This window comes from Lagenorhynchus albirostris, chromosome 10 (genome assembly GCF_949774975.1).
Source record: "Lagenorhynchus albirostris chromosome 10, mLagAlb1.1, whole genome shotgun sequence".
Classification (NCBI taxonomy): Eukaryota; Metazoa; Chordata; class Mammalia; order Artiodactyla; family Delphinidae; genus Lagenorhynchus; species Lagenorhynchus albirostris.
The window spans coordinates 43308406-43430301 of record NC_083104.1 but is presented as its reverse complement, the minus strand read 5'-3'; the positions used below and the strand labels follow the sequence as shown (position 1 = coordinate 43430301).

Below are 121896 nucleotides of genomic sequence, written 5' to 3'. Positions count from 1 at the left end.
GTTGTTAGTGTATGGAAACACAGCAGAGTTCTGTGTATTAATTTTGTATCCTGCAACTTTACTGAATTCACTGATGAGTTATAGTAGTTTTCTGGTAGTGTCTTTAGGATTTTCTATGTATAATATCATGTCATCTGCAAACAGTGACAGTTTTACTTCTTTTCCAATTTGGATCCCTTTCATTTCTTTTTCTTCTCTGATTGCTGTGACTAGGACTTCCAAAACTGTGTTGAATAAAAGTGGTGACAGTGGACATCCTTGTCTTGTTCCTGATCTTAGAAGAAATGCTTTCAGCTTTTCACCATTGAGTATGATGTTAGCTGTGGGTTTGTCATATATGGCTTTTATTATGTTGAGGTAAATTCCCTCTGTGCCCACTTTCTGGAGAGTTTTTTTTTTTTTTTTTTTTTTTTGCGGTATGCAGGCCTCTCACTGTTGTGACCTCTCCCGTTGCAGAGCACAGGCTCCGGACGCGCAAGCTCAGCAGCCATGGCTCACGGGCCCAGCCGCTCCGCGGCATGTGGGATCTTCCCGGACCGGGGCATGACCACGTGTCCCCTGCATCGGCAGGCGGACTCTCAACCACTGCGCCACCAGGGAAGCCCTCTGGAGAGTTTTGATCATAAATGGATGTTGAATTTTATCAAAACCTTTTTCAGCATTTATTGAGATAATCATATGGTTTTTATTCTTCAATTTTTCAATGCAGTGTATCACACTGATTGATTTACGTATATTGAAAAATTCTTGCATCCCTGGGATAAATCCCACTTGATCAGGTTGTATGATAATTTTAATGTATTGTTGGATTTGGTTTGCTAGTATTTTGTTGAGGATTTTTGTTTCTATGTTCATTGGTGATATTGGCCTGTAATTTTCTCTTTTTTGTGGTATCTTTGTCTGGTTTTGGTATCAGGGTGATGGTGGCCTCATTGAATGAGTTCAGAAGTGTTCCTTTCTCTGCAATTTTTGGAATAGCTTCAGAAGGATAGGTGTTAACTCTTCTCATATGTTTGATAGAATTTGCCTGTGAAGCCATCTTGTCCGGGGCTTTTGTTTTTGGGGAGTTTTTAAATCACAGATTCAATTTCAGTATTTATGATTTGTCTGATCATATTTTCTATTGCTTCCTCATTCAATCTTGGGAGATTATACCTTTCTAAGAATTTGTCCATTTCTTCTAGGTTGTCCATTTTATTGGCATATAGTTGCTTGTAGTAGTCCCTTATGGTCCTTTGTGTTTCTGTGGTGTCAGTTATATGTTCTCCTTTTTCATTTCTAATTTTATTGATTTGGGTGCTCTCCCTTTTTTTCTTCTTTTTTTTTTTTAGGAGTTCTTTCTTTAATTTTTTTTTTATTTTTGGCTATGCTGGGTCTTGTTTCTCTGCGAGGGCTTTCTCTAGTTGCGGCAAGCGGGGACCACTCTTCATCGCAGTGCACAGGCCTCTCACTATCGCGGCCCCTCTTGTTGCGGAGCACAGGCTCCAGATGTGCAGGCTCAGTAGTTGTGGCTCATGGGCCTAGTTGCTCCGTGGTATGTGGGATCCTCCCAGACCAGGGATTGAACCCGTTTCCCCTGCATTGGCAGGCAGATTCTCAACCACTGCACCACCAGATAAGCCCCCTGGCAGGAGTTCTTTAGACCCAACCAAGTTGTCAATTACTTGCCGCGCAGTCTTAATTTGGATGTTTGGTGGTCGTCTGGGTGGATCTTTTCAAGTCCAAAGAGATAGAGCAATAGGAGAATGAGAAAGACTGAAGGGGAAAAGCTTGGCCTCAGTGCGCTTCTTCACGGCCAGAGAACTGGTCTCTGCCAGATCCTGCAGGCGACGTCAGCTGCCACTTAATGGGCTACTTGAATCTACATGGCTCAGGATAAGTCCCAGCCACCCTTCAGGGGGGAGCCATAGCCCAATAGGCGGATCGAGATTATGGCCTTTGAGGACCCGCATTGGGTGCCAGAAAAGATGTTGCAGGAAAGAGAGTGGGGTGCGAGAGGATGGTCACATCCCAAGTCATGTCTGAGTCCCTGGGATGGCCACCAAGTGTGGGTTCTTGGCTTTGTGCAGGCAAGAATTCAAGAGCAAGACATAGTAAAGTGAAAGAAGGTTTATTCAGGGAGATACACACTCCATAGACAGAGCGTGGGCCATCTTGGAAGGCAAGAGCTCCCTTTTTTTATTGATGAGGCTGGCTAAAGGTTTATCAATTTTGTTTATCTTTTCAAAGAACCAGCTTTTAGTTTCATTTATCTTTACTATTGTTTTCTTAGTCTCTGTTGCATTTATTTCTGCTCTGAACTTTGATTTCTGTCCTACTAACTTTGGGTTTTGTTAGTTCTTCTTTCTCTAGTTGCTTTAGGTGTAAGGGTAGGTTCTTTAGTGTAAGGATAGGTCGTTTGAGATTTTTCTTGTTTCCTGAGGTAAGCTTGTATTACCATAAACTTCCCTCTTAGAACTACTTTTGCTGCATTCCGTAGGTTTTGGATCATCATGCTTTCATTTTCATTTGTTTCTAGGTATTTTTTGATTTCCTCTTTGATTTCTTTAGTGATCCGTTGGTTGCTTAGTAGCATATTGTTTAGCCTCCACATGTTTATGGTTTTTTGCCGTTTTTTTCCCTGTAGTTGATTTCTAACCTCATAGCATTGTGGTTGGAAAAGATACTTGATGTGATTTTAATTTTCTTAAATTTACTGAGGCTTGCTCTGTGCCCAGCATGTGACCTATCCTGGAGAATGTTCCCTGTGCACTTGAAAGGAATGTGTATTCTGCAGTTTTCGGATGGAACGCTCTTTAATATCAACTAAGTCCATCTGGTCTAATGTGCTGTTTAAGGCCTGTGTTTCCTTATTGATTTTCTGTCTGGATGATCTGTCCATTGATATAAGTGGGGTGTTAAAGTCCCCTATTATTAATTGTGTTACCATCAGTTCTCCCTTTTATTATGTATGTTAACATTTGCCTTATATATTGAGGTGCTCTTGTGTTGGGTGCATATATATTTACAATTGTTATATCTTCTTGGATTGATCCCTTGATCATTATGTAGTGTCCTTCTTTGTCTCTTGTGACAGCCTTTATTTTAAAGTCTGTTTTGTCTGATATGAGTATTGCTACTCCAGCTTTCTTTTGATTTCCATTTGCATGGAATACCTTCCTCCATACCCTCACTTTCAGTTTGTATGTGTCTCTATATCTGAAGTGGGTCTTTTGTAGACAATATATATACAGGTCTTGTTTCTGTATCCATTCAGCCAGTCTATGTCTTCTGGTTGGAGTGTTTAATCTGTTTACATTTAAGGTAATTCTTGATATGTGTGTTCATATTGCCATTTTGTTAATTGTTTTGAATTTGTTTTTGTAGGTCTTTTTTCTTCCTTTCCACTTTTGTTCTCTTGTGATTTGATGACTATCTTTAGTGTTGTTTGGATTCCTTTTTCTTTTTTGTGTGTATTTTCATTTGCAGTTACCATGAGGTTTTTAATTTTTTTTATTTTTTTGCCATACGCGGGCCTCTCACTGTTGTGGCCCCTCCCGTTGCGGAGCACAGGCCATGGACGCGCAGGCCCAGCGGCCATGGCTCACGGGCCCAGCCACTCCGCAGCATGTGGGATCCTCCCAGACTGGGGCACGAACCCTGTGTCCCCTGCATCGGCAGGCGGACTCCCAACCACTGCACCACCAGGGAAGCCTGCACCATGAGGTTTTGATATAGAAGTCTATACATGATTGTTTTAAGTTGCTGATCTCTTAATGTCAAATGCATTTCAGATATCCTGCGTTTGTACTCTCCTCCTCTCACGATTAATGGTTTTGATATCATATTTGTGTGTGGAGATTTCCTACCTTTACTGTATGTTTGCCTTCACCAGTGAGCTTTCCTATTCATAATTTTATAGTTTTTAGTTGTGGTCTTTTTTTTTTTTTTTTTTTGCTTAGAGAAATTCCTTTAGCATTTGTCATAAAGCTGGTTTAGTGGTGCTGAAATCTTTTAGCTTTTGCTTGTCTGTAAGGCTTTTGATTCCTCCATCACATCTGAACAAGAGCCTTGCTGGGTAGAATATTCTTGGTTGTAGGTTTTTCCCTTTCATCCCTTTACATATATCATGCCACTCCCTTCTGGCCTGCAGATTTCTGCTGAAAAATCAGCTATCTCTAATGGGCATTCCCTTGCACATAATTTGTTGCTTTTCTCTTGTTGCTTTTAATATTTTCTCTTTGTCTTTAATTTTTGTCAGTTGATTACTATGTGTCTTGGCATGTTCCTCCTTAGGTTTATCCTGTATGGGACTCTCTGCGCTTCCTGTACTTGGGTAACTGTTTCTTTTCCCATGTTAGGGAAGTTTTCAGCTATTATCTCTTCAAATATTTTCTCAGGCCCTTTCTCTCCCTCTTTTCCTTCTGGGACCCCTATGATGAGAATGTCGTTGCATTTGCCGTTGTCCAAGAGGTCTCTTAAACTGTCCTCATTTCTTTTCATCCTTTTTTCTTTATTCTGTCCTGTGGCAGTGATTTCTACCACTCTGTCTTCCAGCTCACTGATTTGTTCTTCTGCCTCATTTATTCAGCTATTGATTTCATCTAGTGTATTTTTCATTTCACTTGTTGTATTTTTCAAGTCTGGTTGTTCTTTATATTTTCTAACTCTTTGCTAAAACCTTCCTGTAACTTCTCACACTGTGCATCCATTCTTTCCCCAAGTTCTTGGATCATCTTTACGATCATTACTCTGAACTCTTTTTCCAGTAGATTGGCTATCTCCACTTCACTTAGTTGTCTTCTAGGGTTTTATCTTTCTCCTTTGTCTGGCACACACTCCTTTGCCATCTCATTTTGTTTAAATGTCTATTTGTATTTTTATTTATGTAGTAACTTAGTTACATTTCTTGACTTTGGAGAAGTGGCCCTCTGTAGGAGATGTCCTATATGTTCCAGCAGTACACTTCCCTCTCATCACCGAAGGACCAGGAACCAGCTGGTCCCAGGGTAGTTTCTGACCGGTGTTTGCAGACTCAGTTCTGCAAGATCATAGTTTCCTTGCTTCTGGCGTCTGCCCCCTGGTGGGTGAGGCTGGTCTAGAGGTTTGTGCAGGCTTCTCGGTGGGGGTGTGCTGGTGCTTGTCCACTGGTGGGTAGAACAGGGTCCTGGCCCTCTGGTGAGCAGGGCCATGTCAAGGGACATGTCTAGAGGTGGCTGTGGGCAGCCTGTCTGCTGATGGGTGGGGCTGTGTTCCTGCCCTGTCGGTTGTTTGGCCTGAGGCTGGAGCTTACACACTGTTGGGTGGGGCCAGGTCTCAGTACCTAGGATCCAAAGTGTCTGCCTCCAGCCAGAGGTCTTGTAGGTCCCCGCTATGTCCGCCACCAGCTTTTATGGCCCCAGAGAGAGCTACAGCCACCCCTGCCTCCCCAGGAGACCCTCCAAGACCATCAGGTAGGTTTGGCCCAGACTCCTACGGAGTCACTGCTTTTGCTCTGGAACCCACTGTGCACAAGACCTTGTGTGTACTCTCCAAAAGTGGAGTCTCTGTTTCTCCCAGTTGCGTGGAGCTCCTGCAGTCAAGCCCTGCTGGTCTTCAAAGCCAAATGCTCCTGAGTCTCTTCCTCCCGATGCTGGACACCTAGGCTGGGGAGAGTGGCATGGGGCTCAGAGATCTCAAACTCCTGCAATGTACTTATTCTGCAGCTTGTGGGACGCCCACCCAAGTGGTATGGGTTTTGATAATATACTGAGTGCACTCCTCCTGCTGTCTCGTGGTTTCTTCTTTATGTCTTTGGATGTAGAATATCTTTTTTGTTTGGTAGATTCCAGTCTTTTTAAAAAATATTTATTTTACATTGGAGTGGAGTTGATTAACAATGTTGTGTTAGCTTCAGGTGCACAACAAAATGATTCACTTATACATGTATCTATTCTTTCTCAAATTCTTTTCCCATCTAGGTCATTACATAGCATTGAGCAGAGTTCCCTGTGCTATACAGTAGGTCCTTGTTGGTTATTCATTTTAAACATAGTAGTGTGTACATGTCAATTCCAAACTCCCTAACTATCCCTACCCCACACTTCCCCCCGGTAACCATAAGTTTGTTCTCTAAGTCTGTGAGCCTGTTTCTGTTTTGTAAATAAGTTCATTTGTATCATTTTTTTTTTTTAGATTCTGCATATAAGTGATATCATGTGATATTTGTCTTTCTTTGTCTGACTTACTTCAATCAATATGACAATCTCTAGGTCCATCCATGTTGCTGCAAATGGCATTATTTCATTCTTTTTTATGACTAATATTCCATTATATATATATATATATATGTTTATGTATATATGTACATAGGTATGGGCACCACATCTTTATCCATTCATCTGTTGATGGACATTTAGATTGCTTCCACGTCCTGGCTATTGTAAATAGCACTGCAATGAACATCGGGATGCATGTATCTTTTTGAATTATGGTTTTCTCCAGATATATGCCCAGGATTAGGATTGCCAGATCATATGGTACCTCTATTTTTACTCTTTTTTTTTTTCCCCCACTTTTTTTTTTTTTTTTTGCGGTACGCGGGCCTCTCACTGTTGTGGCCTCTCCCGTTGCGGAGCACAGGCTCCGGATGTGCAGGCTCAGCGGCCATGGCTCACGGGCCCAGCCGCTCCGCGGCATGTGGGATCTTCCTGGACCGGGGCACGAACCCGCGTCCCCTGCATCGGCAGGCGGACTCTCAACGACTGCGCCACCAGGGAAGCCCTATTTTTACTCTTTTAAAGAACCTCCATACTGTTCTCCATAGTGGTTGTACCAATTTACATTCCCACCAACAGTGTAGGAGGGTTCCTCTTTATCCACAGCCTCTCCAGCATTTATTATTGGTAGACTTTTTGATGATGGCTATTCTGACCAGTGTGAGGTTCGTTGTAGTTTTGATTTGCATTCTCTAATAATTAGTGATGTTGAGCATCTTTTTGTGTGCCTCTTGGCCATCTGTACGTCTTCTTTGGAGAAATGTCTATTTAGATCTGCCAAATGACTTTTGAAGTGTTCCTTCCTCTGCAATTTTTGGAACAGTTTCAGAAGGATAGGTGTTAGCTCTTCTCTAAGTGTTTGATAGAATTTGCCTGTGAAGCCATCTGGTCCTGATTCCAATCTTTTTTATCAATGGTTTTTCAGCAGTTAATTGTGATTTTGGTGTGCTCGTAAGAAGAGGTGAGCTGAAGGCCCTCCTGCTCCACCATCTTCTAAAATACTAGTTTCTCTTTTTCTTACACCTCTCCCAGGAATCAGGAATCATATCGGAAAAAGCAAATAGCTTCTATGCAGAACTTTCAGGTAGTGAAGTGCTGCTGAAAGCTGTGATTCTCCAGTTTGAGATGCTTATTATAGTAAATGATTATGGAGGCTATGAAGTCCCACAGTCTGCAAGCTGGAGAACCAGGAGACACAGTGGTGTAATTCAGTTCGGGTCCAAAGGCCTGAGAATAGGGCCATGGGTGGGGGGCAGTGATATGAATCTCAGTCTGAGTCCGAAGGCCTGAAAGTCAGGATCACCTGTGTCCAAGAGCAGAAGAAGATGGATGTGTCAGCTCAAGCAAAGAGCTTCTGGCAATAGTTTAAAAAAATATTTTCCCTAGAGTTTTTAGTGGTTATCCAGGGGAGATTATATTTGATAGGAGCTGTTTGGCCATTACAAAAGCAGGTGCAGTCCTTTGACAGAGTTTCAGGAAATAGGGGTAAAGTTTCATGACTAACCCTTAAACTCCAGACTAAACTTGCACAGGAATGGGGCCCTTTAGGTGGTCAAAATATGTTTAGGACCCATCACTGGAAATCTCCTTTGAAGCCAGCTTAGAAGTCACATAACAACTTGGTCTCATTGCCTATAGAGTCAGTTTCCATTTTCCATCTCGAATAGGAGGATGCAGTTTGACTGCCCTTTTATTCACATCATTGTTTCCAAACTTCTTTCAGTATGTATCAAAAATTCAGTTCACTCTCATAGTGATGTCCCACCTTAAAAAATATTTCAAAGCCCCTTGAGCTATGGACTTTGGGTGGGTAGGGGGGCACCCAAGAGTGGTAATAAGCCACGATCTCCCAGGTATGAAGTGGCCAAGCCACCGCCTAAGGAGATTCTTTCAAAGGCAAGAACAAGAACTCAATTAATTTGTCTGGGTTGTTTCACAAAAGCAGACTTTAATCTGGAAGGTGTATAAATACACAGGTTTCTTGCTCAGAATAAAATTGGGTGTTCTTGCTGAAAGTTTTAAGTCTTACATTTAAGGTTCTGGTTTTCTGAATAACAGTAGATGGCGTTTATACAGTAGCAAGTGTTTAGAGTCCATGCTATGGTAAATAATGTACTAGCTGGCATCTTCAAAAGTTAGAATAAAATGAGAGAGTCTAAGGCAAAAGACGAGAAAGAACAACAAAAAGCGTTTCCACACTAAAGTGTAGGGTCATTCAGGACCTGTTCAAACAACAGGAATTATGCTGGTGATGACAATACATCCCTTCCAGCCTCAGAAAAGCGCTCTAAGAAAGACATTCGTTCCGCATGGCCTTTCTCATCCCGTGCGCCCACCTGATCTGGAGAAAGCCCTCTGCAATATTGAGCCCCTCGGGCTGCCCATCACAGGCACGATGCAGGGGGCTCAAAAGAGTTCTTTGTGAATCTCATGTCACAAAAGGGGACACATTCTTCCCTGGCCTTTGACCTATCTCCCGGTGGAAACCTTGTGCAGGGTTAATAGGTGAGAAACCATGTTTTAAGCACCCTGGAGCATGTTCTGGTCCCTGAGCACCAGATCTCAGATGGTAGAGAAGGTACAGATCTTCACCAGGGTTTGGAAAAGTGCTGGCGAGGAAGCTTTTCCTGTGAAGTCTGCCCTCCTGTGGTTAACAGAGTGATCGACAGTGACATGGCAAGGTCTCTGCTTAGGGTTCTAGATTTAGATGTAGTAAAGCCATAAATTCCTCTATTTTCCCATTTTCATTTAGATGGTAGTCTCTGTTATGGGCATAGCTAAGGTAAAATACTTAAATTATTTGAAATACAAAATGGAACGCTTTTCTCAAGTCTGTATCTTTTTAACTCATAAACCTACTGTTTGATAGAAAACCAAAAGTAGCATAGGTATCTCTGCCCTTTGTCGCCTTCACATGATAGATGCCTTTTTTTTTTTTGAACTGTGTGGCATGTGGGATCCTAGTTCCCCGACCAGGGATTGAACCCACGCCCGGTGCTCTGGAAGCGCAGAGTCTTAACTACTGGACCACAAGGGAAGTCCCAATAGACACCTTCCTATTTGTCTTGTCTCCGAATTACAGAGTAAATTCCTGGAGGGTAGGGAATGGTCCTAGTTCTCTGTCGGTTCCCATGTCCCTAGTTCTGTGCAGAGCACATAGTTTTTAGCAAATATCATTGAATAGTAAAATTACAAGATATCAGTTTGTTTTCTTTATTTTTGCAACAAAAATGGAAGGCAGTGGCTTTTTTATTTGGTCATCTTATGCATAGATTATTGCTGGCAGAGGGTACCTTAATGCCATCTAGACTAGCTTCCCAGTATGTGGAGAAATGCTTTTGGAACATCAAGCCTTGTAGCTTCTTTCTGGATGTTCAAATCAAAGCAGGTCAAGAACTGCTCTTTACGTAATTGAAATGCAAAGAAACAACACTGAAATGAAAATTTTCATTAATCAGATTAACAGAGATTAATAATTATTGTGGGGAGTTCCCTGGCGGTCCAGTGGTTAGGACTTTGTGCTTTCACTGCCAGGGTCCCGGGTTTGATCCCTGGTAGGGGTAATAAGCTCCCACAAGCCATGCAGCATGACCAGGATAATAACAATAATTATTATTTATTATTGTGGGTGACAATAAAATTGAGCCTGCAGTCCCTTTTGTTGCTACTAAAAATGTAATTCCAGAATACTTAATAATTTTATTTTAAATCCTTAAAATATTCCTGTTATTTGATCCAGTTAACCACAGGATGTTCATGATAGCTATGTTTATGAAAGTAGAAATTTGGAAAATATTAAAAATAGGAAAAAGCATATACAAAGCATTTGGTAGCCACTTAATACTTTATTTTATAGTTAATATATACAATAGCTATATATATATATACACACACACATACAATATATATACAAAAGCTATAATATTGTGGAGAAATGCTTATGGTAAATTCTATGAAGAAATCAGGTGACTATAGATTGTGTATATAATTAGTTACTATTGCTTCATCGCATTCCCTGATAAATTCATTGCTATGATATAAAGTAGTGGTAATAGTGGGCATCTATGTCTTGTTTCTGACTTTAGTGAAAATGTCTCTAGAATTTTCCCATTATATCAGCTATCTGTTACTGAGTAACAAGTTTTCTTAAAGCTAAGTGGCTTAAAACAACAATAATCATTTATTTTGCTCATGAATATGCAGTTGTTGACAGAGCTTGACAGGAGTGACTTTCATCTGCTCTACATCGCATCAACTGAGATGGTTCTAGTTGATACTGGACAGTCCACTTTCAGTACAGATCACTCCCGTGGCGGGCGAGTTAATGCTGGCTGTCAGCTGGCAGTTCTGCCGGTCTGGGGCCTGGGAGTGAGGGGCCTTGCTGCTGCTTCTCCAAGTGGGCTTCTAATCTGCTAGGGCTTCTTCACTGGATGACGGCTGAGTTCCCTGAACAAATGTCCCAAGAGATGTAGACAGAAGGGAGTGGCACTTTTATGCTCTATCCTTGGAAATCATGTAGCATCACTCACTGTACCTTATTAGTTGAGGGAGTCACAAAGTTCCACTCAGGTTAAAAGGGAGAGGACATAGGTTCCACCCATGGGATTGTGGGAAGGTCACGTCGTACAATGAGCGTGTGGATGAGAGACATTCTTATATTCTAACCTCTCTCAGATTACAGAGACACTGAGACACTTGAATTTATGCACGTCATTGCATGTAGCTGTGCTTCGTTCATTTTCACTGTTGCCTGGCACTCCTTGATATAAATATACCGCAATTTAGGAACTGTGTTCTGGATGGACCCTGGGCTATTTCCAGGTTTATTGACTAGCATTCCTGTCCACATACCCTAGTGCAAATGTGCATAGGTGTCTTTGGTGTATACCCCCAAGAGGGATGTTACAGATGCTTGTGTTCCTAAATAATGCCAAACTGTACCAATTTATACTCCCACCAGCCAGTATGAGAGTTCCTGTTCCAAAGGCTGGTTACCATAATCTGATTTTTCCAGATTTTTTTCTTCTTTATCGCAGGTTTCTAATGGAAAGCGCCTTTAATCCTAATTTTTCTGTGTGCTAGCTTTCCAAGGAGCAAGAGTGTTCCCTTCTTCAGAGTCTGTCCCTTCAGATGCAAAGCTCATAACTGCTTGACTTGGTGCACAGAAGCGTTTGGCTGAGTATATTGCAGGTCAGAGATAGAATGTGCCTGTATTAGCAGAACTGTGTCCTTCCATTTCTGCTTACAGGCTGCCTAGATTTAGCTGGAGTTGTTCCTTCACAGGACTTTGCTCAAAGCAGTCAGAAAATTGGCAACATAATCCATCATTCTAAATCTTCCTGACCATGTCCCTAATGACACAGATTTGGTCAAATTATAGTCTACCCTCCAAAGTAATGCAGGCCTCCAAACCTGACTGAACATCTTATCACCGTGTAATGTGAGGCACCAGCTTCTCAGCCTATACCGTTAACAATCAGCACATCTGTTACTATGGAAGAAGGGAGGATGGACACTGGTCGACCACCAGCACTCTTGGCCACAGCTTCCTTCTGGCATCACTTTTTCTTAGTAACTTTGTTTTCTGGAAAAGTATAGTGTCCTAACTCTTGGCTAACAGAGCTGGCTTGACCAATTCTTTTTCTTTTATTGTCTTCTCTGTTGATAGGGAACAGTCGGGTGTGTTGATAGGGAACAGTCGGGTGTCCTTTTTCTTTGGTTATTTTCAAGAACACTTTAGTGTTCGGCGTTTCCTTGATTCCTCAACAGTGTAAGGATAGGTTTTTAAAAATAAATTGATCCTACTTGGTAAACACTGGAATTCCTGAATTGGTGGATTCATGAGAAATTCAGAAAATTCTGACTTCCCTCATTCTCTCTTCTCCCTCTGGAACTCCAACTAGATGTTTGACTCTCATTTTGTCCTCTATATTAATCTTCTCTTTTCCATGTTATATCCCTCTGTCATTTCTTCATATATTTTTCTAGTTCACCAAACTCCTCTCCAAGTGTCTTATTGTTTCATATGCCCATTGTTATAAATTGTAATTTTTTTCATTTCTAAATTGCAAAAGCAGTGTTATTAGACATTGTTTCAAGAAGCAATTTACAACAGAATTATTTCTATATGAAATGATAAATACAAAAAAAAAAACCTCCAAAAAGGATTTTGAAACAAACATCATGTTATGCCAGCCCAGTCATTCCTTGTCTTGAAATCTTGTAAGGCCCCTGTGCAATCTTGTGTGGCCGTGATGGTCTGGAGAGCTACATTCCCATGCTGAAAGCTGTAACTTTCTCTTGAAAATTTTAAGTGGAAGACACCCCTTGGGTTGGCACAGGGTATTGGATGGAAGGAAATGCAGAGATCAGTGGCTGAGGATGTGGCAGAGGGCCTTCCAGTGGGGACATGATGGTGGACACTTCTGGCAACGCTGAGAGCTCTTTGCACCGGTGTAGACTGCGTGCATCACACGTGGCGAGGGTTGGGGCTGCGGAGTGCTCCTTGGGCCAGTCTCCCAGTGCGTGTACAGCAGGGAGCAGAACTGGAACAGATGTCTGTATGGTTAGATTTTTCTTGCCCCCCCCCACCCCCGCCCCCCAACTCATTTCCATACCTTTCACACAGCATGGGCTCCAAGAGACTCCATGGCCTCTGGTAAAGGGCTCCAAGTCCCAGAGGGAGGGCAGAACCTCTCCCAGCTTGATGAGACCCCTCCTTCCAAAGGAGTTTCTTTGGGATCTTTTGGTTCTCCCCCAGTGATCCTCTCCCATTTTTCTCTCCTATAGCCTGATGCCTGTGATTTAGGCAAACCTTCACATTTACATCCTCACTTCTGATCCTATAGACAATGGCATACTTAGCTTTATTACTGCCTCACCCATCAAAATGTAACTGCCATAGGGTCACAAGCTTCATTCACTGCTCTACCCCCAAGTGCTTAGAATTATGTGGTCTAGAGTAAGCACTTAATATGTTGATTATTGAATTATTTTACTTGAGATTCTTTGCAGAGGTAGAATTGGAAAATTCTCAGGTTATGTGTAAGTGAAACCCACTGAACTTTTAGCATGGATAGGAGTGCAGTAGGTTCTTCTCTACTAAATGAGTTCAATGTTTGGCATGTAGGTTTGGAGCAGGTTTTGCACAGATGGAGTTCAGTAATCTCATTCTTGCCTTGCACAAAACGTGTGGATTGCTCAGGCAGGGTCAGAAGCACCGTGGCAGTAGTGACATTTAACATTGCATACCTGTTTTATTTAAATATGGATTCCAACAGGATCCCTAATTGTTGAAGAGTACGATTTAAAACACCTTGAGAATCTAGGAATATATTTACCAAACAAAAGATGTGCAAAACCTCTTTAGAAGAAATTCTAAAATTTTATTGAGGGACATAAAAATGAGAATCTGGGGCTTCCCTGGTGGTGCAGTGCTTGAGAGTCTGGCTGCCAATGCAGGGGACGTGGGTTCGTACCCCAGTATGGGAAGATCCCACATGCTGTGGAGCGGCTGGGCCCATGAGCCATGGCCGCTGAGCCTGCGTGTCCGGAGCCTGTGCTCCGCAACAGGAGAGGCCACAACAGTGAGAGGCCCGCGTGCAGCAAAAAAAAAAAAAAAGAATCTGGCAGGATGTAGATTGTTCATGGACTGAAAAACTCCATACAGTGAATCAGTCAATTATAGTCACTAAATTACAGTCAATGCAATCCCAACTGGCTTTATACTGGAGCTGCACTAGGTTAAAAAATTTGTGTGACAATGCAAAAGGTTCAATAATAACCATAACATTTGGAAAAAAGGCAGGAGGACCATGCTACCCGTTGCTATAGTGGATTATAAAACTCCAGTCAACAGGAAAGACAGTGTGGCATTGGCCTGGGGACAGTCATAAGAACAGTGGGGAAAGAGATGAACCAGGATCACACCCTGTATTTTTAAGGCAGCAGTTCTGAGCAGTGAATAAAGGACAGTGCTTTAGTACTAAGGGTTGTGGCTGTGTTTTCAGAGGATTTTATAGATGACTGTGAAATCTGACATTATCTGGTGAAGCTAGAGTTTGAAACCCAGAGTGAGGAAATTTCCGGACACCAGGATCTATCAAAAATGTTCAAAATAGCTCTGCTGCTAATGGCCAAAATATGGGAACAACTCAAATGGCCACTGCAGTTAGAGGTCATGGATGATTCTTTGGGAACATGGCAAGAGGGGTGAAAAGCACAAAATAACAAAGGGAAAAGAAGCAAGTCACACAAGATATGATTCCATTTATAGGAAGCTCAAAAACAAACTAAAGAATTCTTGATTTGATCATCTTACCCTTTCCAAGGATCGAAGGAGAAGCTTGTGACTTCAGGAAGGAGCATGAAGATTTTCTCAGGTCTCGGCACCTTCCTACTTGGTAATCTGTGTAATGGCTTATTCTCCAAGAATACACAGGTATGTCTTTCATGATCATCTGCATGTATATTTTACTCTTTAAAATTATTTTTAAATTATATACTAACAAGGACAATGTGATGCATTGCTCTGCATCACAGCTCCAAGATTATCCCCTGCTAAGACACTTAGGCCCAGAAACATCATCTCTTGCCCAGAGCCACACACTAGGAACGGGCTGAGCAAGGCTTTCAGCCCAGGCGTGTCCCATGAACTGAAATAAATGGACACAATTTTTAGAAACTGTTTATTTTCCATCAACCTATTTCCATTTTAAGAGTTTGTGGAAGAACAGTTTAAGACCACTCAGTGGTTGTTCCTACCCACTCGGTGGCCTGAGCAGTGGGAGCTGCAGACCAGTCTTCAGTGGCAGGCTGAGCACTCCAATCTTCTGTTGAGAAAATACCAAAAAAAAAAGAGAAAGCCATCAGCCCCATTCCCATAGTATTTTTGTCACCCCCACCACCAGCAACAATCTGCCTTGCATTCCAACAGATAACACATTTCAAAGGACAAAGACAAAAGACAGAACATTTCAAAAGCGCCTGAATTCAACCTGTCAGGTTATTAGCACAGCTATGGCACACCGAGACAAAACCCTTTAATGCTAGTATGTGTATGTGTGTGTGTGTGTGTGTGTGTGTATATATATATATAGTGTATGTATATGTGTATATACGTATAATGTACACATACATACACTAAGTGCCCTACATACGAACCTTCAAGTTATGAACTCTCGAAGAGAAAGTGCATTCGCATGTCCAATCACATAAGTTAATTCACATGTCTGTGTACACTGTCATGTGCCTGCATCCTCTACAAGTGGTTTTACTTTTGTGTACTGTACTGTATAGAGCACACACAGTTACAAGTATCTTTACTTCAAGCCCAGGATGTCCGGAAGCAAGTGTAAAAGCAGTGGTGATGTAGCTGGTACATACAGTACTACCGAGACATCACTGACTCGTTTTTTCAAGGAGACAGAACTGAATCCAGCAGGGAACCAGACCTGTGCCATCAAGGTCAGGCATGAGTGAAATTACCCTCCACCTCCGATAGTTGATGACCTTTCAGCTCTACCATCTCCCTCCCACCTCCTCGCCCTCCTCCAGTCAGTAACACTTCTTGCCTATTCACTCGATACCAATCCCTGTATGCCAGCTGTTGTACTGTACTAAAAGATTAAAAATGTTTTATTTTTTGTTTTTTATGTGTTATGTTGTGTGAAGTGTTATAAACCTATTACAGTATAGTACTATATAGCCCATTGTTAGTTGGGTACCTAGGCTGTGTTGGACTTACGAATGTGCTCTCAGAATGGAACTCGTTTGTATGTACAGGATTTACTGTATACGTATATATAAAGTGTGCGTATATATGTATATATATATGCATGTATGTGTGTGTGTGTATATATATTTATATATATATATATAGTGTGTGTACACACACACACACATATGTATGTTACACTGGAAACACAGTAGTTCTAAACCACCAGCCTGATGCCCTTGGATCTTGATACGTACCAGTGGGGAACTGCTGAATAGGCACAGAGGGCACCTGCACACCTTCGGACCAGTCCGCCACCTCAGGCTGAGCAGCAGTGAACTCAGGAGCTGGAGCAGTCCATTCACCCTGAAATTCCTCCTTGGTCACAGCCTTCTCAGCTGCCGCCTGCTCTTCCTTTTCAATCTGGTTTAGAAAAAAATTTTTTCGTTTATAGGGACTGACAGACTTTACTGCCAAGCAGCACAGACTGAAGTGTCCAATTTGTTCATGTTACCACAAGCCTTTGTGGAGGAAGCTCACCTCTTCAGGATCTCTGTAGAAGTAGAGATCAGGCATGACCTCCCATGGGTGTTCACGGGAGATGGTGCCACGCATGCGCAGAACTTCCCGGGCAAGCATCCACCACATCAGACCCACTGAGTGCGCTCCCTGCAAGAGTGCCAGGTTATTATAAAGTGATACTCGGCGAACCCCAAACAGCAAGCACCTCCCATTCCACCTAACAGCTGGGTCCCTTGGTACCATGTGAACAGCCATGTCTTAGTTTAGAAGTGTTTACAGTATAGCAGAAACTAACACAACATTGTAAGGCAACTACACTCCAATAAAAATAAGACTTATTTAACAAGATTATTCCATAACTCTGGTTCTCAACCTTGACTGCCACATTCTGGAATGAATCATGGGGATTAATCAAGAGTCCACTCTAGACAACAAAATGAATTAACCTGGGGTCAGTGCCTGAACACTGGTAGTAGGAAAAAAAAAAACCTTTGCCTGATTCTTTTGTGTAACCAGTGACAAACCAGACTAATTTGAACCATATGCAACCCACCTTTTTAGGATCTTACATCAGGATACATCAAGTTAGTCTGAAAACAGAAAGGCCAAGTAATGCCTGAGAGGTCCAGGAGTAAGAAATAATGGAGAAAAGCAGAAGAAAACACAGGCCATTTTTAAAATGTTTTTTCATCTCTCCTTAAAGCTTTCATGTATTAAAATCATACATTTGTAGCAAGTATTACTATCGAACTCCACTCATTGGGCCAGAGACCCTTGTGACGTTAGCGAAAAACTTGCCCCTCATGTAGCACACTACCTACACTTGTGAGTTCATCGGCCAGTGGCCTCAACTCCAAGCTCTAACAATGTGCAGAGGAATGTCTGTCTCTAGAGCACTTATTCTCCAGCTCTAGTTTAGATCATAAAATTGTTACCTTGTTGTTGCATGGGATGGCAATGTCCACATACCGCAGAGGAGAGTCTGTGTTACACAGAGCAATGGTAGGCAGGTTAACGTAAGAGGCCTCTGTGAGAGGCTGGTGGTCAGCCCTGGGATCAGTAACCACCAGAAGTCTTGGCTCCCGGAAGGCTGCCTGGATCTGGTTAGTGAAGGTTCCAGGAGTGAAGCGGCCAGCAATAGGAGTGGCTCCAGTGGCAGCAGCAAACTTCAGCACAGCTCGCTAGAAGAATCAATATTAAGAGTTAACAGTGCTCCAGAGATGGTGCCATCTTGCAGAATTGCAGGAGTTCTGCAATTATAAATGGGTCAACACCAAGTTCTGTAATCACATGAAGCAGCCCATCTAGCCAGAACCTCCCGAAATCCCTTACTCAAAAATGAAACCATCAAATTAAATGTTCAAAACATCCAGTAATTCTTCTATATCCTTCACTTATTACATGAAAAATACTTACAAAATTAGAGCCAAAAAACATGCCAAGCACGGCCCACCCCTAGGCCCTCTGCTGGGGATGCTCTTCCCTCAGGTATCTGAGGCTCACTACTTCCTCACTTCTGCAGGTTCCAGAGCCAACCAGCCTGGTTCAAGTACCAAGCAGGTCACTTACGAGTAACTGGGGCAAGTTACTCACGTGTCTCCAAGTTCCTCATAGAATTGTAAAAATTACACCACGCAGAACAGTGCCCGGCATCCAGTAAGCACTTCTGTACCGGTCAGATTTTGTCACAGCCAATCTATACAGAGCAGGAGTTCACCCACCTTTCTTATCCTCTAGCTCTACAGAAAGCTTATTTCCTTCACCCCTTCAAAAACAGACTGCTTTTCTGCTATATTCCAAGCACTCAGCAAGCACTGCCTGGACCAATCTAGATACTCAGTAAATTTTCGCTGAGGGAAGCACGGAGTGGTCACTAAGTTCTTTCTACAGCAGTAATTAAAACTGTCAGCCATACATCAAACCACAGAGGTCATCATAAGCCAGCCTCTGGGTAATAACGCCGTTAACATACATCTACAGGGGGTTCCAATCAGGATAGTGGAGTAGAATGACATGGAACTCACCTCCTCCCACAACTACGTCAAAAATACATCTACAAATGGAACAACGGTCACAGAACACCTACTGAACACTAGCAGAAGACTTCAAACACCTGAAAGGGTAAGAAAGATCTCCACATAACTGGGCTGGACAAAAGGAAAAAAAAGAGGAAGCAGGATGGGACCTGTGCTCCGGAGGGAGGTGAAGAAGAGAAAAGGCTCCCAACACCCTGGGAAGCCCCCTCAACGGTGGGGAGATCAGCTGGGACAGAAAGGGAGCTCCTAAGGCTCAGAGGAGAGCACAACAACTGGCTTTTGGTAAGCATAACAGAGAGACCTGCACGCCCCAGCCTGAGATGCGTGTCCGTTAGTACAGGTGGGGGCTGGGTGCTGGTTTAGAGGACAGACCCAGAGAGATGACTGGTGTTGGCTGTGCAGAGATAGCCTGAAGGGGCTGGAGAGTGGCACAGCCACAACCAGGAGTGTTTGTGGAAAAAGGCCGGGCCCACCACAGAAGGGAAGCGCCACTGTTAAGTGGCATGCGAAAAGAAGTGGGGTCACCAGTGCAGCCTCTTGCAACTGGGACAGGTCTTGCCTAAGCAGCTCTGGGCTTTGTGGGCACGGGCACACGGGGGCTGGGCCAGGGTCTGAGCTGCCTCCTACAGGGGATCCGGGTGTGCGACTACTGCTGTCCTGGCACCTGACTTCAGTGGATCTGCATGGGTGGCCTTGTGAAAACAACACCTGAGGGACACCAGGGCTGACTACCAGCATTCCCCGGGTTATGATGGGGCCGAGGGCAGTGCCAACAGCACAATGGGTGACAGGTGGCACCACAGAGCACACTCGCCAGTGAACAGCTCCAGCAGAGAAAGACACAGTGGCTCCTCTCCCAGTGGAAACGCTCCAATCCAGTCTACCTTACGCCGCAGCTCAGCTCTGGGGGCTTCTACTCTATAACAACAACTAGGGAGCACACCCTGCCTCTGACAGGGTAATGACAACCACAGAGTAAACAACATCCAGTGCAGGCTCTACTCACCACACCAGTCACACCTCCTGTCAAGGGGATGATGGCCACCATACACTGAGGAAAGAGGCAGCAGGCACCCACAGTAAAAACAGCCCACACCAAAAATGTTAAACCCAAAGAGGCTATACAGTGACATTCCCACATAAAAATAGCCCTCTAAGGGACCTCCCTGGTAGCGCGGTGGTTAAGAATCCACCTTCCAATGCAGGGGACGTGGGTTCAATCCCTGCTGAGGAAACTAGATCCATCCCACATGCATACCATAACTAAGAGTTCGCATGCCACAACCAAGACCAAGAGCAACCAAAATAAAATAAGTTAAAAAAAAAAAAAAGCCCTCCAACACCACAGTAGATAACTTTCTCAACTCACAGAGCAAGAGAAATATAAGTAAAATGCAGAGACAGAGGAACCACTCCCAATTAAAAGATCAAGAGAATTCCCATGAAAGAACAAACAACGAAAAAGACCTGAGTCTAACAGACATCGAGTTAAAAAAGGAAATAATGAAATACTGAACAAACTGAGAAAGACTATCAACAGAAATGCAGATTACTGTGAAAAGGAACTAGAAATTATTAAGGAAGAACCAAGAAAAATCAGAAAATTCATTTGCAGGGACAAAAGCTGAACTAAAGGCAATGAATAGCAGAATGAATAATGCAGAAGAACGTTATCTGTAAGACAGTGATCTATCTTCAGAAGAAAGTGATTTGGAAGATAGAATGGAAATCACCCAATCAGAACAGCAGACAGAAAGCCAAATGAAAAATGAAAGCAATATAAGGGACCTATGGGATAATATAAAGCATTCCAACCTACACATAACAGGGATCCTAGAAGGAGAAGAGAAACGGGATTGAAAATCTATTTGAAGAAATTATGGCTGAACACTTCCCAAACCTAAAGAAGGAAACTGATATCCAGGTACAAGAAGCACAGAGCATCCCAAACAAGATAAACCAAAACAGACCTACACCCAGACATAATTAAAATGCCCCCCCAAAGGATTCTAAAGACTGCAAGAGAAAAATAAAGAGTTAATTACAAGGGAACCCCCATAGGGCTTTCAGCTCATTGTAGGCCATAAGGGAGTGGCAACATATATTCGAAGTCCTGAAAGGGAAAAATCTGCAACTCTACCCAGCAAGATTATCATTTGGAATAGGAGAATTTCCTCAGACAAGCAAAAACTTCAAAGAATACAGCAATACTAAACCTACCCTAAAGTAAATACTGAGAGGTCTTCTCTAAATAGAAAAGAAGAATCTATAGGAAAGGGGGGAAAAAAAAATCACAGTTGGAAAGTATATCACTTAAATAAGCCAGTAAACAGCTTTTAAAAAGAAATTAAAAAATTTCTCTTAAAGCGATGATAACCACTTAAAGCAAAAGGATAATCATGAAGATGTAAAAGAGGACATCAAAATCACAAAATGTAGGGGATGAAAGAAAATGTAATTTTTTCTTCTAGAAAGTGAGCCTGTATGACTACCAGTCTAAGTCAAGTTGATATGGGAAGGGGTTAACATATTTGAAAAACAGGGTAACCACAAATCAAAAACACAACAGATTCACAAAAACCAAGAAAACAAAAGCACAATACAAAAGGAAATCATCAAACCACAAAAGGAAAAACAAAAAGAAAGAGACAAATAAGAAATATGAAGTCAACAGGAAAACAATGTTTAAAATACCAATAAAATTACCTTAAATGTCAATGGACTAAATGTTCCATCAAAAGACAGAACAGCGGATTAAAAAAAAAAAGGGCCTACAACATGCTGTCTACAAGAGACACACTTTAGGGCAAATGATACACGTAGACTGCAAGTGAGGAGATGGAAAAAGATATTGCATGCAAACGGAAATGACAACAAAGTGCGGGTCGCAATACTCATCAGACAAAACAGACTAAAAAAAAGGCTACATAGAAAGATAAAGCAAATGACATATGGTAAAAGGATCAATAAAAGGAGAGGACACTATACTCATCAACAGGTACCCAAATACATAAAACAAATACAGACATAAAGGGAGAAACTGACAGGAATACACTAATAATAGGAGACTTTAACACCACACTCATATCAATGGACATATCTGGGAGAGAGAAAATCAATAAGGCAACAGAGATCCTAAATGATGCAACAGACTTAAGACATTAGAGCCGAAAAAGCAGAATATACATTCTTTTCAAGTGCACACGGGACATCCTGAGATTGACTACATACTAGAGCACAAAATAAGCCTCAACAAATTTAAGAGCATAGACATTATTCCAAGCATCTTTTCTGACCACAACTGCATGAAACTAGAATCAACCATCGAAAAAGAAACAAGAAAACAACTGCACGGGAGACTATCAACATGCTACTAAGAAACCAGTGGGTCAACAATGGAATCCAAGAAATTAAAAAATACCTTGAGACAGGGGCTTCCCTGGTGGCGCAGTGGTTGAGAGACCGCCTGCTGATGCAGGGGACACGGGTTCGTGCCCCGGCCCGGGAAGATCCCACGGGAAGATCCCACATGCCGCAGAGCGGCTGGGCCCGTGAGCCATGGCCACTGAGCCTGCTCATCTGGAGCCTGTGCTCCGCAACGAGAGAGGCCACAACAGTGAGGCCCGCAAAAAAAAAAACAAAAAAAAAAACCTTGAGGCAAATGACAATGAAAACACAAAATCTATGGGATACAGCAAAAGCACTTCTTAGAGATTAAATTCACAGCGATACAGGCCTTTAAGAAACCAGAAAAATCTCAAGTCAGCAGAAGTAAGTAGATAGATCAGAGAGGAGGGACTTTCTCTGCTGGTGCAGTGGTTAAGACACGCACTCCCAGTGCAGGGGGCCAGTTTGATCCCTGGTCAGGGAACTAGATCCTACATGCATGCCACAACTAAGGAGCCCGTGAGTCTCAATTAAGCTCATGTGCCACAAGTAAGGAGCTGGTGAGCCACAACTAAGACCCAGCATGACCAAATAAATAAATATTAAAAAAAAAAAAGATCAGAGAGGAAATAAAATAGAGATTAAAATAAAACCAAGATCTGGTTCTTTAAAAGGGTAAACAAAATCAACAAACCTCTGGCCAGGATCACCAAGAAGAGAGAAGTCCCAAATAAAATAAGAAATGAAAGAGGAGAAACCACAACTGATACCATTACAAACAATTATATGCCAACAAAAAAACATTATGAACAATTATATGCCAACAAACTCGACAAACTAGAAGAAACGGACATCTTTCTAGAAACATAAAGCCCACTGAAACTAAATCAAGAAACAGACAACTTGAACAACCTGATTACTAGAATTGAAACAGAATCTGTAATTAAAAAGCTCCCTTCAAACAAAAGTCCAGGACCAGATGGCTTCATAGGCGAATTCTACCAAATATACAAAGAACTGGGAGAAAATATTTGCAAATGAGGTGACCAACAAGGGCTTAATTTCCAAAATATACCAAGAGCTCATACATTTCAATAACAAAAAAACGAACAACTGAACTGGGCAGAAGACCTAAACAGACATTTCTCCAAAGAACTACAGATGGCCAATAGGCACATGAAAAGATGCTCAACATTGCTAATTATTAGAGAAATTCAAATCACTACTACAATGAGGTAACACCTCACACTGGTCAGAATGGCCATCATGAAAGTCTACAAATAAAAAATGCTAGAGTGGCTAAGGAGAAAAGAATACCCTCTAATCCTGTTAGTGGGAACGCAATCTGGTGCAGCCAGTATGGAAAACAGTATGGAGGTTCCTCAAAAACTAGTTGCCGTATGACCCAGCAGTTCCACTCCTGTGCATATACCCAGACAAAACAGTAATTCGAACATTCAGGCACCCTAATGTTCACAGGAGCACTATTTACAATAGCCAAAACATGTAAACAACTGAAATGTCCATAGACAGATGAATGGATAAAGATATGGCGTGTATCAACAGCAGAATACTACTCAGCCATTAAAAAGAATGAAATAATGCCATTTGTAGCAACATGGATGGACCAAGAGATTATCACACTAAGTAAAATAGAAAGACAAATATCGTATGACTTCACTTATACGTGGAATTTAAAATACAACACAAATGAACATATCCATGAAAGAGAAAAATAGAACAGACTTGTAGTTGCCAAGGGGGATAAGGGATGGGGAAGGGAAGGATTGGGAGTCTGGGATTAGCAGATGCAAACTATGCTATATAGGATGGATAAACAAGGCCTTACTGTATAGCACAGGGAACTATATTCAATATCCTGTGATAAACCATAATGGAAAAGAATATGAAAAAGAATATATGTATATGTAACTGAGTCACTTTGCTGTACAGCATAAATTAACACAACACTGTAAATCAAATACTATACAATAAAATTTTTTTTAAATGAAATTAAAAAAAAGAGCATCTTACTATCAATACATTAATTTAAAAACTGTCAAAATCCAAGTCAAATTTTTTTAAATTAGAAACAGGGTGAATGAAATCCTTTTAAGAGCTTTAATGCTTTTATAAAGCATGTTTTTAAAAAACCCGTTTTCTCAGCAGAAAAAGGAAATAACTATCAAGATAGAAATGGGACATAAAAGACTAAAGTTTTACCTTACTTGCCATTAAAAAATACCAAGCTATTTTTTATTCATTTAAGCTGGCAAAGATTACTCTTGCTTATGAGACAAAGACTGGGGGTACCCTACCCTCAGAAGACCTTCCTGAAATATTCTGAAGTTGACATTCAATTTTTTTTAACCCAGTATTTCATCATTTTAAATATAAAAAGCTCACTGCAGAAAAATGTGGTGAGCCACTTTAATAGGGTCATTCCTCGATATTTAGTGGCACAAGAAAACACACAATGACATGAAAACATGAACCGTGACCTACTGTCAGATGCAAAGTGATAAATATACTGAAATGGTTGAATTTTGGCAATTCCTCTGACTCAGGGCAATTTCAAATGATTTCTGAACAGTGAAATTACGGGTTATTTTTTTCTTATGCTTTTCTATATCCCCAAACATCTTTAGGTTTTATAACAAAAACCAAGCATATTGTTCCACAAACCTGGCCAGTATTCCTGGAGGATATGACACTGACATCAGCTGGGTTTTCAATGGCAACAATGGCACGAGCTGCCAACAGAAGCTTCTCCCAGGTTCTCTTCAGATTTATGATGTAGATGCCTAGACACAAGGTTTTGTTAACACCTAGCCAAGCTTTAAAAGTTAACATTCTTCTAAAAAGCTGAATGCATGTGGCAGCGAGTACTATCAAACTCCAGTCATAGAGGCAAGCTCTACTGGTGTTAGCGAAAATCCTGCCATTAATATAGCACACTTCCGACACTCAGAAGTTCATTGGCCAAGACTGGCCTCCACTCTGAGCTTTAATAGTGTGCAGCCTTGATTCAGTAGGCAACTGCACCTTCTCCCTACTCTTCCCCTGTACTAACCCGCCCTCAGGCCTCCCATGCAGAAACCAACAAGCTCTTACCTACTTCTGGCCTCTTACCACTCTTTTCCTCTTATCTTCTGCCTTGACGTCAGATTCATCCCCAACTCCTTTAAACCCTGCCACTCACACACCTAATTCCTTCAGTGGTTCTAAGCTGAAGAACTTAATGCCTTCCATATTCTCATCACAACCTACATTCCCTTTTCTGATACATTCAAGCAAGCCAAATTCCCATCTGTGGCTTTTTCTCAGAATTCAGCTTTACAAACCTCTATCAGTAGCCACAAAATATAAGGCATCATGGGAGATAAGTTATTAGGAACTAAGCTGACGAACTTCCTCTTTATGTTTACATCGTGTTTCTTCATGGCCCAACCCAGGCCACATAACCTAGCAATAGCCACTCTTCCACTGGAGTCCAGAAACCCTTCCTTCCAAAAACCACCAGAGCACTTTTACTCAGTTTTAAAGCTTCTTACCCATCTAAATATCTAGTTTCATCTGTTACTTGGTGAGAGCCCGCCAAGGCTGATATTTTAGAAATCACTTCACTCAGCACTACCTATCAGAACAGAAGCATCAAAACCTGTCCTTACAGCTGGGATGACCAAGAAAAAGAACCCTAAAGCAATGACTGACCATCACTTTTCCTTTTGTAGATGTACTGTTCCATTTGGAAGTCAAGGTTGGTGCCACCTAAGTGGGTTCCTGCTGCAAGGAATTTGAGGACATCCTCCTCCTTCATTTGCAGGACATCAAGGGCTCCGGACATTGTTAATGTTTCCCTTTAAGTTACGACGGGAATCTGAAAAACAATAGTTAACAAAAGTCCTTTACACTCCAGTGATAAGTGGGATGAGGTAACGGGTGCATTCTAACTCCTCTTGAGAGTCAAATAACTCAATGTTTAAATCTAACCATCTTGACAGATGAATGGATAAAGATGTGGTACATATATACAATGGAATACTACTCAGCCATAAAAAAAAAAGAATGCCATGTGTAGCAACATGGATCCAACTAGAGATTATCATAGTAAGTAAATCAAAAAGACAAATACCATATATCACTTACATGTGGAATCTAAAACGACACAAATGAACCAATCTATGAAACAGAAACAGGACAGAACAGACTTGGTGGTTGTCACGGAGGAGAGGTGGAGTGGGAGGCTGGGATTAGCAGATATAAACTTTTATATACAGAATGAATAAACATGGTCCTCTTCTATAGCACAGACACCTATATTCAACACCCTATGGTAAACCATAATGGAAAAGAATGTTAAAGACGAATGTATACATATGTATAACCTAATTACTTTGCTGTATAGCAGAAATTAACACATTGTAAATCAACTATACTTCAATAAAAAATATCGATAAACTTGAAATAATCTAACCACAGACCACACCTCCTAGTGTCAGGCATTGGGCTTAGTCTAGTGGGATAAGACACATCAACACCTTGTAAAATATGCCACACCTTATAAAACTGCTGGAAATCCTGCTAAAGAGTATTATGGAGATGGACAAAACACCCAGATAATGAAACTAAACGAAAATAGTGAACTGAGACTTAATACTTCTCAAGGTACGCAGGACTTAGACGTGGAACAGCAGCCATGTTCTAGACTATTCTAAAGCTGAGCAAAGGTGAAGTTTATTTTCAAGCCGACTGAAGCTGGGAGCTTTGGCATTACTTCTCCCTGCGATTACAACTAGTTTTCCTCAAAATCAGGCAGGAAAGACAGGGCTGAACCCAAGAACAGCCTCCTCAAACAGACATTAGGCAAAAAGCAAAGCCACCTCCTTGTTTTACACTTAATGAGACCATGAAGCATGGAAGAATGGCGTCAACAAGAACGTAAATTAGACTTTTGATTAAACTGTGACACCTTAAGAGGGAACTCTGACCATAAAACCCAGAGAGCTTGGCCGAGCACACAGGCTGCAGGTGACTGCTGTACCACCTCACACACCTGGCGCTCGTATAGCAAGGGAAAATGGCTCTTAGAGCGCAGGTGCGGTGGCTTTTGCAGGCGGACGGGGAAGAGCAAAAATGATGTAACGAGGTGGAATCAAAATCCCACTCCGATTCTCCCAACAATGAGTATTCCGCCCCTAAACAAAGAAATATGCGCCCATTCAAGGAATTAAAGTGAAATAAAAGGCGTGAGGGGTGGGGGTCAGAAAAACCCCTCGGTGCGCTCCTCACTCGTGAGGACGCCCGCATTCTTCTCCGAGTGCGTACTTTCGCTTCTGCCCATTCATAAATTGCTGCTTTGTTTCTCTCTACACCTCAGTCTCTGTGTCTTTTTTTTTTTTTTTTTTACAATTAAAAAAATTTTTTTCTTTTAACACCGCGAGGCATGCGGGATCTTAAGTTCCCCGACCTGGTATCGAACCCGGGGGGCCCCTGCAGTGTAACAGCTGAGTCTTAACCACTGGACCGCCGGGGAAGTCCCTGTATGTGCCTTTCTTTGCGTCCCCTGTCCGAAATCTTTCGGACAAGCAAAATAAGAACCTGGACCTTTAATTTAGCCTGTCCGGTACCAAAAAACCTCGCGAAGAACCTTAACTCTTGACGGAATACCACGAACGGGGAAAACAGACCAACCCAACCAGCTGAAAAAAACTGGAACCTAGGTCTCTGGGTTTACCGCCGAGTGTCGGTACCCGAAGCGACCGTAGCGCGCTGCGTAGACCGGTCTCTCTGCACCCCTAGCCACCGGCACCCCAATTCGGGCCCTCAGCGGCTGGAGCGCGACCTCCGCCGGCTCCCAGGGCCTTGTGGGAACGCGCGGGCCCGAGCCCGGCCACGTGCCAGGACGCCAAATCCGAGGGAGAGCGCGCCGAGCCGAAAACAGACGCGCTCCGCCTGCGGGCTTCCACCCTCGTGCTCGCACCACTCGTCGCGGCAGGAAGCTCGTCTTGGTGGCCCTGGGGTACGCCCGGACGCCACACGCTACTCACCGAGGACAAAGCCGCATGGACCCTTATCTGGCGCGGAAAGAACGCGCGGGCGGAAATGACGTCCTTATATAGTCCGCCTCCAGCCAATGACAACGAAAGGCGAGCGGAAGCGCTAACAAGGCGGGAGTTGTGGGGGCGGGCCTTCCTCCGGAAGGCGGGCCTTCCTCCGGAAGGCGGGCCTTCCTCCGGAAGGCGGGCCTTCCTCCGGAAGGCGGGCCTTCCTCCGGAAGGCGGGCCTTCCTCCGGAAGGCGGGCCTTCCTCCGGAAGGCGGGCCTTCCTCCGGAAGGCGGGCTGCGGCGCTGGCGCGGACGCTTTCGAACGGCGGAAAGGGGCGGGCCGGTTGGAACACGCAGTTTGCGACCAGGGACGCGGGCCGGAAGTCAGCCAGGCAGTCAGCCAGCCCTACCCCGTATGGATTCGACCTCTCGCCCAGCCTTTTGTACCTATGAACTTGAGCGGGTCCTTCACCTAAGGTGCAGTTTCCTTACATGGGAAGGGGTGTTGAACACAAGCCTGTATTGGATAAATAAAAGCTGGAGAAGTTATTTTGCATTTTTGGAGGACAATTTACAAGTGTGTAATTCAGATTTTCAAAAAGTTATCTTAGGGCTTCCCTGGTGGCGCAGTGGTTGAGAATCCGCCTGCCAATGCAGGGGGCACGGGTTCGAGCCCTGGTCTGGGAAGATCCCACATGCCGCGGAGCAACTAAGCCCATGCACCACAACTACTGAACCTGTGCTCTAGAGCCCGTGAGTCACAACTACTGAGCCCGCGTGCCACAACTACTGAAGCCCACGTGCCTAGAGCCCGTGCTCTGCAACGAAAGACACTGCAATGAGAAGCCCGCTCACTGCAACGAAGAGTAGCCCCCGCTCGCCGCAACTAGAGAAAGCTCATGCGCAGCAACGAAAAACCCAACACAGCCAAAAACAAAAATTATCTTACAGGAAGTTTCCCGGAAAAAAAAAATGAAGACTGCACAGGTGGTTTGCATGAGAATTTCTTTCTCATAGGAGAAAAATTGCAATATCCATTACTAGTTAATATTTATTCCGCCCAATACTATGCAGCCGTTAAAAAATAATTAAAATACAAAAAGGAGTTGCAGGATGAGGGCGATTATTTTTAAAAATTGAAGCCCTAGGCATTAAATGATTGTAAACAAATAACCAATAGCCAGATTATTAGTTATACAGTAGGTTTCAAGCCTGCCTGCGCTTAGAATCACTTGGAGAGCTTTTAAACATATGCCCAACTCCAAACCACAAGAATCTAGATAATTTTAATGTGCAGCCAGGGTGAGAACTACGGATATACAAGTAGAGAAACTGGGTAGGTTTTTGGCCTCATTTTTTTAGTGTTTCTTGAAATTTTCTATGAGGAACACAGGTTTTTAAACTGAAACAAAACAAACCCCACTGCATTTAAATAAAGAGCTGACATACAAGGAAAGGAGTAAATTTAGTCATGGCTTTAAGCATCCTTAGAAACTGCTGAAAATATCTGTAGACATTTTGGCTCGCAAAAAAAAAAAAAAAAAAGGAAGACTTAAAAGGAATGGCTGGCTTTTAGGGACAGTGCTCTATCACTGCAGGACTTCTCTGGAGGGCATTCTGGGGGGCGCTCCCAAACTATCTCAGCAGCTCCCTCCCCTGTGCACCATAGAATCTCCAGAATACTTCCATTATGACAACTAGGAAATGGTACTGTCATTAAATTTAGGGTTTCTCCACAAAATATTTTTTTTCCTGCAAAATAACTTTGTCCTTGAGACGTGATCTGCATGATGAAAATATTCGGCAAGGAAGTGAGTTAACTCCAAAGGTGAAAACGTACTGTAGTGATAATAAGCCATGGTGAGGCGCCCTTGGCCTAAGAGGCACTTGTCAAACGGCTGTAGCTCCCCAGCCACGTGTTCTCCTCCCCACCTCAGCCTCCTAGTCTTCTGCACAAGTTTCCCCACTATTTTTTATTCATACACATTTTTAAAAAAAATCTCAGAGCCTTCCTTTTGCAAACTTTGGTTCCTGGGGTCTGTATTTAAAAAATAAATAAACTGGGCTTAAAATTTTTTTTCAAATATAAAATTGTGCCAGAGACTACTTTTTTGGCCTATATTTCACATGGCATTGGATGGCTAGGACAGTCTCTACTGATTTGAAGCTGAGAGAATATGGGGCAGTTAGCTAGCCCCAGGCATCAAGTTCATCTTGGGCCACCTACCTTTCTAACCAGAATTCTTCCTTGCTCCTCTTCATCTGTTTGTCTGGTATGCAGTTGTCCTACAGTTTTCTCCATGACCCTTACCTGTAGTGGTCTGAACAGGGTTCCAAAATCACTTTTCCCTCCTTTGTCCCAAAGCCCTCATTCCATCAGTGAAGTGGTAATGGTATGGTCCCTTCTGTCCATCAAAAGCATTCTGTCTTAAAACTTTTCTCTATCACTTGGCACTTCATGTCTTGAATTAGTTCATGGTTTGGAATCCCAGCTTCACCACATGCTGTGACTCTGACCAAGTCACTCAACCTCTCCCAGGAAATAAAGAGTTGTTGATATTTCAGCTGCTGCTGTCCCACCGAAACGAGCCTCTGTGCCTAGAAATCCTCCAGAATCCAAGTGAAAGAGAAGGCTCACCTGATGTTCATATTTTATGAACCAGAGACATTTTAATGCTCTATACAAAAACAAAGCTATATATCAAATATCAGAACTCAAAGGCTTAAAAATTAAATCACATGTATTTATACTTAAGAAATCACATTAACTAAAATGGTCACAATTATCCCTGAAATGGAGACAGGCCTGGAGATTCTGGATTGCTTCAGTCAGTTTGGCTCTCAGTCTTCAGAGCATTCTCACCAAACACCTGCATCCTTGTACAGGCCCATCGGTCATGCTCAATCCACAGTTTGTTACTCTAAAAATACTAGTCTACATACAGCTTTGCTTTGTAGTGGGAGGGGACCCAAGTTGCACCCTAAAGAACACTCAGTATAGAGGAAGCACACAGTGAGAATGAAGGGCATTTCAGACAGAAAGGAGAGATTGAACTCTGATATGATAACATATCCAAGAGTGTTTATCCACAGTCATTGATCCACAAGCCCGATTCTGTGAGACAGGATTATTAAGGGGAGGGCGAATTACGAGGACAAACAGGCAATAAAAGAGTAGTGTAGATTAAGCCTGACGGAGAAAGACTTGCAATACTCTCCTACAGGATTTTGGGGTATATCCAGCAGGCAGTGGGGAGTCAAAGGATTATTAACAATGGGATGGGTTTTATAAAGAGATTTAGGGGAAACTCAGGTTAACGTCCAACTTGTTGAGTTAAAGTAGCCGTGAGACATCCACGTGTGTGGGGTTAAGTAGCAAGTGGCTAGATATGCACAGAGGTCTGAGGGATGGATAAAATAATTAAAAGACAGGGATCAGTCACTCACTCAACGCTCATTGCATGGCTTCTCTGTGTCCTAAGGCACGGATGGAAGCTAGGATGCAGCCATGAATGAGACACACAGCCTCTGCCTCTCGGATCTTACAACTGAACTGGAGAGAGAGATTAAACAGCCACTAGACAGTCATTTCAATGCTACAGAAGAGAAGCAGAGGGTATCTGAGCACTTAGAAGAAGCTGACCTAGCATGAGGGGCTGTGGAAAGCTTCCCTGTGCAAGTGATGCTTGAACCAAACTCTGAAGGATGGAGAGGACTTACCTATGTGGGGTGGAACAGAGGGTTCCAGGTGGAGAAAACAGCAGTTCAAAGGTATGAGGCAGCAAGGAGGAAGTGGGGAAATGGATGGAAGGTGGAACACATGAAGGCATCAAGGGCACAGAGACATCCAGGTAAGACTTGAGAATGGCTTACGGAGTCAAAGAGGAGATCAGACTGACTGCAGAAAACAATCTGGGTAAATAAGGTGAAACAGAGGACAAGACCACACACAGGCAATTCTTGACTAAGTCAAGAAATTGAGGCTTAACACCAGCATCAAGCTGACAGTGGAGAAGGTAGGGTGTAATCACCAAGAGAAACACAGGATGAAAACAGTACACAAATGGAGCTGGACGTCCATGTTTTGGTAATGGTTCAGGAAAACGTTTTTTTCAGAAAACAGTGATCTTTAAAAAAAAAAGTCAAATTATTTACAAGTATCAAGTAAGCATAGTTAAATCTTAGAAAAATAATATATATGTATATATATATATATATACAAAACAAATTGGACAAATACAACCAATGACAAAAATAATGCAAAATGGTAACCATTAGTACAATGCTATAAATGCTCACAGCTCTTTTCAAACTCTACTGTAAAGCAGTCCTTGTTTTTTTAATCTTCCTGATGTCAAAAGTATACAAATTTAGTTAAAGTTGACTCCATTACAAGTGATACTTTTATTGGTTCATTACGAAGATTAAATTCACGGTGCACCACTCTGTTATTCACCTGTAAGATAAAAGCACAAACTGTCCAAAAGAATGTAAAGCCCTCAGCAAAAGCCTCTTAGTAAAGCCCACAGAAGGAGACGGCAGAATTCTCTGACTGCACCAGGAAAACAATGCAGACACCACCCACCAAGTGCTTGAAGGCATCGAGTGGCTGCGTGCACAGACCCGGGTTCAAGTCAACTTGCCCCTGGGTAACATCAGGCAAGATAGTAACCTCCTCTGAGCCTTGGTAACTCATGGCATATGAAAGCATTGGATTATGTTTTGTCCAAAGTATCCAATAGCTCTATTAATTCCAGTGCTGCTTGTAACCTTACTATCTGCTGCCTCACTAAGCTCTAAGTGCCTTTAATGCAAAGGTCGCATCATGCTCACTTTTGGACTTTCTTGCCAGTGTCTACTTAGCAAGTGCTTTAAAAATGAACAGTGTTGGGACTTCCCTGGCGGTCCAGTGGTTAAGACTCCACGCTTCCACTGCAGGGGTGTGGGTTCCATCCCTGGTCGGGGAATTAAGATCCCACATTTCAAAAAAAAAAAAAAAAGAATGCTGTTCATACCATATGACCCAGCAATTCGACTACTGAGTACATACCCAAAAAACACAAAAACACTAATTTGAAAAGATACATGCACCCCAATATTCGTAGCAGCATTATTTACAATTGCCAAGGTATGGAAACAACCTAAGTGTCCATCAACAGATGAATGGTAAAGAAGATGTGATACACACACACACACATATATACACACAATGGAATACTACTCAGCCATAAAAAAGAATGAAGTTCTGCCATTTGCAGCAACGTGGATAGACTTGGAGGGTATTATGCTAAGTGAAATAAGTCAGAGAAAGACAAATACTATATGATATCACTTATATTTGGAATCTAAAAAAACACAACAAACAAGTGAATTAAAAAATAAGGAAGCAGACTCACAGATATAGAGAACAAACTAGTGGTTACCAAGGGGAGAGGGAAGGGTGCAGGGGTAATGTAGGTGTGGGGGGAGAAGGGTTATTATGGGATTATATGAAAACATGTGTGAAACTTTTGAAAATTGTAAAGCACTATAGAATTTAAAGAATCTTTCATTCAGTTAAAAAATATCGGCTTTCAATTTTAAAACAATGAATGCTGTTCAATAAAGACTTAATGAACACCAGTCGGCAAAACAACTTTCATTTAGCATTAACTAAAATGGATTTCTACTTACAGTAGGTTAAATCTGTCTCTCTTATTACATTTTATGGAGACACTGACGAGAAACTATTTTCTTAAAGAGAGAAATTGAGCAATACAAGAGATTTGGAAATATGGTTAGAATGACTGTCAAAATTGTCTATACTCCTCCCATTTAACATTTTTTCCCCCAAGAGCTTACCTTAAAATGAGATGAACACCTCAACATAATAAAGGCCGTATATGACAAACCCACAGCCAACATCATTCTCAATGGTGAAAAACTGAAACCATTTCTTCTAAGATCAGGAAAAAGACAAGGTTGCCCACTCTCACCGCTATTATTCAACATAGTTTTGAAAGTTTGAGCCACAGCAATCAGAGAAGAAAAAGAAATAAAAGGAATCAAAACTGGAAAAGAAGTAAAACTGTTACTGCTTGCAGATGACATCATACTATACACAGAGAATCCTAAACATGGTACCAGAAAACTACTAGGGCTAATCAGTGCATCTGGTAAAGGAGCAGGATACAAAATTAATGCACAGAAATCTCTGGCATTCCTATACACTAAGGATGAAAAATCTGAAAGAGAAATTAAGGAAACATTCCCATTTACCACTGCAACAAAAAGAATAAAATACCTAGGAATAAACCTACCTAAGGAGACAAAACACCTGTATGCAGAAAACTATAAGACACTGATGAAAGAAATTAAAGACAATACAAACAGATGGAGAGATATACCATGTTCGTAGATTGGAAGAATCAACATTGTGAAAATGACTATACTACCCAAAGCATCTACAGATTCAATGCAATCTCTATCAAACTACCAATGGCATTTTTCACAGAACTAGAACAAAAAATTTCACAATTTGTATGGAAACACAAAAGACTCCAAATAGCCAAAGCAATCTTGAGAAAGAAAAATGGAGTTGGAGGAATCAGGCTCCCTGACTTCAGACTATACTACAAAGCTACAGTAATCAAGACAGTATGGTACTGGCACAAAAATAGAAATATAGATCAATGGAACAGGATAGGAAGCCCAGAGGTAAATTCACGCACATATGGTCACCTTATCTTTGATAAAGGAGGCAAGAATATACAATGGAGAAAAGACAGCCTCTTCAATAAGTGGTGCTGGGAAAACTGGACAGCTACATTTAAAAGAATGAAATTAGAACACTTTCTAACACCATATACAAAAATAAACTCAAAATGGATTAAAGACCTAAAGGTAAGACCAGACACTATAAAACTCTTAGATGAAAACACAGGCAGAACACTCTATGACATAAGTCACAGCAAGGTCATTTCTGACCCACCTCCTAGAGAAATGGAAATAAAAACAAAAATAGGGCTTCCCTGGTGGCACAGTGGTTGAGAGTCCACCTGCCAATGCAGGGGACACAGGTTCGTGCCTGGGTCCGGGAAGATCCCACGTGCCGCGGAGCGGCTAGGCCCGTGAGCCATGGCCGCTGAGCCTGCACGTCTGGAGCCTGTGCTCCACAGCGGGAGAGGCCACAACAGTGATAGGCCTGCGTACCGCAACAACAACAACAACAAAAAATAAATAAATAAATAAATAAACAAATGAGACCTAATGAAACTTAAAATCTTTGGCACAGCAAAGGAAACCGCAAACAAGATGAAAAGACAACCCTCAGATGGGAGAAAATATTTGTAAACGAAGCAACTGACAAAGGATTAATCTCCAAAATATACAAGCAGCTCATGCAGCTCAATATCAAAAAAATAAACAACCCAATCCAAAAATGGGCAGAACACCTAAATAGACATTTCTCTAAAGAAGACATACAGATTGCCAACAAACACATGAAAGGATGCTCAACATCACTGATCATTAGAGAAATGCAAATCGAAACTACAATGAGGTATCACCTCACAGCGGTCAGAATGGCCATCATCAAAAAGTCTACAAACAATACATGCTGGAGAGGGTTTGGAGAAAAGGGAACCCTCTTGCACTGTTGGTGGTAATGTAAATTGATACAGCCACTAAGGAGAACAGCATGGAGGTTCCTTAAAAAACTAAAAATAGAACTACCATATGACCCAGCAATCTCACTACAGGGCATATACCCTGAGAAAACCATAATTCAAAAAGAGTCATGTACCACAATGTTCACTGAAGCACTATTTACATTAGCCAGGACACGGAAGCAACGTAAGTGTCCATCGACAGATGAATGGATAAAGAAGATGTGGCACATATATACAATGGAGTATTACTCAGCCATAAAAAGAAACGAAATTGAGTTATCTGTAGTAGGTGGATGGACTTAGAGTCTGTCATACAGAGTGAAGTAAGTCAGAAAGAGAAAAACAAATACTGTATGCTAACACATGTATATGGAATCGAAAAAAAAAAGTTTTCATGAACCTAGGGGCAGGACAGGAATAAAGACGCAGACGAAGAGAATGGACTTGAGGACACGGGGAGGGGTAAGGGTAAGCTGGGACGAAGTGAGAGAGTGGCATGGACATATATACACTACTAAATGTAAACTAGATAGCTAGTGGGAAGCAGCTGCATAGCACAGGGAGATCAGCTCCGTGCTTTGTGACCACCTCGAGGGGTGGGATGGGGAGGGTAGGGGGGAGATGTAAGAGGGAGGGGATATGGGGATATATGTATACATATAGCTGATTCACTTTGTTATACAGCAGAAACTAACACAACATTGTAAAGCAATTATACACAAATAAAGATGTTAAAAAATAAAAATGAGGTGAAAAGGAGTTTTGAAAGCTGTTAAGCATCATATGTAAAGCATTAAACAATTTTTTAAAAGAAATAAAAATAGCTAACATAACTTGGGGAGATAAGGAGTAAGTAATCCTATATAACTGTGGTTAAGGCATGAGCTCTAGAAGTGCTCTGCCTGGGTTGGAAAGCCAAGGCTGCTTTCCATCTGTAATAGGAGATGGGAATCCCAGTACCTGCCTGAGAGCTGTTGGAAGACTCAATGTATTAATATCTGTGAAGCGCAGGGAACAGCAACTGGAGAGCAAGCAGAACTTCAAAGCTCACCTAAAATCCAACTCACTCACGTACCAATGAATAAAGTGTCACTATCAGTTTCCCTTCGCACCTGGCTCGGCCATGACTTCTGCGACAGTCCTCTTAATGCACCATCAGCCTGCTGTTTCCAAACAACTTCTCACCATCTCTCACGCCTTCTCAGGCTTAAGTCAATCTTCTCGTGAAAATGTTCTCATCAAGCGCATTAGCTTTAGACAGAATGGAGCACATGTTCACTTGGAATTTACTTACTTTGGTGAAGAAGTCGGCAATGTGCCACTTATTTCCATACTGTTTAAAGACGTCGGTCATTGCTTTGATCATCACAGAGCCGGTGCGGGGGTCCCGTAAAGCCACATGATCTACAAAGGAAAAAAGTCATTTCATCCATTTTCCTCCTCTAACTTACAGCAAACTTGTTCTTTGACCCATAGTTAAAACCCGGAAAATGGCTTTGAATCGAGAATATAGAAACACTTGCATTAAGATACAATGACAGAGAACTCATGTGACCAATAGCACATAACGTCTCAAGAGGACATTCTTTTTATATGCATTTTTAAAATACAACTTTTCAAATACACAAAAAAGTAGAAAGCAAAGTTTAACAACCCCCCCATATAATCATCCCTCAGATCCAAGAGTTATCATTTTGTCGTATTTGCTTTATTTATTCCTTTTCTATTTTTTTTATTGCTGACTTTTGCTCTAGCATTTTAAGCTAAATCGCCCTAAATACAACCATATGGAATTTATTTGGTGGTATTCAAGAGTTTACTGAAATTATCTTTATTATTAGGCTGAAAAACATGAAATATGTCTATATAGTATGGAAATTCAATGGGAATATTAAGATTGCACGCTCTCATAGTAAACCTGGGTTGGGACAGAAAAAACATGGAACATCTTTCAACCTCAGGGTAGACAAAAGTTTCTTACAACACAAAAATCATAAGCCATAGAAGAAAAAAAGATGATGAATTGGACTTAAAATCTAAAACTTTTGTTTTTTGGCAGGCGAGAATTCTACCACTGAACCATCAATGCTTATAAAAGTTTTGCTTTTTGAAAGACATCATTAAGAAAATGAAAAGCCAGTCACAGATTGGGAGAAAGTATTTGTAACTCGTACCAGAGAAAGGACTTGTATTCAGAATATATACAGCTTAATAAGAAAACAAACAACCCAATACAACATTGGGCAAAAGAAGATACATGATGGCCAACAGGCACATGAATAGATGGTCAAAAAAATTGAAAGGTGATGGTCATACAAATTGATAAAAAAATATTTTTTTCATTCTTTTTTTTTTTGGCTGCGCTGTGCGAGCGGCTCATGAGATCTTAGTTCCCCAACCAGGGATTGAACCCAGGCCCTCGGCAGTGAGAGCACAGAGTCTTAACCACTGGACCGCCAGGGAATTCCCTCATTCTTAAATAACCACAATTACTAATCAGATGTGTGCCCCTTTTGGACACTGCATGACTTCTCAACCTAGGATACCACCATGGTATTTGCTTTTTAGCTCAGCGAACCTCCAAAACCTAGATACCACCAAAATATGATATCAAAAAGAACACAGCACGATCTAATTTTTGGAACCATACCTCACCTGAGCTGGTGGTTCACAGAATTAAGTATAGCTGTGTGACTTCACTGTGGCCCCCTGATCTGGAGACCGCAGCACTAGGGTGTATACCCAGAAGTGAAATTGCTGGGTCGTGGAATAAACAAACTTTCTAGGTATCACACATTGCTCTCCAAAGAGGCATTATAACTTGCTCTCATCAATGGTATATGGAAGTACCCGTTGCCCCCCATCCCCACACATATTTGGTACTGCCTCATCCAATCAGGTATGACCCAAGGGAATTCCCTGGTGGTTCAGTGGTTAGGACTCCGAGCTTCCACTTCAGGGGCCACAAGTTTGATCCCTGGTCGGGGAACTAAGATCCCACATGCCGCATGGCACGGCCAAAATAAAAAATAAATCAATTGAAAATTTAAAAAAATATTTGCAGCCAATTAAGCCGACTGTGCTCTTTTCCCCATGGGGGCCCGGTGCACAATGGCTGCAAACAGCAGCCTCCTCGGTAGTGTATGCGGCCTGTTGCCTGTATGGGTTGCCCTAAGGCATCTTGGAGACAGCCCTTTCCAGTGGACATTAATGACTGGCATGCTGTCCCCAGTCCAGGCTCCTGACGGGTACGCGCAGTGCCTTTGGAAAGCCCCAGGGTGCAGAGGCCAGGGTCCACATTGGCCAAGTCACAATGTCCATCCGCACCAAGCTGCAGAACAAGGAGCATGTGATTGAGACCCTCCGAAGGGCCAAGGTCAAGTTCCCTGGCTGCTAGAAGATCCACATCTCCAAGAAGTGGGGATTTACTAAGTTTAATGCAGACGAATTTGAAAACATGGTGGCAGAAAAGCGGCTCATCCCGGATGGCTGTGGGGTCATATACATCCCTAACTGCGGCCCTCTGGACAAATGGCGGGCCCTGCACTCACAAGAGCCTTGGTGCTGTCCCCTCCTTACTCGTGCCCACCAATAAATCCTACTTTCCTGTCAAAAAAAAAAAAAATTAAAAATTAAAAGAACTGGGATCATGCAAAAGAGAAAAGGGTGATCCAAAAGATTAATTTTATCACATATTCCAAGTTTTCCACTTTGGGCACTTTGGGTACTTTAAATATCCCTCCAGGTATAAATCTTAATTCTTGATTAAAGCAAAAGTTTAATACTATTTTCGGCTGATAGGAATGAATGGAAATCCCCAAGGCATGCCATTCCTCCAAAGAAGGAAGCTGAAACTTGAGCTAGAAGCAGAAAGCAAACAGGAAAACCAGAGTTGCACTTGTGTCTAAGGGTAATGTCAAGTCTGGAAGGTGTACCTGGGAGATAGGGAGATGAATTTAAGATCCTGCATTAACCACGTGACCCTGAGCAGAGCCACAGAGGTCCACGTGCGGGTGGTAATCCTCTCTAAAGGAAAGCATAACTGAATTATGCCCCCAGGAGTATCACAGATTAAGATTCAATAAATGAGCTAAGAGTTCAGACACACAAAGAAACAAACCCCCATGAGTGACAGGCAACAGAACGACCACAAGAGTGATCCCCAAAGACTTTAGATATTGAAAGTATAAGGTAAAAAATATAAAATAACTGTGCATGAAATGTTTAAAGAAATAAATGATGGAATCACAAGGAAGAACAAGCAAAGACACTGTTACATCATCGGCCGGATTTGGGTGTAAAGTGAACTTACCACCTATAAATCTTCCTTAAATGAATTTCTAAAGGATATACTTCATGAAGAAAGAAAATGGTCTGAGATTCAGGACAGATAGAGAAGAAAATGGTAAACACATGCATAAATATAAACAAACATACACTGTATAAAATATTACAAAAGTGTTCTAACTTGTGGGGTTTTAAAAAAGGAATAGGCATTACCTAACATAGTGCTTGTCACCCTAGAACATGCCAACCTATCTGATGAAAATGTGTTGGGTTAATGTCCTAATTTAGAAGAAAATTAGGGTGGAAGGAGGAGTGTAAGAATACGTAAATAATTTCATATAAATAAAGATACAAAAAATAAAAGTTAGAAGTAAATGTTGAACAATAGCACTTAAGTGTGGAAGGTGATGAGAATTAGTGTTCTAAGGTTCTGTGTATCATCAGGGAGTAAAAATAAGCTTACTTACTTATAACATTTCATAGGGAACCAGGAGAAGAAGAGATGCGAAACACATATCTTCCAAGTCAGTAGAGGGATAAAATGTAAGAATAACAAGCTAAACTCACAATCAATCAAAAACAAGAGCAATAAAACTACCATAATATTGTACACACCAACTATACTTCAATTTTTTAAAAAAAAGAGCAATAAAGGAGGGGAGAAAAGCAAATAAAAGTAAATAGCACAAAGTAAAATGGTAAAAATGTAAATATATCAATAGTCACAATAAAGATACATTGTCCTAACTCACCAGTAAGAAGATTGATATTAGACTGAATTAAAAAACAAAATCCAGTTATATTCTGTTTAAAGGACCACCTAAAACATAAGGCCCAGAAAGGTTAATAGAAAAAGGTCTGAAGGAGATATACCAGGCAAATATGGGCCAAAAGAATACTGGGGTATCTATATTAATATCAGAGAAAAACTAATACCAAAAAAAGCACTATTTGGGATAGTAGGTTCACTAAACAATGATTAAAATATTTATTTCACCACAAAGTGTAACAATTCTAAAATCATATGCCTCTACTAAAGTTGCCTCAAAATACATAAAGAAAAGAAAAATAGATAATAGAACTACAGAAGAAACTGACATATCCACCAGGATAACATGCGGCCCTCTGGACAAATGGTAACACATTATCTCAGTTATTGGCCGGTCAAGCAGACAAATTACTAAATATGTCTGCTTGACCTTTAGTAGAGACTTGGAACAACACAACTGAGCTCAATTAATAGAAATATATAGAACCTTGTATTCAAGAAGTGAACACATATTCTTAAGCACAAATAGAATATTCATGATAGATCAACAGCCATTAAAAAATGTACTACAGGGCTTCCCTAGTGGCGCAGTGGTTGAGAGTCCGCTTGCCAATGCAAGGGACATGGGTTCGTGCCCCAGTCCGGGAGGATCCCACATGCCGCGGAGCGGCTGGGCCTGTGAGCCATGGCCGCTGAGCCTGTGCGTCCAGAGCCTGTGCTCCTAAACGGGAGAGGCCACAACAGTGAGAGGCCCGCGTATCGCAAAAAAAAATTTACTACAGATCAAGACATAAATCAAGTCTCAACCGATTTCAGATTGGTATAGTTGATATTCTTTCTCAAGAATAAACTAGACATCAATAATAAAAGGATAAATAATAATAATAATAAAAGGATAAATTTTAAAATTTCAATACCAGAAAAATTTAGAGGCATATTTCTAAATAACTAATGGGTATCTTGGAACTGAAGGATAAAAATGTTACATATTAAAATATAAAAGATACAGTGAAAGCAGTAATTAGAGGGGAATTACAGGTTTAAAAATGCTTATTTTTTTTTAAAAGGTAGAAAATAATGACCCAAGTACCTAACTGAAAAAGCTGGGAAGTTAAGAGTAGAATAAACCCTTAAAAAATGGAGAAAAATGGAAATATGAGGCAAATGAATGAAATCAAAAACAAACATAATAATAGAGAGGATTAACAAAACTAAAAATGGGTTCTTAACTAAATAAATAAACCACTGGCAAGACTGATCAAGAAAAACAAGAAAGCCAGAAATATTAGAGGTAAAGAAGGGAACATAACTACAGATAGAGAGCCCACGTGATTAAAGATACAAGGAGCCCTACAACAAGAAATAAGAAAATAAACTTGGGCTTCCCTGGTGGCGCAGTGGTTGAGAATCTGCCTGCCAATGCAGAGGACACGGGTTCGAGCCCTGGTCTGGGAAGGTCCCACATGCCGTGGAGCAGCTAGGCCTGTAAGCCACACTACTGAGCCTGCGCATCTGGAGCTTGTGCTCCGCAACAAGAGAGGCCGCGACAATGAGAGGCCTGCGCACCACGATGAGATGAAGAGTGACCCCTGCTCGCCGCAACTAGAGAAAGCCCTCACACAGCAACGAAGGCCCAACACAGCCAAAAATAAATAAATAAAATTAAAAAAAAAAAGAAAATAAACTTGCTTTTCTCCCGTTGAGAAGCCAGTTTTCCCATCACTTATTAAACGGTCCATCCTTTCACCATTGATTAGCAATGGCTTCTTTGTCATGTGTCTCATTTCCCTATATATTTGGGTCTACCTCTACATTCTTCATTCTATCCCAATGATCTGTTTGTCTGTGTACCGGCTGATAGAGTTTTTGTTATTGCTTTCTACTAAGTATTCATATCTTAGATGACACATTTTCTCAAATATCTGCATAGCTCATGCTCTCATGGCCTTCAATTCTACACAATAATCACCTTCTCAGTGGAAACATCTCTACACATCTCTTTTTAAAACCACAGTCTCGGGATTTCCCTGGTGGCGCAGTGGTTAAGAATCCACCTGCCAATGCAGGAGACATGGGTTAGATCCCTGGTCCAGGAAGATCCCACCTGCCTCGGAGCAACTAAGCCCGTGTGCGTGCACCACAACTACTGAGCCTGAGCTCCAGAGCCCATGAGCCACAACTACTGGAGCCTGCACACCCTAGAGCCAGTGCTCCACAAGTGAAGCCACAGCAATAAGAAGCCCACGCACCGCAACAGAGTAGCCCCTGCTTGCCACAACTAGAGAAAGCCTGTGCTTAGCAACGAAGATCCAATGCAGCCAAAAAAAAAAACAAACAAAAAATTATAATCTCCACTTCTACCCCTCAATACTCTCTCTCCCCGGTTCCTGCATTACTTTTCTCCACAGCACTTATCACCATCTAACATTTTATTTGGTAAACTTTTCACTGAAGGGTAACCATCATACAGAAAAGTATGCAAAGCATAAGGGTATATAATAGCTCAATAAATTTTCCTAAAATGAACACACCCCCATACCTGGCACCCTCATCAAGAAACACGATGATACCAGTACTCCAGAAGTCCCCTCTTGCTGCTCTGGTCATAACCACTCCAAACACTGTGCACCCTGAGGACAAGCAGCACCCGGACTTCTACCATCCACCATAGATTAGTTTTGCCTGTTTTTGAACTTCATAGACATGGAATCATAAAGCAACCCAGGATCTGTTTTCTGTATGTGCTTACTGTCGTCTCCTCCCCTAGAACATAAGCTCCATGGAGGCAGAGATTTTTAGTTCTTGTGTTCAATACTGAATCTCTAGTCCTCAACAGAAGTAGCCAGCATACAGTCATGAAATTCATTCATTCAGCAAAATTGGAGCTCAAGATTCCTTGTCTTGACCCTTAACTGTTCCATAATAATTTTGTGATTAGTTTGTCAAATTCCATGAAAAAACACGTAGAATTCAATTTACAAATTCATTTGGGGAAAAAAAGGTCATCTCCATGGTATTGAAAATCTCAACCATGAGCATGGTATTTCCCACCATTGATTCAGGTCTTTCTTTATGCCTTTCCGGAATGTTCTCTCATTTTCTCTAATAAAGTTCTTGCTCATCTTTCGTTAGTCATTCCTAGACATCATTCACTAAAGCAAGAAAAAATAACATGGTATCTTTTTTCTTTTCTATTATATGTTTAAGTGATTACTGCTAGATATTCAAAACTATTGATTTCTACAATATTGTTCCTTACATCTTTTCTTATCTTAATGAATTAGCTAGGACTACCCATGACATGTCAAACAGTAGGAGTGAGAGTGGGCATGCTTGTCTTACATCTAACTTTTTAAAAAATTTACAGCTTTATTAAAGTATGATTGATCATTGACAAGCATCTGCATATATATATTTTTTTGGCAGCACCACGCGGCATGTGGGATCTCAGTTCCCTGACCAGGGATTGAACCCATGACCCCTGCATTGGAAGCATGGATCCTTAACCACTGGACCACCAAGGAAGTCCTGCACATATTTTAAGCAAACAATTTAATACGTTTTGACATATGTATACTTCCGTGAAACCATCACAACCAAGATAATGAATCCAATCAGCCCCCTCCAATGTCCTCATGCCCCTCTGTAATCCTTCCTTCCCTCTCCACTCCCATCTCCAAACACAACTGATTTGCTCTCTTATAGACTGGTTTGCATTTTCTAGAATTTTATATGCATGGAACCACACAGTATCTGCTTTACTCTGTCTGACTTCTTTCAGTCAGCAGGATTATTCTGAGCTTCATCTATGCTGTAGCATGTATCAGGAGCTCATTTCTTTTATTGCTGAGTAGTATTCCATGTATGATATACCACGATTTGTTTATTCTTTCACCTGTTGATCATTTGGGTTGTTTCCAGTCTTTGACTATTTCAAATAAACCTGCTTGCACTTGCTATGTTACAAGTGTCTATCAGGACATATGCTTTCTTTCTTTTTTTTTTAATACTTATTTATTTATTATATATTTATTTATTTTTGGCTGTGCCAGGTCTCAGTTTTGGCACTCAGGATCTTTGTTGCAGCATGCAGGCTTCTTAGTTGTGGCATGCACGCAGGATCTCGTTCCCCGACTAGGGATCGAACCCGGGCCCCCTGCATTGGGAGCACGGAGTCTTAACTGGTGGACCACCAGGGAAGTCCCAGGACATATGCTTTCATCTCTCTTGGATGAATAAAGTTACATCTAACTTTAATGGGGATATTTTCATTTTATATTATTGTCCTTAGTTTCCTCTGCTTCCATATCTTCCCTAACATTTTATCTTGAATTGCATATATATACACACACACACACACACACACACACACACACACACATACGTGTGTATATGTGTATATACACACACATAAGCTATTTTAATCCTTTTTGGAGAAAGTCAAGATAAAAACAGCTAAATAAATGCCCTTGACCATTTATTTCTATCTTCTCTACATTTTCCTGTTTCCCTTTCACAACTGAATCAAGTTCACCCCTTCAGCACACAAGATTCTTTTGGATTTTAACTTATTAATATTAATAGTATAGTAATAATAAGGATAATAACGTAATCAGCATAATATATTAGTAATAATATTAATTTCTTTTTTACCTTATTATGCCAGTTATTATGATAAGCACAATACCTGCACTACATAATTTAATTTATATAACATCCCAATGACACAAGTATATTTTATCATTCTTCTTTTGCATAAAGAAACTGACATATCTAGAGGCTAAGAAATATTGAAGGTCTCAAAGACAGCAAGTGGCAGAGCTGGCTTTGGACCAAGATCTTTTTCACATGAGAGCCGATGATCTTATTTACTATGTGATACTTTGCTAAAAGGATGGCATCTTCCTGGAAGAGATGAACAGTCAGATGCAAACCTGCCATCTCTGAAAGTGGAACAGTTGAAGATGGATAGGTTAATGAAAATTTCTCCTTATGTACATCAATCTGTAAAGCACAGATAATATCTTTAAAAAAGATTTTCAGTAATTCCCTGGCAGTATAGTGGTTAGGACTCAGCACTCTCACTGCCGAGGACCCAGGTTCAATCCCTAGTCGGGGAACTAAGATCCCATGAGCCACGTGGCACAGCTAAAAAAAAAAATAAAAAGATTTTCAAAATCATTAGGAATAAGCTAAACCCTCTGGACGAATGTGTATCTCACTGTCATCAAGCCTCACTGTCTTACCTGCCTGGGTGGGATAGATGATGAAATAATCACTGAATGTAGGCAGCCTCTTCTTCTCTGATCCATCATCCGAGTCCATGGGTTCATCATCCGTTTCAACACCACTGTCTCTTCTCTCTATTTTTTGAGGAATGAAAATGCAAACTATGATAATACACCACTGACACCGGTAATCTTTTTTTTTTTTTTGACACCAGTAATCTTTAATAAAAGTCACAACAAGCTTGTATCTCCATAAGAGAGAGAAATATCCACCAAAGTTAACATAAATCAGATATTAGTCCCACAAGCCACCTGGAATCACATGAACGGTGGGACATCCCCTGGAAATTGCCCACCTCTCTCCCAGAATTTGAGGTTCCCCAACCCACCTCATGAATTTAAAGACTTAGACCCTTCCTCAGCCTAAATTAACTATCCTATCCCAGGAAAGCTTTCCCTTCATTCTTTCCTCCCAGCTCAAAGTCCCTACTATACTATGTAACTAAAGTTACATCAGCTAAGCGTCCGCTAATGTAAAATAATTTTTTAAAACTCAGTTTTCTTTCCTCAATCATCAATATGAGAATTTCCTAGAAACAGAACTATTACAAAGAGGTCTCCGCTTACCTCCTCTGCAGGCCTGGATTATAAAGATTTTTGGTTTCTCTTGAAGTGCTGGACAATTTTTATTGTTAAACATTTCAAAAATGCCTTCCAGGCTGACTTTTTCACCATCTTTCATTTTGATAAAGCCTTCTTCTCCGTGGGACATAAGAGCAACAAGGCAACAGCCAATGTCATCTTTAATTTCATTTAGTCCATCTCGAAATGATGTTATTTTTCCAAGTAACTCCTGTAAAATAGGAAAACATATTAAAAAGAACTGCAAGTAGGAAAACCCAGAAATCCCAGAGATGGCTCCTTTACAAGGTGATCCAATGAGACGACAAATATGAAAATACCTGCATCTCTAACAGAGTCAGTATAACTTGTCAATTCCCTTTTGATTGCTTTCGGAATTCATATGATTTCTTCTTGTACCACTGGTGGTTCTTGTTTGACAAAATTAGGGTATTTCTGATTCTCTACCACAAAATATAACAGAATTATAGCTCCCCAAAGGGTTAATGTATTTCAATGCTATATTATTAACTTACTTTAATATATAAAATTATCTTATAAAATTAATACCCTCAATAAGCTAGAAATGGAAGGGAATGGAGGAGTCTACCCAATCATATCTACTTGACAGAATCTATCAGGAGACGTCATCAGAATCAATCCCACTAAAAAGAGAAGACAGGAATGGCTATTCTCACTAGCCTCATACATGTTGTAACAAAGATCCTAGCCATTTCAATAAAGTAAAGTAAAAAATTAGATGAAGTTTAAACATTGGAAACAAACTCATTACTTACAGATAATATGACTATCTAGAAATATAATCAACTTACAGATAATATGACTATCTAGAAATATAATCAACTAAAAACTACTAGAACTAGAGATCAGCAAGTTGACCAGATACAAAGTTAATTTACCAAGATCTATAGCTCCCCAATTACCCAGGAATAATAATTTAAACCGCATAATGGAAAAGGGATCCATTCATGGTCATAAAAAAAGTAAAACAATACGTAGGAATAAACCTAACAAGAAATGCACATTACCTAAGTGAAGAAAATTATTTAAAAAAAAACTTTAGTGAAGAGGCAACACAAACTATGACATACCGATGTTTCTGAGATGACTCAATACTATTAATTTGCCAGTTAACTCTAAATTAATCTCAATTCAATGTCATGTCAATTAAAATCTCAAAGGATTTCTGTGAAACTTAACCAGATGGTTCTCAAGGTCACAGAGAACAGATGCTCAGGAACAGCAAAGTGCTCAAGAATAGCAAAGAACATTCAGAAATTTAAAAAAAAAAAAAAGCAAAAAAACCATAAAAAACAATGAATCCCCCATAGGATAGGTCCTATCAGACATCCAAAGGTACTATAAAATCATGGTGAACAAAACACTGATATACCAGCTTAAGAATAAACAAATGTATGAATAGAATATTTTAGAATATAGAAACTGATCCAAATATATATATAGGGATTTAGTTTATGATAAGAATGGAATTCAAATATGTCGGGAAAGGATGTATCATCAACAAAATGAGATGACTGGCTTGGAAATAAAGTTAGACCTCCCACCTCACTGTTCCAAAAAATGTAATTCCAGTGAGTAGGCTAACCTTAAACTATAAAAATGTTACAGAAAAATAATTTTCAAAAATTTTATGTTGGGAAATCATGGGGTTTAATCAAGACATAAAAGCCAAGAAGGCAACAAACAGAAAGACTGATGAGTTTACTCACAAAAACTAAGACTTCCAGGGGAGTTCCCTCGTGGTCTAGTGGTTAGGATTTGGCGCTTTCATTGCTGTGGCCTGGGTTCCATCCCTGGTCAGGGAACTGAGATCCCACAAGCCGCATGGTGCGGCCAAAATAAATAATTTAATAAATAAATAAAAAAGACTTGCAATGCCACGGAGCAACTAAGCCCACGCGCCGCAACTACTGAGCCCACGCGCCACAACTACTGAAGCCTACGTGATCTAGGGCCTGTGCTTTGCAACAAGAGAAGCCACCGCGATGAGAAGCACGTGCACTGCAACGAAGAGTAGCCCCCGCTTGCCACAACTAGAGAAAGCCCATGCGCAGCAACAAAGACCTAACACAGCTAAAAATAAAAAAATAAAATAAATAAATTTAAAAAAAAATTAAAAAGACTTCCATTTGACTTAAGATAACAAAAAGTCAAAAGGCAAGTAAGAAGGCAGGAGAAAAATATTTGCACTCTATTTTGTCTAAAATTCAGGAAAACGAACTACAGAATAAGAAAAATAAAATCCAGTGTGGTCCAGTGGTTAGGACTCCATGCTCTCAATGCAGGGCCCGGGTTCGACTGCTGATCGGGGAACTAAGATCCTGCAAGCCACATGGCACAGACAAAACAAAAAGGAAAAAGAAAATCCAGTAAGAAAAAGGGCAAACAGGTAATTCAAATAATTCACAGAAGGAAAAAAATGGCCAGAAGATGTTCAACCAAACTAATAATCAGGAAAATGAAACAGTGAAATAATTTTACCAGTAAAGTTGCTAAATATTTACAAATAAATGTTGACAAGATGTAGAGAAAGAGGCCACTTCTGGACCTTTGGGAGAATAAACCAGAAGAACACTGGCAATTATCTGTAATCTGAATGGAAAGGACTGGATTAAAAAAATCACATAATATTGGAAGAGATTCTGGTACAATCCTTGGGAAACACGAAGGAGTCTGTTTTTAGCTTTGAAATAATAAAATCAAAATTTATTGAGCACTTACTATAAGCCAGCTACTATTCTGAGAACTTTTACTTAACGCAGCTCATTTCATCCTCACCATAGCCCTACAAGATAAATTACTATCACCCCCCCACCACCATTTTAGAGATAAGAAAGTAGTCAATTAATTTAAGACAGAATTTCTAGAACTCTTGCACTATTATTTTGTGTCAGGTAATCTTTGCCTTGGGGGCCGTCCTGTGCACTGTAGGGTGTTCAGTAGCATTCTGGCTCTACCTCGGCAACTACACAAGATGCCAATAGCACCCTCCAGTTGTGACAACCAAAAATGTCTCCAGACATTGTCAAATGTCCTCTGGGGGGACAAAAATCACCCTCAGTTGAGAACCAGATTTAAGGTAACAACTAGTAAGAGACGAGATTCCACCGGTCAGTGTGTGCTGCTTTCCTAGCCCTTCTGCTATGCTGTTCCTTGATATTCACTAGCAGTGCCTCCTGGGGTCTATGAAGGACTTTCCTCTGTTATTATCCCCAAACATGAGCAGGGCTAGGCCAGGACTCAGCTGGGGTCAGAGAAGTCAAAATGCAGTTCCCACCCACCACCACCACCACTCTTCCACCTCATTTTCTTGTGTCCTCGAGTTAAATCACAATGCAATTCTGCCCAGGGCTCTCAGCAACTCCTCTCCCCACCCCTCCCATGGTTCTAAGCAAGTCCCACCAGGATCTTCCAAAGCCCCTGGGCTCCAATGCTGCTGGGATTCCTCTGGCCTGGCTGCTTGATGACCTCTCAAAGCTGTCCCCTTGGTCTTCCTGTTCCCAAATGCTCTGGACCTTGCCTACTCTGGACTCACAGCATGTCCTTGGGCCTCCTTGCCCAACTCACTTTTACACCTTCTTGGATTCCCTTCCCTCTTCAAATGCAGGGACCCAAGAGGTCCCTGCTTGACTAGAAGTGAAGCTGGAGTATCATCACACACTTAACATGACAAAAGCATCTGTATACAACAGGTAAGCTGGGTAAGAATTTCATCAGGACATACACATCCATTGCTCAGCAGGCCCTGGTTCTAACCAGGTAATAAAACCCAATTTTTTTAAAAAGGAAGGAAAATTATAATATCCAAGCTACAATTTTTCTTCTTCTTTTCATTTTTTTTTTGGCTGTGCCGCAAGGCATGTGGGATCTTTGTTTCCCAACCAGAGATCAAACCTGCGCCCCTTCAGTGGAGGCACGGAGTCTTAATCACTGGACCGCCAGGGAAGTCCCGAGCCACAAATTTTCATTTTTGTTTTTAACTTGGTACCATTTTGTCGGGATCGATGCACAACGTATTTTCGAACTGGCACTGGCCAAGCCAGTCCTCCATCAGTAGGACATCTTGGTGAGCGCCCAGCCTGTCTCTCGTCACACACATGAGGAAGGCCTTCCGCCTGCCACTCAGGTCATAACGGTCCTGTTTTCAAGGAAAGCCAAGAAACAATATTTAAACCAAACCAAATCCAAATACACCTTATATGTGAAATGAGTTTCTTCTGGAGTTAATGATGACGTTTCCCAGCTCAGAGCAGGGGCACAACACTGATTTCCTCTCTCATCATGACTTCATTTATAATTTTTTCAAATACCTTTCTCAAACTAGGACGAATAGGCCAATCTCATTTTTAAATTCCTATACATAGCCAGAACTGCCCGTTTAAGGAAAACGGTAAATGACAACACAGGGCTGCAGTTATCAAAATCCAGAATGTGGGACATTCTACAGGACAAATAACCTGGTTTCGTCAACAAACAAGAGAAGAGGTCAAAGGGAGAGGTATCATAAATTAAGCCTCTTAAGAGACAAACCATCAAGTGTAACTGTGTAGACCTTGCGTGAGTCGGACCCTGACTCAATCCAACTGTAAAAGGCATAAGAGCCAGCCAAGGACATCTGAAGGCTGACTGCCAATGAGGAATTTGTTTCTAGGTAGAATAATGGTATCATGGCTATGTTTGGAAAAAGTCTTTCTCAGAAATATATACTCAAGTATTGTATGTATGAAAGTGATATGGTAGCTGGGGAATTTGCTTCAAAATAATGGAGGGGGGGCGGGGGGAGGAGCAGATGAAACAAGATTGGCCACGTTGCTAATTGTTGAATCAGGGCAAAGAGTAGGTTGGGCTGGAGTCTGGAGATTCATTTTTCTCTTCTCTCTACTTTAGCTTATGTTTTAAATGTCCTTAATAAAACAAGCAAAAAAAGGCCGGAAGCCAGCAATTTATGTAGTTTCGAGAGGCCACACAGCCTGCAATGCCTTCGTCTGTAAAATGCAGATACTAACAGTGCTTACCTCATTTGGTTAATGCGTGCAAAGTGGTTTTATCTGGCTAATGTTTTGCTTTTCCTATTTATAACGGAAAGCAGGAAGATCTGACCGCTTGAGACAATGACACAGATACCCACCTCCAATCCAACAGAAGCAGCACAAAAAAATGTTCAAATGGTGACTAAATACTATCTTAAAGAGTCCAGATATTTACCAATTCACCTTCCACACAGTCATAGCTTCTCTTTGGAATCTTTCGTGGAATCACTGAATGAATTTTCATGAAAAGACAAAACAGAAAAGAACATATTTTTTCTTTTTCCTCTTCTTAATCATGATCTGCTGTCATTCCTGTTAACAGGAAGCACCTCCCAAGGAAATCAGTTGCCTCTTATGTTTTAAAACAGGTTTCTAGGATTCTGAAAACCTTCTCCCAAACTCATAAGGATGAAAACTTAACAGAACTCCCTTAGGCCCCAGTCAGATTCAGGGGCAGGGAGAGCCAGGCCAGAGATGAAAAGGAGAAGCACCAATGAACATTAGTGTATATGCACCTCCAGAAAAGGAGACCAAGACATCAATAAAGAGAAAAATGAAGTTAAAGGAACTAGACCCTATTTAATTTTTTAATTAAACAAACTCTTAGCATTCAATTCAAATATTTTTGGAGTGCCTACAGTGTGTAGTCATGATACCGGGTAGTTTGGTTGATTCTGAAAAACAAAAAAGCCCAGTTTACCAACTGCAAGAGACTCACAGTTTAAAGGGGTGATAACAAAAGTGTGATACATTAACCACTAAGCCTGGAGAGACATTATGATAAGTGCTGTGCAGATGCAGTCAAGGGAGAATCAAAGGCTTCGTGGGGCCAGTATTCTGCCTACAGGCCATGTTTTGAGGTCGTTTACAGTTGTCACCCATTAGGAATCTAAAAGTCAGCAAAGCAACATACCTCAAAACTCAACCAGATCTTTATTGGCATATAATTGCTTTATAATGTTGTGTTCATTTCTGCTGTATAACAAAGTGAATCAGCTATACGTATACATATATCCCCTCCCTCTTGCGTCTCCCTCCCACCCTCCCTATCCCACCCCTCTAGGTGGTCACAAATCCCCAAGCTGATCTCCCTGTGCGACGCAGCTGCTTCCCACTAGCTATCTATTTTACGTTTGGTAGTGTATATCAATGCTACTCTCTCACTTCGTCCCAGCTTACCCTTCCCCTCCGCATGATTTTTCTCAAATTTTTGGAGAGCTATTAGCCAGGAATTTGGTGTAATGACTCATTACGTTATTCCTTAAAAAATGTTAAATGTGTGTGTAGAGTTAAGTAGCGGTCGTACTTTTGATTTAATAAAAAGGAAAAACCCTGATCAAAACTCAACCAGATCATAAGCATGCGATGGCAGAGACCAGCAACAGTGTATTTTAGTGTCTACCTCAGTGTGCCCAGTAGAAGTGCTTTCTCTTTCTTTCTCATTCTCTCTTTCTCTAGGTACACAAACTCGCTCACATATTATACACACATACATTTATTAAACTTACGAGGGGAAACCCTAACCGCCCCCAACTTGTTACATTTCTTGATCTTAAGCCACATCTTCCCAGATTTATGGCAAATGTTCTAATGGTGGATTCCAACACGGGGTTTCTCACTGCATCATCTAAAAACCTCCTCCATCATAATCACTTGGAGGTAATTGTTAAAAATGCATCTCAGGCCTGCTGAGTCAATCTGATTTCTCAACCCACCCCAGAATGAACTGGTAGACCCTGATGGCTACTCTTGGACTGGTCACTTCGATTCCGTGCCTGGGAACTGTCTCTCTCCTGCCTGCTTATCCCCCGGTTCCCACTTCCCGCCGCGCGTTCACTGGTCCCTCGACCCCCGCATCCTCCTTGCTCCACTTCCCCCACCCCACCCTACTGAAGCTCGGTCCACCGCCGCTCACCTGTGCCCCAGGCCTAACCCGGCGCTCACCTAGGACACCCCCCTCCCCGCCAGTCCCCCTTCCCTCCAGTCAGTAGCCCCTCCCCCTGCCCAGGAATCCCGGTCAGTCCTCCCTCCGCCAATCCGGGAATCCCCGGGCGGTAGGGCCAAACCCAGCGGTCACCAAGCACCCCCTCCGGTCCCCCCAACCCTGGGAATCTCCGCGCGCTCACCCGGGCCGTCAGCGGCGGCGCTCTGCCAGCGCGGCAGCAGGTCAGCGCGGGGCAGCTGCTCCAGCACCTGGACGAGGACGCGCTTGGCGGCGGCCGGTGGGTAGTACTGCTTGGCGAGGAGCCTGGCCAGCCCCGACGGGCTGCGGCCCTCCAGCTCCAGCTTCACCTGGCTCACGCGCGGCTCCACCTTCTTGAGGTGGTCGCGGAAGCTGCGCAGCTCCTGCGAGGACAGAAGGTCCAGGGTCTCCTGCAAGCGGCTCTGCAGCTCCTCCATGGCCGGCGGGATCTTCGGAGACCCCGAGCGCCCGCCGATTCCCGGGCTCCCCTCCATTGTCACCCAATGATGCTGAAGCGACCGGGCGGGAGGGACCAATCTGAGCCCGGCGCGCCTCACACGCCTCCCGCTTCTCCTCTTTGTTTTGAAAACTGGAGGCGTTTCCGCTCGTCCTCTTAAGCCCGGAGATCTCTGGACGCCGTCTGCCTGCAAGGTCCTGCCTTCCGTCCTCTCGGGCCCGAGGTCCGCCCCCGCCCCGGAGCCACGCCCCGCACCCTGGAGGCTCCGCTCCGCCCACAAGAGCTCCTTCTTTAACCCTTGGAGCTTGGGTTAGCAGAGCCGAGTGGTGCCCGCCCTGCAGGTCTACTCCGAGGTGCTCTGCCTTGCCACGCGTTACGATCACCAGGAGGACTTTTGAAACTACTCATGCCCAGGTCACAACCTGAACTGATTACATTAGAACGTCTGGGTGGCCGACCAAGGCATCAGTGGTTTTTAAAGCTCCCTGATGATTCCAGTGTGCAGCCAAGTTTGAGAACCACTGACCTTAGAGTGTTTACCAGCTACCTAAGCCAGTAGTTCCCAAGGAGCAGGGAAGAACTTGGAAGGTGAAAGAACACCTACAGATTATGGCATTGAGCCAGTTTTTTTTAGAGAGGACATGGTGACAAAAGCTGATATTTGAGAATTTGAAGGCAGCAAGGAGGTGGAAGTGCACACTGCTCAGCCTGGAGGCGTGGAAGGAGCACTGCTTTGGAGAGCAGATCTCAGCTTTGCAACCCCCCAGAGTCCTATTGCTAGGCTCCCTGACTTGATTGGGCCCTCAGGAAGTGATGACTCACTTTAACCGTGGTTTGCCTGAAAATTACTTACCCTTTCCAACAGCTGGTCAAAGAATCTTAGGACTTGTTTGAATCCTGATGCAAATAAACCGACTGTAAACAATAATTTTTGAGACAATCAGGGAAACATGAATATGGACTGGGTATTGGCTGATAAGCAAAAATAATGTTAACTTTTTTTCAAGTAGGATAATAATGTTGTAGTTACCTAAGAAAAATGTCCATAATTTTTAGATATGCATATAGAAATGTGGAAGGGTGAAATGGTATGATGTGTGGGATCTGCTTTTAAAATCTTCAGTTAAGGAAAGAAAAAAGGAGGTGGGGGAGAGGGGAAAGACAAGCAAAAGTGGCTAAATCCTGATAATTGTTCCATTTGAGTGATGTGAATGAAGGGGCAATGTACCATCTATTCTACTCTTGTGATTGAGATATTTCATAACATATTCTTGGAAATTGAGTATAGCAGCTTGAAAGCTTTGCTTCTGTCCTTTTTGCCTCCTGCCTTACTAGGCCTTATCTCTAGCGCCAGATGACTGTTTACTCCCACAAAGCTCCGCCCCTATATAATTTGCTTTAAGTCTAAGGCAGCCAAGAACGAATCAATTTAAAAAAAAAAAAAAAAGTGGGGGGAGGGCACTGGGCAGTGTTTCCAAAGCCCTCTGAAGCTCACTAGCCACTTCTTTTCTGAGCTTTTAATACTTGTGGGAGACTACGGGAGAGGAAAAAAATTCTGGGGGCCTGGGATATGTAGACCCCAGGGCCACTTGCCTCTGGAATCAGAGTTCATAATGGCAAATTTCAGTTTTACTCCATATTTAGAGGAAATGAGACGATTTCTCCAAATTTTAAGATGATTTGCCCCCAACAGAACAAATGAAGAGCAGGGAGGGGCCTCTGGTGGCTGAAATTCACCGGCTGTGTATAAGGCTACACAGGCGAGCAAATCTGCACTGGGATGAAGCCTGCACCTCTGGGGCTTATCTCTGCCCCTCCACTCCCAGCAGCCCCTGGCCGGGCCCCACTGGCATTAGGCTCCCAGAGCCCAAGATGAGGGTCAGGGAGACTGAAGAGGCCAAGAAACCTGAACATCCTGCCTCAGAGGCTAAGTCCTTAGGCGGCAGGCACTCCATCCATCATCTGTGTTAAGCTGCCTGCCCTGCATTGCTGCCCCAAGCACACCATTTCCAGCCCTAGGTGCTCCCCTGCTTTCCCCAGCACACAGCCTCACACACATAGGTCACCAAGCACTGGTGGCTTGGGTACCACTAGGAGATTAGGATCCTAGTTTGTCTTCTCCCATACTCCTCTCCATATTATAATTTGGAATACGGCATTCTAACCTAAAACTTAAACTTATAAATCATTAAACTTAATATGTATGAATTGACTTGTGTCCCCCAAAAAGATATGTTGGAGTCCTAAACCCCAGTTCCTACGAACATGACCATATTTGGAAATACGGTCTTTGCAATGTAATCAAGATGTCATTCTGGAGTAGGGTGGGCCCTGATCCAATGACTGGTGCCCTTAAAAATAGATGCAAATTTGGACAGAGAGACACACGGGGGAGAAAGCATTGTGAAGACAGAGACAGAGATTGGATTGATGAACACCAAGAACTGCCAGCCACCATGGGATTAACTGGAAGAGACAAGGAACCGTCTTCCCCTAGGGCCTTCAGAGAGTATGGCCCTGTAGACATCTTGATTTCAGACTTGTAGGCTCCGAACTGAGAGAATAAATTTGTTAGAAGCCACCCGATTTGTGGTGGTTTGCTGTGGCAGCCCTAGGAAACTAATGTAATGCACCAGAAACATATGCTCAATTAACCCTTGCCACCACCCTGGGAGGTAGGAAATATTACTATCCCCATCCCCTGGGGACAACTTCAAATGTGTCTAAGTAGGTGGAGAGCCAGCCTTTTAACCTGGGCCGCCTGAATCACAGCCCATGTTCTTAACCAGGAGATCAAACTTCCCCCTTCTGCTGTCTGGATAAAACAACAGCCCCTTCCTAAGCTTAAAAGTTGATAGAACCCACTAGAATGGCTACAATAAATAAAACAGACAATAACAAGTGTTGAGGAGGGTGTGCGGAAATCAGAACCCTCATAAACTTCTGGTGGTGATGTTAAATGGTACTGCCACTTTGGAAACAGTCTGGTAGTTTCTCAAATGGTTAAACATAGTTACCACATGATCCAGTAATTCCACTCCTAGGCATGTACACAAGGGAAATGAAAATGTATGTCCACACAAATGATTCATACGTGAATGTTCATAGTGACAATATTCGTAAGTGCCAAAAAGTGCTAACAATTCACACATTCATCAACTGGTGAATGGATAAATAGGCACACAATAGAATATTATTTGGCCATAAAAAAAGGATAAAGTGTTGAACATGCCACATCATGGATGAACCTCCAAAACGTTATGCTAAGTGAAAGAAGCCAGATACAACAGACTACATAGTGTATGACTATGTAGGAAGCGCACAGAAAAGGCAAATTTATAGACAGAAAGCAGTTCAGTGGCTGTCTGGGCTGTGCTGGGGCTGGGAACGAGGGTTAATTGTAAATAAGAGATCTTATTGGGGGCGGGGGGTGACTGTGTTCTGAAACTGATTTATGGTGATGGCTGCACCAGTCAGTAAAGTTACTAAAAAAAATCACAGAATTGTCTACTTGGAATGGATGAATTGTATGATATATAAAATAAAGCTATTTTTAAAAATTTTAGGTTTGAGGACCTATACAGATCAAGAGTCAGCCACCTTAGACTATTTTGTTATTTTAGAGCGGAGTCGTGGCACTTGAGGTTTTTCAATGATAAAGTGCTTCACTTTATTTATCCAACTTTAGCTGCAGAAAAAAGCCAGAGTAACCTGGAGTTGAAACAGTGCAGGAGCCAAGATCAAACAATATTATTTGGACACTTAGGGGCTAGGAAGCCACTGCTCCCCTTCTCCGGAGCCTCTGAGAAGTCAATGAGGAACCAATGAAGTCGTGACATCTGTTCTTCATCACCTCAGAGGCAGTCTTCAGCCCGGTGACGGTGACTCCTCTCTCAGCAGACCCAGCCTGGCTGCTGGAACTCCTCCGCCACTGCAGGCGGCCCACAGCCTCCCTGGCGCTGCACTGCCCAAGAGCAGATCCAAAGAGGCACTGTGGTGTAGTGGGTGGCTGAGCAGAGACACCGGACAGAGCACTCTCTGGAAATGCCTTTTCAAGTAGCCTTGCAGGGTATGTAAACCCTTCTCCTAATTCCCCAATATGATGTCCATGTCAGTGACTCCTCTTCTGGGAGGTCTGGAAGGCTGGAGTCGGACCCACCTATTCTCTTCTTGAGCTGGGTAACTGAAGGTGACGTGTTTGCCTGCCTCTCCAGATAGGACTTTGTCCGACTCCAGGGTAGTGAGTTGAAGAGGTCCTTGGCAGAAAACAGGCAGGGCGACAGATCCCATCTCTGCCTGGTCCTGGCTCGGTCAGGACTGCAAGCCCATCTTGGCCATCATCTCTTCATAGACTGTCCACGCCATGGCTGCCATCAGAGTTCTGCGGAGGGCCCGGGGGACACCGCCTTGGAAGAAGCCACGCAACCCATAATCCTAGGAGGAAAATGGAGGCCAAAACTCTGGGACTAAAGCAGCAATACACTTATATACCTGGCACGAGAGTGAGGATCTCTCTCTGCATTACCCCATTGTTAAGTCTTACTTTTTAGGCTTTTATAAATAATGTTAAAACTATGAATACTGGGTCCAAGGAGGCAATAAACTAAAAAAAAAATTTTTTGGAGTAGTTGCTAAGCTTTATCTTTTTTTAGGCTTGCTCCATCCAGGGGAATTTATTTCTTAGCTGAAAATCTTACCATTTTCACATATACTGAAGACTCTATTTTCAAACTTCATGATTTTAGGTATAAAGAATAAGAAAGCAGGCAACCTAAGCAGTGTGATGAATATGATCCGATTCACAAATACTTGCTTGTATCTAGGATAAGGCAGATACTTGCTGCAGATGCTTACATGTTTCCTGTGCTACATACAAAAATTGAGTAGTACAGAAACATCTAAAGATGTAGGTGACAAATTTACTTTCAAAAAGAATATCTGATAACAGTACGTTTCCAAAGGGCTTACTCAGTGGCTTTTAAATAGCATTTTAGTGTACTTTACAATTACTGTACTTTTTATCTTCAATACCATCTGTCCATTTGCATTAGTGCAAACTCCTGGAAACAAAACAATGTGCTTGTGATTTTTTTCTGACTACATTTTCTCCTAGATCCTTGATTAGGTTAAGGAGTCCTTCCAGATCTCCTGACTAGGTAGGTCTGGGGTAGAGCCCAACAATATGCATGTTTAACAAATATCACATGTTGTCCTAATGTCAGGCTCCCTCCCTAAACAAACAAAACCAAAACAACAACAACAACAAAAAATCCCACAACCATAGATTTTTAGCAGTGATTCTCAACCTTGGCAACACATTGGAATCACCAGGGAACTTAAAATACTGATGCCAGGGTTTCATCTCCCCCAGAGATTCTAATATGATAAGCCCAGGTTATGAGCTGGGAATCGGGATTGTTTTAAAAGCTTCCCAGGTGTTTCTACCATGTAAAGGATAAGAGCTACTGCCTGAGAGAGAAAGCCTTAACCACAATATGAACCAATATTTATTCTAAAGCCTTACTTTGAAAATGAGTGTCACTGCCTGGCCAATCCACCGAAATTTCATTGGGGAGAGCTGCATGTGAGTTTTGATAACATCTGCAGGTTGAGTTACCAGTGAGGCCAGAATCCCAGCAAATATCCCACAACTGAAATTTACAACGGGAACAAGGACTGTATCCAATTGGTCTGAAACAGGACAAAGGCAACATTCAGTTATAAATAAATCCCACATTCATCAGATAAATATCCATGCCAAGTTGCCCACTAATTCTTCCTGAAAGCCAGAAGGGTCTGGATTCAAACAAGGCTAAGAATCCAAAATCTAAACTAATCAGTGTAAGTAGGATAATGGAAAAGTTCACCTTTTTACAACCATCAGCATAATTGACTAAGGCAAGAGTCATTCACTGATGCTAAAATATATGGATGAAAGGACAGGAAGTGTTATATAGATTTATATAGACTCAAAGTATCTCCCCACAGAGATACTTAGAAATTACAGAAGAACAAACAATTGAGTTTTCAGTGGAGACACTATTTTTATAGTGATAAAAAGTTAACATCACCCACAGTGCATCAAACGGATGTCATGAGCTTCCTGATATAAGGCACTGAAGACACAACCTCAGTTATGTGCTCCTCTAGCTAGAAAGATATAAATGAATCTAGTTGAAAGGAAACATCAGGGAAACCCACACTGAGGTTATATAACTGGCTTATACTCTTGAAAATAAAAAATAAAAATTGCTACAAAATACTTTATTGGGAAAATTGGAGAAATCAAGACTATAGATGAAAGAACTATCGATGGTTATACAAGAATGCATTTGTTCTTAGGAAGTACACACTGATGTATTTAAGGGTAAAGAGGCATCATGTCTGCAACTTATTCTTAAATGGTTTGAGGAAAACAATTATACACATAGAAAGAGAATAATGAGCTATGGAGTTATAGGTACTATTCTTGTGGCATTTTTGGTAAGCATAAAATGATTTCTAAATACCAAATTAAAAAAAATTTTCAGGATGGATGAAGAAGTTAAAAATGTATATCCAAGCCCCCTTATTGCCTTAACTTTCTCCTGTAAGGTAAGGCTGTGACCTGTAGTGTCACACCTCCTGGCGCCTGGGGAGAAGCAGCAAATCTCCCAAAGCACTCCAACTGACACCACTGTCATGGGGGTGGCATTCTGGCTTTCCCAATTAAACGACTTTGGTTGCAATTCCTTGCTCACATTATCCATAGACACCTTACTGAATGCAGGTTCACTTTATAGGATGTGTTTCTATCAATGCCTGGCTCTGCTTGGGTGGATGTTTACTGCCTGTCGATTTTGCCCATGTCTTGACAACACGAGCTTACTGGAAGCGTGGGCCTGCCAAAATGCTAGGGGTTTGGCATCTTTCTCTCCATCCAAAAGGAGGGCTCAAAACAATGTTAGCCAAGAGCACAGCAAGGGACATGAAAATATTTTTCTTCCAGCTCCTAACCCATTGGATTTCCCAAACTTGTCTGATAAGAATCACAACAAGTGCTTCTTGAAAAATACAGTCTCTGAGGTCTTACCCCAAATCTTCTGATTTAGGATGCCTTGGGTAGGACCCAGATCAGGCAAATGTGGGAAGCATTGCTGCAAAACCTATGCAAAATGAGCTTTATCCTACCCCCTCCCCGACTCAAGAATTACATACTATCAGTAGTCTGCCTTAGGAAGCTATAAACTCAAAAGGGCAGGGACCATGTCTTCATGGCCGCCCTTGCATCCCAGCACCGGGTCCCATGCCTGACACAATGCAGATACGGCTTGGTTTCTAAAACTAGGATAAGAATCTGGAGCTGCTAAGAACAACGAATAGTCTCCTATCTCAGAGAAAGTGGTGAGGATGTGATCTCTCAAGGGATATCTCTTCCCACCACACCTTCCTTTACCCGTACCATGAAGCACAATGTTTTTGGTCTGGTTGTAAAACATCAAGTAGATTCCGGAAAAGGGGGCATCACGAAGGAGTGTTGCTGTCAGGCCACTGAAGAGACCCCGGTACCCCTCGCTGTGACAGATGCTCCGCAGGGCCGCGTAGATGCTCTCATAGCCGTACCGCCCACTCTGCAAAGGAAGCACAGAACCAATGGCTGGCACAGTGGCCCTGGGTTTGCGCACTGAACGAAGCCATCCTCAGGGTGCATTACCGGAGCCCTGGCGGCTCTGGTTTGCATGTGCTTGGCCTGACTACACAGATGAGTTCTCCGACCACATCAACCCTGTGTTAGGTTATAAATCGGGAGGTGGCATCAGTGGCCACTTGACTCAAGAGCCCGGTGTCTCTGGTTGCCCACTCACCTCGTACCGTGTCTTGATCACAGTGATGGGTGACATGCAGACCCCCGCGACAGAGCGGGAGCCCACCCCCAGTATGACTGACTCCAGGGCGGTGGGGGGATGGCCTCGCAGGAAGTACTGCTTCAAAGAGTAGAGAGTGCCAAAGTAGATTCCAATGCCAGGGACGCACCTCACGATGGACTGCAGAACAAGTCGGAGGGAGGAACGGAATCAAACACCAACATGTAAGATCCTGTCTGAGCTGGATTTCCCCAAAGAAGACCCGGGATTCGCATGCAAGGAGTCGATTTAAGGTGTGGAGGGAACACCAATGGGAGAGTAGGGAAATGAGATGGGAGAGAAGGCAGCCAACAAAGAGTGTGTCGTCTCATCAGTTATTGCCATGGGCAACGGAATCCCTCTGGGGAACTCGGGGAATCAGTGTCCTAGGTTACCCTGCCACCTGAGGAGGGAAGGGAAGTTTTAAACATCAGCTCTCGTCTTTCATTGGTTAAGGGCTGCTGCGGGGTTGGGGTGAGTGTGAATTCCCTGCCATTTCCAGCAAAGTGAGTTCCAAAGGCCAGAAAAAGCTGTCTAGGCAAAGAAATGCAGGTGTGGAGGCACTGGAGGGGTGAGGGCAAAGTCTGTTGACAGGTGGGGCGCCAGCTGCCTCTGCTCTAGGACTTCATGCTGCACTAAGAAGTCGTGCCCAGGACGCACAGGTGTGCTATTCCCAGGGCCCTCAAATGGAAGCCAGTGACAGTGAGAGGGACGGGCAGGAAGACCAGAAAGGCCCTCCCACCACCTCCAACCTCACGTACCCTTAAAAGAGAGGAGGTGTGAGGTGGATGAGAGACGGCTAGTTATTAAAGGAGGGGGTGCAAGACAAGACCCAAAAGGCAGCTTACGGGGGACATCCCTTTCCAGAGGCCAAAAAGACTCTCCGTGCGAACCACATTCAAGAGCACAGCCAACATCCCAACACGTCTGGATCTGAAGGCAGACAAAACGGAGGCAAGGAAGGAGAAATCGCTTAGACCACATCCCTGTGAAAGAACTCCCCACTCACAGACTTCTCTGTGTGGACTCTTTTCTAGAACACTTAAGAATCTCTAAAAGGCACCCTGGAGTTACTCTCAGTTCCTATGTGTTCATGATGTGGCAGGTGCATGATTCTTTGTCCATTCACACTGCAAGCAATGGGATAACTTCTCATTTTACATACACTCTGTGCACTTCCCACAGGGCTGAGCCCAATAGGGGGCACATAAGATACACTCAATACCTATCTTATTTCCAGAAAACCACCCACTACTTGTGCCAGGCAGCACAGTTATGACATTACAGGCTGGCACAGTAAAATGCAAACGTCACCAAGGCAGATCCCAGGAAGCTACTCAGGGAAGGACCCCACTTAATTAAGAGTATATATAAAACACATGAAAGCTCGGCCTGGCCTGTGTTTCTCTTTGCTCATCCAACAGAATGGAAGTTGACTGAACACAGTAAAGATGCGCCAGTATCTGAGAGAAGTTGCTGAAACCAGGTCCTCAGTGAAAAGGCGGGGAGGGAGCGGGGGAAGGGGGCAGCAGGCCTTACCCATGGGCTGAGGGCTGAAGGGTCTGCAGGCGCGTTTTGAGGAGATCCAGGGGTTGGAAAAGGAGGGTAGAGCAGGTCCCACTGATGGAGCCACACAGGAAAGCTTTGATCACGGGCTGCAACTGCAGGGCAAGAGAACAGTGTGCCAGCAGCTTTGTCCCAGCCTTCGTCACACCTGGACCAGTCAGTTCTCTGTAAGGATCTCTTAGAAACTCACCTGGTGGCACCCTGTATTAGCGTCAGACTTCACAGAGGGAAAAGCATAGCCAGGAACGAACAGTGTTGGAATGTTATTGAGAACACAGTATACTCCAAGAGGTAGCTCTCTGGTCTTACTGATAACAACTTTAGTAATTACTGATAATTAAAAACTTACGGATAACTTTGCTCCTACTGAGCAACACGGTGATTTCCATCTGTGAATTATGCCACTGACCACACCTCCCTACTTGTCTTGACAGTAAGTCATAGGCCAACTCCTTCTCGTCACAAAAGCAAAACTCAGTTGAACAGTGTTTTAACTCTGAACTGCTGGTTTCAGGTTCCTTAGGTTGTAGGGCCTGCAGGCTATTTACAGGAGTAAGACAAAGGAAGTGAAACCATAAGTGAGCAGGTACAATGTGAAATGTCTGTGCCACTTCCTGTAAAACCCATGCATTTCCGTAATGTAAAACTTTCCCCGTCATATACCCATTTGTCTCACCGGGACCTAAACAGATCGCAGGGGCACCACAAGGCCAGCAACCACTCCTGGGTTTGCTGGCTGTCCTCTAAGCCAGGAGAGTCACACACACTGTCTAATTGAGAGGTGGCATCCAGGAGGGCAGGACTGCCTCGCAGACTGACTGTGTTTCCCCCAAGCGCACTCCAGAGGCCCCACAGCGAGACGCAATCAAATGGTTGTGAAAACACACTTTTAAAAATCCAAGCAGGAAACAAATGTCCTCTTTTCCAAAGGAGACACTTGGCAAACTCCATCCAAAGATCGTCTCTCTTCTCATTAAATGGCATTTGCACTATTACTTTTTAATAAATGGCATACTATAGTCCTAAAATGCTATTAAGATGAAGTTGCCTGTTATACGTCAAAAAAACTACCTACCCGGAACCAAAATGTTTGTAATCTGTGGTATTTGTTTCACAGAGAAGAGAGATTATTCCACGTTTCACCAAAACAGCAAGTCTCAATTTATAACTGGAATTCCTTAAAAGGACTTAATAAGTTCAGATAATAAATACTGGAGCTTATAAGCACGTTCAAATAGCCTTCCAAGCATCAAAGGTAAGACCCCTAGTACAACCAAGCCAGATGGGAACAGCTTCATCAGATGTGTGTCCTGCTCCTTTTGCTAACCCATATTCCCACGAATTTTGTTTCTCAGCCTCATCTGAACCTTTGTGGCATCAGTGAGCCTCTCTTCCCTGAATACTCAGCCTCTTACTTCCACTGACATCTTCTCCTTTGTCTGGAACAAGCTCGAAAGCCCCCCATATTTCCAGCCTGATGCCACATCATCTCCACTCCCTCTTCACTAGTCACCCTTCAGGTTCCCCAGTCTGCCATCCAGGTAAAGCCCCTCCACTAAAGTTGCCTCACCAAGGACCTGCCATATCCCAGGACCCCTTTCCCATCTGTGGCCTTCTCTTACTTGGCCTCTCTGGTGCATTTGAAACAGCTGATCACCGCTCCTCTCTTTGTGGTTTCTGGCTGCCCTTCTAAGCCTCCTTTCCCCAGCCACAGATGTTGCTGTTCCTCTTATCTCCCCGTAGCTGCGGCCTCTCAGGGCACCCTCATCTCCACACCACACCATGCTCGATGCACACATGCCGGCAACGCCCACACCTCCAGCCCACTGCAGCCTCTCTCCCGAGTCCACTGTCCCCATGCTTCCCCCACGTCCCCTCGAATGGCCTGTAGGCATCTCAAACTCAACATCCCCTAATGGAAACTCTGTCCACGGTTCTCCACACGCTTGCCTCTCCTTCATGTCCCAGCAGGACATTTGGGAGACAAATAAGACTCCTTGGTCTACCTACTGTTTCATGACCAACTCCTACTGATGACCCCTCATTCCTCCCAGAGCCTGCCCCCCACTGATCCATCCTAGTGATCTCCTTGGGGGTCTCCAGCCTCAGCAGTGCCAACCCCCGCTACCAGAGCAGCCTGGGGTGAGGCATCCATATACAGCACCTCGAAATCTCACAATGCTCGTAAGAGCTAGATGTTCAACCCCATTTTCCAGATGAAACTGGAGCTCACAGGGATGACAACGTATCCTAAGTCACAGGGTTTGAAGCCATTGGCTAAGACTCAAAGTTCATGCTTTTTTCACCATTCCTCCCAGTCTAAGTGACAGTCCAGGGCACTTCCCAGGCAGCTCAGCAGCGTTCTGCTGTTGGCTGTTGACCACCACCAGCTCCTTCTGGAAATGTGCTCTGCCTCCGGCTTCTGGGATTCACACCGTCCTGATCTTCCTCCCACTTCCCCAGCCTCTCCGCCTTCACATGCAGAGCCTCTTCTTTTCCACCCTTCTGTCCACACTTGCGAGCTGTCTTCTGCAGACTCCCATATCCACTTAATCCGATGTCCCACAGGCACCGCGGGTTGACATTTCTAAACCTGAACTCATCTTTCTTTCTCACCCCCCATGTGCCTCTCCTCCAGGGCACTCCATCCCAGTGAACACCCTGCCATTGATCTACCCTAACCCCACACTCGCGTTCAGTGCTCCTCTTCAGTGCTTCCACGGCGCCGGAGCCCACCTGCCTTATGACTGAGGGTCAAGGACAGAGGAGGTCTGGACTGTCCTGTTCATGGTGGTTCCTCCAGCACTGACCATGGAGCCTGGTCCACAGCAGGTGCTCAACAATCAAGAATGAATGAATCAGGGACTTCCCTGGTGGCACAGTGGTTAAGAATCCGCCTGCCAATGCAGGTGACACGGGTTCGAGCCCTGGTCCGGGAAGATCCCACATGCCGCAGAGCAGCTAAGTCCGTGCGCCACAACTACTGAAGCCCGCAGGCGTAGAGCCCCTGCTCTGCAACAAGAGAAGCCACCGCAGTGAGAAGCCCACTCATTACAACGAAGAGTAGCCCCTGCTCGCCGCAATTAGAGAAAGCCCTAGCACAGCAACGAAGACCCAACGCAGCCAAAAGTAAATTAAAAAAAAAAAAAAAATGAACGAATCACTTCATCTAACAGGAAATCTGCACATGGCTCTCCCTTGAGCACAATTCCACAGGATAAAGCTTAGAGGGCCCTGCAGGCCACATCCCTGGACAGGGGACTCTCCCCTGGCTCCCCCCAGCCCTTTGCTCCAGTAAGGCTGTAGGAATGGCCGGCAGTTACAGCTTCTAAGCAGTTATCTTTGGAGCTGCCTCTCTAAGGCTCTCACAGGTTGTGTATGGAACTACTGTATACTGCTCCCCAAAGCCCAACACACTGTCCTCCACTGCAGGAACTATTTTCTTAATGTTTTTATTTTTACAGCACATTGCTTGAACATTTTATTGGCTTAAAAAATATTTGTGGATACATGCATAGAGCCCATAACTTTTTTAACTTTGTAATTTTCCAGGTCCAATAGCATAGAACAGATGCAAAATATAAAACAGCAGTATAGGTTAACCTCTGATAGTTAAAAACAAAACAAAACAAAACAGGTAACATAATTGTTTTAAAAAAATAGAATTTACACTTTTCATTTTTAAGATATTGTCAATGGTGGATGGCATACCCTTTAAGGCATGCTTGACTTTTTTTCCTAAACAGCCCAAATTTATTCAAGGTAAATAAAACGAGTAATACAGCTGGCTTTTTTGTTTATTTGTTTGTTTTTTGAGGGGGAGTAGGGCAAAAACAACCAAACAATGATACATAGATACATAAAGGCAATAAGCAGCACTTGAATAGTTAGCAAACAGGTTCCACAAGCAACTCCTACTCCCCTTTAAAAAAACTATATCCTAAATCCAATTCAGATCTCCAGGCCAGAGCTGGAGGACCCAAAAAGAAATATGTAAGCACATGTTATAAGATGTAAACGGTCCCCGCCTCCACCTTTGTTAAAGATAAAAAACAAAACAAAACAAAAAACCCCACACCCCTGCCCTGCCCCCGGCGCAGGTGGGCCGTGTCCTTGACCTCAGGGAGAAAAGTAGCCGCGGCCAACTGTCCCTCCCGGCCTAAAGCGAAGCCGCATCCCCGCCTCCACCCACCGCTAGCGGCAACTCAGCCAGACCTTCCTCGCCGGCCCAGCCCAGCCTCCGCCTCCACCAATGGCAGCCCCGCGGCGCGAACATGGCAGCCAATCCAGGCGCGGGAGGGGCGTGGCCTCGTGGCGAGGGCAAACCGCACCGGTTCCCGGGAGGGTCCACCTGGTCCAGCCCGCGGGCGCTGTACAGCCCTGACCCACCTCGCTCGAGCAACGATCGCTCCTCAGGCTTAGCGTTATTGCCGGGCTTTGCAATGGTCCAAATATCTACCCAGGTGTCCTCCCACCTGTCATTCTAGACATCCAACTCAAAGCAACGTCCCGTAGCGCTCGCACCTCGCTCTGGACCACGCGGGCACATTCCCCCCCGACACCGGCCAAGGCCCCAGCAATTCCGCCTACCTCTACCCAGATTACCAATACAGGAGCGAGACCTTTGCTTGCCTGTCCCAAGGACTGGACTGCAACTTCTCTCCTTCCTCCCCTCTTTTAATCCCTTAGTCAAACTCCATCTCTGCCAGCACGTCCCCAACCGGTTATGCGCGCATCCCGGAGGCTGAAAAGGTTCCCCGAGGGCCGCTGACCCTCGGCAACCTTCCGAATTTCCCTCCCCGAGCCGGCAATGCCGGAACCCCTGCCTTCCCTTCCCCGCAGGTTACCATAAGCGTTTCCACGCTGTCTCCGACATCTTGAGGCTGCAGCAGCGCCGGGCGTGACTTCTGAATCATTGGAAGGGAGGCCTGCGACTGCACTGGGCCCGGGGTGCCGTCGGTGGGAGCTCAGGCCCGGCCCTGACGATCCTAGAGAAGACGACGCGATGGCGGTAGCCGGGCGACGCGTTCTACCGTGGGGCTTCTCTGCGGTCTGCGCTGGTCGAGGGTCGGCACCTGCGCGCCCACCGCACGTGAGTGGCTCCAGGCGCCGCTCTTCACTAGCTCAGCAGACTGCGAGGCTCTGCTGCCCTGCCCATCCTGTCCCGTCGCCGTCTTCAGGACTTGAGAGTATTAGACAGGGTTCATCCGGGAGTGGAGAAAGCCGGAGGAACTAGATATAACGCCGGAATTTAGCTTCCGGGGTTGGACGCGGGTCGCGCTTGGCGAGGGTGTGCTCCTTAGTACCACCTCGTGGAGACCTCCGGAACTGCAGGATCGGGGCTTCCCTGCGCCCGGAGCTGCATCGGGCGTCTGCAGGGTGGTGTGCTTCTCGGCGCCACGTCTGAAGGTAGTTACAGTCCAGACTCGCTCTGCCAAATGCGGTAGCCAGTAGCCAACTGTGGCTATCGAGCACGTTAAGTGTGGCTAGTGTGACTGAAGACCAGAATTCTAGACTTGATTTAATTGTAATTAATTTGTATTAAAACCCGAAGCAGTGTGGAATATTTTTCCATTAAACACAACTTTATTGTCTTGGCAGATCCACATTTCCCTTTAAACGCTGAAAATTTCGTGCCAGAAATGTGCTGTAAGTTATCCACACGCTGGATTTCTAAGACGTGACAATAAGATAAAATAATCTCATGAATAATTTTTACATTATTACATGTTGAAATGATATTTTGGGTGTATTGAATTAGGTGAAATAATTATTAAAATTAATTTTATCTCTTTGCTTTTTTTCATATGACTACTAGAACACAAGATTACACTTGTTATCCTGTGATAAAGCATAATGGAAAAGAATATGAAAAAGAACATATGTATGTAAAACTGAGTCACTTTGCTGTACAGCAGAAATTAACACAACATTGTAAATCAACTATACTTCAATAAAATTTTTAAAAATTGCACCCGTGGCTCGAACTACTTTTCTACTGGACAACACTGGCCTCCCAGAGAGGTGAATGGGTGTGTTATGATGGCCTCTATCCTACAACTTATAGAGGCTCCTCTCCATGAGAGCATCCCTCCAACCCCAAACACGCAGCCTTAAGAGTCTCCCAGGGTAGGCAGTGCCCTCAGCAGTGTGGAAAGTCACCCTCTGTGCCCGGTCACAAGGATGGGCACAAACAGGAGGAAAAAAGAATTCTAATGGCCTTACCAGAAGCTTTGGCAAAGAAGACGGTCCTGTCACTGCTTTGGGCTTCACAAGACAGAAACACCTTTCTTCCTTCCATGCCAGTGACCTTTGCCTCCAGCCTCACCACTGAGCCGAGAGTGAGTGGTCTAGGAAAGAGCAATGGGGGAGAGCGGCTGGTGGGCTGGTCTCCTGAGAAAGGGAGGGATGACCCCGTGGGAGGATGAGGCTACCGGAGTGGAGGTCCTGGGGTTCTGCTCCAAGGTATCAGGGGCCCTTGCATTTGTCACCTGATAGCTGTGTATTCACCTCAGCTTCTTCATCTGTCAAGTTGGAGGTACCGACCTCCCAGGATTATAGTGAAGATTGAACAAAATAATGTGTGCGTGTTTCGCAAGAGACTAATCAAATACCAGGAATTATCATTTCAGTAGGGGCCCAATAATTATTTGTGGACTAAAGTAAATATTTACAGGCACGTGGGCTGGCTTTCTCTAAATCAAAGGCAGCCAAAAGTAGTTCATCATCATCCCATGTAGAATATCTTTATGTTGGAACACATAACCCATCTTCAAGCTTATCACCTTGTCCTTGGATGAAAAAGGAACATCTAACAAGTTTAGATTGGTCCATGAGAAAAGCAAAAGTAGAAACTCCTCTTTGCATTCAGGATTGCTACATGAGCCCTCATCTTCCATCGCAACACATGGAATAACCCCATGCCAGCTTACTCCTAACTTGAACCCAGGCAAGGAAACAGACCTCTTGAAGGTGATGGTCATGGTTCCTGTAAAGACTGCATTGGCACTGTTGTACAGCGTCATGAAAAACGTGTCTGTCATGGTCCCCAGTGCACCACCATGGATAACCCTGCAAGGGGCAGACGAGGGGAGAAAGGGAAAGAAAGAGTCACCCAGGACTCCACTCCGCACGGCGAGGTTCCAGTGAGGTGACATGCTGAAGGGTTCCCTGCAATCCAGAACAAGATTCTTTCATCTCTCAGGGTAGAGCAGAGACGTAAGAGCAAGGAAATGCAGGGGAAGCAAACAAGGCTGTCTGAAGCAACTTACACCTGCTTAGAAGAGAATAAATTAAAGCAGAAGAAACTCCCCACCCCACCACCAGCTCCAACCACAAAGTCTGATGAATCTTGTGTTCCCTCTTGGGTTGGTCTCAGGGGGAACTAGAAAGGTGCAGTGAAAACAGCATGGGCTTTGCAGGCAGAGAGAACTAACTCTAAATCTCACATTTCTAGCCATGTGACCTCAGTCAGAGAACCACTTGGGGCATCTGTTTCTTCATCCATAAGATAGGAATATCTCCTAAGAATTTTTGTGGGCATTAAATTAAGACAGCCAAATCTCCATGTGCAGGGTCTGGCATATACTGGCCACTGAACAAGAATAGTTTTTCCCCCTTCTTATTTCCAATGTCCACTGCTTACTCCATTGCCATTTAGGAGGTTCAGGAAGTCCCTAACAGGGAGAGGCCACACCTCGGGTGGGTGACCGAGGGGCTGGCGGAGCCTCCCTACCCAGGGGGTCAGTAGAATCAAGCTGCAGTAACCAAGAACCTGCTGAAGGCAGCCATGGACCCACCAACTGTCCTCTCACCCCCACCCCTCCCTGCTCCTTGACCAAGAAAAAGCCCATTTGAGCTACTGGCTGCGATGGCTCTCTGTGCCTCACTCAGGCAGCCCCTCCAGTAGGGGCTCAGGCTGGAGCAAGCAGATGCACTTCTTCTCCGAGGCACCGTGGAAGATGATGTACTCAAAGCCAAGTTTCTTCATCTCTGTGATCCAGAAGAAGTGGCGGGTATCTTCTACCATTTGGACTGGAGAGTAGAGTTGAGTCGGTGAGAAAGATGTCGGGCTGGAGTCTGACCCTTGGGACGGTGCAGTCTCCAGGGCAGAAAGCATCCAACCGGAGGAGATCCTCAGGAAACCCACTGCTTCCCATCCGCACCCCCCGGGATGGCCCCATAAACCTCTGAGGGAGACGAGCAGCTTCCAAGGAAGGGATGAGATCAGCAGTGTGAGGGACAGTGAGAGGTGAACTGCCTGTGAATTTGGGACACCAGTGCTCCTATCAACTGAATAATAAATACTAATCTGAATGCATTGATTGTGGCAGATCAAGGAATAGGCAGGCAAAAGTCCTTTCTGTAAATTAAGTATATATGTCCCCTCTCACTGCCACAGGTCTGAGATTTCAGAGAAATTTGTCTATACAGTATGACTTGAATTGGGGATAATTTAGAGGACGTAATTAGAGGTAAAGCCTCCAATATATAAAATCCAAGACTTGTCAAACACCTGCATTTTTACCAAGAATCTCAAAGCAGAATTTCGAATGACAGCTTAGGTATATAAAATTAGAAGACTTCGGCTTGCTCCTGTCTCTGCAATGCGGGATCCGGTCTTTGTTTTCCATCTGATGTCCTTCACTGGTTCAAGAGCTCAGCTCAAACTGACCACTAGAGGGAGCATGAGTCCAGTCCATAACAGGTTCTGGCTTCTGGCCTCAGGGGTCAGTAAGATACTGCCCCCTGGCTGCATCACTGAGCTTCTGACCCTGTGTGTACCAGGGTAAAGGCACTGGTCCTTAATCCCAGGCACTGCCTCTTCCCAATTCCTCACTGAGACTGCACCTGTCTGGTCTACAAGAGAGGATGGGGCTGGCAGGTATAAGGAGATGCCGGGGTGACTGCAGACACGGGTGGAGAGAGCACTGCCCCAGGGGTCAGGAATTCCTGATTCTAGTCCAGGCTCTGCCAAAAACTCACTTCATCACCTATCTAGGCCTCAGTTTTCTCTCTTGTAAAATGAGCAGGTTGAAAAAGGTGGCCTCCATGTTCCTTTTATGGCCTAATATTGTGTGAGTCTAGGATCACCATGCCCAGACTGCCTTGTACCTGACTCTCAGGCTAATGCAGCCCACACAGGAGGTGCTGGAACTGGGCTGGGGCACAGAGCTCCTCGAGGAAAATGCACACACATAAGCAAAGATTTGCCAACAGTCCTGCACTAACCAGAGCCCTGCTCCAGCCGAGGTTAAGTGCTCCTGATATAGGGATGTGAACTTACCAGGGATAGCTTTAGTGATCCTAGCTAAGTCTGCCTCTTTAAGGAACTGCAAAGAGTGCAAATAACCTGGAAGTCTCGTCCCCGTCCCATCCACCATCTTCTCCATGTGTTCATTGTACAGCCTCACCATGATGGTGCTCCAGCTGGCGTTGGGTAGGGAATAATCCTTTGTATTGGAATGGAGGTGGCTACTTGAGACCTGGAAAATCCAAAACAGGTAGTTGACTATGCCTGATCCAATTCCAACTTGATTCATTCATTTATGCATGTATTTAATAGATGGGGCAGTTTTCACCAGGCAGAGCCTGTACAAATAAATGCCCAGAGATGAGAGAGAGCATGTTTCCGGAACTGTACAAGTGGAAAGGTCTAGTGGTAGGGAAGGGGGGCAAGGGAGGAGGTCAGAGAGAAAAACTAGGGCCCAAGCTGCCATGTTAAAGAATCTGGGCTTTATACAGAAGAGCTATAAGCAGGAGAATGAAATGGTCAGATTTCCTTGTTAGAAGGATTCCTACTTGCACATGGAAACCTGTAGTCTAGTCAAGCCTCAATGACATTGGGAGCCTGGTTGATAAACAATTCAAAGACACGGTCTTTTCCCGGCTGTTTCCCTCTCCTGCTCCCCCATGTCCTCCAGGCTCTTCTCCCAACACAGTTCACCTTGGTTGACTCTCTGGTTTATTAGGCCTCTTTACTGTCCCATTACAGCTGGGGGCTCCACCAGAGACTCCCTTTTCCGGCAGACAGAGGAGAGGAGGACCAGGTCTAGGTGGCCAACTCTCCTCCCAGGGTTTTGGAAAATCCATCATATGGCAACGTTTTCTTGTACCTTCCACCTGGCTACTGTTCATATCAGCAGTGCCAAGCAGTCCTTCTTGCTCTTGTACAGTTTCTACATTTTTTCTGGCTTAGTTACTGGCTTACTCACAGTTCCCTGTATACGCTCTTATTTACCTACACAGATGGAGAAAATACAGATTCTTATATTATTTATAGACAGACAGGCTTTTAAGGGGGGGGAAAGCCTAACAACACCTAGGAATGGTCCCCGATCCTTACTGCCCTCTTGCAGGGAGCTTTTTGCCAGCTAGTAGAGGGTAGAGTGGCATTTGAATTCTGTCTCCCTAACTTCTTCCCGTTAATACACTGCACTGAATGGTACTTGTCCTTTGACTGCTTTGAGCATCAGTTGTTAAATCTGTAAAATGAGAATAACACCACCTGCCCTGTATGTTGCTGTGAGGACTGCATGCGGTCATGATATTGGAATGTACCTGGCTCAGTACCTGGCCCAGAGCAAGCATTCTAAGATGTTAGTTTCATCTGAATTCAACAGGAAAAGTCTCTCCTTCTCAAGTTTGATTCCAAAGAATTCTTTCCTGGTACTGATCATATGAAACCAAACCTGAACTCAAAATATTTTGGAATGAGTTTACTCATCTTATGAAATGATGAAAGGGGTGACATCTAATCGATGCTACTTTTGAGCACTTAATTTGCACACAATTCATTTTTTTATTGGGGTGTAGCTGCTTTACAATGTTGTGTTACTTTCTGCTGTACAATGAAGTGAATCAGCTATATTTATACATATATCCCCTCCCTCTTGGAACTCCCTCCTACCACCACCCCATCCCACCCATCTAGGTCACCACAGAGACCGAGCTGAGCTCCCTGTGCTATACAGCAGGTTCCCACTAGCTATCTGTTTTACACATGGCAGTGCACATACATCAGTCCCAATCTCCCAATTCATCCCCCCTTCCCTGCCCCATGTCCACACGTCCATTCTCTATGTCTGCGTCTCTATTCCTGCCCTGCAAATAGGTTCATCTGTACCATTTTTCTAGATTCCACATATATGCGTTAATATACGATATTTCTGTTTCTCTGTCTGAATTACTTCACTCTGTATGACAGACTCTAGGTCCATCTACGTCTCTACAAATGACCCAGTTTCGTTCCTTTTTTGGGCTGAGTAATATTCCATTGTGTATAAGTACCACATCTTCTTTATCCATTCATCTATCAATGGACATTTAGGTTGCTTCCATGTCCTGGCTATCGTAAATAGTGCTACAATGAACATTGGGGTGCATGTGTCTTTTTGAATTATGGTTTACTCAGGGTATATGCCCAGGAATGGGACTGCTGGATCACATGGTACCTCTATTTTTAGTTTTTTAAGGAACCTCCATACTGTTCTCCATAGTGGCTGTATCAATTTACATTCTTAGAGAACAAACTTATGGCTACCAGGGGGGAAGAGTGAGAGGAAGGGATAGTTATGGAGTTTGGTATCGACATGTACACACTACCATATTTAAAATGGATAACCAACAAGGATCTACTGTATAGCACAGGGAACCCTGTACAATGTTATGGGCAGCCTGGATGGGAGGGGAGTTTGGGGGAGAATGGGTACATGTATATGTACGGCTGAGTTGCTTTGCTGTGCACCTGAAACTATCACAACTTTGTTAATTGGCTATACTCCAATATAAAATAAAAAGTTTATTCAGTGGCTTGAAAAAAAATAAATTAAAAAAAGTTTACATTCCCACCAACAGTCCAAGAGGGTTTCCTTTTCTCCACACGCACTCCAGCATTTACTGTTTGTAGCTTTTTGATGATGGCCATTCTGACCAGTGTGAGGTGATACCTCATTGCAGTTTTGATCTGCATTTCTCTAATAATTAGTGATGTTGAGCGTCTTTTCATGTGCCTCTTGGCCATCTGTAGGTCTTCTTTGGAGAAATGTCTACTTAGGTCCTCTGCCCATTGTTTGATTGGGTTGTTTGTTTTTTTGATATTGAGCTGCATGAGCTGTTTGTATATTTTGGAGATTAATCCCTAGTCAGTTGCTTTGTTTGCAAATACTTTCTCCCATTCTGAGGGTTGTCTTTTCATCTCATTTATGGTTTTCTTTGCTGTGCAAAAGCTTTTAAGTTTCATTGGGTCCCATTTGTTTATTTTTGTTTTTATTTTCATTATGCTAGGAGGTGGGTCAAAAAAGAACTTACCGTGATTTATGTCAAAGAGTGTTTTTCCTATTTTTTCCTCTAAGAGTTTTGTAGTGTCCAGTCTTACATTTAGGTCTTTAATCCATTTTGAGTTTATTTTTGTGTATGGTGTTAAGGAGTGTTCTAATTTCATTCTTTTACATGTAGCTCTCCAGTTTTCCCAGCACCACTTACTGAAGAGACTGTCTTTTCTCCATTGTATATTCTTGGCTCCTCTGTCATAGATTAGGTGACCTTAGGTGTGTGGGTTCATCTCTGGGCTTTCTGTTCTGTTCCATTGATCTATATTTCTATTTTTCTGCCAGTACCATACTGTCTTGATTACTGTAGCTTTGTAGTATAGTCTCAACTCTCAGAGTCTGATTCCCCAAGCTCCGTTTTTCTTTCTCAAGGGTGCTTTAGCTGTTCAGGGTCTTTTGTGTTTCCATACAAATTGTAAAATTTTTTGTTCTAATTCTGTGAAAAATGCCACTGAAAATTTGATAGGGATTGCATTGTATCCGTAGATTGCTTTGGGTAGTATAGTCATTTTCACAATATTGATTCTTCCAATCCAAGAACATGGTATATCTCTCCATCTCTTTCTGTCATCTTTGATTTCTTTCATCAGTGTCTTATAGTTTTCTGAGTACAGGTCTTTTGCCTCCTTAGGTAGGTTTATTCCTAGGTATTTTATTCTTTATGTTGTAATGGTAGATGGGATTGTTTCCTTAATTGCCGTTTCTGATCTTTCATTGTTAGTGTATAGGAATGCAAGAGATTTCTGTGCATTAATTTTGTATCCTGCAACTTTACCAAATTCATTGATTAGCTCTAGTAGTTTTCTGGTGGCTACTTTAGAATTTTCCACATGTAGTATCATGTCATCTGCAAACAGTGACAATTTTACTTCTTCTTTTCCAATTTGGATTCATTTTATTTCTTTTTCTTCTCTGACTGCCGTGGCTAGGACTTCCAAAACTCTGTTGAATGAGAGTGGAGAGAGTGGACACCCTTGTCCTGTTCCTGACTTTAGAGGAAATGCTTTCAGTTTTTCACCATTGAGAATGATGTTTGCTGTGGGTTTGTCATATATGGCCTTTATTAAGTCAAGGTAGGTTCACTCTCTGCCCAATTTCTGGAGAGTTTTTTTTTTATCATAATTGGGTGTCTAATTTTGTCAAAAGCTTTTTCTGCATCTATTGAGATGATCACATGGTTTTTATTCTTCAATTTGTTAATATGGTGTATCAGACTGATTGATTTGCGTATACTGAAGAATTCTTGCATCCCTGGGATAAATCCCAATTGATCATGATGTATGATCCTTTTAATGTGCTGTTGGATTCTGTTTGCTTGTATTTTGTTGAGGATTTTTGCATCTATGTTCATCAGTGATATTGGCCTGTAGTTTTCTTTCTTTGTGACATCTTTGTCTGGTTTAGGTATCAGGGTGATGGTGGCCTCGTAGAATGAGCTTGGGAGTGTTCCTTCCTATGCAATTTTTTGGAAGTTTGAGAAGGATGGGTGTTAGCTCTTCTCTAAATATTTGATAGAATTCACCTCTGAAGCCATCTGGTCCTGGACTTTTGTTTGTTGAAAGATTTTTAATTGCAGTTTCAATTTCATTATTTATGCTTGGTCTGTTTATATTTTCTATTTCTTCCCGGTTCAGTCTTGGAAAGTTGTATGTTTCTAAGAATTTGTCCATTTCTTCCAGGTTGTCCATTTTATTGGCATAGAGTTGTTTGTAGTAGTCTCTTAGGATCCTTGGTATTTCTGTGGTGTCAGTTGTAATTTCTCCTTTTTCACTTCTAATTTTGTTGATTTGAATCCTCTCCCTTTTTTTCTTGATGAGCCTGGCTAAAGGATTATCAATTTTGTTTATTTTCTTGAAGAACCAGCTTTTAGTTTTATTGATCTTTGCTATTGTTTTCTTTGTTTCTATTTCATTTATTTCTGCTCTGATCTTTATGATTTCTTTCCTTCTACTAACTTTGGGTTTTGTTTGTTCTTCTTTCTGTGGTTGCTTTAGGTGTAAGGTTAGGTTGTTTATTTGAGATTTTTCTTGTTTCTTGAGGTAGGATTGAATTGTTATATACTTCCCTCATAGGACTGCTTTTGCTGCATCCCATAGGTTTTGGGTCTTTGTGTTTTCAGTGTCATTTGTTTCTATGTATTTTTTGATTTCCTCTTTTATCTTCTCAATGATCTCTTGGTTATTTAGTAGTGTATTGTTTAGCCTCCATGTGTTTGTGTTTTTTACAGTTTTTTTTTCCCTGTAATTGATTTCTAAACTCTTAGCACTGTTTTCAGAAAAGATGCTTGATAGAATTTCAATTTTCTTAAATTTAAGAAGGCTTGATTTGTGACCCAAGATGTGACCTATCCTGGAGAATGTTCTGCGTGCACTTGAGAAGAAAGTGCCTTCCGCTGCTTACAGATGGAATGTCCTATAAATATCAATTAAATCTATCGTTCTGTGTGTCATTTAAAGCTTGTGTTTCCTTATTAATTTTCTGTCCTGATGATCTGTCCATTGGTGTAAGTGGGGTGGTAAAGCCCCCACCATTTTTCTGTTACTGTCGATTTCCCCTTTTATAGCTGTTAGCATTTGCCTTGTGTATTGAGGTGCTCCTATGTTGGGTGCATAAATATTTATAATTGTTATATCTTCTTGGATTGATCCCTTGATCATTACATAGCGTCCTTCCTTGTCTCTTGTAACAGTCTTTATTTTAAAGTCTATTTTATCTGACATGAGTATTGCTACTACAGCTTTCTTTTGATTTCCATTTGTATGGAATATCTTTTTCCATCCCCTCACTTTCAGTCTGTATGTGTCGCTAGGTCTGAAGTGGGTCTCTTGTAGACAGTATATATATGGGTCTGTTTTTGTATCAATTCAGCCAGTCTGTGTCTTTTGGTTGAAGCATTTAATACATTTACATTTAAGGTAATTTTGATATGTATGTTCCCATTCCCATTTTCTTTATTGTTTTGGGTTTGTTTTTGTAGGTCTTTTTCTTCTTCTGCTCTTGTGTTTCCTGCCTAGAGAAGTTCCTTTAACATTTGTTGTAAAGCTAGTTTGGTGGTGCTGAATCCTCTTAGCTTTTGCTTGCTATAAAGCTTTTGATTTCTCTGTTGAATCTGAATGAGATCCTTGCTGGGTAGAGTAATCTTGGTTATAGTTTTTTCACTTTCATCACTTTAAATATGTCCTGCCACTCCCTTCTGGCCTGCAGAGTTTCTGCTGAAAAATCAGCTGATAAACTTATGGGGATTCCTTTTTATGTTATTTTTTGCTTTTCCCTTGCTCCTTTTAATATTTTTTCTTTGAATTTAGTTTTTGTTAGTTTGATTAATATGTGTCTCAGAGTGTTGCTCCTTGGTTTTATCCTGTATGGGAGTCTCTGTGCTTCCTGGACATGGGTGGCTATTTCCTTTCCCATGTTAGGGAAGTTTTCGACTATAATCTCTTCAAATATTTTCTCAGACCCTCTCTCTTTCTCTTCTTTTCTTGGGATCCCTATAATTCGAATGTTGATGCGTTTATTTTTTCCCAGAGGTCTCTGAGACTGTCCTCAATTCTTTTCATTCTTTTTTCTTTATTCTGCTCCTCAGCAGCTATTTCCACCATTCTATCTTCCAGCTCACTTATTCGTTTTTCTGCCTCAGTTATTGTGCTATTGATTCCTTCTAGAGTATTTTTCATTTCAGTTATTGTGTTGTTCATCTCTGTTTGTTTGTTCTTTAGTTCTACGTCTTTGTTAAACATTTCTTGTATTTTCTCGATCCATGCCTCCATTCTATTTCTGATATTCTGGATCATCTTTACTATCATTACTCTGCATTCTTTTTCATGTAGGTTGCCTATTTCCTCTTCATTTATTTGGTCTTGTAGGCTTTTACCTTGCTCCTTCATCTGTAACATATCTTTTTTGGCATCTCATTTTTTTTGATGGGTGAGGCTGTGTTCCTGTCTTGCTGATTGTTTGGCCTGAGGCGTCCAGCACTGGAGTTTGCAGGCAGCTGGGTGGAGCTGAGTCTTGGTGCCGAGATAAGGATCTCTGGGAGACCTCACACTGATTAATATTCCCTGGGACCTTAAGTTCTCTGTTAGTCCAGCAGCTTGGACTCAGCACTCCCACCACAGGAGCTCACGCCCAACCCCTGGCCTGGGATCCAAGACCCCACAAGCCATGTGGCACAGCAAAAACAAACAAAAACATAAAACAAACAGAAAAGAGCAGAACAGTAACAAAGAATAAAAAATTAAATAAAATCAGAAAAATAAAAAATATATTAGAAAAAAATAAAAGTGAAACAACAACAAAACAAAACAGAACCAGAACAGCAGAAAGAAAAAAGAAAATAAAGAAAATGAAAAATTTTTTTAATTAAAAAATAAAAAATTCCCTGGTGCCTTCTCTATCAGTGTCCTTGCCCCCACAGTGAGCTACAGCATACCCCCGCCTCCCCAGTAGGCTTCCAAGACCTCTAGGTAGATCTCTGGACCCACTGTGCCAGCCCCAGCTCTGCATGTGTTCCTCTCACCAGCGTCTGTTCCTGGAGCTGGCCCAGAGCACACATGCCCATGCAGGTCAGCTGGGGCACAGGCCTCCACAGGCTCACCCGCAGGGGCTGGCACAGCCAGAGAAGGCCTTGGAGGAGGCGGCACTTGACCTACCTGTACACGCATGGCCAGAGGAAGCCCTGTCAGGGGTGGCCCCGCTGGGGCCGGCACAGCTGGAAGAGGTGTTGGTAGGGGTGGGGACGGCTGGGGGGGCAGGAGGATCAGGCTTGGGACTTGCCCAGCCGGAGGGGGCCCCAGGGGGTGGGGATTCAGGCCTGGGACCCCAGAAGGCTCACCAGGGCCTGAGTGGGTGGGGGAGAGGCTGGCTACATTCCCCTCCAATCCCCTGATCCCCCTAAGGTCCCTCTCTATCCCCGCTGATCCCTTCGCCGTGAGTGGCCCCTCCGAGTGTGGGACCCTCTCCCCTTCCCCAGCCCCCCACAGGTGTCACACCTCCACCTTTCTTTCCTCTTTCCTTCCCTCCCACATCCTACCCGGTCATGCAGGGATTCCTCCCATCCCCTTAGGTGTCCGAGGACCACTATCAGTGCCTAGTAGGTGCCCTAGTTATGAGGAGACGCGAACTCCATGTCCTCCTATTCCACCATCTTGACTCTGTTCCACAATTCACTTTTTTAAAAATTTAAGGTCTTCATTGTATTTATTACTTTTTCCATTCAGCACCGTTAAGATCTACCCACGACCTGAGTATTTTGTAACTTCCTGTGATCTCCTTTTGAACTGAAGACTTAAAAAGTGAATATTATTTGGTTCCAAAGCTTGTGCTTTTTAAAACTGTATTTTTTTTACATCTTTATTGGAGTATAAATGCCTTACAATGGTGTGTTAGTTTCTGCTTTATAACAAAGTGAATCAGCTGTACATATACATATATCCCCAAATCTCCTCCCTCTTGCCACAATTCACTTTTAATTATGCCCCCTTTTTTTTGGTCCAGAAAATGCTACATTAAACTGTCATCACTGCTCTCCCTTGAGTTGCCACTAATCAGATTCTCTTTCCCGGATTCTGCTTGTTCTGGGGAATCAGTAACCCAACTTTCCCACATGGGAAATGTTCAGCAGGGTCAGTAAGACTGAAGGAGCCTCCAGATGTTGTCTCTAAGTTTCCAGTTTGAGGGTCCACCCCTCAATATAGGACGAAATGGCCAAGTGGAATGAGCATCTTCTAAGAATCAGGAGTCCTGGCTCTAAGGCTCTGCTGTGGCCTTGGAAAGGCCATCTTGTATCTCCAGGCCTCAGATTTCTCATCTGTCAATGGAGTCTAGGGTTCCTTCCACCTCCCTCAATCTGGGACTCTCTGACCACACTCACAGCTCACCTGTACACGACGTGGGTACACACGGTGATGTGTGGGGGCTGGCATCCAGTCTGACTTGAGCATCCGGGGCTGGCCAGCCAGGGCTGGGAGAAGGGGTGCTGCCTGTCGGTGCCTCACCAGCCACCTGAGACCTCTCTGCAGCATGATGTCCAGCTGAGATGTGCCAACTGAACCTCCTTACAAAGGCAAGCCTTCCTCCTGGTAGATGAGCACTGGCCTGAGGCTCAGACTCAGCCAATCAGAGCCTGTGTTGGTCCCCTGAGGGGCAGAGAGAGGATGGCAGCCAGGGCATTCCAAGTCCCTCTCGCACTGCCAGGCAAAGCAGTGGGGAGCAGAACTAGAAGAGACATCCGGTAATCACAGGTTAGTAAGTTACAAATGCATTTGATTTCAGGAGCTGCCAGATGAATTTTTGTTTGTGTGAACCATGTGCCTGGAACAACTGAATCAATCTCAGAATGTTTTGCAAGCCAGGGTCACCAGGGTCACAAACAATGACCAGGAACCAGAGTGGATAACCTCAGTCTCTGCGTGTGAGGACAGATGGCCCTGATACCTCACCCCAGTTCTTAACTGTGTCTTGTTTCAGGAACCAGTTCATTTCTTCATCCAATAAATATTAATTAAGCACATATTGTGTGCCAGAGACTGTTCCGGACTTTAGGGATGCAGCAGTGAATAAAACAGATAAAGTCGATGTCCTCATGGGGCTTACATCCTAGTTGGTAAAAACAAGTAACATTAATTGTTGTGCTTTCTGTACCCAGGCACTGTTCTGTTTCTCTGTTTTATCGTCTTTTTAAAAAAAATTTTATTTATTTTATTTTTGGCTGCGTCGGATCTTTGTTGCTGTGTATGGGCTTTCTCCAGTTGCGGAGAGCAGGGGCTACTCTTCATTGCGGTGTGCGGGCTTCTCATCGCGGTGGCTTCTCTTGTCATGGAGCACGGGCTCTAGGCACTCAGGCTCAGTAGTTGTGGCGCACGGGCTTAGTTGCTCTGCAGCATGTGGGATCTTCCCAGACCAGGGCTTGAACCCGTGTCCCCTGCATTGGGAGGAGGATTCTTAACCACTGTGCCACCAGGGAAGCCCTGTTTTATCGCTTTTAATACTTATGTTATCTCATAAATAGTCCAAATTAAAATTTCACCAATTGTTCCTAAACCATCCTTCAGAGCATTTTCCCCTCGATCCAGAATCCAATTTAAGATCATATATTTCTTTAATCTTGAACAGTTTTCCAGCCTTTCCTTGACAGACACATTCTTAACATACCAAGCACATATACCAGATACACACAGGAATGGTCTCCCATTCTTTCAATCTTGCTGTAGGAGACTCTTGTTACTGCCAGCTAGTGAACGGTAGGTGGCGTTAGACACAGCGCATAACCCTGTATAACCAACCGTCTCACAGAAATCAGAGGTATGCATTATTACTATCTGCATTTTACATGTAGGGAAACTGAAGCACAGAACAGTTAAAGTAAGGTGTCCAAAGTTGCACAGCTAGTAGAAGGCTATGTGCTGTGTATTTTTATTATAGTAATAATAATTAACCTTTTATGTGTACAAAGATGTTTACAGGTTACAGGTGGGACATCAGGCATTCCTACGGAGAAGGCAAGACAGAAAGCACCATCATCACCATCTTCAACCTCATCTTATACATGACTGTCTTGACACGCAGAGAGGTTACTTCAGGCTGGTTTGTAAGTGAGGAGCAGGGTCCAGAACAGGAATTCTGAGGCATCCCCTGCGATGTCCTATCAGGAAAGGCCAGCATGGTTCAAGATCCAGAGATACATCCCACTTCACAAGTGTTGGCCGCTCCAAATGGTCTTTGCTGGGTTGGAGAGAGAAAAATCCTGGCAGGCAACAGTCCAGTAGCACGTAGGGGAGACCCCTCCCCAATTCACACCCCGACCATCGAGCTGGTCCAGTCTGGTGGTGCCCTAGGTGGAGGCCCCTCCGAGGGGCTGGCTGAACTCAGAGTCGTGGCCTGCAGAACTCAGCCTACTCCAGGCCAGGCAGTGGGGCAGCCCAGCTGAGGAGCACAGGGCACGTGTGAGAAGACAGTGCACTTGCAAGAGGTAGGGGGGAACTCCGTGGCTTTGGAGACATCATGCTCTGGGATTCTGATTTGGCAGCCTCTTAGGTTAACAATAATCATCCTGAAGGGCTCTTTGTAGATTAATGAGAAAATTCCAGTTAAGTGCTCAGCTCAGAGTAGGTGCCCAAAAATGTGAATGTCCCTCTGTTCCCTTCCCCATATCCCTCCTGACCTCATCATTTCATCTTTTTAATAGTAATCTCTAGATGAAACACATATGGATTATTCTTTGTTTGGTGGATTATTTCCAGCAAATGTTCCATTTCAGGTTGACTCCCCTGCCACTCAGGATGTATCAGGACAAGTCAGGATGAACTCAAGTAAACACTAGCGACTTTTAATATTTAATAAAACCATCTATTATCAGAAAGGTAATTTGCTATTGCTTTGAGAAAGTAAATTCCAATGCACTTCAGACCTAGGGTTTAACGGCATTTTGCTTTTGCCGTTTAAGATTATTTATATATGTTTCCTCCATTAGCAGAGCTACGTGAGGGCCAATTATAATGCCTTTTATAAAATTCAAAACATGTTTTTCATGTATTATAATTATTTTCTCCTATATCATCTCACCTGCAAGTATATCTGTCAAAATACTTAAAAACTGGTTCACGCTCTTAAATGAACTTGCTGTGGCTTGATCTTGGTATCTATTACGTGGACAGGATAGCTGCCATCATGCATGTGGCTTGAGCAGAGTCATCTAAATCTGACTCAACATAGCCCAGTAGTCAGCTGATTATTTGTTTCAAATATATAAATCCTTTTGCATACAGCTAATGGCAAAGAGTAGAGGCTTGCCTTAGCAAGGAACACACAAAGCCACCGGGCTGACTTTGGTGTCAGGAATTCCTTTTAAGAAACAGATGGGGCACTTTCCTGGTGGCACAGAGGTTAAGAATCCACCTGCCAATGCAGGAGACACGGGTTTGAGCCCTGGTCCGGGAAGATCCCACATGCCGTGGAGCAACTAAGCCCATGCGCTACAACTACTGAGCCTGCACGCTAGAGCCCATGAGCCACAACTACTGAGCCCGCTTGCCTAGAGCCTGTGCTCTGCAACAAGAGAAGCCACTGCAATGAGAAGCCTGCGCGCCGCAACAAAGAGTAGCCCCCACTCGCCGCAACTAGAGAAAGCCTGTGTGCAGCAACGAAGACCCAACACAGCCAAAACTAAATAAATAAATAATTTTTTTAAAAAAAGAAAAAGAAACAGAGGGGAGCACAACATTGTAAATCAACTATACTCCAATAAAATTTTTTTTTAAAAAAGGCTACACACAGCATGATTCTATCTGACCTCATCATTTCAACCCAGCAAGTATCAAGGCCATCACTGTGCCAGCATGAAAAATATAATAGTTGAAATAAGGAGCACATTATATACATATATATATACATATATATATATATCTACACACACATATATATAATAGCTGAAATGAGAGCATAATAGATGGAATATAGCTAAAACATGAATTAGAAAATCAGAAGAGCAAATTAAAGAACTCTTTAAAAAACAGAAAATATAAAATAAAGCTACAAGATATGGATACGAAAAGTATTAACACTCAGTTAACTAGAGTTCGGGGAGAAAAAGACACACACACAAATTGAGAGGAAGAACCATTTGAATAAATCGTGGAGATCAATCTCCCAGGATTGAAGGGAGGCCAGAGTGGCTGGACCAGCACAAGTAAAGAGAAAAGGGAGACAATCTTTGCGGGGTATTACAGGCCCTGTTGAAGAGTTGTCGGGTTGGTTGGTTGGTTTTGTTGTGTGTGGGGGAGGGGGATTTGCATTTTTTTATTACGTTTTAATTGACGTATAATACAATCCACCCTTTGGTTTGGGGCCAAACCTGGCCAGGACATTATAAGAAAGAAAAATTACAAGACAAGATCTCTCATGAACACAGATACGAAAATCCCAAGAGAATCCAATTATTTATTAAAATGATCATAACAATGAGGTCATTTTTTCCAGGGAAAATACAGGTTGATTTAAAATAAGAAAATCAATCAATATAGTTCACCAAATTAACAGAATAATGGAGGAAAACTACATGATCACTTCAGTAGATAAGGAAAAAGCATTTGATAAAATTTAAGTTGGTATTTGATAAAGATACTCCAAAAACCAAGGGAAAAAAAATCCCTAGAGCTAACATTACAATTCATAGTGAAATATATAGACTCTTTTCAGAAAACAGTAGCAAAGTTTTTGAAAGTTGAGAAGATTAATTTGCAATAGTAGGAATTCCTTGAATATCATGAAATAAGTCTTGTGTCTGTAGCCAAATTTCTAAGAGTCTCCCTTCACGTAGTCTCAGACGCCAGTGTGAATCATTTTTGTCTCCTGAAAGAAGACGGGTGATGGAGGCAGAGGGCTGCTCTAAGGCACCTGCCTCACAAAATGTAGTCTATACTGGAGGAATGGGAGGGGTGCTGATAGGAGGATGACCTTTCCCAGGTCTCCCTAGAGATTTGTCTCCCTATGTAGAGGAAGATGTGGCTGCAACTTTTCTGAAATATTTCTGAGAGGTGTTTCTTGAACTTCTCACCCATGAACGCATAGATAATAGGGTTCACACAGCAGTGGGTGAAGGAAATGGTTTCTGTGACATGGGTGGCATAGATCAACCGCTGGCTCATGACGCATCCATCCAAGATGTGCATGTTGTGCAGGGAAGTAAGGAAAAGTACTACATTGAACGGGACCCAGAAGAGTAAAGAGACGACCACCACAACGAGCACGAGCTTGATGGCCTTGGTCTTGTTGTGGCTCTGGCAACTCTTCAGCTGGTGCAGGATGCTAATGTAGCAGAACATAAGGATGGTGAATGGGATCAACAGGCCTAAGATATTCATTTCAAAGTGGATGAAGATCTTCCACTTCAGCGTCTCTTGATTGTAATACAAATAACACTGTAGAACACCATCATCAGAGGCCTCTTGGTAAAATACTAGTAACGGGCTGGTGGCCACAAAGGCAATCAGCCACATTGCCAGACTCAGGGCTATGCCCATTCTGGTCGTCCTCACTTTCATGGCGTATACAGCATGGACAACTGCCAGGTACCTGTCCACACTCATGAGGGTGACAAAGAACATGCTGCTAAAGAAGCCAATGTAATAAAAGCCAGAGACCACCTTGCACATTACAGTCCCAAACACCCACTGGTCCAGCTGATAGTGGGTCTGAAAGGGGAAGGAGAAGACAAAAAGCAAGTCAGACAGGGCCAAGTTCAAGAGGTATATGTCTGTGATGCTCCTCAGCTTCTTGCAGGTGACAAGGACCAGGATGACCAGGCTGTTTCCCAGAAGACCAAATACAAACAGGAGGCAGTAAAAGATGGCAAGAAGCAACTTGCTATCTCTTTGAATAAGTTCCCCATCACAGGGGCTTGAGATAATATCAGGATAGTAGTAGTCAGTTATTGTCACATTGGGCTCAAGTGTATAATCCAGCAAGGCAGGAAGACTTGGCCACAGAGGCATCTAAGAGAGATTCATTTAACAATATTTTTATTTAAAAGTATGGATTGAATTGTGCCTCTCGCCCCTCCCAAGTTCATGTGTTGAAGCTCTAAAGCCCTGTTATGGTCTGACTGTGTCCTTCCAAAATTTGTATGTTGAAACCCTACCCCCATTGTGACGGTATTAGGAGGTGGAGCCTTTGCAAAGTGATTGGATTAGGTGAGGTCATAAGGGTGGAGCCCTCATGAATGGGATGAGTGCCCTTATAAGAATCACAGGAGAGCTTGCTTCCTCTCTGCTCTAGGGTTTGTGAGGATACAATGGGAATTTGGCAGTTTGCAATCTGGAAGAGGGCTCTCACCAGAACCTGACTGTTCTGGTACCTTGATCTTGGACTTCCCAGACTCTAGAACTGTGAGAAATAAATTTGTTGTTTGTCAGCCACCCAGTCTATGGTATTCTGTTATAGGAGCCCAAACTGACCAAGACACTCCCAATGTCACTATATTCGGAGACAGGCCATTAAGGAGGTAATTTAGGTTAAATGAGATCATCAGATGGGGCCCTAATCCAATCGGACTGGTGTCCTTGTAAGATGAGGACAAAGTGTGAAGGCAGCCCAAGAGGCTCTCACCAGAAATCCAATTTGTTAGCACCTTGCTCTTGGACTTCTAGCCTCCAGAACTGTGAGAAAATAAATCCCTGTCACTTAAGCCACCCAGCCTGTGACATTTTGTGATGGCAGCTTAAACAGACTAATACAGGGGCTACATGGGACCTCTCTGCCTTTTCTACCCAAATTTGTAAATTTTCTGTAAACTTAAAACTTCTCTAAAAAGTACAGCCTATTAGCACTTTTTAAAAGCTGAAAACTGCCTGGGCTGACTAATACAGAGGGGTTGTGTGGGATAAGAAAAGCCAAAATTTGCAAAGAAAACTTAAATACCTATAGTTCTACCCCTCAGAATTAGCAACTGCTAGCATACTGCCATATTTGCTTTTGATTCTTTTCCTTTTCCTGCCTTCCTTCCTTCTGCAATGGAGATAAAGTGAAAGGAAGACTCAACATTTAAAACATGATCATTCTCTTATATTCAGGAAAGATGCATATGGCCTTTTTGGCCAACTGCAGCAATGGCGAAGTTCAGCCGCTTTTCAAGTGCTTCAATGGTGACTCGAATCAACCTCTTGAAATCCCTTTCCTGCAATTCTGCCTTGTTTTCAAGCCCCTTTCGATGACTTTCCTCAAGACATTTTTCGATGTCAGGTATCATTTACAACCCTGCAGGTTTGTGAATTGCAGTACCCCTGACCTCCATTTTTTAACTTGCGTTTGTAGGAACTGGCCCCAAAACAGCAGGATTGCTGCAAGCCCTAATCTGATTCCAGGGGCAAGCTGAGCCTTTGGTCAATTCGTCTTCCTGATTGGAAATTAGAGTGACATGTGCCTGTCCAAACACCTAGGGCTTGTTTCTCATTGGTTCCCCCCCCTTCCCCTTCATCCTCTGGACAAATTCCAAGCTGTTCAAAACAGGATGTTGAAGGTGCGCATTCCCTAAGTGAGGAGATTGTTAGGAAAGAGGCTGGTGGGGAGAATGCGAGCAGCAGGAAATGAGGAGATGAGGCAACTTTTCCACACTCTTCCTGATCAGACGATGTACCATCCTCTGGGTTTCCCACGCTTGCTTCAGCGGTAGGACGGTTCCCCTGCACCTGGAGTTTTGGGACCCATGGAATGGGGGGCAGGCAGTATTACTCTTAAGTGGCTACATTTGTTGACCCATCCTCACCAATTCTCTCAGCCCCACCAGTGTCCAGCCTTAGGTCTCATCCAGCTGTGGTTTTAGTGTGGTCAATCCTGGTTGCATCACACCCCCTGAATGTATTTTGTAAGTATTTATCTGTCCCTCACTGTGTTTGATTTTTTTTAAAAATTTTCTTTATAATGGGGTATAGCTGATTTTCAGTGCTCTGTTTCTTGCTGCTGTACATCCACTTGATTCACTTACAGAGAGACATTAATAAATTCGTTTTCAGAAAACAAACAAACAAAAACATGATCATTCTCCTCAAACTGATATTTATATTCAAGGCAATTTCAACCTAGACTTACTATTTTTCCGAGGCATTTGATTATTGAACATTCAGACATCCCTATCCACTATGCCACATTTCTATAATTTGAAATGCCAAGCAAGTTAGCTATTTTAAAAATATTAATTTCACTATGTGCGCAAAATAGATTTTAAAACAGTTTCTGAAGAACGGAGGTGGGTCTTTTTTTTTATGTGGCCAGCAACTTTCAAAACAACAGTCTCCCCTCCTACATCTCCCTCCCTGCTTGTCTTTTACAGTTATTTTCAAAAACAATTTCCATTTCATGGTCCTTCTCTTCTGCTCTCCTAAGATCCTGGACTATGAGGAGGTCTTCAACTCATTTTCTTCCCCAGATCCTTCCTACTGACGCCCACTCCACACTTCCCCCGTGCTCTTTTATCATTAAAATCTGTGGAAAGTATTAGCAAGCTCTACCATTTATCACAGTGGACCAGGAATTTTAGATGCATCACCTCATTTATTCCTCTTGAATCCCTATGAAGCAGGCACTAATATCTCCTTTCTATTCCTGCAGTTACGATTATACCGAATCTCAGCTTCTGTCCAGTGCCTGAGGTTACACAGAGGGTGAGAGATTAGAGCCAGGACTCAAAAACCACATCTGTCTACTCCAATCCTTGTTCTTTTCCATATTTCTCTATTTCATGTGTTTAAAGAAAAAAAAAAAAGAGTAAAAAGCTCTTACCTTTTAGAATCTAGACCACGTGACTTCCAAGTTCTAGATTAGTTTGTAGCAGAGTAAACTTGGACTTGTTTTTCAAACTGAGTTTCAGGTTCCCCTCTGTGGAAGGGGGCTAAGAACGCTTTTCAGGGGTTGGTGGGACGTGCCTGAGGTCATTGAAGTTAGCATCTAGTTAGGGATGAACGTTTGCTTGCCAGCTTTGTTCCTTGAGAATAATACCCACATGTCTTCTCGTTATCTCACAGATGCACTGTATGCAGCAAATGGACAGATTCCTCCCCAGATGCCTGGTGACAGGAGGGATCTTTTCTTATCCACCTTCCCACTCTTGGAGGGGCTTTGACACCCTCCTAGCATCCTGCAGAGAAAAATGGCATGGCTTTCTTTCCTCCACCAGAGCCATGGACAGCTATTAAGACATATGCAGGGTTTGTAAACTCTGGGGATATGCAAAGAAAAAAAAAGTCACCTCTTGTGCTAGATTTCTGAAGTCATGGTGTTCCCTTTGCCTGCCCCCAGGGACATAAAACTGTCCCTGCTTCGTACATCCTTCTTCCCCAAGGATGCTTAGTAATACATACCTTAATTAGAGCCTTCTTTCCAGAGGTTTTCAGTGTTGCTAATTCCCTTTTCTCAGAGTCTGCGCTGTCATGTGTTCTGCTCAGACGAGAACAGCACCTCTGCAGGTATCTTATCTGTGGTGAGTGGCAGAATAGGGGTGGGTCTACTATCGCACCCTGCAGTGATTTAAAAAGTTTAAAAAAATGATCTCATATAGAGAACAAACTAGCAGTTACCAATGGGGAGAGGCAAGTGGGGAGGGGCAATGTAGGGGTAGGGAATTAAGAGGTATGAACTATTAGGTATAAAATAAACTACAAGGATATCATGTACACATGGAGAATACAGCCAATATTTTATAATAACTATAAATGGAGTCTAACTTTTAAAAATTGTGAATCACTATAGTGTACACCTGTGATATGTAATATTGTATATCAACTATACTTCTTTTTCTAAAAAAATGCTTAAAAATCATATATAGTGACAGCACACACAAAAAAACTAAAAATTAAAAAATAGATCTCACCAAAGAACACATACAGATGGCAAATTAGCATGTGATAAAACATTATTTCACTAGGGAATTGTAAATTAAAGCAACAGTGAGTTACTGCCACACACTTGTGATGTGGAAGAATGGCTAAAATCAAAACACCAAATGCTGGAGAGGGAGAAGATTAAGAGGAGCTCTCATTTATTGCTCATGGAAATGCAAACTGGTATAATCACTTTGGAAGACAGTTTGGTAATTTTTTATAAAGCTAGAATAGGCTTACCATATAATCCAGTAATCATGCTCCTGATTTTTACCCAAATGAGTTGAAAACATATCCACACAAAAACCTGAGCATGAATATTTATAGCATCTTTATTTATAATTGTCAAAAATTGGAATTGACCAAGATGCCCTTCAATAGATGAATGGATAAACAAACTGTGGTAATGTATATAATGGCATGTTATCCAGTGATTTTAGAAAACCAGCTATCAAGCCACAAATAGAAGTCTTAAGTGTATATTGTTAAGTGAAAGAAGCCTGTATGAAAAGGCTACATGCCATATGACTCCAACGATAGGACATTTTGGAAAAGGCAAAACGATTGAGACAGTAAATGATCAGTGGTTGTCTGGGGTTCAGGGTCAGGGGGATGATTCTTCCAATCCAAGAGCATGAGATATCGTTCCATTTCTTTGAATCATCTTCAATTTCCTTCATCAATGTTTTATAGTTTTCAGAGTATACATCTTTCACCTTCTTGGTTAAAGTTTATTCCTAGGTGTTTGGGTTTTTTTTGTGGTACGCGGGCCTCTCACTGCTGTGGCCTCTCCCGTTGTGGAGCACAGGCTCCAGACGTGCAGGCTCAGTGGCCATGGCTCACGGGCCCAGCCACTCCGCGGCATGTGGGATCTTCCCGGACCGGGGCACGAACCCATGTCCCCTGCATCGGCAGGCGGGCTCTCAACCACTGCGCCACCAGGAAAGCCCCTTTCCTAGGTGTTTTTTTAATGCAATTTTAAATGGTAATTTTTTAAACTTTCTCTTTCTGATATTTCATTTTTCGTGTGTAGAAACGCAACAGATTCTTCCTTACAGTGGCGAGAAGAGGTGTTTCAGGAACAGAATTGTGAAGTGATGAACACATGGTTTATTTCTGCTGGTTGAGACCAGGCCAGTGGGATAAGTTCGGTCATCTGCATGGAAGAGAGTCTCTTGCCTCAATATCGAGAGGCAAGAACCTAACTGGGCCTGACAAAACCAGACAAACTTGGTTAACTTACACAAAGGTCTACAGCCACAAACACCTTTACTGTAGGGTTCAGGCTGTCCCAGGAAGGCAACAGAGAAAGGGGGCCCATCCTTCTGGCTTTTGTGGTCCAACAGATAACAAGTGACAAACTCTCCCCACCTGCCAATCATAGGTGCTCATCACCCTCCAATGAGGAGCAGGAAGTGAGGAGAGAGGTGGAACCAGAGCTGTCCTTTCCAATACTGCTCCCCCTCCTGGAGAGATGTGGAAGTTCCTCGTGGAAACACGGGGCGCGAGGTAAGAATTCTCACATGCGGATGACGCCCATCACTGTTACACTTCAACTTCTTTCTTTAGATGCAATTTAGGATGCTTATGTACTCCTGTATGCCTTGTTCGATGACCTCTACATCCAATCTCTTTTGTCTGCAATCTCATCTCATAGAAATATCTGCTGGTGCCTGAGTTCATATCTAGGTAACTCCCCTCACCCACATCATTTACATGCTGATGCAGTTTGGGGAAAACCTCAGATCTTTTATAAGAGTTTTGTATGTGATAAGCAAAGATCAATGGAACACAGAAAGTGAGACTCAGGGCCCACAGATATTGCTGAGTCACATCACGAGGGCGGGAACTATGATACCTGTTTCACCTGAAGTTGTGGAAGGAGCCGTGGACCCTTCCCCAGCTCGGCCAAGCAGGCCTAAGGGACTTGGTGGAATTCTCCCAAAGCCGAATTCCAGGATGGGCTAGAATGACATCATGGGACTTGGCACAGAGGTCCTTGCTTTATGCAGGGTAACTGAGTAGGGGCTGAGGGAAGTCAGGGGGAGTGGGCTGGCCTCCATCTTGCATGTTTCCTCAACTCCACAAAACTGGGCCACTTGGTAGAGGCCAAGTTTGACTGAGCGACTTGACTTGGGAAGAGGTGATTCTGGGGCTCATTTATACACCAAGGAGTCTTTACTATGAGATTGCATTTAGGGTCCACTTGGATAATTCAGGATAATCTCCCTATCTTAAGATCCTTGACCTAATGACATCTGCAAAGACCCTTTTTCCAAATAAGGTTACTTTTACAAATTCCAGAGATTAGGACTTGACATCTTTGGGTGGCCTTTATTCAAATTACTATACCCTGGCTCTAAAGACACAGACTGTGACAGAGTTAAAGAGAAGCCTTCGTTCCTCACCTTTGGGCACACAGCAGGGATCCTAGCATCCTAGAAGAAGGTACCAAACTACACAGACAAGGTCATGTAAGGCCCCCAGAATCAATGGTCTTTCCAAGTCCACCTTCTGTTGCACGGAAACATTCACCAGGTTCTGGAAGGAATACCCTCAGGGATGGACATGTTTTTAAAAAGAACGTTTGACAGAGGTAAGAGAAAGAATTTAAATTCTCTAGGACACAGAAATGCTAGATTGGATCTACCAGAGAAGTCGCATGTAAGTCCAACTCTGTCATGTCCCTCCAAGAGTCCAGAAGACTTCCCTTCACCTCAGAATGAAAAAGATTGATGAAGGAAACCCCGAAATTCTTATAAAGTGCTGTGCTGGGGACTGACTATAGTTGAAATGGGCTCACAGCACCACAGTCAGTGGGGACAGTAAGAGCCTGGGGTGTTGAGGCAGGACAGCTAACTACTGCCGTTGTTAGGACAGAGTGTGGGGTGGGCAAGCTAATCACAGATTGGGACAGCACGTTGGGCCAATGTCTCTGGCTAAGTGGGTTAATCATGGGATTCATGGGAACAAACTAACAGGCAGTTACAGATATTTTGCTTGATTTGTGCATCCAAGGAAATTGATCTGGCAAAGAGATCTAGCCTGAGCTTTATGTGAGAGATGCAATCATGCAGTCCCCAGATGTGCGTCAGCAGAGTCAGAACTCCTTTAAAGACAGGAAAGATGGGAGGACATCTTCCGAAATGTGAGTTATCTTCCTAGATATCTGACAACCTTGGACAGCTGGTTCCCCTTGAGCCTCCTTTGCTATCAGAAGCAGATCCACCTCCTCTGGCAGACTAGGCTAGCCTTCTCTCACTTTAAGATCTTATAATAACCTCCTCAGAGGCAGTTACCTTGCAATAGGATATCAATTCTCCACTTGACAAATAATAGATCACAGCATCTTCTATCTCCTTTCCTCCAAAATGAAAGAAAGAAAAGACTGTGTTTAAGTCAACTCTCAGTGTAAATGCATAAATTAGTACTATCACATATACTTGCCATAGAGCATTGGGCAGAAAGTGACCTCAGGTCATCAAACCTAACTCTTTCTTTATAAATGGGAATATTAAGCCCAGAAAGGAAGTAACTCCCCACAAAAACATGCAGTAAGTTGGTGGTTGAGCCAGAGACAGAACTCAGGTCTTCTGAAGCACAGCCTAGGGTTCTTTTCACATGACACTGTATTTAAAAATTCTCATGTGATAGTATTACAGAGTTGTGGATAAAACTAGGGGGAATCTTTTTGGGTTTTCTACTTTTTCCAACTATAAGTCCACCCATGATTTTCAGGGTACAAAAGCATTTGCTTAACAAAAAGTGGTTGACAGAAACCTGAGTTTAATAAAAGCATATGTGTTATTGATAATAAAGCCAGTTTATCAGAAACTTTTTTGCCATCTATATAATTTAATTTTCCACATAGATTACCCCCCCCAAAAAAAGCTACAATAAATAGATTTTTTTTTTCTTACTGCTAAATATTTATTTCCTGTATAAGAGTGGTCAGGAACATTGCCTGCATACAATCAAAGGTACAACTGCAATATTGCTTTGAAGTGTTGAACATGGAGACACATGCGTGGTTAATAGTATAATATATGTACTTTTAGTTGCATTTTCAGGAAACTTATGCTATATTGTATGCATGAACTGATTAGACTTCTTAGCCTGTAACAGGGTTCTTTATTCCCAGAACTTACCTTCTACTAACATTTTTGGTTTTTTTCAACACTACAAACACTTACTGAGGACCTAGCATATTCCCAGCACTGCTCTAGTCATTAGAAGAGTTAAAAAGGTGAAATTATATGATTCCCCCCTTTAGGGGTTTAGCAAACAATGGTATTTTCATCACAGGAGTTCCAGGAGGTAATGGCTCTCTGAAGAATGATGAATAATGAAAGGAAAAAGTCATTGTGAAAACTATGTAGAAATCCAGAAAAATCTTTATGATTAGAAAAGCAGATTAAGGTGGCATATATGCTACGTTTGTCTGTGCCGAGACACGGATGGATGTGATCATATTCTAGAATGAAACAGGCAGAAATTAAAGTCAAATATTAGACTGTTCTTTATTTTGAAAGTTTTCTTTAATAATGATATGTTGTCAGGACTTCCCTTGTGGTCCATTGGTTAAGAATCCGTCTTGCAACGCAGGGGATGCCGGTTCGATCCCTGGTCAGGGAACTAAGATCCCACATGCCACGGGGCAAATAAGCCTGTGCACCACAACTAAAGAGCCTGCGTGCCACAACTAAAGAGCCTGTGTGCCACAACTAAAGAGCCCATGAGCTCTGGAGGCTGCGTGCCACTACTACAGAGCCCATGCACTCTGGAGTCCGTGCACTCTGGCTGCAACTAATAAGCCACACGTTCTGGAGCCCGCACACTACAACTAGAGAGAAGCCTGCGCACTGCAATGAAAGATCCCATGTGCTGCAACTAAGACCCGATGCAGCCAATAAATAAATATTTAAAAAATAATATGTTGTCTTTTCAATAATAAGGTTTTAGGAAATAGAAAGTGGCTATCAGTGACAAATTTAAAGCAGATAAGTTTCCATTTTGTAACTGATTAAGTTGTAGATTAATTTACTAATCCACACTTGGAATTCTCCCAATGACAAAAAGCATCTACATGACAAGAAGTCGTATACAAGGCAAGTCTGAGTTTATCATTATTAAGCATATGTTGGGGAGAAAAACAGTTTCCTCTACTCTCTTAGGCTCAGTAATTGAAGGTCTATAAATTAAACTAACAAAAGACAGATTAAGAGGAGAAAAGCATAATTTTTATTAATGTTTAGGTGCATGGGTGTTCACAGGAAAGGAGTGAAACTCAAAGAAGCAGTTAGACTTGGGGGCTTATGTACCATTTTAACAAAGGAAAGGAGGTTTGGGCTTCAAAGGATGATAAATTGTGGTAAAGTGACAAGGAAATATGTGAGAGAACTAATAGAAGATAAGAGCTATTTTAATAAGGTCTGTTTATGCAAACTAAACTTGGTGTCAACTTCTTATCTTTGATAATAAGAGGTACTTTTCTTTTTCTGGTACAGAGTGGGCACCTTTCTCAAAGGGAAATGTATGCCCTGATTTTGGTATACGAGGGAAGGGCAGAGAACTCTTCCTGTATTGATTGATTCTCAGTTGCCTTTAACTGAAAATAATCCTTATACCAAAGTAGCATATTTTGGGGTGGCATATTCTGACTTCACTTAATAATATCTCCATTTTGTGAGTACCCCTCATGAGTCAGCCATAGCTTATATATTTCGCCCTTGGTGGGGTTATGGGAGTGCCCTGGGCTCCTCTTTTAAGCTTCAGGTTGAGACTGAGGTTCAGACTGCTCCAAGACTGAGCACTAGCCCTCAGGCAGTGGACATTTCCATCGCTGGTGAAACCTGTGCTCAGGCTGTGTTGTCTTAGGGTGGGCACCTTTGCATCTCTGTACCTATGGGTATTGTCTGTTTTACTGATTTCAAATTCTGTGGGAGGAACCTAGGGACCAGGATGTTTGGCAAAGACAGGATGCTTTGCAGCTCATGGGCATATGGAGAACTCTTAAAGGGAAGCTAGGAGGACTTCCTCCCCTGCCCCAGGAAAAGTACTCCCAAGTTAAGGGTGAAGGTAGAGTGTTAAGATGCTTCTCTTTTTCTCTCCTGATACCATTCATTCCTGTTCCCTGCATATAAGAGGAGTTTATGAAATAATGCATTATTCCTCGTTTGTTTTTTTCCTGTATTAAAGCTTGGTTCAGAATATCCATTTTGGAACCAGGCTGGGGACACCTCTATTCTAGTTTCCTTGATGACCAAAGACACAGTAACATCAATATGATCTCCACCAACCTCTGTTTTCTTTTTAGCTACTCCCAGACCCCAAAAGGCCAAACCAGCTCCTAAAAGAGATGCTGAAACAGTCACACCAGCATTTCACTTACACTAAATCCAATTCTCAGATCAACCCTGCAGGTATTTTAGCCAACTTTTCCAAGATCTGCATGGCTCCTAAGAGGCAGAACTGGTACCAATCCAGGTTATACTGTCCACTTGGACACCAGTGCCCCTTCTCTCACATCCATCAATCCTCATTAGAAATAGAGTAAGCTACCCAAAGCCATCAGGGCAGTCAGAATCAACTTCCTTCTCCTCTGGGCTGCCAGAAACCCTTGCTTCTCACTGTAGATCTTGTCCACATCCACCCTCGTGTTCTTTGGACTGTCTTCCTCACCAGACTCAACTCACATCTTGCCCTTTTTTTTTTTTTGGTCTCCACTCACTACTTCCAAGGCAGGCAGCAAGAGGTAGTTCTTAGAAAAGGCAGGATGAATTAGACCCAACAGCTTACAACAAAGAGGACATAAGTGTCACCTTCTCCTCTGGTCAGTTTTTGTCAGGGTCACATCCCAGGGAATTTGTGGCACCTGAAGGCTTTGGAGTCACACAGACCTGAGTGAAATCCCACTCAGCGATTTGCTTGAGTGTTTTATTTCACCTCTGTAGCCCTCATCATTTTCATCTGTACACGTCGGGTGATGATCCCTTTCTCAAAAGGTTAAGAAGATAAGCAATTTCCTCTGAAGACATCTAGCACCAAGTATGTGTTAATAACTACACTTTATATTAACCACCAAGGCGATCCTTATCATTTTACCTTCGTGGTTTTCCATTTGCTAGGCATGGAAGTAAATATTTTTTAGCTTATTGTTTCGAAATAATACCCAGAAAAGAAAGGTTGCAAGAATATACAAAGAATTGCTATATTCTCCTCCAAGATTCACCAAGTGTTAACATTTTGACACACTTGCTCTTTCTCTCTCTATATATGTGATATATACATATTTTTTTTCTAAATCAGCTGAAAATTTTGGCATCATGTTTCTTCATCCCTAAACCCTTCAGTGTGAATTTCTTAAAAACAAGGACATTCTCTTACGTCACTGTAGTACTGTTATCAAGAAATTTAACATTAACACAGTACTACTCTCTAAGAAGTCTATTTTACAATCTCACCAATTGTCACAGTAATGACCTTTATAGTACCTTTTCATCCCCTGGTTCAGGATCCAACCCAGGGTCATGCAAGGATTGTACTGTCAAGTCCTTTTACCCTCCTTTGGTTGGAAACTGTGCCTCTGCCTCTCTGTTTTTTAAGACATTGACATTTTTAAAAGAATACAGACCAGTTATTTTTCAGAATGTCCCTCAATTTGGATTTGCCTGATGTTTTCTTGTGATTAGGTTCAGGTTAAACATTTTTGGCAGGAACACCACAGAAATGATGAGTCCTTCTCAGGGGACACATGATGTCCATTAGTCCAGCGTTGGTGATATCAACCTTGTTCACTTCATTCAAATGTCCACCAGTAGTAAAGTTGCTATTTTTCCCTTTACTTAATAAGCCATTTGTCAGAGATTCTTTGAGATCATGTAGATATCCCATTTCCCATCAAACTCCCAGGGGTGCTGTTCTGGAAGCTTTTGCAGAATAAGTTCTCTCAGAGATGAAACATTGAAAAAGGTCTGTACTGCCTGGGTTCAAGAGGCATGAATTCTCATTTTCACCAATTTCCTGTGTGGAAGCCTTGTGGTTAGTGACTCAGGGAGGGGTGGGCAAGTTGGAGCCTTGTGGTCCAGGAGCTCTCCATCCTGCACCAACACCAGAGAGAGGGTGGGGCCGGGGGGCCAGGAGAGGAGCCTCCAGCAACAAAGTGGAGGTGTGCTAGAGACATCCCATGCCTACACAGCAGAGTGGGCCTCAGGTTCATGAACACAGAGGCTTTCTTCCTCTGCCCCTACAATCATGCTCTCCATCCATTCCTTGTGAGTGTGTGAGACTCATCTAATCTGGGGGCTTTAGCAGACAGGCACACATCACCGAAGATTCCCGGGAGGATTACTGTAGGAGCCATGCTTCATTCCTCTGCCTGGGGAATGCATGAGCTAAGCCCTTGTCATGAGAACAAGGAGGAAATCAAATGTGCAGTTTTGCAAATCGGGGAGTCAAAGATTGTTAGATATGGAGGGTGTCAAGAGTTTACCTTAGCCTTCATAAACTTTCAGGGAACTAGGATCATTATCAAATAAAAAATATAGGCCAACCTCACCAATGAAGACAGAGGTAAAAAAAACTTACACAAAATCATACCACACAGAATCAAGCAATGTACAGTTTGTACATCTTGACCAAGTTGGATTTATCCCAGTAATGAAAGGTTCCTTTTTCATTAGAAAAAAATTATAAGTGTAATTCACCACATTAATAGATCAATGGAAAAAATGTGATGATCAAATGGTCATCTCAATAGATGCAGGAAAATCGATAAAATTCAGCGTGTATATGGAGCAAGTGAAACTCTCCAACTCTGCTGGTGGGAGTGAAAACCATTGCAACCACTTTTGAAAATGGTGTGGCATTTTTCTACTAAAGTGAAACATGCACATATTCAATGGTTTATCAATTCTACTGTGAAGTATATATTCAACATAAATGTATATATTTCACTAAAGACATGTATTAGAATACTCATGGCAGCACTGTTCATAATAGACTTCTGGAAACTACCCAAATGCCCATCAATCGTAGGATAAATAGATTCCAGTATATTCACACAATAAAATACACTAAAGCAATGAGAATTGATGATCTACAATTGTATAAAATAGTATAGGTGAATCCACTAACATAACGTTGCACAAAAGAAGCCAGACACAAAGGCAGCATACTATGACTCCACTTATATAAGGGACTAAAAAACAGGTAAAACTAATCTATGGTATCAGAAGATTGGTTACCGGGCTTCCCTGGTGGTACAGTGGTTGAGAGTCCGCCTGCCGATGCAAGGGACACGCGTTCGTGCCCCGGTCCGGGAAGGTCCCACATGCCGTAGAACAGCTGAGCCCATGAGCCATGGCCTCTGAGCCTGCGCGTCCGGAGTCTGTGCTCTGCAACAGGAGAGGCCACAGCAGTGAGAGGCCCGTGTACTGCAAAAAAAAATTACCTTGGTGGGTTGAGTGATAAGATGGAAAGGTGTGACTTGGGAGCTGGTGATACGCTATTTCTTGATCTGGGTGCTGGTCACACAGAGGGTTCCGTTTGTAGAAATACATACATTTATGACATAGGCATCTTCTACATGTATATTACACTTCATTTTTTTAAATTGGAATATAATTGCTTTACAATTTTGTGTTGGTTTCTGCTGTACAATGAAGTGAATAAGCTAGACATATACATATATCCCCTCCCTCTTGGACCTCCCTCCCACCCCACCCCCCATCCCATCCCTCTAGGTCATCACAGAGCACCGAGCTGAGCTTCCTGTGCTTTATAGCAGGTTCCCAATAGCTATTTATTTTACACATGGTAGTGTATATACGTCAATCCTAATCTCCCAATTTGTCCCAGCCTCCCCTTCCCCCGCTGTGTTCACAAATCTGTTCTCTACATCTGAGTCTATATTCCTGCCCTGGAAATAGGTTCATTTGTACCATTTTTCTAGATTCCACATATATGCATTAATATACAATATTTGTTTTTCTCTTTTGGACTTACTTCACTCTGTATGACAGACTCTAGGTCCACCCACATCTCTACAAATGACCCAATTTCGTTCCTTTTTATGGCTGAGTAATATTCCATTGTATATATGTACCACATCTTCTTTATCCATTATTTGTTGATGGACGTTTAAGTTGTTTCTACATCCTGGCTATTGTAAATAGTGCTGCAATGAACACTGGGATACGTGTGGCCTTTTAAATTATGGTTTTCTCAGGGTTTATGCCCAGTAGTGGGATTGCTGGGTCATATGGTAGTTTTATTTTTAGTTATTTAAGGAACCTCCATACTGTTCTCCACAGAGGCTGTATCAATTTACATTTCCACCAACAGTACAAGAGGGTTCCCTTTTCTCCACACCCTCTCCAGCATTTATTGTTTCTAGATTTTTTGATGATGGCCATTCTGACCAGTGTGAGGTGATACCTCATTATAGTTTTGATTTGCATTTCTCTAATAATTAGTGATGTTGAGCATCTTTTCATGTGCCTCTTGATCATCTGTATGTCTTCTTTGGAGAAATGTCTATTTAGGTCTTCTGCCCATTTTTCGATTGGGTTGTTTTTTCGATATTGAGCTGCATGAACTGTTTGTATATTTTGGAGATTAATCCTTTGTCTGTTGATTTGTTTGCAAATATTTTCTCCCATTCTGGGGATTGTCTTTTCATCTTGTTTATGGTTCCCTTTACTGTGCAAAAGCTTTTAAGTTTCATTAGGTCCCACTTGTTTATTTTTGCTTTTATTTTCATTACTCTAGGAGGTGGGTTAAAAAAGATCTTGCGGTGATTTATGTCAGAGAGTTTTTGCTATGTTTTCCTATAAGAGTTTTATAGTGTCCAGTCTTACATTTAGATCTTTAATCCATTTGAGTTTATTTTTGTGTATGGTGTTAGTGACCACAGGTGCATGGGTTCATCTCTGGGCTTTCTACCCTGTTCCATTGATCTATATTTCTGTTTTTGGGCCAGTACCATGCTGCCTTGATTACTGTAGCTTTGCAGTACAGTTTGAAGTCAGGGAGCCTAATTCCTCTAGCTCGTTTTTCTTTCTAAAGATTGCTTTGGCTATTCAGGGTCTTCTGTGTTTCCATACAAATTTTAAGATTTTTTTGTTTTAGCTCTGTGAAAAATGCCATTGGTAATTTGATAGGGATTGCATTGTATCTGTAGATTGCTTTGGGTAGTAGTTATTTTCACAAGATTGATTCTTCCAATCCAAGAACATGGTATATTTCTCCATCTGTTTGTGTCATCTTTCATTTATTTCATCAGTGTCTTATAGTTTTCTGAGTACAGGTCTTTTGCCTCCTTATGTAGGTTAATTCTGAGGTATTTTATTCTTTTTGTTGAAATGGTGAATGGGATTGTTTCCTTAATTTTTCTTTCTGATCTTTTGTTGTTAGTGTATAGGAATGCAAGAGATTTCTGTGCATTAATTTTGTATCCTGCAACTTTACCAAATTCATTGATTAGCTCTGGTAGTTTTTGGTGACTTCTTTAGAATTATTTATGTATAGTATCATGTCATCTGCAAACAGTGACAGTTTTACTTCTTCTCTTCCAATTTGGATTCATTTTATTTCTTTTTCTTCTCTGATTGCCATGGCTAGGACTTCCATAACTATGTTGAATAAGAGTGGTGAGAGTGAACGCCCTTGTCCTGTTCCTGATCTTAGTGGAAATGCTTTCAGTTTTTCACCATTGAGAATGATGTTTGCTGTGGGTCTGTCATACATGGTTTTTATTATGTTGAGGTAGGTTCCCTCTCTGCCCATTTTCTGCATAGTTTTTATCATAAATGGGTGTTGAATTTTGTCAAAAGGTTTTTCTGCATCTATTGAGATGATCATATGGTTTTTATTCTTTGTTAATATCATTTATCACATTGATTGATTTGCATATATTGAAGAATCCTTGCATTCCTGGGATAACTCACACTTGATCATGGTGTATGATCCTTTTAATGTGTTGTTGCATTCTGTTTGCTAGTATTTTGTTGAGGATTTTTGCATCTATGTTCATCAGTGATATTGGTCTGTAATTTTCTTTTTTTGTGCTATCTTTGTCTAGCTTTGGTATCAGGGTGATGGTGACCTCATAGAATGAGCTTGGGAGTGTTCCTTCCTATGCAATTTTTTGGAAGTTTGAGAAGGATGGGTGTTAGCTCTTCGCTAAATGTTTGATAGAATCCACCTGTGAAACCATCTGGTCTTAGACTTTTGTTGAAAGATTTTTAATTACAGTTTCAATTTCAATACTTGTGACTGGCCTGTTTATATTTTCTAATTCTTCCTGGTTCAGTCTTGGAAGGTTGTACATTTCTAAGAACTTGTCCATTTCTTCCAGGTTGTCCATTTTATTGGCATAGAGTTGCTGGTAGTAGTCTCTTATGCTCCTTGGTGTTTCTGCAGTGTCAGTTGTAATTTCTCCTTTTTCACTTCTAATTTTATTGACTTGCATCCTCTCCCTTTTTTTTCTAGATGAATCTGGCTAAAGGTTTATCAGTGTTGTTTATCTTCTCAAATAACCAACTTTTAGTTTTATTGATCTTTGCTATTGTTTCTTCATTTCTATTTCATTTATTTCTGCTCTGATCTCCATGATTTATTTCCTTCTACTAACTTCGGGTTTTTTGTTGTTGTTCTTCTTCTTCTTTCTCTAGTTGCTGTAAGGTTAGATTGTTTATGAGATTTTTCTTGTTTCTTGAGGTGGGACTGAATTGCTATGAACGTCCCTCTTAGAAGTGCTTCTGCTGTGTCCCATAGGTTTTGGGTCATCATGTTTTCATTGTCATTTCTTTCTATGCATTTTTAAATTTCCTCTTTGGTTTCTTCAGTGATCTCTTGGTCATTTAGCAGCACACTGTTTAGCCTCCATGTGTTTGTGCTTTTTACACTTTTTTTCCTGTAATTGATTTATAATCTCATAGCATTGTGGTCAGAAAAGATGCTTGATATGATTTCAGTTTTCTTAAATTTACCAAGGCTTGATTTGTGACCCAAAATGTGATCTATTGTGGAGAATGTTCCATGTGCACTTGAGAAGAAAGTGTATTCTGCCACTTTTGGGTGGAATGTCCTATAAATATCAATTAACTCTATCTGGTCTATTGTGTCATTTAAAGCCTGTGTTTATTTATTTTCTGTCTGGATGATCAGTCCATTGGTGTAAGTGGGGTATTAAATTCTCCCACTATTATTGTGTTACTGTCAGTTTCCCCTTCTATAGCTATTCGCATTTACCTTATATATTGAGGTGCTCCTATGTTGGGTGCATAAATATTTATACTTGTTATATCTTCTTGGATTGATCCCTTGATCATTATGTAGTGTCCTTCCTTGTCTCTTGTAACAATCTTTATTTTAAAGTCGATTTTATCTGATATGAGTATTGCTACTCCAGCTTTCTTTTGATTTCAATTTGCATGGAATATCTTTTTCCATCCCTTCACTTTCAGTCTGTATGTGTCCCTAGGTCTGAAGTGGGTCTCTTGTAGACAGCATATAAATGGGTCTTGTTTTTGTATTCATTCAGCCAGTCTATGTCTTTTGGTTGGAGCATTTAATCCATTCACGTTTAAGGTGAATGTATGTTCCTATGACCATTTCCTTAATTGTTTTGCGTTTGTTTTTGTAGGTTCTTTTCTTCTCTTGTGTTTCCTGCTTAGAGAAGTGCCTTTAGCATTTGTTGTAGAGCTGGTTTGGTGGTGCTGAATTCTCTTGGCTTTTGCTTGTCTGTAAAGCTTTTGATTTCTCCATCGAATCCAAATGAGATCCTTGCTGGTTAGAGTAATCTTGGTTGCAGGTTTTCCATTTCATTACTTTAAATATATCCTGTCACTCCCTTCTGGCCTGCAGAGTTTCTGCTGAAAAATCAGCTGATAACCTTATGGAACCTTATGGGGATTCCCTTGTATGTTATTTGTTGTTTTTTCCTTGCTGATTTTAATATTTTTTCTTTGAATTTACTTTTTGATAGTCTGATTAATATGTGTCTCAGCGTGTTTCTCCTTTGGTTTATTCTGTATGGGACACTCTGTGCTTCCTGGACTTGATTGACTACTTCCTTTCCCATGTTAGGGAAGTTTTCAACTATAATATCTTCAAATATTTTCCCAGACCCTCTCTCTTTCTCTTCTTTTCCTGAGACCCCTATAATTTGAATGTTGGTGCATTTAATTTGTCCCAGAGGTCTCTGAAACTGTCCTCAATTCTTTTCATTCTTTTTTCTTTATTCTGCTCCTCGGCAGTTATTTCCACCATTCCATCTTCCAGCTCACTTATTCATTCTTCTGCCTCAGTTATTGTGCTATTGATTCCTTCTAGAGTATTTTTCATTTCAGTTATTTTGTTGTTCATCTCTGTTTGTTTGTTCTTTAGTTCTTCTAGGTCTTTGTTAAACATTTCTTGTATTTCCTCAATTCGTGCCTCCATTCTGTTTCCAAGATTTGGGATCATCTTTACTATCATTACTCTGCATTCTTTTTCAGGTAGGTTGCCTATTTCCTCTTCATTTGTTTGGTCTTGTAGGTTTTTACCTTGCTCCTTTGTCTGTAACATATTTTTTTGTCATCACAGTTTTTTTTTATGGATGGGGCTATGTTCCTGTCCTGCTGATTGTTTGGCCTGAGGCATCCAACACTGGAGTTTGTAGGCAGCTGGGTATAGCCGGGTATTGGTGCTGATATGAAGACCTCTGGGAGACCTCACACTGATTAATATTCCCTGGGACCTTAAGTTCTCTGTTAGTCCAGCAGCTTGGACTCAGCGCTTCCACCACAGGAGCTCAGGCCTGACCCTCGGCCCATAAACCAAGATCCCACATGCCTCGTGGTGCGGCAAAAAAAAAAAAAAAAAGGAGAACAATAACAAAGAATAAAAAATAAAATAAAATTAGAATAGGGCTTCCCTGGTGGTGCAGTGGTTGAGAGTCCACCTGCCAATGCAGGGGACACGGGTTCGTGCCCTGGTCCAGGAAGATCCCACATGCCGTGGAGCGGCTGGGCCCGTGAGCCATGGCTGCTGAGCCTGTGTGTCCGGAGCCTGTGCTCCACAATGGGAGAGGCCACAACAGTGAGAGGCCCACGTACCGCAAAAAAACCCCAAAAACATAAAACAAACAAAAAAATTAGAATAGTAAAACAACAACCAGAAGGTAAATCAGAACCACAGTAGCAAAAAAAAGAACAAAAAGAAAAAGCTGGAAAAGGCCTTGGCTGTGTGTGTTGGGGGGCAGTGCTTAGGTGGGGTGGAGGTTAGGTGGGGGCGGGTCCTATGCTCAGCGCAGCCAGAGGCAGCCCCAGAGTGCCTCAGGCCTCGGATTGGGGAGGATCATGCCCAGAAGTTCAGCAGGTTCGCCGGGGCCCAAGTTGTCAGGGAAAATGCTAGCTGTGCTCCCCCCCATCCTTCGATCCCCGAGGGTCTCGTCCCATTTGACTCCACTCTTCCTCACCCCTCCCTCCCACTCCCCCAGGACCCACGCAGTCATAGGGAGCCTCAGAGGGTGGAGGACAAGGCCTGGGACCCCAGCAGGCTCCCTGGGGCCTAAGTGGGCAGGGGAAACACTGGCTGCATTCCCCTCCGATCCTCTGAACCTCTGAGGTTCTCTGCCCGTCCCTGTTGATCCCCTCATGGTGAGTGGGCCTCTCCAGGTGTGGGAACCCCTCCCCTCTCCCAGCTGCCCTTCAGGAGCACAGGTCCCATCCCGCCTCCACTTCTCCTCTCTCCTCACTCCCTCCACATCCTACCGGGTCGCTCTGGGGTTTCCCCTGTCCCCTTGGGTGTCAAGGTCCCCCACCAGTCTCTGTTAGGTGCCCTAGTTGTGAGGAGATGCAAACTCTCTGTCGTCCTACTCTGCCATCTTGACTCTCCTTCTACACTTTATTTTTAAGACAAAAAAAATGAACATTTCTTCATGAAAAATGATTCTTAAAGATGGGACTTCTTTAATCTGAACAAAACAAAAACAAATCAAATATCACCATCAATGAGGACATGTCAAAACAGATCCCTTTGAAATTAGGAATAAGAAAAATATGGCTTCTCTATCATCATTTCTACCTGGTACCAGAGATACCCACCTGTATAATAAGTCAAAGACAAAAAATAAATGGCATAAGGACTAGGAAAGAAGAAAAAAGAGATCATTTACAGAGGACATAAGGGGAAAACCCAAGCAACTCTACAAATTTCTTTAGGAAATCCAAAAGAATCTACAGACAAAATATTAAAGTTAGCAAGAGAATGTAATAACATCACTGAATGAAAAGTTGATAACACACAGTTCCACTGAATTTCTATGTTTCAGCAACAAACATATATAAAATGTAGTTTTTTAAAAAATGATTTCTTTTACTATAGCATCAATAAATATGAAGTGTTGATACATAAGTCTCACAAAGTGAACAATAACCTTTTTAGAAAAAATTATAAAACTTTATTAAAATACATAAAAGAATTTCTAAAGAGTTATAGAGAAATTTCCTGTTCATGTTTTAGAAGATTAAATATCAAGAGATGTGAGTTCTCTCCCAAATTGATTTAAGGATTCCATATAATTATAAAAAACCTCACAATATTTTTTTGTGATTGACAAACTGGTTCTAAAAATTATTTAGAAATACAAATGCCTATAAACAGCCAAGAAACTGCTAAAAAAGAACAACATGGGGTCTCACCATGTCAGATATTAGTAATTATTATAAAGCTTCGGTAATTAAGATCACATAGTTTTACACTGAAAATGATAGGCAGATCAAAGGAACCAAAGATAGAACCCAGAAATAAACCCACTCATAGTTGGAATTTGTTTTATATCCAAGTTGGTCTTGCAAGCTCAGTGAGAAGAGGAAAATTTTTTTCAAGAAATGCTGAGTCAATTGATTATCCATATGAAAAAAATACTTAGCCTCCTACCTCATACCTTACAAAAGAAAATATTTCCAGGTGGATTAAAGATGTAAACATGAGAGGAAAAACTATAAAACCTTTGCTCTTCTGTTTCTTGGTTCAGATGGTGAGTATATTGGTGTTCATTTTACTGTTATTTTTTAAACTGTATATTTGTATTTTCATGTTGGACTATTTAATGTATCTTATAAAAAATGAAAAGTCAGCAACAAATAAACAGAAACAAAAAAGAGGGAATTGGACTGGATAATATTTATGGATTTCTTTGGCTTTCATTCATTCATACGAGAAACATTTTGGGAGTACTGGGCTAGGTCTTGGGGGTTCCAAGAAGCACAAGAAACAAGCTGGCCCATACCAGTCACTATGCAGTCCCAGGGCCCACTGAGGCCTCACACCCCTCTGGCTTCACTGTGTCAGCTTCAGCTCTCAGCTTCAGTGTGTCAATCCCAGCCTCTATTTTGGGTAAAACACAGCCCATTCACCACTATCAACAAACAAACAAACAAACAAACAAGGGTTTCCCTGGAGGTCCAGTGGTTAAGACTCTGTGCTTCCACTGCAGGGGTACGGGTTCAATCCCTGGTCGGGGAACTAAGATCCTGCATGCTGCGTGGCATGGACAAAACAAACAAACAAAAACCAAAAAAACACAAAAAGCTATCCATTCCCACCAAGAATTTAGAAACATTACTGTACCTCCTCCTACAAGGCTCTAGCACTCTCCCCTCCTCTTTTCTCCTCCTAATTTCTCTCCCACCTTAGTCTTCATTCTCAGGATCAACACAAATTCCTCCTTTTGCACAGCAGTTTGTTCTCTTTGCTGCCCCATTGCTCAGGTATGCCCACCCAAGTGATGTATGGAGCTCTTCCAGATAAATCCAGTGGCTGACCTGAGAAGATGCTTGATGATTTGATTTTCTTCTCCTCGTTACAAGGCTCAGTGCCTTCACCACTGTACAGAGGAGCCCACCAAGGGCTTCAGGAGCAAAAGCAGGGGTGTCTGACTCTGCTTGGGTCTTTAGGGTAAGGATGTGGACGTGACCCGGGAACTGACCTAAAGGATGGTTGTGCCTTCGAGCACAGAGTGAAGCATTACTGTCAGAAAAGCATTTCTCTTGGAGGCTCAGAGCCTGAGTTCTCATCCCAGTTGAGCCACCACTTTGTCCTGGAACCCTGGGAAAGTCACTGAACCTTTCTGAGTTTTAGTCCAGTGCCTCCACACTTTAATGTGCATATGAATCACCTGGGAATCATCTTAAACTGCAGGTCATGATTCAGCAGGTCAGAGCCTGAGACTCTGCATGTTTAACCAACTCCCGGGCAATGCCAATGCTGCTAGTCTGCAGATCACATTCTGACAAGGGGTTAGGATCTTCATCTGTAAAATGAGCACAAAGCCTCTATGAGGGTGTTGAGACTTAATGCAATAATATGCATGAATGTGCTTGGGAAATTTGGGTGACCTTAAGAATATGATGGGGACTTCCCTGGTGGCGCAGTGCTTAAGAATCTGCCTGCCAATGCAGAAGACACAAGTTTGATCCCTGGTCCGGGAAGATCCCACATGCCGCGGAGCAACTAAGCCCATGAGCCACAATTACTGAGTCTGCGCTCTAGGGCCCGCAAGCCACAACTACTGAGGCCACGTGCCACAACTACTGAAGCCCATGTGCCTAGAGCCCATGCTCCACAACAAGAGAAGCCACTGCACTGAGAAGCCCATGCACCACAACGAAGAGTAGTCCCTGCTCACCACAACTAGAGAAAGCCTGCACACAGCAGCGAAGACCCAACACAGCCAAAAAAATCAATCAATTAATTAATTAATTTTAAATAAAAGAATATGATGGGTTGGAGGATCTTCAAGATGGCAGAGGAGTAAAACGTGGAGATCATCTTCCTCCCCACAAATACATCAGAAATACATCTACATGTGGAACAACTCCTACAGAACACCTACTGAATGCTGGCAGAAGACCTCAGACTTCCAAAAAGGCAAGAAAATCTCCACGTACCTGGGTAGGGCAAAAGAAAAATGAAAAAAAAGGGACAAAGGAATCGGGATGGGACCTGTACCTCTGGGAGGGAGCTGTGAAGGAGGAAAAGTTTCCACACACTAGGAAGCCCCTTCACTGGTGGGGATGGGGGGAGCTTCGGAGCCTCAGAAGAGAGAGCAGCAACAGGGGTGCAGGGGGCGAAGTGGAGAGAATGCCGCAGAGGATCAGTGCCGACCAGCACTCCCCAGCCTGAGATGGTCTGCTTGCCCGCCGGGGCAGGTGGGGGCTGGGCGCTGAGGCTCGGGCTTCGGAGGTCAGATCCCAGGGAGAGGACTGGGGTTGGCTGCATGAAGACAGCGTGAAGGGGCTAGGGCGCCACAGCTGAGGGAGTCCGGGAAAAAGCCTGGGCCCGCCAGAGAGGCAAGAGACCATTGTTGCGGAGCACACAAGGCGAGGCGTGGGCCCGCCATAGGAGCTTCTTGGTCCGTGCGCTCACAGATGGCAGGGCATCGCCTGTGCGAGCTCGAGGCAGGCGCAAGCCGCAGCTGTTATCTCAGACCCCAGAGGCAGGCACGATGCTGCCGCCGCTGCCACCAAGGGTCCTGTGAGCAAGCGCAGGTCACTGCTTACACCTTCCCGGGAGCCTGTGCAACCTGCCACTGCCAAGGGTCCCGTGACCTGGGCCAGCATCCCCAGGAGAATGCACTGTGCGCCTCAGGCTGTAGCAACTTCCTGCTGGCCTCTGCTGCTGCAGGCACTCCCGCACATCCCAATTGTGACTGCCGTATCCCTCCCTCTCCCTGGCCTGAGTAAGCAAGTGAGCCCTAATCAGCCACTGTTTTCACCCCTTCTTGCCTGGGCGGAGAACAGATGCCTGAGGGCGGCACACATGCAGAGGCAGGGCCAAAGCCAAAGCTGAGCTCCAGGGGCAGTGCTACCAAAGAAGAGAAAGGGAAATCTCTCCATGCAGCCGCAGGAGCATCAGATTAAATCCCTGCAATCAGCATGCTAGACCCTGCATTTGTGAAATATCTGAATAGACGATGAGTGCTCCCACAATTGAGGCTGTGGACTTTGGAGGCAACTGTGGACTCTGGAGGCAACTGTGGACTTTGGAGGCAAGTACACGTGGGAGTAAGGCCAGATCAGAGTCTGAGCTGGCCCCACAGTGCCCACAGCAGGTCCAGAGACCTACCTAGAAGTACTGGAGGACTTCCTGGGCAGGCAGGGATTGGCTGTGGCTCACTGTGGGGACAAAGACACTGACAGCTGAGGTCACAAGAAAATATTATTATTATTACTACTATTTTTTTCTTTTTCTCATTCAGATTCAATGGAGAAATTAAAACCTTTACACACAAGCAAAAGCTAAGAGAATTCAGCACCACCAAACCAGCTTTACAACAAATGCGAAAGGAACTTCTCAAGGCAGGAAACACAAGAGAAGGAAAAGACCTACAATAACAAATCCAAAACAATTAAGAAAATGGTAATATAAACATACATATCGATAATTACCTTAAATGTAAAGGGATTAAATGCTCCCACCAAAAGACACAGACTGGCTGAATGGATACAAAAACAAGACCTGTATATATGCTGTCTACAAGAGACCCACTTCATTCCTACAGACTCATACAGACTGAAAGTGAGGGGATGGAAAAAGACATTCCATGCAAATGGAAATCAAAAGAAAGCTGGAGTAGCAATTCTCATATCAGACAGAATAGATTTTAAAATAAAGACTATTACAAGAGACAAAGAAGGACACTACATAATGATCAAGGGATCAATCCAAGAAGAAGATATAACAATTGTAAATATTTATGCACCCAACATACGAGCACCTCAATACATAAGGCAAATGCTAACAGCCATAAAAGGGGAAATCAACAGTAACACAATTATAGCAGGGGACTTTAACCACTTTCACCAATGGACAGATCATCAAAAATGAAAATAAATAAGGAAACACAAGCTTTAAATGATACATTAAACAAGATGGACTTAATTGACATTTACAGGACATTCCATCCCAAAACAACAGAATACACTTTCTTCTCAAGTGCTCATGGAACATTCTCCAGGATAGATCATATCTTGGGTCACAAATCAAGCCTGGTAAATTTAAGAAAACTGAAATTGTATCAAGTATCTTTTCTGACCACAATGCTATGAGACTAGATATCAATTACAGGAAAAAATCTGTAAAAAATATAAACACATGGAGGCTAAACAATACACTACTAAATAACCAAGAGATCACTGAGAAATCGAAGAGGAAATCAAAAAATACCTAGAAATAAATAACAATGAAAACACAATGACCCAAAACCTAAGAGATGCAGCAAAAGCAGTTCTAAGATGGAAGTTTATAGCAATACAATCCTACCTGAAGAAATAAGAAACATCTCAAATAAACAAATTAACCTTACACCTAAAGCAATTAGAGAAAGAACAAAAAAAACCCCAAAGCTAGCAGAAGGAAAGAAATCATAAAGACCACAGCAGAAATACATGAAATAGAAACAAAGAAAACAATAGCAAAGATCAATAAAACTAAAAGCTGGTTCTTTGAGAAGATAAACAAAACTGATAAACCATTAGCCAGACTCATCAAGAAAAAAAGGGAGAAGACTCAAATCAATAGATTTAGAAATAAAAATGGAGAAGTAACAACTGACACTGCAGAAATACAAAAGAGCATGAGACATTACTACAAGCAACTATATGCCAATAAAATGGACAACCTGGAAGAAATGGACAAATTCTTAGAAAAGCACAACCTTCGGAGACTGAACCAGGAAGAAATAGAAACAGACCAATCACAAGCACTGAAATTGAGATTGTGATTAAATATCTTCCAACAAACAAAAGTCCAGGACCAGATGGCTTCACAAGTTAATTCTATCAATCATTTAGAGAAGAGCTAACACCTATCTTTCTCAAACTCTTCCCTAAAAAGGGAGAAACACTCCCCAACTCATTCTACGAGGCCACCATCACCCTGATACCTAAACCAGGCAAAGATGTCACAAAGAAAGAAAACTACAGACCAATATCACTGATGAACATAGATGCAAAAATCCTCAACAAAATACTAGCAAACAGAATCCAACAGTACATTAAAAGGATCACACATGATGATCAAGTGGGGTTTATCCCAGGAATGCAAGGATTCTTCAATATATGCAAATCAATCAATGTGATACACCATATTAACAAATTGAAGGAGAAAAACCATATGATCATCTCAATAGATGCAGCAAAAGCTGCTGACAAAATACAACACTGATTTATGATAAAACTCTCCAGAAAATGGGCATAGGTGGAACCTACCTCAACATAATAAAGGCCATATATAACAAACCCACAGCAAACATCATCCTCAATAGTGAAAAACTGAAAGCATTTCCTCTAAGGTCAGGAACAAGACAAGGATGTCCACTCTCACCACTACTATTCAACATAGTTTTGGAAGTCCTAGCCATGGCAATCAGAGAAGAAAAAGAAATAAAAGGAATCCAAATTGGAAAAGAAGAAGTAGAACTGTCACTGTTTGCAGATGACATGATACTATACATAGGAAATCCTAAAGATGCCACCAGAAAACTACTAGAGCTAATCAATGAATTTGGTAAAGTTGTAGGACACAAAATTAATGCACAGAAATCTCTTGCATTCCTATACACTAACAACAAAAGATTAGAAAGAGAAATTAAGGAAACAATCCCATTCACCACTGCAACAAAAGAATAAAATACCTAGGAGTAAACCTACCTAAGGAGGCAAAAGACCTGTATGCAGAAAACTAAAAGACACTAATGAAAGAAGTCAAGGATGACAGAAAGAGTTGGAGAGATATACCATGTTCTTGGATCGGAAGAATCAATATTGTGAAAATGACTATACTACCCAAAGCAATCTACAGATTCAACGCAATCCCTATCAAATTACCAATGGCATTTTTCACAGAACTAGAACAAAAATATATTAAAATTTGTATGGAAACACAAAAGACCCTGAATAGCCAAAGCAATCTTGAGGGAAAAAAACGGAGCTGGAGGAATCAGACTCCCTGACTTGAGACTATACTACAAAGCTACAGTTATCAAGACTATATGGTACTGGCATAGAAACAGAAATATTGGTCAATGGAACAGGATAGAAAGCCGAGAGATAAACCAACACACCTATGGTCAACTAATCTATGAGAAAGGAGGCAAGAATATATAATGGAGAAAAGACAGCCTCTTCAATAAGTGGTGCTGGGAAAACTGGACAGCTACATGTAAAAGAATGAAATTAGAACACTCCCTAACACCATGCACAAAAATAAACTCAAAATGGATTATAGACCTAAATGTAAGACTGGACACTATTAAACTCTTAGAGGAAAACATAGGAAGAACACTCTTTGGCATAAATCACAGCAAGATCTTTTTTGACCCACCTCCTAGAGTAATGAAAATAAAAACAAAAATAAACAAATGGGACCTAATGAAACTTAAACGCTTTTGCACAGCAAAGGAAATCATAAAGATGAAAAGACAGCCCTCAGAATGGGAGAAAATATGTGCAAATAAATCAGCAGACAAAGGATTAATCTCCAAAATATACAAACAGTTCATGCAGCTCAATATCAAAAAAACCAAACAACCCAATCGAAAAATGGGCAGAAGACCTAAAAAGACATTTCTCCAAAGATGACATACAGAGGGCCAAGAGGCACATGAAAAGGTGCTCAACATCACTAATTATCAGACAAATGCAAATCAAACTACAGTGAGGTATCAACTCACACTGGTTAAAATGGGCATCATCAGAAAATCTACAAATAATAAATGCTGGAGTGGGTGTGGAGAAAATGGGACCCTCTTGCACTGTTGGTGGGAATGTAAATTGATACAGTCTGTGTGGAGAACAGTATGGAGGTTCCTTAAAAAACTAAAAATAGAATTACCATATGACCCAGCAATACCACTACTGGGCATACATCCAGAGAAAACCATAATTTAAAAAGACACAAAGGGAGGAGGGGCGGGTCGAAGTATGGCCGAGCCTTACTTATAAGTCTAGAGCCTCCACAAACTTTTTTGTCATTTTCCTACACTGGGCTGGTAGGCTTCTGTTATCACACAGGTGACTTCCCTTCATCCCATGTTTTTAATACTTTTACACCTGGACATCTTCACCTTTCTCTAAGCTCTTCTACCTAGATTCTTAAGCCTGGACTTTTCCTACCATCTATCTAGCTCTTTGGTTTTCTCCCTCTCCTTCAATTCAACAACATGAGTGTGGACCCAGCTTGTCCCCAAAGCCTGCGTGGCCCCGAAGCGTCCAATTCTAGGGAATCTTCACCAATGCCTGAGATTTATGGGCCTGAAGAAAATTATGTGTCCTTGCAAATGTCATCTGCTGAGACCCACGACATGGAGACTGTCTCTCCTCTTCCTTCCTTCTCCATGGATGTGCTTATTCAGGACAGTCCTGATTCTTCCACAAGCCCCAGAGTAAAACTGGCCACAGCTGCAGACAAGAGCACAGAGAAGAAGGAAGAGAAGGTCCTGGTCAAGAAGCAGAAGACCAGAACCGTGTTCTCTCAGACGCAGCTGTGTGTGCTCAATGACAGATTTCAGAGGCAGAAATACCTCAGCCTCCAGCAAATGCAAGAACTTTCCAACATCCTGAACCTTAGCTACAAACAGGTTAAGACCTGGTTCCAGAACCAGAGAATGAAATGTAAGAGGTGGCAGAAAAACAACTGGCCCAGGAATAGCAACATTGTGACTCAGGGCCCAGCAACTACAGAATACCCGGGCTTCTATTCGTACCACCAAGGATGCTTGGTGAACTCTTCCGGAAACCTGCCCATGTGGGGTAACCAGACCTGGAATAACCCAACTTGGAGCAACCAGAGCTGGAACAGTCAGTCCTGGAACAATCAGAGCTGGAACAGTCAGACCTGGTGCCCCCAAGCCTGGAATAACCAGACCTGGAACAATCAATTCAACAACTATGTTGAGGAATTCCTGCAGCCCCAGATCCAGTACCAGCAAAGTTCTCCTGTCAGTGATCTGGAGGCCACCTTGGAAACTGCCGGGGAAGGCTATAACATAATACAGCAAACTGCTAAGTATTTCAATTCCCAACAGCAAATCATGGATTTATTCCCAAATTACTCTCTGAACATACAGCCTGAAGATTTGTAACGATGGCTGTATTATTCAATCTCAATTTGAGCCGTGACTGTATTACTTCCTAGAATTTTTCTTTTACAATTACGTCTCTCTGCCTTGATAAGCTGCTTTTCATTGTGCCTTTTGTGTCAATTTGGGGGTGTATGATTGGTGTCTAATCAAAGAGGTTTCAGAAGCATTGGCTTCTACGGACAACATGATAAAAGATGACTGGCGGCTACAGATAACTAGGTTATAATACTGTTTTTCGGATATCTTTAGGATCTAGAACCTAACCTCAAGAATAGGGAGCAAAAGTACAAAGATGTGTGAAGAAGGATTATTCGTATTTTCTGGGATGGGGAGGCTTTACTTGTTAAGAACCTCAGTTGTTAAGGTGAAGGGTTAAGCTACAATGTGCTTCACTGATTTCCTCTACCCCTTTTTCCTTATTTTACTTACAACCCCTAATTTTTTCCACCACTCTAGTATTTGTAGAAAGATGTTTTGATTTGTCCACATCATAATACTACCAGTTGGCTGGTTCATTTATAAGTACAAATAAATAAAAAAACTACCCATTTTAAAAAAAAAAAAAAAAAAAAAAAGACACAAAGGCACCCCAATGTTCATTGCAGCACTGTTTTCAATAGCCAGGTCATGGAAGCAGCCTAAATGTCCATCGACAGTCAAATGGATAAAGAAGACATGGCACATATATACAATGGAATATTACTCAGCCATAAAAAGAAACCAAATTGGGTCATTTGTAGAGATGTAGATGGACCTCTAGAGACTGTCATACAGAGTGAAGTAAGTCAGAAATAGAAAAATAAATATCACATATTAACACATATATGCAGAATCTAGAAAAATGGTACAGATGAACCGGTTTGCAAGGCAGAAATAGAGACACAGATGTAGAGAACAAATGTATTGACAGCAAGGTGGGAAGGGGGTGGTGGGATGAATTGGGAGATTTAGATTGACATATATACACTAATATGTATAAAATAGATAACTAATGACTACCTGCTATATAGCACAGGGAACTCTCCTTCACTTTGCTGTACAGTAGAAGCTAACACAACATTGTAAAACAACTATACCCCCCCAAAAAAACAAAGAATAACAACTCATCACCCAGCTTAAAAATATAACATTGCCAACATAGTTAAATCCCCCTTACAGTGTCCTCCAAGGTTCCTTCTCTTCCTTCTTTCTACCCAGGAGGAAATCTGTCCAGATTTTGGAGGTTTTTCATTTATTTGCATTTCTTTTTTCCTTTCCATATATATTTCTCCCTGTTCAATTAATAGAATTGTTGTGTGTATTGAACTTTCTTGTGGATATCATACTGCAAAAATTCATTTGCAACTTGCTTTCTTTTGATCAATCTTATATTTGTGGAATTAATCCATATTGATTCATGTAGCTCAAGTTCATTCCTTTTCACTGCTATGTGAATTCCATTATAGATATGACAATTTATTTCTCCTCTGGATGGACGCTGGAAGTTGCCAATATTTTACTATTATAAATAATACTTCTATGGTTGTTAAAAAAAAAAACAATATGATGGGTTGTTATTACTGTGGAGCTGAGATGTTCCAAGGCTTGTCCAATAAGCTGGGAGTGGGATCCCCTGTCACCACTTGACACCTAAAAAAATAATCACACCCAGCAATTTGGCAGCTGAGCCCATCGGAAGTGTCAACTGTGCCAGGAGGACACACCAGCCCTCAACAGAGAGGTCCCTGGAGAAGAAGACAGCAAATCAAGGACGTGATGTAGTAGCTGACAGATTTGCACGAGTGTTAAGAGTTAATGACATACAGAGGGCCAAGAGTTAATGGGGTGGGGAAAGAATCTGCAGAAACAGGAAGTCCTGCAAGAGAGCAAGGAAACACACACACACACACACACACACACACACACACACATTATCCAAACCCAGGGAGGGGCTCTTCTGTTAGTTTCACATTTTCTTTAAAGGCCAGAAGCCAATTAACCCTTGGTAGATCCACAGAGAGCTTAGAACACAGCCCAGTAAAGATTAGGGCAGGTGCACGGAGGGACAGATGGCGGGATGGAGCAGGTGAGCTCAGGACCAACTCAGGACAGGAATGCTCCACAGCCCATGAACCTTCTCACTTGCCAGGCCCTGGGCTCCACTTCCCACACTGGCACGCTGCTCTCAGATGCTGCTCATTCTTGAGTAGGCAGCAGTGTGAACCACTGGATGGAAAGAGTTTAAGTGGCTTGCCCAAGTCACGGTGCAGCTCCTGGCAGAGCTGACTCCCAAGTCTCCCGCTCCAGGCTGCCTATCAGAAATTCAAGGGCGGGATATCTGGGTGGCTCTGCTTAGGGAATCTCAGAAATTGCCAGCACCTGAAGTGGGGAGTAACGTAAAAAGAACTAATTGTTCATCACCTACGGTGTATGAGGTACAGGCTCTATGTTAACTAATTTATCCTCACAGCTTCATGAGGATATTTCTGTTAATCAAATAACATCTATAAAAGTTCTTATATGGTGTATCACGCAGAAGAAAGTGCCCACAGATGTTTGGTTATCTGCCCTATTGCTCCGTGTTACAAATCATGCAACCCAAGAGGGTATAAAAAACTTAACCAAAGTCACACAGCTAAGTGGAGATTCGACCTCAGGTCCACCAGGCTCCATGTTCTGCATTCTTTCCATTATGCTGCACTGCCTGAGAAGTTGCTGGAAATGGAACAGGCTGGGCTCTGGTGTAAAACAGAGAACTCCCACTTGCAAGGTATTTGGGTAAGGTATTTCTAATATGTACCTGTGATGGCCTTAGGAATCTTTCCATCTTTAGGTAAGAAGAGTGTACTGGGTTGGATAGTATCCTCCCCCAAATTCATGTTCCTCCCAGAATCCCAGAATGTGACCTTATTTAGAAATAGGATCATTGCAGATGTTATTAGTTAAGATGAGGTCACACTTGAGTAGGGTGGGCCTTTAATCCAATATGACTGGTGTCCTTAGAATAAGAGAATAGATACAGGGGGAAATCCATGGGATGACGGAGGCAGAGATTGGAATGATGAGAGAGGATGGCCCTGCCTACATCTTGATATTGGACTTTGGTCCCCAGAACTGTGAGAGAATACAGTTCTGTTGTTTAAGCCACCCAGTCTTTGGTAACTTGTCACGGCAGTCCTGGGAAGTTAATACGAAAAGCACTTAGGAACTTTACAGAGGGAATTCCCTGGTGGTCCAGTGGTTAGCACTCCAATCTTCCAATGCCGGGGCCCGGGTTCAATCCCTGGTCGGGGAACTAAGATCCTGCAAGCCATGTGGCGTGGCCAAAAAAAATTTTTTTAATATATATATACACATATATAAAGAATTTTACAGAGTGACTGGTCTCAAGGCATTGCCATCATCGCCTCGCATCAAATGAAAAAAACTACTTTTAAACTGTGGGACTTGAGGGAGGAAGGCTTCATGCAGCAAGGGACATTTGGGTCTATGTGCTCATGCTGAACTTCCATCACAGATGCATCGATGTCTCTCGAGCACGCGCACTCACACGTACCCTCCCTCCCCTCCTTTCTGCACAGACAATTCAGAGCAACTACAATCCACTCAGTGGGGCTGTCCTAGCCTTTCTGGATGAGGTTGGGGTGGAAGGGTGATTTTATCAGCAGCCATTTCCTGCACACTGAGGTATCAGGGTGCAGATGGGGTGACACTTCCTAGGCATTTTCACCCTCACCTGGAGAGAATTAGAAGAATCATCATCCTTTGTCCATGCAGGCATTAACTCCTCAACCACATTTATCGTCCATAAATAAATAACAGTTATGAAATAAACAAATAACAGTTATGATTCTTATTCTAAATCAATATTTCTCAACCTTAGCAGTTTATAGAGTTATAAGGGAATTTAAAAAACATGAGGGTCAGAATCCCACTCCAGACCAATGAAATCTGAATCTGAGTTTTTTGCAAATTCCCCCATGTGATCCTAATATGCAGCTAAGGTGGAGAACCACTGTTCTGGATCTTTGCTGTTGGAAATGTGGTCATGCACCAAAGCATTGACACCACCTGGGAGCTAGTTAGAAATGCATAATCCTGGCCCTACTCCGGATCCGACTGCATTTTGACAAGAGCCCAGGTGATCTGTGTGCACATTACATCAAGACTGACCCTTCCTTCTATCGCCTCGGGTGAGAAGGAGAATCCCTTTGGTATCCAACACCGAGCCATCAGCAAGCATGGCGGGGGGCGGGGGGGGGGCGGTGTCCAGCTTTTCTCAGAGATGATGTTCAAGCTATTTAATAACAATGCTGGCCATAGGCAGCTGGGACAGCAGTAACACTGAGCCCTGGATGAATGTCAATTCTGGTCTTACTATTAATATTCTAGTTCTTAGAGCTTCCTGTCTTGGCTACTGTGATTGTATCAATATCTCAACCTCTGGGACCTCTCTGGGGGGAGAGGCTGCAACAGGCACGACTGGGGTGGCTTCTCGGCTCCCAACAGTCCCCTTGCTTTGGAAACAGCATCAGCACACAGGGGCCGGGCCCTCACTGGCTGGTGGGGGCAGGGGGTGTGCCAATTAACCACAACTCGCTTCCAAATTCTGAACAAATTCTAGAAATACAGACAGAATTTTTAAATAGCACCATTTTAGCACATTTGGGCAAAGCTAGAATAGAGGACATAGGTTTAACAAATGAATGAACCCAGGAGGACAACACCAGAAAATGACGTTTTTCTCTCCCACCACTGCCCCTGCAAACCCGTACTGCTGACTGTTGACTCATTCTTCCCTACATGGAAACCCCACATCTTTCTGAGGCACACTTGGCTGTTAATACTCTTTTTTCTGAACGTATTTTAAAAAGTTCAGCCCAATAAAATATCAAAGCATTGACCTCTTATCCACTTAACGCTTCCTGGTCCTCCAACCTGGGCCTCCTCAGGCTGAGGAAACTGTCCTGGGGGAGGGGAGTGGGTGGCTTCTCCTCCTCATCCTTCCCTTCCCCCCTCCCCACTCACTCTGCTGCCCTTCTTCCTCCAGGTCTGGGTTCAGATGGGGAGGAAAGGTGGAGAGCAGAGAGGGTATATCAGGGCTGCTCTGGTCACAGCTTGGCACTGATGCCCTCCGTGTGGCAGTGCCTGAGCCTGCCTCTTTCCCATGGAGTGTTTCTGTGGATTTTTTTAGAAACTCCCACCACTGACCTGGGTGATACCTTCCCAGGTAGCCCACCTCTTGCTCTGCCACAGAGACATCTCACCTTGAGGACTTCACAGGCATAAGGAGGCTACCAGTTCTGGCATCTTCGGATTCCAGGAGACATAGTCTAGTTCTCTAAGGGATTCTCTTGAAATTTTCCTTTAATGGATTCAAACGTCAAAGAAGCAGAAGGGGGTGGGCCCTGGGGAGAGGACGGAAATACTCCAGGCTCCCTGAACTCTGTTTCTAAACACATCCTCTCCGTCCACTGCAGGTGCTATGCGTGCCCAGGCCTGTGTGCTCTCAGCCAACCTGAGTTCATCTCACCTACGGTGGGCAGTTCCTGGAGGACCAGAAGCTTCCTCCCTCTGACTCTCTGCCTCAGGGCTGGAAGCGCCAGGATTTAACAACCCAGGGGCAACGCTTAATCAATGGAGAATGGGGTCA

General features: G+C 42.7%; 5 protein-coding genes and 3 non-coding genes across 13 annotated transcripts; 2 read left to right on the top strand and 6 right to left on the bottom strand.

The window, feature by feature from the left end:
• Positions 1 to 14906: 14906 nt before the first annotated feature.
• Positions 14907 to 25776, bottom strand: RPSA (ribosomal protein SA). Of its 3 annotated transcripts, none has more exons than XM_060162214.1 (6): positions 25611 to 25776; positions 24582 to 24724; positions 17409 to 17654; positions 16492 to 16620; positions 16209 to 16374; positions 14907 to 15067 (listed from the first exon to the last, which is right to left on the bottom strand). In XM_060162214.1, exons 1-6 carry the CDS (start codon positions 25741 to 25743, stop codon positions 14973 to 14975), a joined length of 912 nt encoding a protein of 303 aa, XP_060018197.1. In that variant the 5' UTR covers positions 25744 to 25776; the 3' UTR covers positions 14907 to 14972. The 3 variants fall into 3 exon arrangements, with proteins under 3 accessions (XP_060018197.1, XP_060018198.1, XP_060018199.1); XM_060162215.1 differs by having other exon boundaries at positions 14907 to 15064; XM_060162216.1 differs by having other exon boundaries at positions 24582 to 24700.
• Positions 17199 to 17348, bottom strand: LOC132528288 (small nucleolar RNA SNORA62/SNORA6 family). Its single transcript, XR_009543171.1, has one exon. It is a non-coding gene; the product is annotated as a small nucleolar RNA SNORA62/SNORA6 family (small nucleolar RNA).
• LOC132528289 (small nucleolar RNA SNORA62/SNORA6 family) lies at positions 24768 to 24918 on the bottom strand. Its single transcript, XR_009543172.1, has one exon. It is a non-coding gene; the product is annotated as a small nucleolar RNA SNORA62/SNORA6 family (small nucleolar RNA).
• A 2443-nt stretch (positions 25777 to 28219) lies between the features above and the next one.
• On the bottom strand, positions 28220 to 54156 carry CASP14 (caspase 14). Of its 2 annotated transcripts, XR_009542856.1 has the most exons (8): positions 53696 to 54156; positions 51745 to 51797; positions 50528 to 50677; positions 46504 to 46729; positions 45895 to 46011; positions 36887 to 36996; positions 30171 to 30550; positions 28220 to 28460 (listed from the first exon to the last, which is right to left on the bottom strand). XR_009542856.1 is itself a non-coding variant. In XM_060162213.1 (7 exons), exons 1-7 carry the CDS (start codon positions 54024 to 54026, stop codon positions 32298 to 32300), a joined length of 1089 nt encoding a protein of 362 aa, XP_060018196.1. In that variant the 5' UTR covers positions 54027 to 54156; the 3' UTR covers positions 32195 to 32297. The 2 variants fall into 2 exon arrangements, 1 of the variants encoding a protein (XP_060018196.1); XM_060162213.1 differs by lacking the exons at positions 28220 to 28460; positions 30171 to 30550 and adding an exon at positions 32195 to 32399.
• Positions 38651 to 38785, top strand: LOC132528294 (small nucleolar RNA SNORA70). The gene has a single exon (XR_009543176.1). It is a non-coding gene; the product is annotated as a small nucleolar RNA SNORA70 (small nucleolar RNA).
• A 3478-nt stretch (positions 54157 to 57634) lies between the features above and the next one.
• Positions 57635 to 68678, bottom strand: SLC25A38 (solute carrier family 25 member 38). 2 transcript variants are annotated; one of them, XM_060162211.1, is made up of 7 exons: positions 68286 to 68673; positions 63412 to 63533; positions 62721 to 62805; positions 61834 to 62013; positions 61431 to 61599; positions 59514 to 59680; positions 57635 to 58423 (listed from the first exon to the last, which is right to left on the bottom strand). In XM_060162211.1, exons 1-7 carry the CDS (start codon positions 68352 to 68354, stop codon positions 58301 to 58303), a joined length of 915 nt encoding a protein of 304 aa, XP_060018194.1. In that variant the 5' UTR covers positions 68355 to 68673; the 3' UTR covers positions 57635 to 58300. The 2 variants fall into 2 exon arrangements, with proteins under 2 accessions (XP_060018194.1, XP_060018195.1); XM_060162212.1 differs by lacking the exon at positions 59514 to 59680 and having other exon boundaries at positions 68286 to 68678.
• A 17243-nt stretch (positions 68679 to 85921) lies between these two features.
• On the bottom strand, positions 85922 to 90691 carry CCR8 (C-C motif chemokine receptor 8). Its single transcript, XM_060164066.1, has 2 exons — positions 90614 to 90691; positions 85922 to 87253 (listed from the first exon to the last, which is right to left on the bottom strand). Exon 2 carries the CDS (start codon positions 87251 to 87253, stop codon positions 86162 to 86164), a length of 1092 nt encoding a protein of 363 aa, XP_060020049.1. The 5' UTR covers positions 90614 to 90691; the 3' UTR covers positions 85922 to 86161.
• Positions 90692 to 115343: 24652 nt separating this feature from the next.
• On the top strand, positions 115344 to 116264 carry LOC132528041 (homeobox protein NANOG-like). Of its 2 annotated transcripts, XM_060164065.1 has the most exons (2): positions 115344 to 115848; positions 115894 to 116264. In XM_060164065.1, the coding sequence occupies exons 1-2, from the start codon at positions 115344 to 115346 to the stop codon at positions 116262 to 116264; spliced, it is 876 nt and encodes a 291-aa protein (XP_060020048.1). The 2 variants fall into 2 exon arrangements, with proteins under 2 accessions (XP_060020048.1, XP_060020047.1); XM_060164064.1 differs by having other exon boundaries at positions 115344 to 116264.
• Positions 116265 to 121896: the final 5632 nt, after the last annotated feature.

Coding starts and splice junctions, on each gene's coding strand:
- CASP14 (XM_060162213.1), bottom strand. CDS start 54,026: ATGGAGGGGAGCCCGGGAATCGGCGGGCGCTCGGGGTCTCCGAAGATC. Junction 50,678..51,744: donor ACTGTGTGGAAGGTGAATTG/GTAAATATCTGG, acceptor CCTTGAAAACAG/GACCGTTATGACCTGAGTGG. Junction 36,997..45,894: donor CATCTATCCCACCCAGGCAG/GTAAGACAGTGA, acceptor TTTCCTTTGTAG/ATCATGTGGCTTTACGGGAC.
- RPSA (XM_060162214.1), bottom strand. CDS start 25,743: ATGTCCGGAGCCCTTGATGTCCTGCAAATGAAGGAGGAGGATGTCCTC. Junction 24,725..25,610: donor CTACAAAAGGAAAAGTGATG/GTCAGTCATTGC, acceptor AAGCTTGGCTAG/GTGTTAACAAAACCTTGTGT. Junction 16,621..17,408: donor CCATCCCATGCAACAACAAG/GTAACAATTTTA, acceptor GCACTCTTGCAG/GGAGCGCACTCAGTGGGTCT.
- LOC132528041 (XM_060164064.1), top strand. CDS start 115,344: ATGAGTGTGGACCCAGCTTGTCCCCAAAGCCTGCGTGGCCCCGAAGCG.
- CCR8 (XM_060164066.1), bottom strand. CDS start 87,253: ATGCCTCTGTGGCCAAGTCTTCCTGCCTTGCTGGATTATACACTTGAG.
- SLC25A38 (XM_060162211.1), bottom strand. CDS start 68,354: ATGATTCAGAAGTCACGCCCGGCGCTGCTGCAGCCTCAAGATGTCGGA. Junction 63,534..68,285: donor ACAGCGTGGAAACGCTTATG/GTAACCTGCGGG, acceptor CTTGCCCTGCAG/TTGCAGCCCGTGATCAAAGC. Junction 58,424..59,513: donor CAGTGACACTCATTTTCAAA/GTAAGGCTTTAG, acceptor TTTTCCTCCTAG/GATTATGGGTTGCGTGGCTT.